General features: G+C 41.9%; 2 protein-coding genes across 2 annotated transcripts; one reads left to right on the top strand and one right to left on the bottom strand.

Moving 5' to 3' along the window:
* Positions 1–24,843: 24,843 nt before the first annotated feature.
* On the bottom strand, positions 24,844–37,071 carry rwdd (RWD domain containing 4). Its single transcript, XM_080189425.1, has 6 exons — positions 36,864–37,071; positions 32,604–32,684; positions 31,243–31,352; positions 29,557–29,707; positions 28,789–28,900; positions 24,844–27,365 (listed from the first exon to the last, which is right to left on the bottom strand). Exons 1-6 carry the CDS (start codon positions 36,885–36,887, stop codon positions 27,247–27,249), a joined length of 597 nt encoding a protein of 198 aa, XP_080045551.1. The 5' UTR covers positions 36,888–37,071; the 3' UTR covers positions 24,844–27,246.
* Positions 37,072–47,664: 10,593 nt separating this feature from the next.
* trappc11 (trafficking protein particle complex subunit 11) lies at positions 47,665–102,133 on the top strand. Its single transcript, XM_080189423.1, has 30 exons — positions 47,665–47,745; positions 54,191–54,417; positions 55,751–55,920; positions 61,983–62,053; positions 65,158–65,272; positions 66,978–67,077; positions 68,637–68,710; positions 69,564–69,660; positions 70,511–70,644; positions 70,828–70,975; positions 72,637–72,730; positions 78,209–78,288; positions 78,411–78,489; positions 78,623–78,677; positions 79,287–79,432; positions 81,734–81,795; positions 81,885–82,017; positions 82,744–82,874; positions 84,640–84,795; positions 85,420–85,607; positions 86,988–87,136; positions 92,003–92,124; positions 93,656–93,775; positions 94,148–94,213; positions 95,572–95,728; positions 98,992–99,103; positions 99,270–99,361; positions 100,818–100,951; positions 101,368–101,535; positions 101,669–102,133. Exons 1-30 carry the CDS (start codon positions 47,673–47,675, stop codon positions 101,711–101,713), a joined length of 3,498 nt encoding a protein of 1,165 aa, XP_080045549.1. The 5' UTR covers positions 47,665–47,672; the 3' UTR covers positions 101,714–102,133.
* The last annotated feature ends 5,750 nt before the right edge of the window (positions 102,134–107,883 follow it).

Below are 107,883 nucleotides of genomic sequence, written 5' to 3'. Positions count from 1 at the left end.
TAGTAGAATTCCGTTGCTATTGAAAACATTTCTAAATTGTCTGCAAATCTCATTTTTTATTTGATAGTTTACAGTGTGTTCCTAATATAGTAACTGTTCCCTTATTAATTGTAAATTCTGTATTCAGATAGTGTTCTGAATGGTGTTCAATCAGAAAAACTTTCCTTTCCAAGTCTCTAATCATTTTAAGAACATAATAATAAGAACATAAGAAATAGGAGCAGGAGTAGGCCATCTAGCCCTTCGAGCCTGCCCCGCCATTCAATAAGATCATGGCTGATCTGTCATGGCTCAGTTCCACATCCCCGCCCTCTCCCCATAACCCTTAATCCCCTTGCTTATCAAAAACCCATCAACCCGCGTCTTAAAAATATTTAGCGAGGCAGCCTCCACCACTTCAACGGGCAGAGAATTCCAGAGATTCACCACCCTTTGGGTGCAACATCATTTCTATGCAACACCATTCATTGTAAATAAAAGGTGATTGGTGACAGAAAACTGAACTCGGTAAGATTATTACACCACCCCTTTTTTCAAATCTCTCTCAAAATTTACAACCAAGAATATCTGGTTTCCATGAATGAATCTAGCTCTCTGTTAAGGCCATAGCATCCTATAATTAAAGAGAACTGACAGTTTGGTCACAGCTTTGGAAAACATGTTTTTAATATGGTATTACTATTCATAATATTTTAAAATATGGCACAGTGGTTAGCACTATTGCCTCATAGCGCCAGGGACCTGGGTTCAATTCCTAGTGCAGACTCTGCACCTTCTCCTTGCATCTGTGTGGATTTCCTCCGGGTGCTCCTGTTTCTTCCCATAGTCCAAACAAAAGTGCTGGTTAGATGCATTGGCCGTGCTAAATTCTCCCTCATTGTACCCAAACAGGCGCTGGAGTGTGGCAGCTAGGGAATTGTCACAGCAACTTCATTGCAGTGTTAGCGTAAGGCTACTTGTGATGAATATGACTCCCTAAGACTATCATGACAAATAAAGGGCTTTTTAACCTGGTGTCAATCGAGGTACCCCTCTGAATGGATGCTTGGGCTTCTCAACTTCTACAATGAGATGAGACCAAAGTTGACCATGGATACTGTAAAATGCTTTTTAAAATTTTCTATTGGTTCATCTGAATGATCTGTGCTGGTACTTCATGTACTTTTGCAATAGACTTGTTGCATGGTCATAAATTTTAGAGACTCATGAACCGTAACAACTAGTTTTCATTCCTGTTGAACAGATGCTAGTTTAGAATCTTGTCTGCAAAGTATCTACTTTGTCTTAGCCCTACCCACATTATTGACTCTAGTGTTATCTAACTTAATGCTTCCCGATTTATTTTCCAATACAATTCCATTTAAATACGAGATAATTAAGGCAACCCAGACACCAACAAACATAAAACAGCAATAAAGCAACACTCTCGATCAACCTATAATGCAGCATATTATACAAAAATGAGTTTTACTTTGTAAAAATGTTATTATTTTATGTATATCACTTCATCTGAGCCGCAGCTACTCAGGGACATTGTAGACAATTTAGAGAAGTGTTTTTTAACTGGATGTTCTTGACCATCCTGACTTAGCCAGGAAGCAGCAGATGTTCAGGTCAGGGGTCCTGAACAGTCTGACCTTGGATACCAGGGTGGGGGGTGGGGCGGGGGGGGGGGGGGTGAATTCTTCCTTCCCACCCACCATGGGAATTGTAGCGAGTGGGGGGCGTGAACCGTGCAAAGGCACATTGACCTCGGGTGGGATTCTCCGATCTTGGGGCGAGCGTGGTTGGAGAATCCTACTCCAGGTCACGCTGCAGAGCCAGGGTGAATGCCTCTAATTTCTCAGAAGACTAAGGAGATTTGGCACATCAGCTACGATTCTCACCAACTTTTACAGATGCACCATAAAAAGCATTCTCTCTGGTTATATCAGAGCTAGGTGTGGCTCCTGCTCTACCCAAGACCACAAGAAACTACAAAAGGTCGTGAATGTAGCCCAATCCATTATGCAAACAAGTCTCCCATCCATTGACTCTGTCTACACTACCTGCTGCCTCGGCAAAGCAGCCAGCATAATTAAGGATCCCACACATCCCGGACATTCTCTCTTCCACCTTCTTCCATTGGGAAAAATACAAAATTCTGAGGTCACATACCAACTGACTCAAGAACAGCTTCTTCCCTGCTGCCATCAGACTTTTGAATGGACCTATCTTGCATTAAATTGATCTTTCTCTACACCCTAGCTATAACTATAACACTACATTCTGCACTGTCTTGTTTCCTTCTCTATGAACGGTGTGCTTTGTCTATATAGTGTGCAAGGAACAATACTTTTCACTGTATTTTAAAACATGTAACAATAATAAATCAAATCAAATGGGCTCAAATGAGCCATAGTTCAGCAGCAGAAACGTTGCTGTGGGGTTTATCATCAGGGCCAGGCTTTGAGACTAGAGTCATAGAGGTTTACAGCATGGAAACAGGCCCTTCAGCCCAACTTGTCCAGGCCGCCCTTTTTTTTAAACCCCGTAGCTAATCCTAATTGCCCACATTTGGCCCATATTCCTCTATACCCATCTCACCCGTGTAACTGTCTAGCTGATTTTTAAAAGACAATATTGTACCCACCTCTACTACTACCTCTGGCAGCTTGCTCCAGGCACTCACCACCCTGTGTGAAAAAATTGCCCCCCTGGACACTTCTGTATCTGTCTCGTCTTGCCTTAACCCTATGCCCTCTAGTTTTAGACTCCCCTACCTTCGGGAAAAGATATTGACTATCTAGCTGATCTGTGCCCCTCATTATTTTGTAGACCTCCATAAGATCACCCTACGTTCCAGAGAAAAAAGTCCCAGTTTATTCAGCCTCTCCTTATAACTCAAAACATCAAGTCCCAGTTGTGTCCTATTAAATCTTATCTGCATTCTTTCCAGTTTAATAATATCCTTTCTATAATAGGGTGACCAGAACTGTACACAGTGTGCCCTTACTAATGCCATGTACAACTTCAACAAGACGTCCCAACTCCTGCATTCAGTGTTCTGACCAATGAAACCAAGCATGCTAATGCCTTCTTCACCACTCTGTCTACTTGTGACTCCACTTTCAAGGAGCTATGAGCATGTACCCCTAGATCTCTTTGTTCTGTAACTCTTCCCAACACCCTACCATTAACTGATTAAGTCCTGCCCTGGTTCAATCTACCAAAATGCATCCGTCGCATTTATCTAAATTAAACTCCATCTGTCATTCTTCAGCCGATTGGCCCAATTGATCAAGATCCCATTGCAATCAGAGATAACTTTCTTCATCAGTTTTGGTGTCATCTGCAAACTTACTAACCATGCCTCCTATATTCTCATCCAAATCATTAGTACAAATGACAATAACAGTGAGCCCAGCACTGATCCATGAGGCACACTGCTGGTCACATGCCTCCAGTTTGAAAAACAATCCTCCTCAACCATCTTCTGGCTTCTGTCAAATAGCCAATTTTATATCCATTTAGATACCTTACCCTGGATCCCATGAGATTTAACCTTATGCAACAACCTATCATGCGGTACCTTATCAAAGGCCTTGCCAAAGTCCATGTAGACACTATCGACTGCACTGCCCTCATCTACCTCTTGGTTACCCCTTCAAAAGACTAGTGAAACAACCATAGGCTAGAGAGAGAGAGAGAGAGAGAGAGACCAAGAGATGGGCAGAGTTGGATGCTGCCTCAGCACTGGTGCAGGGTGTAATCATGGAGTGGGGAGCTCAGGACACCATTCACTGTTTTTGTGAACCACAGTTTGGGAACCTGACCAATAAATTATCAAACCTGCCATTGCCCCATCATGTCGAGATCAAATTGCAGTCTTTTTCTCTCATTCAAGGTTCGAACATTCGTGAAATATTTGTGCCCTACGCAAGCTTGATATAATGATTGTGAATCCCCACCCCTTTGTACCTGGCCAGCTATTTATTAATTGCTATTCCAGCATACTAAAACAAAGAAGTGATTGTTGGCATCTGATGCCACGATACAGTTAAAAGTGAGTAAATGATGTGAAGTTATTAATAGTTATTAACAGTGCAACGAAGTTACTGTGAAATTCCCCTACTTTCCACACTCTGGCACCTGTTCAGGTACACTGAGGGAAAATTAGCATGGCCAATGCACTTAGCCAGCACGCCTTTCAGACAGTGGGAGGAAAGTGAAGCACCCGGAGGAAACCCACTCAGACACGGGGAGAGCGCGCAGACTCTATACAGGCAGTGACCCAAGCCGGGAATCGAACCTGGCGCTATTAGGCAACTGGGTCTTCTCAGCAGTGTGACAAATCCTCTACATCTCTGATTCCTGCACTTTTTTTCAGCTATTTGTCAAATCTTATTGAGGTCTACTTTTAGAAAATTTAACTTGTTCTCGGGGAGGAGCTATATAAAAAGTGCTCAACTGTAAGTACAAAAAGCTTGTGACTCCCATACTTTGCTATTTAATTATATTTCATTGCGCCATTTTTCTAGTTGGACATTCCTATGCCAGGGCTTACGGCCAAAAATGAAATAATACAAAACATTTTCAACACAGAAAAATCACCAAAATGTCAACCTTTAGATGAAGTTAAATCTGTTTTAAAAATATATCAAAACAAACAAATAATCATTTCCGACATACTTGTATTTTTCGAACAACAGGAGGAAAGGAGTTGCCTAGGAGATCTCTGTCAATCGGAGGAAAAGTGATGGAATTCTTCACTTGTTGATTTTCCTGTTTTACAATATTGCAATATTAATAAATGTCCATATTTTTGTAGCCATTACAACTGCATTATCCAGCTTTAGCGCTCCAAACACCATTAGTGAAATTACTGAACATTTCAGAAATTATTTTGAATATGATCTTCGCACATGAACTCCTTAACTACTAGTCACATTTTGTCATGTTCATTATTTTGTTTCCAAAGCCTTTATAACGGGATGCCCTTGACAGTCATGATTCCTGTCACTTTGTTCCAATACCTTGCATCACAGTTTGTGTGGAGATGTTAACATATGAAGTATAATGATAGGCAAAGCAGTGACCGCAGACCTGTTTGGGACAGCTAACAAGAAATGGGTAGCTTTTGAATCCAACTAGCAGTAGAGGCAAGCTGACCTGGAAGGTGGTTACAAGTCAGCACGGTGGCTCAGTGGTTAGCAATGCTCCCTCACAGCTCTAGGGACCTGGGTTCAATTCCGGCTTTGGGTGACTGTTTAGAGTTTGCATGTTCACCTTGTGTCTGTGTGGATTTGTTCTGGGTTCTCTCGTTTCCTCCCACAGTCCAAAGATGTGCAGGTTAGGTTGATTGGTTATGGTAAATTGTCCATTAGTGTTAGGGGGATTAGCAGGGCAAATACATGGGGTTATGGGGATAGGGCCTGGGTGTAATTGTTGTCGGTGCAGAGTTGGTGGGCTGAATGGCCTCCTTCTGCACTGTGGGGATTCTATGAAGTCAAATTAAACAAACAGTCTTTTCAAGTCTTGAACAAGGACCCAAATTAAGTCAGTAGTGATTGTTAGAGACACCTACGTTTTCCCCTTTGCTTGAAGGTTTTGAGTTACTGTCCGGACTAATTTCTGGAATTTTTCTAATTGGACAGACACCTTCCAGTCAACTGGAACATAGCACTTAGCCTTTGTTTTTAACATTACACAAAGTATCATTCTCAAGCTACAGTCACTAGATTTGACTGCAATGTGGTCATTGAGAGATTTTTCCAGATAGCTCACCATCTCCCAGCCATTTAGTGCCAACCTGTTGTCAATGAGAGCTTGAGGCAGTATTTGCTCACCATAAAAATCCTCCAGAAACAATAACTAATTCTGGTTCATTTCATTTATATTGAAAACCTCACAGACCTGATAGTAAAATCCAATAATGCATTTAACTGGAATGTTTCTAATGCCCGGCACAAAATTAATGCAAGAGGAGGTCAAAGCAAATGCATGGGGAGGTGATGGTATAGTGATATTGTCACTGGACTAGTAATCCAAAGACCCAGGGCAAGACCTGGGGACCTGGGTTTGAATCCCACCATGGCAGATAATGAAATGTGAATTCCGTGAAAGTCTGGAATTAAAAAGTAAAATGTCAATTGTTATAAAAAGCCATCTGGTTCTCTAGTGTCCATTAGAGAAGAAAATTTGCTGTTCTTACCTGATCTGGGCTATGCCTGACTCCAGATCCATAGCAATGTTTGAGTCTCAAATGCCCTCTGAAGTGGAGGGCAGCGATGGATGGGCAACGAATGCTGGCCCAACCAGCGATGCCCACATCCCATGGATGAGAAAAACAGAATATGTCACCAATTCTGTTCATTAAGTCAAGCCACCATCACACTCAGCTCCAGAACTCATTTTCATCTTGGTCCAAATTTGGGTATAGCAGCTAAATTCCAAAAGTAAGATGATAGTGGCTTGTTCAACTGATGGCACAAACAAAGTGCAGAAGTAGGCTTTTCAGCCCCTTGAGCCTGCTCCGCCATTGAATAAGATCATGACTGATCCGATTGTAACCTCAAATCAGCATACTGCCTACCTCCAATAATTTAAGATCCCCTTGCTTACCAAGAATCTGTCCACCTCTGCCTTAAAAGTATTCAGGTAGTATGCAATGAATCCTAACTAAGGCATGGGTATTATGGTGAAACTCACTGGTTGCTGGAATACATTGTACAAAAGGTGATGGTTGTAGTGCGTGCCTTGCCTGCACCACAACCAGGCGGATATCCAGGAGATTCTCACAGCAGTGTTCTAGAACCAACTATCTCCTGCAGCTTCATCGATAACTTTTTTACATCTGAGATCACATATCAACTGGTTCAAGAACAGCTTCTTCCCTGCTGCCATCAGGCTTCTGAATGGACCCACCTCACACTAAATTGATCTTTCTCTACATCCCTAGCTATGACTGTAACACTGCTTTCTGCACTCTCTCCTTTCTTTCTCTTTGTACGGTATGCTTTGTCTGTATGGCGTGCAAGAAGCAATACTTTCAAAGTATACCAATACATGCGACAATAATAAATCAAATCAAATTGAAAGGGAGCCAGCTAATTCCTCCTCACCAGGGAGCAAAACAAAATTGGGGCCCCATTCAGAAAGTTGGCAAGTTAGGAGAACTCACCCAGGGACTATATATAACACTATTTCCAGCAAGGGAAATCCTAACCGCATCTCTTTGTTATTCAATTGTATTACTGATGTCAAAATCTCCCACACTGAGATCCTGGAGGTCCCTGTTAACAATGAACTTCCCAGGGTGAGCCACAGAAATGCTGAGGTTAAGTGTGCAGGTCAGAGGCTGGATGTAAATGGTGAGTTGTTCACCTCCTAGACCCTTCAAAGTCTCTCCAGCCTTCAAAACATGGGTCCAGAATGTGATGGCTACTCTCTTATCTTTCCGGATGCTTTGAGTTATAAGGAGAGGCTGGATATACTGGGACTTTTTTCTCTGGAGCATATCACGCTGAGGGGTGATCTTGTAGAGATCTATAAAATAATGAGGAGCATGGATCAACTAGATAGTCATTATATTTTCCCAATGGTAGGGGAGTCTAAAACTACAGGACATAGGTTTAAAGGTGAGAGGGGAGAGATACAAAAGTGTCCAGAGGGGCAATTTTTTCAGACAGAGGGTGGTGAGTGTCTGGAACAAGCTGCCAGAGGTAGTAGTAGAGGTGGGTACAATTTTGTCTTTTAAAAAGCATTTAGACAGTTACATGGGTAAGATGGGTATAGAGGGATATGGGCCAAATGTGGACAATTGGGATTAGCCTAGGGGTTTAAAAAAAGAGGACGGCATGGACAAGTTGGGCCGAAGGGCCTGTTCCCATGCTGTAAACCTCTATGACTCTATTCAGGAAGTCTAAATTCATCCAGGACAGAGGAGATCTGTTTGATTGGTATCACATCCACCAGCTTAAACATGCATTCCTTTCCTTGTTACCAGGTCTGAAACGCTTACTATGTACAGGAGGATGCACACCAGCACTTCCAAAATCATAACCTTCACCACCCAGGGAGACAAGGGAATGCCACCAGCTGAAGCCTCCTGCCTCAGGTTTAGATCTCTGGCATACTGACAATAACTGGTGGAAATCATAAACCTCCTTCCTAAAGGCACTGCAGAAATAGAGTTGCATGGATAGGGCACATTACCTGATCTGGGGATCACGCAAAGCATTGGCAGGCAACAGGCACCTTTGAAATGTAAGACAGGAAACGGGGCAGCCAATTTGCTCAGAGGAAGCTCCCACAAACACACACACACACCAATGGGATAATGTTAGAAAACTCCAAATTCCAGATAGTCGCCTCCTTCGTGGAAAAGGAAACTCTGAGGTGAAATAGACTGAAAAGATTCACTTACTTTGCGCACTTTCTTCTGCGGTAGAATCCCGTTCATATAAGAGGTCCACATTGTATGATGTTGAGAGCTCCGTTTCGAAAGAGCCTCTTGGTTGTTGTCAGATGTTGGCGCTGTGTTTTTGCACTGTGTAATTGTAATCTAAACCTCAAGTCGAAGTCTTGCAAACAAGAGAAAAAAAACAAAGTTGTTTAAAGAGGGCCTTCTCCTTCTGTACTAAAGAGTGACCAAACTTCAAAACAAAAAGCCACTGCGGGTGGATTTGCAAGTGTGTGAATTGAATAGTGGTTCGCACCTGGGAACAGTGAAGTTATCCTTTCAAATGCAGCTTCTGGTCAGGGACGTGTGTGTATTCACACTGACTCAGCTGTAGGCAACTGCGACCAGAGTGAATGTGATTCGTAGGGAATGTGGGCTGGGTTTTAAGATCTGTTAACAAAATGCTGTATTTAAGAGGTAGATCTCTCTTGTAAAAAGTAAGCTGACTACACACACACACTTAGGGAGCCATCAGCCAACCAATTGAATAAAGCTCAAATCGTTAACGACAACACCAAACAGTCATTCTAGTCATAGCAACCAACACCTACCTCTCACTTCTATTTGGCCCAGACCAATTATTCGAGGCTATTTTTAAATTCAAACCTGCTGTGCGCAGTCCAGGACAGTTCGAGGCTACAATCTCAAGGCTACAATGAATATAAGCTAACAACAAGATCAAAGTTAGCGTCGGCTGCATTGCTTTGATTTCCCGTTTTTTAAAAAAGTAAAGTTTGGGGAATATTTTGGTTCTTCTTTAGATCACATATATCTGATGTTGCTCAGTCTTTCCATACGCTAATGAGACCACCTTTTCTAGTCTGGATGTTTTATCATCAGATAGCTGGATACCACACCCGGCACTGGCAGCATTTCAGCCAGCCTCTTTTATCAGTCCAACTCAATCATCTGTCCGTTCCTGTGTGGCAAGCTGTAGATGAGGATCACTGACTGTTGAGGCGTAAGCAGTACTGAACATTCTGCAATGGATTTTTCCTGGGGAAATCTGACACTTTCACGTAAAGAGTAAAGAACATTCTCAATGACCCTTTCCCCTTAGAAATACGCGTGGGATTTGACGCAAAAAAAACCTCCTATCACACTATCTTCTTTCATTGTTGACGAACCACGAATGTTTATTGATAAAGGAATAGATTTTAAAAGTAGTGTTACTACTATTGTACAAAGTATTAATCACATCGCACTTAGAATATTGTGTATAGTTTTGTTTTTGATTTATTATTGTCACATGTATTAGCACACAGTGAAAAGTACTGTTTTTCCTCATCGCATCGCTATATAGACAAGGCATACCGTTCATACAGAAGGAGAGAGTGCAGAATGTTGTCATAGCTAAGGTATAGAGAAAGATCAACTTAATCCAAGGTCGGTCCATTTAAAAGTCTGATGGCAGCAGGGAAGAAGGTGTTCTTGAGTGGTTGGTATGTGTCTTCAGACTTGTATATTTTCCCAATGGAAGAACATGGAAGAGAGAATGCCCAGCAAGGATTCCCTCAAGGAGCGATGTCGAGGAGATTCAGTGGATTGATTTCAGAGATAAGGGATTTGTTTTACAAAGAGAGATTGGGCAAATTAGGCCTACCCTCCCTGGCGTTTAGAAGAGTGAGGAGATCTAATTAGGGTGTATAGGACAAGGTGGAGTGAGGCAGGGGTGGGGTGGGGGAGGAGGATTGACAAAGAAGGATGCTTCCTCATGTCAGGCAATCTAGAACAAGAGTCCATTTTTCTGCCTTATCTCCGTAACCCTTAATTCCCCAGCTGATTAAAAACCTATCAATCTCCTCCTTGAAAGTGCTCAAGGACTTGTCCTCCAAACCTTCCTGGGGTAAAGAATTCCAAAGATTCACCACTCTTTGAGAGAAGAAATTTCTCAAATCCATCTTAAATGGATTTGAGAATTAAACCCCCTTATTGTGTGATGATGCCCTCTGGTCCTACACTCTCCTCTGAGCAAAAATATCCCTGCCTAACTGCCTAAGAACTTGATATATTTTAATCATATCACCTTCTGAACTCCAAGGAGTTCAGCTCAACCTACTTACTCTTCCCTCATGTGGCAATTCCTCCATACTCAGAATCATCCTGGTAAACCTCCTCTGTACTGTCTCCAGTGGTAATATATCTTTCTTCAAATAAGGGGACAAAACCTGTACACAGTATCCTAAATGTGGCCTCACTAATACCTTGCACATTTGCAGCAATGCCTCTTTACTCTTATACTCCAGCCCTCTTGAAATAAGGGCGTGGAATGTCCTGCCTGCAGCAGTTGTGGACTCGACAACTTTAAGGGCGTTCAAATGGTCATTGGATAGACATATGGATAATATTGGAATAGTTTAGGTTAGAGGGTCATTAGATTCGTTCCACTGATCGGCACAACATCGAGGGCTGAAGGGCCTGTACTGCGCTGTAATGTTCTATGTTCTATAAAAACCAGCATTTCCTATTACCTTATGCACCTATATATTAATTTTCTGGATTTGATAGAACATCGAATGCTACAGCACAAACAGGCCCTTCGGCCCATAAGTTGCACCGATCATATCCCTACCCACCAGGCCATAGAACTATCTATAACTCCCAATCCCATTAAATCCCATATACTCATCCAGAAGTCTTTTAAAAGACCCCAGCAAGTTCACCTCTACCACCACCAATGGCAGCCGATTCCACTCACTCACCATCCTCTGAGTGAAAAACTTACCCCTAACATCTCCTCTGTACCTGCTCCCCAGCACCTTAAACCCGTGTCCTCTCGTAGCAACCATTTCAGCCCTGGGAAATAGCCTCCGAGAATCCACCTTATCTATACCTCTCAACATTTTATAAACCTCTATCAGGTAGCCTCTCAACCTTTGTCTCTCCAGGGAGAAGAGACCTAGCTCCCTCAATCTATCTTCATAAGGCACGCCTTCCAATCGAGGCAACATCCTTGTAAATCTCCTCTGCACCCTTTCAATAGCTTCCACATCCTTCCTGTAGTGAGGCGCACAGTACTTCAAGTGGGGTCTGACAAGGGTCTTATAAAGTTGCAGCATTACCTCCCGACTCCTAAACTCAATCCCTCGATTAATGAAGGCCAGTACACCATACGCCTTCTTGACCACATCCTCCACCTGCGAGGCCGATTTGAGAGTCCTGTGGACCCGGACCCCAAGGTCCTTCTGCTCCTCAACACTGCTAAGACTCCGACCCTTGATATTGTACTCCTTCATCCCATTGGTCCTGCCAAAATGGACCACTACACATTTATCCGCATCTGCCACTTCTCCGCCCAGTCTTGCATCCTATCTATGTCACGCTGCAACTTCTGACATTCCTCCAGACTATCCACAACACCACCAACCTTCGTGTCGTCGGCAAACTTACCAACCCATCCTCCACTTCCTCATCCAGGTCATTTATGAAAATGACAAACAGCAAGGTCCTAGAACAGATCCCTGGGGCACTCCACTGGTGACCAACCTCCATGCAGAAAAAGACCCACCCACAACCACTCTCTGCCTTCTACAGGCAAGCCAGTTCTGGATCCACAATGCAACAGCCCCTTGGACCCCATACCCTCTTACCTTCTCAAGGAGTCTTGCATGGGGGACCTTATCAAACGCCTTGCTGAAGTCCATGTAAACCACATCCACCGCTCTTCCTTCATCAATGTGTTCAGTCACATTTTCAAAGATCTCAACTAGGCTCATAAGGCACAATCTACCCTTGACAAAGCCATGCTGACTATTTCCGATCATACTAAAATGAACAAGGATCCTCAACTCCCTTTGTGCTACAGCTTTCTGCAGTCTCTGTTCATTTAAATATAATCTGCCTTCTCATTTTTTCTTCCAAAATGAACAACTTCACATTTTCCCATGTTGAATTCCATTCACCAATTTTCCGTCCACTCTCTCAACCTATCAATATCTCTCTGTAAACTATTGATATCTTTCTTACAACCTACCTTCCTTCCCGCCTTTGTATCATCCACATACTTGATCACAGTCCACTCTATTCCTTCCTCCACACCATTAATATATATTGTGATGAGCTGCGGTTCCAGCACTGATCCCTCTGACACTCCACTGGTTACTGCCCTCCAACTTGGGATTGACATGGTATGGAACATATTCTCACAAGTGTAAGATCAGGTATAATACCTGCTCTTGTCAGTTTCGATCTGGTAGTCCCTGAAGTTTATTTATTAGCCATAAGTCAGCTTACGTTAACACTGCAACTGTGAAAATCTCCTAGTCGCTACACTCCAGTGCCTGTTTGGGTAACTGAGGGAGAATTTAGCATGGCCAATCCACCCTGACCAACACATTTTTTAGATTGTGGAAAGAAACCAGAGCACCTGGAGGAAACTAATGCAGACGTGGGGAGAATGTGCAAAATCCACACAGACAGTCACCCAATCCGGGAATCGAATCCTGGCGCTGTGAGGCAGCAGTGCTAACCACTGTGCCACCATGCCGCCCGCCGGTTGGCCCACATCCCATTCTTTGTCTGAAATGATGAATTGAATGGGTTTTTGGAGTAAGGAGATGGATTAAGAGTTTGCTCCATCCACTCAGTGCATTCGCTTTGTAACACTGGGAAAGGAATTTAAAAAAAAACATGATATTGACTATAAATCCAGTGTGGTGTCAAATCACATACAAAAATAATTCAGGGGCTCGCTGGGTGTTTTAAAACTTACTTTACCTCAAAGAGTCACCAAAATTGTTCCAGGGATGAGGGCCTTCTGTTATGGAGAAAGATTGGAGAGGTTGGGACTACTATCTTTGGAGAAAAGAAGGCAGAGAGGAGAGTTGACTGAGGTGTTCAAAGTGATGAGGGGCCAGGACAAGAGTAGATAGGGAGGAATTCCTCCCACATGTGGAAGGATTGAGTACCAGAGAGCAGTAATTGGCAAAAGAAGAAAAAGCGACATGAGGAAAAATGTTTTCACCCGACGAGTGGTTTGGATTTGGAATGCACGGCCTCAGGCAGATTCAATGGAGGCTTCCAAAAGGAAATTAGACTGTTATTTGAAAAGGGGGATGTGCAGGGTTACAGCGAGAAGGCGGGAGAATGGTACTAGGCGAATGGCTTATTGGGAGAAGCAGTCCAGACACTGGGCCCAATGGCCTCTTTCTGTGCTAAGACATTTCTGTGACTTTGAGTCCGTAAAGATTTTAAAGATCCCAGAATCTCACCATGGCATTCTAATTAGTTTTAAAATTGCCAGCTATTAACAAAAGTACTGTGGCTGTACTGTACAGAACTCTCCTTTAATCAAAAAACTTTAAGCTGCTATCAGTTTCAGTGTAAATAGCAATACTTACAAACAAACCATAGATAGAAATATGAAGAACTTGGTGATCATGCTGTTCTGAGGAGAGAATTAAGAACACTTGCAAACTAAACTTATAACAAGTTCTAAAACAAAAACAGAAACCGCTGGAAAATCTCAGCAGGTAAAGTTTATTTATTAGTCACAAGTAAGGCTTACATTAACACTGCAATGAAGTTACTATGAAATTCCCTGAGTTGCCACAGTCCGGTGCCTGTTCAGGTAAGTGCACCTAACCAGCACATCTTTCAGAACGTGGGACGAAACCAGAGCATCCGGAGGAAACCCACACAGACACGGGGAGAATGTGCAAACTCCACACAGATGGTGAGGCAAGCTAGGAATCAAACCCAGGTCTTTGGCACTGTGAGGCAGCAGTGCTAGCCATTGTGCCACTGGGCTGCCCAGTCTGACAGTATCTGTGGAGAGAGAATAGAACCAATATTTTTGGCACTATTTCTTCATTGACAATGGGTCAAATCCTGGAATTGCCTATAATAAGTTTCACCAGTTTCATAGCGGCATGATGGCACAGTGTTTAGCACCACTGCCTCACAGCACCAGGGACCCACATTTGATTTCTGGTTTGGGTCACTGTGTGGAGTTTGCACATTCTCCCTGTGTCTGCATGGGTTTCCTCTGAGTGCTCCGGTTTCCTCCCCCAATCCAGAAATGTGCAGGTTGGGTGGATTAGCCATGCTAAATTGCCCCTTACTGTCAGGGAGACTAGTTTGGGTAAATGCATGGGGTTATGGGGATAGGATCTGGGTGGGATTGTGTTCAGTGCAGACTCGATGGGCCAAATGGTCTCCTCCCGAACTGTAGGATTTTATGATTCACCAGATGAATTGCAATGGTTCAAGAAGGCAGCTCACCACCACCTCCTCAAGGGCAATTAAAGATGGGACCAGGTACTGTCTTGCCACATTCCATGAGGGGATGAAAGAAAAGTAGATATCTGAGGTGGGGGTAAGGGTGAGAAGAGCAATGCCTCGTTTTTATGTATGATTGAACTCACCGGAGAAGCATTGCTGCATTTATTGCCTACAGTTACAAGAATATGAAGGCAGCACATTTTGAACTAAATTCCTGCAAACATAATTGGCACATATATGGAGGGGGTGGAGTAAATGCAGAATAAAGCTGATCTATGTTTTGTAACAGTGCATTTTAATCTTGGGAATACTGAACAGAGCTCACTTTCAGGTTCTGGTCAATTCCCAGTGTAGCTGCTGTCTCTTTCTTTAAACAGCCGGAGCGGATCAGAGAGGCAAACAATTTCTGCCAAAGCAAAGTGTTAACAATGCCTGGGCAACATGAATTGAACCGAATCTGACAGTATGAACATGAATCAGGCAGCGTCTTGTCGTAACTTCCCAAACTGCGTGGAGCCCCAGCCGGTCCCCTCTTATCATCAGCTTCAGGTCCGAAGCCCGCTCCCACTCACAGTCATCGACACTGGAAACAATCCAATGGAAAAAGAGAACTCTGTTCAAGGGCAAGCCGGTTCCCTTCTGCTAAACTGTGATTCATTCAGATCGATTACCATGGAGACCAAATTCACACACCAAGGAGATGACTGGGGATGAAAGACCCCCTACAACTGGCAATCAAAAGGAGCAGTCATTGGCATTAATGAGCCTGGGTTATATACGCACACTGTTGTCGTGGAGAATTTCTTGTTTTCCGAGCTGTGATAGTAAAACTTAAACAAAGTTTGCTTTGCAAAAACAACTAGCTTTTATTATCACAAAACTGCATGCAGTATATGGCAGAGTCTTGGAGACAGAGAGCAGTCCCTACAAACTGCTGATTCTATACCAAGACTGCGCCAGCTATAGGAATCAGTTCCATAGTTATACCTTTTTCTTATCAGTGTACATGTTCAATTAGTAATACAAGTATTAATACATCATCAATTGTATTAGGATCCAGTGACCTCTAAGACCTCTTTGTCTCATCAGTAATATCATTATCTTGTCCTTTAGGTAGAACAGAAGAAGACTTTGTCATTTCTGACCTTATCTCGCCTCACTCATCCAGCCCTAAGTTATGTGGAGTCAGCCTTGACTTGACCTTCTCTGATGTTCATCATGTCTTAGGTTATTCAGAGTCAGTTTTACAGGGGTCTGGCAATTTGGAATAGCTTGGTCAGCTCTCCTTTACACCAATTACTTAACCGTTTTCCCCATCATGCCACTGCTTCGTTCGTACACTATCACAACACGGTGACCATTCTATCCTTGGCTTTTTGTTCCAATGAAGCTCAGCAACGTAAGCTCAAGGAACAGCATCACATCTTCCCATTGGGCATTTTGCACTCTTGTGGCCTGAGCGTTAAAACCTTTAGGCCTGAACTGCTGCTCTCAATTTCCCGGCAGGTTCTGAAGGAAGGCTGCATCTGAACTACTGGGAGTGGGAGAGGGGAGATTCTAGTGAAGGCCTCAGTGGGATCGTCTGCATGCCTGTGGTCCACCTGCCTTTGTCTTGCCTCATTCCCAGAGCCAAGGGAGCTTTCCCATTGTCACATTTTCCATGCCTCCCAGTACTCTGTTATTCTGTTGTCAATGTTTACACTTCCTCTGGATCCATCTTTGTTCCTTTATTTGTCCCATGGCCACACTCTTTGCATTCCAATCACCCCCAGCCTCAATTCTCTGTCACAGGTCCCTTTCTGTGTTCTTTCCTCCCCCACCCCCCCCCCGCCCCCCAGTCTGAACTTGCTTGATATTTGTTAATCTGCAACATTCTCCAGCTCTGATGAAAGAGCTAGCCATTGACCTTAAACCTGAACGCGATTTCTCTTTGCACAGATGCTGCCAGACTTGCAGAGTATTTTCCAGCATTTCTCATTTTAATTCTAATCCTTTAATTTTGGCCTCTCTAGCATTCCTCATTTTAATTGCTCTGCCTCTGGTGACTGTGCCTTCAGCTACCAAGGCCTTAAGTTCTGGAATTCCCTTCCTAAATCTCTGTTCTGTTCTCATTCTTGAAACTTGGCTCTTAGACCCAGTCATGTGCCCACCTCCTTCTGTGCCTCAGTGTTCACTTTCTAAAGCTCCTCTTAGATGTATTGCTCTGTTAAAGGTGCTTTTTAGGGATGTGTTACTCTGTTAAAGATGCTCTTTAGGACTGTGTTACTCTGCTAAAGGTGCTTTTTAAGGATGTGTCACTTTAAGGTGCTTTTTAGGGCTGTGTTCCTCTGTTAAAGGTGTTTTTTTTGGGGATGTGTTACTCTGTTAAAGGTTTTTTTTGAAGTTGTGTCACTCTGTTAAAGGTGCTTTTTGGAGGTGTGTTACTTTGTTAAGGCTCAAAGGACTGAATGGCCTATGCCTGCTCCCATTTTCTAAGTTTCTATGAAACACAGTTTAAAATAACACACACAATATCTGGATAGTGGGTAGTTATCTTAATTGATGTTTTCCCATTTAAATATGATATGGAGATGCCGGCGTTGAACTGGGGTAAACACAATGAGAAGTCGCACAACACCAGGTTAAAGTCCAACAGGTTTATTTGGTAGCACAAGCAACTGGCTTTGATGCCACTCACCTGATGAAGGCGCAGTGTTCTGAAAGCTAGTGGCACATGCTATCAAACAAACATATTGGACTTTAATCTGGTGTTGTGAGACTTCTTACTGTGTTTTCCCATTTAAATCCAGAGTGAGCCATGCCAACACTTGAGACTTTGGCAACTAGATTATCATCAATCTGAATTGTTAACTCTGTTTCTCTCTCCATAGATGCGGCCGGTCTTATGAGTTTCCATTGTTTGCTGTTTTTATTTTGGCTTTCCCACATCTGTTGTACTTTGCTTTCTTTCTCGCCATTAAAAAGTTAACTTGCATTTGGTCTTAAATAAGACTTGTTTTCTCTGAGTGGATACACTTTGTTAATGCAAATTCAAAGTGTGAGATGTGTATTGAACTTCGGTACAAGAGTAATTAAGTATGACTTGTAAAAGTAAGGTAAAGTTTATTAATCACAAGTAGAGTTACATTAACACTGCAATGAAGTTACTGTTCCTCGAGTCACCACACTCCAGCACCTGTTTGGGTACACTGAGAGAGAATTTAGCATGGCCAATGCACCATATCCGTTCATTTTTCAGACTGTGGGAGGAAACTGGAGCACCCGAAGGAAACCCACATAGACACAGGGAGAATGTGCAAACTCCGCACAGACAGTAACCCAAGCCGGGAATTAAACACAGGTTCCTGGTGCTGTGAGGCAGCAGTGCTAACCACTGTGTCGCCATGCCGCTCTGTGAGGTGTATCTGTTCTTGATTTTAAGTAAAGACAATCACTTCTGAATTTGTCCAACTGCTCATCACTTAACATTTTACAATGTTTTGAAATTTATTGCTACTTTCCATGGTGTACAGTTATCACCATGTGTTTTGTTGACCATCTTGTCTTCCTCCTGGATGATGAACGCTTTGCACAGAGTGGTTATTTGTGTATAATTAATCTATTGTACAGCTGCCAGTCCTGACTCAATGTAGCACCGACCTCTGAGCAGAAGGTCAATGGTGTTATTGACTTCTGAGCAAAAGGTCATACGTTCTGATCCCACTTGAAACACGAGTATACGAGTTGGAGGTGACAAATCCCTGAACCCTATTCCAAAGGTGAGCAGGAGTTATCCAATAATATTTGCACATCAACCAGTGCTATTAAAAATCAAAAGCACTTTAGAAAGTGCCACATCAAATGTTATGACATAAAATAAGAGCTCTTGGTGTCAAGGGTAACATGAATGGAGGATTGTGTAGCTAATGGGAAACAGAGATTAGGGATAAGTGGGTCATTTTTTGAGTTGGCAGAATGTCACTAGTGCCACAGTGATCAGTGCCTCGACTATTTACAATATATATTAATGGCGTGGATGAAGGGACTGAATGTATGGTAACTAAATTTGCCAATGATACCAAGATAGGGAGGAAAGTAAATTACGAAGTCGACATTAAAGAATCTTAAAAGGGGTTTAGATAGATTAAACAAGGGGGCAAAAATCTGGCAGATCGGGTATAATATGGAAAAATGTGAACACGTCCACTTTAGCAGGAAGAAAATATTGTCTGATTTCAAAACGAAATTAGATATTAGGGATCAGGGGATATGGGAAGAAGCGGGATCAGGATATTGAATTCAATGATTAGCCATGATCAAAATGAACGGCGGAGCAGGCTCAGAGGGCTGAATGACTTACTTCTGCTTCTAGTTTCTACGAACTGAAGTATGTTACTTAAAAGGAGATTGTGGCACAGTGACACTGTGGTTAGCACTGCTGCCTCAAAACGCCAGGGATCCAGGTTCAATTCCAACCTTGGGTCACTGTCTGCATGGAGTTTGCACGTTCGCCCCGTATCTGCGTGGGTTCTCTCTGCGTGCCCCACTTTCATCCCACAGTCCAAAGATGTGCAGGGTTAGGTTGATTGGCCATGTTAATTTGTCCCTTTGGGTCCCAAGATGTATGGGTTGGGAGATTAGCAGGGTAAATACGTGGGGTTACAAATAAGCCTGGGTATGAGTTGGTGCAGATACAGTGAGCCGAACTGCCTCCTTTGGCACTTAGGGATTCTATGATTCTAAAACTCTGTGGTACAGAGGGATCTGGATGTCTTGGCACATGAATCACAAAAGATCGTGTGTAGCCACAGCAAGTGATTAAAAACTCAAATAAAATGTGATTTATTGCAAGGAAAATGGAAACAATGCGGAAAGGTTCCACTTGACTGACTTCTGAAATGAAGGGGTTCATAGAATCCCTACAATACAGAAGGAGGCCATTTGGCCCATCATGTTTGTACTGACCACAATCCCATCCAGGCCGTATTCCTGTATCCCCACACATTTACCCTGCTAATCCCCCTGACACTAAGGTCAATTTAGCATGGCCAACCAACCTAACTCGCACATCTTTGGACTGTGGGAGGATTCTGGAGCACCCAGAGGAAACACACACTGACAGAGGGAGAACCTGCAAACTCTACACAGTGACCCAAGCCTGGAATTGAACCCAGGTCCCTGGAGCTGTGAGGCAGCAGTGTATTTTGTTGAAGTATTTTGTTGGCTATAAAGAGCTTGTGAAAAGTGCATGTTTTTCCTTTTGTTAACACAATGCCTCCCGGCTCTAAAATGTATCAGTATTCCAGTTTATGGATCCAGGCAATAGGTGAATATCACCGCTGCAAATGTTTTTGGGAGGACCATTTCAATTACATAAAGAAAATGCCTCAAGAAATGTCCTCACTCGTCAGACATTCTGAATTTGATTGATCAATGGCGCCATCTAGTGATAAATCAACATTTAAAAATATTCAACTATCGTTTAAGTTTTAAGTTTATTTATTAGTCACAAATACATTACATTAACACTGCAATGAAGTCACTGTGAAGATCCTCCAATCACCACCCTGCTGTCCACCCTGTGAGGAAAGGTTGGGCCTATATCCATTGGAGTTTAGAAGAATTAAAGTTGATCTTGTTGAAACAGGAAGATCCTGAAGGGATTTGACAGGGTGGATATTGGGAGGGTGTTTCCCTTTACGAGAGAGCCTAGAATTTGGGGTTTAAAAAGCACGCGTCTCTGATTTAAGACACCTGGGGAGATGTGGAGAATTTTTTCTCTCAGAGGGTTGTTAGTCTGGGGGATTCTCTTCCCCAGGTTGCAGTTGGGGCTGGGTCATTGAATACTTTTAAGGCTGAGTTAGATTGATTCTTATTAACAAGAGAGTCAAGGGGTATGGGGGGAGGGGGAGTAGGAAGGGAAGTGGAATTTTGGTTCACAATGACTTCATTGCAGTGATAATGTAAGCCTACTTGTTAAACTTTAAATCTAGTTCAGTTGGCTTTACGTTGCTTATTATGCCATAGCTTGGTATCAAAACTCTCCCTACCAAGACTTTATTCCATAAGACTGAGGTATAGGAGCTGAATTAGGCCATTTGGCCCACCGAGTCTGCTCTGCCATTCAATCATGGCTGATACAATTGGAGCAAGGCATCTTTACCCCAATACTCAAATCCCCTTGTGCTGAAGGCCAACATATCATTTGCCTTCCTAATTGCTTGCTGCACCTGCATGCCAACTTTTAGTGACTCATGGGCATCATTTTGTAGAATCCTCATAGAAAATTAGACAAATTCAGCGGATGACAGGGAAATGGTGGACACTATATTAGAAGGAAAAATGTTGAATTAAAATTACACAACTACAAACTAATACAGCATTTCTGCATTACAGGCAGGGAACATATGTGGATTTTGTCATCTAATATTTAATTGAGGATCTGAATCATGACTACATGGGTATCTTTCCATTCAAAATCTCCACAGGATTGAATCTCCGAGTTGCCTTGATTACTTTGGGTGAGGTGGTGGAAACCAGTTTCAAAACTGGGAAGATTGCAGAAGAGATTTTTTCCCAAACTTAGTACAACTTTCTCATTTGTGGTGTTTCAAATGTTGTGAAAATAGAGAGTGTTGTCTAAAGACTGGTACTTGGGGCCCCAAGACCAATGGCAGTGCAGGTTTCTGTACTCTTTTGCCCTAAACTGTCAGTGTGTAGGTGAGGCCAGGGTACCTCAGAGGCGTGGCATGTTCGACCATGGGACAGAAGTAGTCAGTGTGGATCAACAGCAGGGTGTGGACAGGAAGCCTGAAAAGGGTGCAGTATCTGAGAATAAACATCCATTGCTTTTTTTTAAGCAGGCTGTCTTGGCTATCCCACTTATAAGACAGCTTCAATGTGTACACCAGGATTTTCAAGGCTTTCCTCTGTGTCAGGGTGGAGTCACCTAACTTTATGTCAAAAAGTTTGTGCTCAGGTTGACTGAGGTTCGCTCACATAGCATTCCATTTAGTTGCATACTGCTTTCCTCATCGTTAATTGAGAGCATTAAGTTTCCTGAACCTCACTGGCCGCACCCTGTGGCCCAGAGTAGAAACACGCCTTCCACATATTTCCAGTACTTAAAGCTTTTAACAAGAATTACTAACAAAAATTAGGAAACAATCTGACCGTAGCTGAGTGCCCTGAGGCAAACCTGTTAATTGACTACTTACAGAATATCATTGAATCCTCATAGTGCGAAAAGAGGCCATTCAGCCCATCGACTCTGCACCATCTCTCAGAAACAGCATCCCATCCAGGCCTTCCCTTCATAACCCCACCCACCTGATCTACACATCTTTGGATGCTGAGGATACCACCAGATACAAAGCCAAGGTATCTGACACACAGTACGGTCAGTGAAAAGTCAGTAATCCATCTGATAAGAATCTCAGCTATGCTTTATCTTTATCAGCTTGGCTGCAAAATTAACCCTGTCAGAGGTCTTTAAAAAACCTGTTGTGATAATGCTTGAGGTTGTTCCCTGCTGACTGGCATTTTTACAAAGGAAGCTCCCAACATCAACCTGATGGTGCATTGTCCTTTCAGCACAGTTACCAAATTGATGACTTGTCAGGTAGAGGAATGGTGTTGGATAGTGACCACGTAGGTCTGAACTGGCCTGCAATCTTAGAGGGGTAGTCCAATGTTACTGATTGTTGTTTCAGCCCTGGAGCAATGCCTGCTTCCACCGATGTTGGACTATTCTGTCAGCAAACCAATGACTCAACACATTGCATAATGGAACACAAGCCAAGACTTGGATAAACTTGGTTGGAATTCCATCTGGACCAGTTAACTCTCCAGGTTTAACTGCCAAGGGCTCGCAGAAGAATTCCTATAGTTGGATATAGACGGCACAGTGGCACTTTGGATAGCGCTGCTGCCTCACAATGCCAGGGCCCGGGTTCCATTCCTGCGTTGGGTCATTGTCTGTGTGGAGTTTGTACATTGTCCATGTCTGCATGGGTTTCCTCCAAGTGCTCCAGTTTCCTCCCACAGTCCAAAGATATGGGGTTCGATTGACTGGCTATGCTAAATTCACCTTCCATGAACCCGAATAGGTGTTGGAGTATGGCGACAAGAGGGTTTTCACAATAACTTCATTGCAGTGTTAATATAAGCCTACTTATGACTAATAAATAAACTTTACCTTATAATAGTGTTTTCTCATTGGGGAAATTGTCAGAAATCGAGAAAAGTCCAGAGTTGTCATATCACCGGTATTTATGGATGATATTGGCAATGGAGAGTGGCTGGGACTTATCTTCCCGAGGAACTGCAATAATCTGAAAGGACTGAGATGATGACGTCAACAGTCTGATATCACAATGTTGGTTTAACCTTCAACTGCATAACCTGGTCAAGATAAATGCAACTTCCTAATTTCAAATGGCACATTGGGCCTTCTTATGCCTCTCATTTCTCTCCGAGGACTCCCTGGTGTGAAAAGGTCTTTGGTGTTTGTGGATAAAAGACTTCATCTTAGGTACAACCCAAGCTTTGCCATCTTAATGAATTTGATCATTAAGGCAAGTATAAGATCAAAGTTGACAGCACAGAGATGTAAAATGTGTCATACTTCATAAAAGCAGTAAAAGAGTGGCGACACACCTTATTGATGCTTCCATTTCTATCAAATCCTCTCTCATTGTTCTTGGAGAGGAGACCCAAGGTAGTCACATCCTTCCTCATATGATAGTCCCTTAATTTTTGGGATCAGTTGTATAGCTTCTGAACAATTATCCCTCACTAAATAGACTCAAAAGAAACTGCACACGATACTCTTGATGTGGGGTGGAATTTAATGGAAATGAAGAGGGTCCAGTCCATTATCTGGACAGCCAGTGAGAAACTGATTGGGCTTTGAAAACAGAGACCCCAACCAAATTACCATGCCAGTGCTGGGCTTTCACCAGGCCAAGGACCCAGGGAGGACAGAAATACCAGCTCACCCAGAAATGCCAATGCAAAAGGATTGGAGACTAAGTAAGATTTCAGTGGCTATCCACTCTCACTATGCAATCAGGCACTAAGTACCTTTGTCAATGTGTGCATGCCAACCTTCTGGAGAGGCAATAAAGCCTTGATACTTGCAAGTAATCCCTAAGCCACCACTAGAATCCACTGAACTCAAGAAATAATTGGCATCAACTGCCTCAATAATCAACAACCCATCACGAAGGAGCCAGTTTCACCCATGGGCCCGTTCCCACCTCCAAATTTATTACAGGCAGCTATACCACTGGTGGATATGGACCTGTCCCAATTAGACCATTGCAATAGGCTTCATTAAATCTAGGGCAAATAAAGGGTTTAAAAATAACTTTTCTGGATTTATACTTCAACCTATGCTATGCATCCCAATAGTCCTGGTTTGTTTTTTGAAACAGCCTGGGAATATCACACCAATGATATTGGCAACACGGTGATTAGAACTGCTGCCTCACAATGCCAGGACCTGGGTTTGATCCTCAGCTTGGGTCACTGCCTGTCCAGAGGCTGCATGTTCTCCCCGTGTCTATGTGGGTTTCCTCTGGGTGCTCTGGTTTCCTCGCATAGTGTGAAAGACATGCTGGTTAGGTGCATTGGCTATGCTAAATTCTCCCTCAGTGTACCCGAACAGGTAGCAGAAAATGGCAATTAGAAGACTTTCACAGTAACTTCATTGCAGTGTTAATGTAAACCCACTTGTGACATGAATAAAATAAACCTAATAGCTTTAAATGCCCAAGTTCTATCTTCATAGCTTTCCTCATACTCTACATAAACTTCCCCTCGGCTAAATTTCATCCTTGAACTCAATTCATGAAACGGTATCTGTATTTCTCTGTCCATTGATCAAGCTTGTAAGGATCTTTTTGAACGTGTATATCTGTATTTGCGTTTGTTAATAGGATCACTCCAGCCACAATTCCTTTCAGAAATGAATTTAGAAGATCCCATGCTAAACCTGCGACACTCACTAGTAACTAGCCTGCCAACAAATGTTAAGAATTTTCCAATCCAAGTGATGGACTGAGACAATCATGTCAATGTCAAATATGATCCTGAAATCTCGGCAGGTAACAGCCACAGTTTCCCTCTTACTGCAGATTACATATGCCTGTGTGGGAAATATTCCCTGCTTTTACATATAATAAGAGTCCATGCGATAAGAAATATTAAAAGCTTTATTAAAATCCTAAATATTTCCGGTTGATCTCCTCATGATAAGACAGGATATCAAAAAGGGGCAGGTGAGGGAAACAGGTACAGTCCTTAATACCCTAGTTAAAATAGCAAAAACTGTTAGCATGATTGCAGATAGGTCACCATCTTACCCAGGCTGCTCAGGAAAATATCGAGCCAGGCCTCATAATTAAAAACACAACTTCAGAGGTAATACACCACAAGAAATAGATGTAATAAAGCAATCTGCTACCATGTGTCCGACTCAGGAGCAGCTCAAGTTATTCTGCATTTTTATTTTGCATTTGTAAGTGATTGAGTGTCAGATTTAGTGCATCAGTTGCCACCGAAATGTGCAGTTGGCCTGTAGAGTAATAACAAAACCCACAATGATTTCATACCAAAACAGAGGCTGTAATTTTTCCAAAGAGCTTTTCCACACAAAACACGGGAAAATGAATGTGCTCCAGCAAAATAAATCTGAAATTCTAACTTCACACCAGTCCATAAACGGATTAGTCATCGTCTTTGCTGCCGGTTTTGCTCAACTGGGGGGGGAGGGAGAGAAAGAATAAATAAATTTGATTAGAATATACTTTGTTCAATTTTAATGAAACTGGAATATTATAGAACCTTGCGAATACGTTTCCAAAACTGCTTTTTAAAGTGTAACTCAATTTCCCAACGATAAAATCTGAAATCGCTTACATCTTACTGACAAATGTACCACTACTATTCAAGAAAGGAATTGACAAAGAGCAGGAAACTATAGGCGAGTCAGTCTAAAATTGGTCATTGGAAAAGTGCTGGGATCCATTACTCAGGAGGTAGCAACAGGACATTTAGAAAATCATAACATGGTGTTTGATAAATTTATCAGAATTCTTAACAAGCAGGGTGGCTAAAGGGGAACCTGTAGATGTGGTATACTTGGACTGCCAAAAGGCATTTGATATGGTATCACAATCAAAGGCTGCTGCACATGGTGTTGGTGAGATATATTAGCAAGTTTAAGAAGATTGGCTAACAAACAGAAACCAGTCAGGATTTTTAAAAATTATTTCACACGCTTTTGGTTTCTCAGTCTAGATCAGCATTTATATTGTTCGTCTCTAATTGCCCTGTGGTGATGGCGGTGAGCTGCCTTTTTCGTCACTGCAGTCCATATGGTGCAGGTACACTTAGTGTTGTTAGGGATTGGGTTCTAGGATTTTGACTCAGCGACAGTGGAAGAAAGATACAGCTCCAAGTCAGGATGGTGAGTGACTTGGAAGGGAGCCTGCAAGTGATGGTGATCTCATGCATCCCATGGTCCTTGTTCTTTCAGGTGGTAGAGGTCACTTTTCGGCAGGTGCTATTGAAGGGATAAATGAATTATTTTGAGATGGCAAAACTGTAGCTTATGGAGTACCCCAAGGATCAGCATTGGGGCTTCTATTTACGACCCATATTAATGGCTTGGATGCAGATACAAACTGTACTTTCGATAAATTTGTGGACAGTACAGAGATAGGTAGGAAAGTAAGGTGCCTCCCAAAAATCTGCAGAGATAAATAGATTAAGTGAATGGGCAAAAAGTAACACAGAAAAATATGAACTTGCCCACTTTTCACAGAGAAGGCTGAAAGACTGCAGAAAGTTTCAGTACAAAGGATAGCAGTACTCTTTGTACATAGTCACAAACAAATTAGTTTGCAAATACAAGTAATTAGGAAGGCAACTGGAATGTTAGCCTTTACTGTAAAGAAGATGGAATATAAAAGTAGGGAAGTCTTGCTACAGCTGTACAAGGCTTTAGTGAGACCTCAATGGTGTACAGTTTTGGACTCCTTACTTCAGGGTTGATGAACTTGCACTGGAAGCAATGAAGGTAAGATTCACTTGGCTGATTCCTGGTGTGAAGGTGTTGTTTTATGAGGAAACATTGAGTAGGTTGGGCCTATACACTTTGGAATTTAGAAGAATGAGAGGTGACTTTATTAGGGGGTGTGACAGAGTGAATGTTGGAATGTTTTCTTCCATGGGGGGGATTTTAGGGCTAAGAAACAAGGTTTGGGAATAAGGGCGCAGTCAAATTTTATTAGATAGAATGTCACTTATTCAGTTAACTGAGTACGTCCAACAGTTAGCTCAATTAATGAAATCTGCTTGCACAGAATATTCTATGGGTGGGGGAAAAGATTTAATATTAAAAAATACTTACATGCTGCAGGAACAAAGTCATCCATCAAGCATCAGCAGATTTTGTTTGAGAGAAAGCAAAAAAGCTTGTTAGCAATTGAAATGCTTCAAATCATTTTACAAATCCGAATCTTGCGTTTTAGGGCAAGATTTCCTTTATATCTTTCAAAAAAATAAGTACAACTGCTAGCACAGTTTCCGTACAGTCACAGGCTCCTGCCAAGTACTATGCGGCTCAAATTTTTGAGCTTTACAAAAACAAAATCAAAGTTTACCTTAATAACATCCACCCAATTCCATCCTCGTGGCAGTTCTCCTCTGTTGTCTAGTGGAAAAATCAAACGACAGAACAAACAAGTCCTCAGAGTGAGATTCAAACGGAAGTATTGTTCCTTTCACACCAATTTCTTCCCACCGCCTTTTCCTGGACTAGCGACCATGGATTCCAGACAACCTTTAGCTAGGATTTATGGGTGATCCTGAGGAAGTATCAGTCAGCTACTTGACTTCGGGAGCATTAACCCCAAGACCAATCCTGGCTTCATCCTGTCAAAGGATCCCTACAGTGCAGGAGGCCATTAGCCCATCCAATCTGCACCGATCCTGCGAAAGAGCATTCTACCTAGGCCCACTCCCCCACCCTATTCCCGAGCACTGACTGAGGTCAATACACCTAACCTGCACATTTTTGGACTGTGGGTAGAAACTGGAGGAAGCCCCAATCAGACATGGGGAGAGCATGCAAACTCCACACAGATAGTCACCCAACAGGGATTAACAATGATGAGTGAAGACCAGGGCCCAACTCTTCTTCCCAAACACAGCCAGATGAACTTAATTGCAAAGCTTAGTACAATGAATAGGAAGTATTCCCAGAGATCCAAATTTTTAAGTTATGTCAGGTTACTGAGAGGGGTGTTTCACATCATTGTGTTAGAAACCTTTTGTTTCTGAGGAGGCTGAGAGAGAGGCTATTTACAAAAAAAATACAGACCAAGAGGGAAATTAAGGAGCAACAGCAGCTTTGTTATTGAAGCACTGATCCAAAGACAACAATTAAATCCAACCATGGCAGCTGAGGAATTTAAATTCCATGATTTAAATAAATCAAGAATTTAAAAAAGTGCCCTTAAAGCTACAGAATTGCGATAAAAATCCATCTGCTTCATAATGTCCTTCTGACAGATCGTTAAGTGTGGAGAAAATGCATTAGATAACTGAAATACTATGCTATATATCAAAACATCTTCACCCCACCTGGTTGCATTTCCAAGAAAGTGAAAAAGAATACACTGACTTGGCTTGGAACTATAAAAGGCCGTGAATGTAGCCCAATCCATCACGCGAACCAGCCTCCCATCCATTGACTCTGTCTACATTTCCCGCTGCCTCGGCAATGCAGCCGTTTAAGGACCCCATGCACCCTGGACATTCTCCCTTCCACCTTCTTCCGTCAGGAAAAAGATACAAAAGTCTGAGGTCACATACCAAACAACTCAAGAACAGCTCCTTCCCTGCTGCTGTCAGACTTTTGACTGGACCTACTTTGCATTAAGTTAATCTTTCTCTACATCCTAGCAATGTAGAGTAACACTACATTCTGCACTCTCTCCTTTCCTTCTCTATGAATGGTATGTTTTGTCTGTATAGCCCACAAGAAACAATACTTTTCACTGTATACTAATACATGTGACAATAATAAATCAAATCAAATCATTCATTTGTATGTTCAGAGCAAAATTCCAAACCTGTCTTATCAGCCAATTTCTTTTTTTGGGATTTTGACAGCTGTTCTTTTTTCTCCTTTTTCTTCGCCACAGAAGTATTTGATATTACGGTATTTTCAGTCAGCGATATGGTCTGTAGGAAACCCCAAAAATATACAAATTCAATATTATTAGACTAATTACTTCTAACTTCTTCTGTTAGAAGGACATAAAGAGAAACTGTACTTGTTGTCTTATGAGAATCAAGGAAATATTTTTCTCTGGGAGAAGTTGACTGAATACCAATCGTTCAACTAAACAATTCATAACAGATCCTGTGACACTTTTTAAAAGGGAGCCAAGGCATTCTATTCCTACTAACATTTAATGCTCAAATGATACTCCTTAAAACTTTTTATCATTTACATCAATACCATTTATGGGATTTTGCAGCATTCAAATTGGGTGCTAAATTACAACAGTGACCACACTTCAAAAGAAAGGCACTAGCTGTGAAGTGCTTTGGGACATCCCCAGGTCACAAAAGGCGGTCTCTAAATGCAGGTTTGTTTTTCACATTAAATGGAAGCGAACTTGGCTTGAACCTGTGTCTAGAAGAAGAAATGTTCAAAAATCTTGGGAGTCTCGTCAAAACAAATTAAACTTCAATATCAACCACAGACATGGATACAGAATAGTTTCCTTATATTGCAGCTGCACTGTCACAATTTGAATCATTAAATCCAAAATAGAATACCGTCAGCAATTAAACATCTCTTACAGTTAAAGCATTCTTTGATACAGACTTACCACTGAACTAACTACTGGGTGGTGGTTTTCCATCAGCTGCTCTTGGTTGTCTTTAGCCCATTCGAACAGTGTGTACACCATGGCAGTCCCCAGGTTTGCTTCAACCTGCTCATGTAGCTTGGCTATTATATTCTGTTTTACTGACGAAGAACTGAAGAGCACACAAGACGTACATCAAAAAAAATGTCACCAGACGGATTACCAAACTTAGGAACCGAGTGTGGTTAATCCTTTAGTTGTCAGCTTTACTGAAAATACATTATACCCGTTCTTTACACAGCTAATTGCAACTTTCCAATCTGAAGTAGGTGAAACATTGGTCATTAATCATGGAATCACTAACAAAGCAAAGTCTTTCATCTTGGACTGGGGAGGGGAAATAAAAAGATTTCTAATTAAAACTTCACGGTCAACTGTTTGTACATGGGATGAAAGTTAGGAAATTATATTTTTAAATTTTCTTTTCTTAGCTGTCTAGTTAAGTTCATGTTCACTTTTCTGTTTATGTTTTCTTTTATAGGTTGGCTCTGAGACACTTTTCTGGGTTAGTCATATGGCACATCAAAACACCTCCACAAAGTCTGGCATTATAGAATAATTACAGTAAATAAAGTGGTCCTTCAGCCCATCATGTCAGTGCTAGCTGGATGTAGTTGTGCCTTACCTATTGCTAATCCCATTTTTTGTCCTCATATCCACGCACATTCTTCCTTTTTAGATAATAAATCAATTCCCTCTCAACCTGTCCTGACATTTCCCATGATTTAAATGCCTTTATTTCTGGGTCACTCCGCTCGGGCACTCCCTTAGAATTGTACTCTTTACTTTATAAAGTCTCTCTGCATTATTCCTCAAAAAAATGAATCACTTCATAGTTCTCCACATTAAATTTAATCTGCCACCTGTCTATCCATTTCATCAACACGTCTTTGTCCTCTTGCAGTTATACACTATCCTCCTCACAGATTACAATGCTTCTAAGTTCTGCAGAGGCAAATTTTGAAATTGTGCCCTTTACACCAAGGTCGCTGTCATAAACATACATCAGGACAAGCAAGAGTCACAACACCCACTTCTGGAGAACTCCACTATAAACATGTACATTCCCCTGGACTGAAAAATAATCATTAACCAAGACTCTGTGCCCTGCCACTCAGCAAATTTTGTATCCAGGTTACTCCTGTCCCTTTGAATGAATTCAAGAGGAGGCTAGATATAGCACTTGGGGGTGAATGGGATCAAAGGTTATGGGAAGAAAGCAGAATTAGATTTTGAGTTGGATGATCAGCCATGATTGTGAAGAATGACAGAGAAGGCTTGAACGGCCACATGGCCTCCTCCTGCTCCTATGTTTTATTTCACAAACTACAAATTTACCCATAGGTCTGTTGTGCAAATACCTGCTGGAAGTCCATGTACCATACCCGCAGCATTACCCTCATCAGCCAAAACTCCAGCAAATTAGCTGAACATCATTTGCCTTAGTAATATGAATTTAGGCAGAATCAAACTAAAGAAATTCTCTTACCAAAACGTGTGCTTACTGTGATTTTAAATACGAGCACTCATACCCAGAAATTACAGTTAGAATTTAATTCACAAATCAACTAATTCAAGAGCTCTTTAAAATTGCAAGAAGGATAAAAAAATCTTGCATTTTCTGCTAAATAGGGTTGGAACTCTTACATGCTATTGTTGAAGAAGGCATTCAATGATATGTTTGGGGGAAGTTCTGGATACATTTCAGGCCATGAAATTTCTAGCAGGAAGGCTTTAGGGTCGCCAAGGTTACCTACCTAAAATAAAGTCGAAAAGCAACAAAATGGAAAGAAGGTCAAAAGCAGTACTGGCAGAGAAGGGAAGACATTCTAAATATAAACGTTGACTAATTTGAAAACAACATCTTGGCAGTTCTGAATACATTGTTGAAAGTTTGAAGGAGATATAGCCAATCGACTCTGGTCATTTATTTCACAATGGTCATTACTCTAAGTCAAAAGTGGCTTTCTTCTTTAACAATGGAGGAGGGAGGAAGGGTGGAATTTCAACTTTGTCCTCTAAACACTAATCTGGTGAGGTTAGAAACTCTGCTGGAGCGACATGGTGGCACATGGTTAGCACTGCTGCCTCAAAGTGCCAGCTTGGGTCACTGCCTGTGTGGAGTTTGCAAATTCCCCCCCGTATATGCGTGGGTTCCCTCCGGGTGCTCCAGTTTCCTCCCACAGTCCAAAGATGTGCAGGTTAGGTTAATTGGCCATGCTAAATTCTTTCTCAGTGTACCCAATAGGTGCTAGAGTGTGGCGACTAGAGGATTGTCACAATAACCTCATTGCAGTGTTAATGTAAGCCTACTTGTGACTAATAAATAAACTTTAACTTTTTAACTTGTGGAGCAGATCACTCCCAGTAAATAAGAAAATTGTTTCACCACTTGAACATCAAGTTTTGGAACAAAAAAGTTGCATATTTTGAGAAAGAAAGAATCAAAACAGCAATAAAACTGCCCCACAAGTATCCAAGAGGAGGATGATGCAGCTGCACCCAACAGTCAAAGTCTGGCTTCAAAACCAAACTGATGACAAATACAATCACCTCACAGTGCCCGAAACTTGGGTTCAATCCCCAGCTTGGGTCACTGTCTGTGTAGAGTCTGCACATTCTCCCTGTGCCTGCATGGGTTTCTTCCAGGTGTTCCGATTTCCTCCCATGGTCTGAAAGCTGTGCAGGTCAAGTGCATTGGCTATGCTAAATTCTCCCTTAGTGTGCCCGAACAGGCGCCAGAGTGTGGTGTCTAGAGGACTTTCACAGTAACTTCATTGCAGTGTTAATGTAAGCATAATTGCGACACTAATAAACTAAACTACAAAATATTGTGCCTTTTGGTTTTCCAATAATCGGATCACCATTGCACATGTGGATGCTACAGGGAAACTCTGCTGCTGTAAATGAGTTCAACGCTAATGAACGTGCACAGAATCCAAAGGCATAATATCCTGAAGTGCAAAACATTAACATCCTAATCAATGCAATGGCTTAATATAACTCACCCTATATTGAAAAGATGTTGGACTAAGTTCCTTAAAACAGTCATCTCCTTCATAAATGGAGCGAAGAGCTTCAAGCTCCATCTGAAAAGAAAATACAAAAAAAAAATCAATGTTATTGGAGAGAAAAGAACCTACTTAATGTAAAGGCAACACGATGGAATCAAAAACAAAACAGAAAATGCTGAAGAAACTCAGCAAGTCTGACAGCATGTGCGAAGATAGAGCCAACATTTCAAGTCTGGATTATAAAACTTAAATTGCTTGGCACCCTTGTGAAGGGCAGCACGGTGGCACATTGGTTAGCACTGCTGCCTCACAGCTCCAGGAACCCAGGTTCGATTCCCAGCTTGGGTCACTGCCTGTGTGGAGTTTGCACGTTCTCTCCGTGTCTGTGTGTTTTTCCTCCGGGTGCTCTGGTTTCCACCCACAGTCCAAGGGTGTGTGGATTAGGTGCGTTGGCCATGCTAAATTGCCCCTTAGTGTCCCGGGATACATTGGTTAGAGGGAAAAGCAGGGTAAATATGTTATGGTGGTAGGGCCTAGGTGGGATTGTCAGTGCAAACGCGTTGGGCTGAATGGCCTCCTTCTGCACTATAGGAATACTATGATTATATCCAGAGTAGGTGATTCAGACAAAGTTAGATTTGCATTTAAAGAATGCCAGAACAAGCAAGATTACCAGTTCTGATGAAAAGTCAATGACCGGCAACATTAATTGTTCCTCTCTAAGCAGTTACTGCCGGACCCCATAAGCATTTCCAGTATTTTCTGTGCTTATTTCTGACTGTCAACAACTATTGTTCTTTGCTTGTATCACAAGTTTCCTGGGTATGCAGCAGTGTGTGCAGGAGCAGTAATATCAAGAAACAGCTGAAGGTACTGGATACCACAAGAGGTCTGGCCCCCGTCAACATTCTGACAATAGTATTGAAGATATGTTCCAGAATGAGCTGCATCCCTACCTAATCAGTTTCACCACAGATAAAATACTGGCATCTACTGAATGTGCAAAATTGCTTAAGAATGTCCTATACACAAAAACAAGACAAACTCAATCCAGCTAATGACCTATTGCCCCCTTAGTCTACATCAACAGTGCAGTGCTATCAAGTGGCACTTGCTTAGCAATAACCTGCTCATTGACACACACTTTGGCTTCCTCCAGGGTCACTCACCTCCTGACCTCATTACAGACTTGGTCCAAACATGGACAAAAGAGCTGAACAACAAAGGTGAGGTGAGCGGCTGCCATTGACATCAAGACAGCATTTGGATGAGTTTAGCATCAAGGAGTGCTAGAAAAACTAGAGACAATGGGAATCAGGGCAAAATTCTCTGCTGGTTGGGGGCGTGTTTAACACAAAGGAATATGGCTATGGTTATTGGAGGGCAATCATGTCAGTCCTGGACCTCACTGCTGAAGTTTCTCACGGTAGTGTTCTAGGCACAATCATCTTCAGCTGCTTCATCACAGACCATCCCTCCATCATTAGGTCAGATGTGCAATGTTCCTAAATAATTGCACAAATCTTCAGCACCATTTGTAGCTCCTCAGATAAGCAAGACCTGGATAACATTTTGGCTTGGGCGAGAATTGGCAAGTTACATTCATGTCACACAAGTGCCAAACAATGGCCATCGTCATCAAGAGACAATCCAAACTCATACCCTTGACATTCAATGGCATTACCATTGCTGAAGCCCCCACCATCAACATCCTGGGGATTATCATTGACCAGAAACCAAACTGGACGAGCCATTTAATACTGGCTACTAGAGCAGGTCAGAGGCTAGGAACGCTGTGGCAAGTAACTCACCTTCCAACTCCCCAAAGCCTGTCCGCCATTGACAAGGCACAAGTCACGAATGTGACAGAATACTTTCCACTTGCCTGGATGAGTGCAGCTCCAACAATCGAGTCAATACCACCCAGGACGAGGCAGCCTATTTGATTGGTACCCCAACACCAACTTAAACATTCTCTTCTTCCACCATTAAGACACAGTGTGCACCATTTGCAAGATGCAATGCAGCAAATCTCTTTTGGTAGCACCTCCCAAACTCACAACCTCTACCAGACTGATTCCTGGGATGGCAGGACTGACATGAGGAGAGGCTAAGTCGGTTAGGATTGTATTCATTGGAGTTCAGAAGAATGGGGGGGGGGGGGGAAGGAAGGTGGTTGATCTCATTGAAATCTATAAAATTGTAACAGGACTAGATGCAAAAAAAGGATGTTCCCGGTGGTGTCCAAAATCAGGAATCACTGCTTGAAGATACAGCATAGAATGGAGTACAGTTTACGATGGAAACGAGAAGAAATTTCTTCACCTGGAGAATGGCTGTACTCTGAGAATGCAATAAATCTGCCTTATTGAAATCAAAAGAGAAAATGCTGAAAAAACCTCAGTCACGTGATCCCTCACCACCCAGAGTTTTGCACTTACGCACATGCGCTGATGACATCACTTGGGTTGCCCTTCGCCAGGGAAGGGGCACCAAATGGGCAACACACGTGCACATCCTGCATCTGTAAGGAGAGACAAGAGCTGGTGTTTTGAGTCCAGATGACTCTTTGCCAAATTTATTGCAATGTTATATTTGCCAGTCACCCAGCCTCAGAAGCAATGTACTGAGACCACAGTGAAAGTTAAAAGGACAAAACATAGGCTGAAAATCTACAATGGAGTAGCACATTGGTTAGTACTGCAGCCTCACACCCCCAGGAACCCAGGTTCAATTCTGGCCTTGGGTGACCGTGTGGAGTTTACACATTTCTGCGTGGGTTTCCTCCAGATGCTCTGGTCTCATTCCACAGTCTAAAGGTGTCCAGGTTAGGTGGATTGGTCATAATCTTAGTGTCCCTTAGTGTCAGAAGGATTAGCACAGTAAATACGAGGTTGCCAGGGTGGGGACTGGACAGGATTGCTGTCATTGCAGGCTCCATAGACCAAATTGGCCTCCTTCTTCACATAGGGATTCAATGGTTCAACAGTCTCACCCCAATTCTCCTCCTGTCTCATTCTGTCAGTCATCAATACTGCTCCCGCTCTTCATGCTAAGGAATAAGAAAGCCCCAACATACACATTCCTGGAAGATGCCCAGCAGCTTCATCATCCCCAGGGACAGAACCTTCAGCACCATTGCACATGGGCTGGGAGATGTTGTGATGTGGATGTGCCAGCGTTGGACTGGGGTAAACACAGTAAAAAGTCTGACAACACCAGGTTTTAGTCCAACCGATTTATTTGATAGTAAATGCACAAGCTTTCGAGGTTTCCCTCTTCGTCAGGTGAATGGAGAGTTCTGGCCTCGGACACAGCATATAAAGCACAGACAGTTTAGAGATTACTGATTAGAATGCGAATCTTCACACCTAACCTGCTGTTCAAGTCCTAAAATGGCTGACAATGTGTGTGGAAGGAGCACTGATCACAGGTTAAAGAGATGTGTATTGTGTCCAGACAGCACAGTGAGTGAGGTTTTGCAAACCCAGGCAAGTCACGGGGGTTACAGATAGTGCGACATGAACCCAAGATCCCTGTTGAGACCGTCCTCACGTGTGTGGAACTTGGCTACAAGTCTCGGCTCAGCGACTCTGCGCTGTCGTGTGTCGTGAAGGCTGCCTTGGAGAACACTTACCCGAAGTCACGGGCATTCAGCCTCTGACCTTCGGGTAAGCGTTCTCCAAGGCGGCCTTCACGACACACGACAGCGCAGAGTCGCTGAGCAGAGACTGATAGCCAAGTTCCACACACATGAGGACGGTCTCAACAGGGATCTTGGGTTCATGTCGCACTATCTGTAACCCCCGTGACTTGCCTGGGTTTGCAAAACCTCACTTACTGTGCTGTCTGGAGACAATACACATCTCTTTAACCTGTGATCAGTGCTCCTACCACACACATTGTCAGCCGCTTTAGGACTTGAACAGCAGGTTAGGTGTAAGGATTCACATTTTAATCAGTAATCTCTAAACTGTCTGTGCTTTATATGCTGTGTCCGAGGCCAGAACTCTCCATTCACCTGACGAAGAGGGAAACCTCGAAAGTTTGTGCGTTTACTATCAAATAAATCGGTTGGACTAAAACCTGGGGTTGTCAGACTTTTTACTGGGAGATGTTGCCCAGCTGTCAAATTCCTGCCAGAGGGAGGACAGGGCCGCTCGCTCTGAGTCCCCACTCCCAGGGAGAACAGCCCCTCCACTGAGTCCCTGCCTCCCGCCCAGCCCGATAGACACAGAGCCCAGCTCGGCTCACCGTCTGCTCCTCGTTGGCCGTCATCGCTGTGACTCCCGGTTGGTTGGGGCACGGGGGGGAATTCAAGCCGCCAGCCTCAACACCGAGCGGCCTCCATCCATCCAGCCCCCCGAACACACAGAACAAACCCTCCACCACTACTGTTAGCCTCCCCCTGCCCACGCCGGCCCCGCGCTCAACTTCGACCTTTCCTCTTCGACCTCTCACACCATTGGCCGGGGCGCTCGACCAATCAGGTGTCCACGGTCACGTGATCCCTCGCCTCCTGGAGTTTTGCGCGTGCGCACATGCGCTGATGACATCACGGGTTGCCCTTAGCCAGGGAAGGGGCGCCAAATGGCCAACGCGCGTGCGCGTCCTGACGCTCTCCCACACTGCGCGTTGACATCACAACGTACAGACGTATGCGTGACGAAGTTAACTCCTCCGCATGCACACTGGGTCCTTCCCCCAGCAGCGCGGGAAATTTGAAAGTTGCAACTTCAGAGTTTCTTTTCCCGTCCCAGTTACAGGCTTCTTACATCCCAAGTGTTTCAGAGAGCATTATTTGTGCTATTACTTCTGATTCTCTCCAAATATGCTGCCTGTCCTGCTGAGTATTCCACATCATCTGCTGAGCATTTCCAGTGTTTTTTGTGTTGTATAAACCCCTTGTTATGGGGCAGCACGTGGCACAGTGGTTAACTCCTCCGCTGGGACCCGAGTTCAATTCCCAGCTTCAGTCACTTCTATGTGGAGTCTGCACATTCTCCCCATGTCTGTGTGGGTTTCCTCTGGATGCTCCGGTTTCTCCCACAGTCCAAAGAGGTCCAGAGCATTTAGAAAGCAGTGGCAGAATCAGAGGGAGTCAGTGTGGATTTATGAAGGGGAAAGCATGCTTGACAAAGCTGTTGGAATTCTTTGAAGATGTAACTAATAGAGTTGACAAGTCGATGTGGTATATTTGGACTTTCAGAAAGCGTTTGACAAAGTCCCGGACAAGAGATTGTCATGCAAGATTAAAGTGCATGAGACTGGGGGAAGTGTATTGAGATGGATAGAAAACTGGTTGGCAGAGAGGAAACAAAGAATAGGAATTAATGGGTGCTTTTCAAATTGGCAGGCAGTAACTAGTGGGGTGCCACATGAACTGGTGCTGGGACCCCAGCTATTCCTAAGTGTAACAAAATGTAACATCTCAAAGTTTGCAGTTGATACACTTGGGTGAAAGGGTGAACTGTGATGAGGATGCAGAGATCCTTCAGAATGATCTGGGCAGGTTGGGTGAGTGGGCTAATCAATGGAAAATGCAGTATAATTTGGATAAATGTGAGGTTATTCACTTTGGAAGCAAAAACAAGAAGGCAGATTATTATCTGAATAGCTATAAATTGGGAGAGGGAGTGTGCGTGGGTGTCCTTGCGCACCAGTCACTGAAGGTAAGCATTCAGGTGCAACAGGTGATAAAGAAGACAAATGGCATATTGGCCTTCATTGTGAGAGTTTTCGAGTACAGGAGCAGGGATGTACTCTAGGTGAGGCTACACCTAGAGTACTGTGTGCAGTTTTGGTCTCCTTTTCTGAAGAAGGATGTTCCTACTCTTGAGGGAATGCAGCGAAGGTTTACCAGGCTGATTCCGGAGATGGTGGGACTGATGTATGAGGACAGATTGACTAGGTGAGGACTGTTTTCGTTGGAGTTCAGATGAATAAGAGGGGATCTCATACAGACTTACAAAATTCTAATAGGTCAAGACAGGGTAGATACAGGGAGGATATTCCTGATGGTGGGGGAGTCCAGAACCAGGGGTCACAGTCTGAGGATTCAGGGTAGACCATTTAGGATGGAGGTGAGGAGACATTTCTTCACCCAAAGAGTGAGGAGCCAGTGAATTCATTGCCACAGGAAGTAGCTGATGCTAAAACATTGAATATATTCAAAAGCCAACTGGATATAGCACTTGGGGCAAATGGGACCAAATGTTATGGGGAAAAAGCAGGATTAGGCTATTGAGTTGCATGATCAGCCATGATCGTAATGAATAGCGGAGCAGGCTCAAAGGACTGAATGGCCTCCTTCTGCTCCTGTCTTAAATGTCTATGAGTGGGTTAAGTCGATTGGCCATGCTATATTGACCGTAATGTTGGAGGGATTAGCAGGATAAGTATGTGGGGTTATGGGAATAGAACCTGGGTGAGATTGTGGTTGATGCAGACTCGATGGGATGAATGGCCTCCTTCTGCAGTGTAGGGATTCTATGACTCAAGATAATCTCTGTGGAGTTAGAAATTATTCTTGAAGAAAGTGCTGTGATGAAAAGAGATCAGTATTTGATTGTCCATTGTCACACACAACTCCTGAGATTTAGTTGTGTTTCACTGACAATGGTGAGACTGAATAGTGACGCTATGGTAACACGCAGTCTTTCCAATTCATTGTCACCCAATGAATATTTCTACCCAGATATCCAAGGCATATCTTATTCTCCCACTGTCAAAGCAGAAAGAAATAATCCCTGTGCATATGTACACTTCTGGTCGCCCTGCTATAGGAAGGATGTTATTAAACTGGAAAGGGTACAAAAAAGATTTACAAGAATGTTATGGAGACTGGAAGGTTTGAATTTTAGGGAGAGGCTGATTATTTTCTCTGGAGTGAAGGAGGATGAGGGGTGACCTTATAGAGGTCTATAAAATAATGAGGGCCATAGATAGGTGAATTATAAAGGTCTTTTCCCCAGGGTAGGGGAGTCCAAAACTAGAGGGCATAGGTTCAAGGTGAGAAGGGAAAAATTGAAAAGGGACCTGGGGGACAACTTTTTCACAGAGAGGGTGATGTGTATATGGAATCAACTGCCAGAGGATGTGGAAAGGCATGTATAATTACAGCATTTAGAATACATTTGGACAGGTACATGGATGGGAAAGGTTTAGAGAGATATGGGCCAAACGCAGGCAAATGGGATTGGTTCAGTTTAGGAAAACTGATTGGCATGGATGAGTTGGGACAAAGGGCCTGTTTCCGTGCTGTATATCTCTATGATTTACATTGTGATTGTACCATCAGAACTTTCAGTTGCATGCTGTGTCATCAATGAAAGTTTCCCCCCAAAAGTATACCTTATTCATAAAATTTGTATAAGTACATTACATAAGAACATAAGAAATAGGAGCAGGAGTAGGCCATCTAGCCCTTCGAGCCTGCCCCGCCATTCAATAAGATCATGGCTGATCTGTTGTGGCTCAGTTCCACTTTCCCGCCCTCTCCCCATAACCCTTAATCCCCTCTCTTATCAAGAACCCATCAACCCGCTTCTTAAAAATATTTAGCGAGGCAGCCTCCACCACTTCAACGGGCAGAGAATTCCAGAGATTCACCACCCTTTGAGTGAAGAAGTTCCTCCTCAACTCCGTTCTAAACCGCCTCCCCTTTATCTTGAGGCTGTGCCCCCTAGTCCTACTGTCTTTTTTGAGCGGGAAGAGTCTCTCCACCTCTATCCTATCCATCCCATTCATCATCTTATACGTCTCAATGAGATCTCCCCTCATTCTTCTAAACTCTAATGAGTACAAGCCTAGTTTATTCAGCCTCTCCTCATAGCTCAATCCCCTCAACTCCGGTATCAGCCTAGTAAACCTCCTCTGCACTCCCTCCAGGGCCAAAATATCCTTGCGCAGGTGCGGCGCCCAAAACTGCACACAGTACTCCAGCTGCGGCCTCACCAATGCCCTATACAGCTGCAGCAAGACCTCCCTACTTTTATATTCACAGAAACTGCAATAAAATTCAACGTGTTTCCACACACCATGGAAGGAATTTTCCCATCCCACCTGCCACAGAGACTGTAGTGGGTGGGGGAACGGGCCATGCAAAGGTCCATTGACCTCAGGCAGGATTTTCCAGTCTTGGGGTGAGTGCATTTGGATACTCCTGCCCTACATTTCAGTTTGGAATCAAACTCAGCAACTCTGGCAGCACCTATGTAGAGAGAAACAGTTAAGGTTTCAAGTCCATATCACTCTTCTTCTGTACATTGAGGTTTCACTCAGGTCCTCAAAGTAATTTCAGTGCTCTTAATATACACAATGTACACGGCCTGTCAGCCCAAGAATTTCCATGGCCCTGGCTGGGTCTCCTTTGTTATGGCTCTGAATTTATCTTCACCCACTGATCTGCTTCCCCAGTCACCTCTTCTGCCATTGTACCTGTTCTTCTGTCTCTGGTAATGGGTACATTTTAGCTGTGTTCAGTATTCACTTTCACTAAACATGTCCAGATGAGATTTGCTCTGGCCGAATCCTGGACTATGTGCTATTGGATTCCAGGTTTTACCTACTGCAGTATGTTTCATTGGCCAGCAGTTTTCCTGTGTGCTTCTTTGCCTTTCTGTTTCCAGGTTGATGTTGGAGGGCAAGAAGTGATACTTGCATTTATATAGATTTTTATGACCACCAGAGGTCTTTTTGAAAAACAGATTGGCACTATTAAAAATATTGCAAGTAACATTTACGCCAGGCAGTCACCACCCCAACAAGAGTGAATCTAATCATCTCTCCTTGATGTTCAATGGCATTACCATCACTGAATCCCCCACTATCAACATCCTGGGGAGGTACCATTGACCAGAAACTGAACTGGACTATCCATATAAATAGTGTGACTACTAGAGAACGTCAGAGGATGGTGAAAACACAACAAAGGATGAAACTGCAAGTAGGGATGGCCAATAGGAAAGTAGAGAGGTAGATAAGCTGTATATGGAAATGTATATGGGCACTAGATAAGGACAGGACTAGTACTGATGTATGTCTTCAATAGATCAATGTCATGCTGACACAAATTGTCAAGGTTTGCACATGAATAATGCCCACTTGGACAAAGTACTGGAGGGTGAGTCACCTCCTTTAATTGTGCTGCATAAGGGGAATTTGCATTTAGAAACCTAAACTCATTTCGGTTTATCTACTAAAATTGATAATTTTTCAACTATCAGGTTCTATGTTTAAGTATCATTTTGAAGTAGATTTGATTTTAATGAAATCCTTTGTGGTGTCCCTGCCTCCTTTTCTGCATAGAATATAAATATCTAGAACAGTCTGAGTAGAGTATGCTTGTGCATGAAAGGCATGAATGCTGATAAATCTCTGTGTTTCCTCAGTTATTGTTCAGCATTTCTATAATCACCATTCCACATGAAGTTCAAACCAACATTAATAATAGGGTTGCCAATTTTTGGCAAATCCAAAACTAAATGGGTTGAAAGTGTTTCTTGAAGTTCGGCAAATATGGAAGGAATGTTTGTGAGCTGTATACAGCAAGTATTAACAGTTATGATTAATATGATGCAAGACTTCCCCATCACATGGTGGCCATGAAAGGAGGAAGTATTGCTCAATCATAATGTTTGTTCCTCTTTGCCCTTAATGTTCTGATTTTAATAGTTTTCTTAAGTTTACATTTACAAAGAGGAAGGATATCTGTTATGAGCAAAAGAACATTTTTCTTAAACTGTTTTCACCACCTGTCACTGCTGAGTACGCGTTGATTCAAAAACTTTCATCAAACTGTTGTTAGATCAGAAACCCCAAGGTACATTATAAAGCCAGACAAGACCCCAAACAATTTTCTATTTTGGCATTAATGTGTCAATAAGGCATTTTATTCTAGGCATGATTCTACTGACAAACCAGGGAGCTTTCAGCTAAACAAATTTTATTTAATAATGCTGTTTAACTATAACAAATGAATTAGCTTAACCTTTAACAATTGAACTATACTTTAACATGATAAGATACATGTCTTAACCGCGAACCTATCATTATAAGTTTCAATTCTCACCAACTCTTGCCAACTTTTACAGATGCACCATAGAAAGCATTCTTCCTGGTTGTCTCGTAGCTTGGCATGGCTCCTGCTCTGCCCAAGACTGCAAGATACTCCAAAAGGTTGTGAATATAGCCCAATCCATCATGCAAACCACCCTCCAGTCCATCAATTCTGTCTACACTTCCCGCTGCCTCGGCAAAGCAGCCAGCATAATTAAGGTCCCACTTCTCTCTTCTGCCTTCTTCCGTCGGGAAAAAGAAACAAAAGTCTGAGGTCACATACCAACCGACTCAATAACAGCTTCTTCCCTGCTGCCATCAGACTTTTGAATGGACTTACCTTGCATTAAGTTGATCTTTCTCTGCACCCTAGCTATGACTGTAATACTACATTCTGCACTCTCTCATTTCCTTCTCTATGAACGGTATACTTTGTACAGTGTGCAAGAAAAAATACTTTTCACTGTATACTAACGCATGTGACAATAAATCAGATCAATTCAAGCGCTATTCCTCTTTTGACTTAAACCTCCTCTTTAAATTAGTTACCAAAACACAGGCATACTTGCTGTGACTTAGCTTATCAGCCCTGCAGCTTTCAGAGAGGTCTTTTCAGAGAGAAAAAGCTGCTGCTTTCTTCAGACAGCCCAGGCAGCAACTCCTTTTGTTTTTAAAAATGAAATTGAAACAGTATTTCTTCTTTGCAAGCTTAGCTCCTCCCAGTAACCACATGACACTATACCCGAGTCTGAAATCCCAGGAGAATCTAAAATAAACAAAACGTTGATTAACTCTACAAAGTAACACATTCCGAGCAAAGATCAATTATTAGCCTGCATTCTTAGCATCCGCTGCACGTTTACCATTGACTCTAGTTACAAAACACTGCCTCTTAAAGCAACCCCACCTTAAATATAAAAAATATCAAAATGGCAGAATACCATCACACTATCTCAATCATTACCCACAAAACATCTTTCCTTATGACTTCAACAAGTCTGCCAATAACATCCCACAAGACTCAGCTATATGGCCTAAGCAAGACTGCCAATCCAATACAAATCAGTGTCGGTTTACTGATCACTTTGGTACTATGGACTTATGGTCAGTAGAAAACTGATCAAGAGTATCCAAGTTCTTTTACTTTAGGATTTGCAGGATTTTAATCACTTGATTAAAAACCACTTTCCTTTAGAGATCCATAGAATCCCTACAGTGCAGAAATGCTATTCAGCCTCACAGGTCTGCATGTGAAGAGCACCCCACCCAGGGCCTCCCCTCACCTTATCTCCATAATACTGTGGATTTCCCATGGCCAATCCACCTAACCTGTACATCTTTGGATTTTAGGATCCTTTTGAAGCACACAGGTATCAGGACACATTGTTGCCTAGAACCAGGGTTCTACATTAAGGTAGTCAAGATTGATAATCTACACCGCATTGACTGTGGCAGTTCATCAGACTCACCACCATCTCAATGGCTAGAGGTAATGTCACTGTGCTAGTAATCAAGAGGCCCAGACTAATCTCTGGAGAATTGGGTTCAAATAGCATCATGGCAGCTGTTGGAATTTAATTCAATGGATAAATGTGGAATATACAAAACCATTCTTAATCATCGTAGATTAATTTCTTTAGGGAAGGAAATCTGTCGTCCTTAACTGGTGTGGCCTACACGTGACTCCAGACCAACAGCAAGGTGGTTGAATCAATTGGCCTTTGAATGGCCTTGTAAACCACTCAATTCAAGGATAATTATCTAAAGAATTTTTAAAAATTAAATAATTACACACAAACTGAAAATGGTGATGGGAAGAGTATGTTTAAAACAGTACCTTATCTTTTCTCCACCTTTTAAAAAAATTATTAATATTGCAAGTAGGCTTATATTAACACTGCAATGAAATTATTGTGAAAATCCCCAAGTTGCCACACTCCAGCATCTGTTCGGGTTCACTGAGGGAGAATTTAGCATGGTCAATGCACCTTACCAGCACGTCTTTCAGACTGTGGGAGGAAACTGGAGCACCCAGGGGAAACCCATGCAGACACGAGGAGATTCTGTACAGACTCCTCACAGACAGTGACCCAAGCCGGGAATCGAACCTGTCCCTGATGCTTTGAGGCAGCAGTGCTAACCACTCCATCACGGTGCCACCCTTATGGGTATTTCCAGGGCTTTCTAGTTTTGTATGTTCAGTATTTTTCCCCTTTGTTTTTTTAAAGTGATGTACATGATGTGGAGATGCTTGTGTTGCACAATAAGAAGTCTCACAACATCAGGTTAAAGTCCAACAGGTTTATTTGGTAGCACTAGCTTTTGGAGCACTGCTCCTTCATCAGGTGAGTGGGAATTGGGTTCACAAACAGGACATATATAGACACAAACCCAATTACAAGATAATGGTTGGAATGCAAGTCTTAACAGGTAATCAAATCTTTACAGGTACAAACAATGCGATGAAGAGAGGGTTAAGTACAGGTTAAAGAGATGTGAATTGTCTTAAGCCAGGACAATTAGTGAGATTTTGCATGCCCAGGCATGTTGCAGGGGTTACAGATAGTGTGACATGAACCCAAGATCCCGGTTGAGGCCGTCCTCATGTGTGCAGAACTTGGCTATCGGTTTCTGTTTGGCGATTGTGCATTGTCGTGTGTCTTGAAGACCGCCGTGGAGAATGCTTACTGAAGATTAGAGGCTGAATGCCATGACTGCTGAAGTCTTCTCCGACAGGAAGGGAACACTCCTGCCTGGTGACTATCGACTGCTGTCCATTCATCCGTTGTTGTAGTGTCTGCATGGTCTCCCTAATGTACCATGCCTCGGGACATCCTTTCTTGCAGCGCTATCAAGTAGACAACATTGAACGAGTTGTAAGAGTATGTACTGTGTACAAGATGGATGGTGTTCTTACATGAAATTATTGCATCTGTGTCAATGATCCAGCATGTTTTGCAGAGGTTGCTGTGATAGGGTTGAGTGGTGTCGTGGTCACTGTTCTCCTAAAGGCTGGGTAATTGGTTGTGTACAATGGTCTGTTTGAGGTTGTGTGGTTGTTTGAAGGCAAGTAGTGGGAGTGTGGGGATGGCCTTGGTGAGATGTTTGTCTTCATTGATGACATGTTGAAGGCTCCAGAGAATTTGTCTTAGCTTCTCTGCTCCGGGGAAGTACAGGATGACAAAGGGTACTCTGTCTGCCGTGTCCTGTGTTTGTCTTCTGAGGAGATTGGTGCAGTTTTTCACTGTGGTGCATCGGAACTGTCAATCGATGAGTCAAGCGTCTTATCCTGTTCATACGAGAGCATCTTTCAGCATCTGGAGGTGTCTGTTGTGATCCTTCACATCTAAGCAGATCCTGTGTATACGGAGGACTTGTCTGTAGGGGATACCTTCTTTAATGTATTCAGGGTAGAAGCTGGAGAAGTGGGGCATCATGAGGGCATCCGTGGGCTTGCGGTACATTGAAGCACTGAGATGACCATCCTTGATGGAGATGCGTGTATCCAAGAATGTGTGAGCAACAGGTAAAGATGCTGTTAACACATATATCTGCACACCATAGAGAAATAGCCTAAAGTCAGGTAGACTGGATATAGTCAGGCACATTGCTAACCCACATTATGGGAACAACTGTGATTTTAGTCACAAACACAGGATATAAAATTCACTGATGCTAACAGAGCAATAGTCAGGAACAATGAAGAGACTGCCTGTTGTGAAGGAATAACACCAGATGTGCTGTGTGCAGTGAGGCACATCCACCTCATCCTGTAAGAATGTATAAGGTCCAGGTTGTAAAAACAAATGGTATGCAAGATGTGTTGTTTCTACAACTGAGCATACTCCCTAAAGGGGAAGAAGATCATTGAGATAGTCGGGACAGCAGTGATTAAGTTAGCAAAAGATTGATTACAGCCGGTCTGAATTGGACATGTAAACAGTTTTAGATAAGACGGATGGGTACCCATAAGGACTAATCAAGTAAGGACATTAAATCAACACTACAAATATGCACCCTTGTGATAACAGGAGACATGGTTACAAGGGGAGTAGAGGGGATGGGAACTTGGGGCACCTTGAGCCAATAGAGGAATGACAACACATAAATGGGATAGGGACCACCAATTAGGGGAGAACAACGTATTGTGTAATTGATCAATATGCTTGTAAAAATAGTGTAAAACCCCTGCTTAAACTCGATGTAAGGTGTGCCTATTTTTTGGACACCTGGTCTTGCAAGAACGTTAAATAAAATATCTTGCTCCTTTGGAACTTGACTCGACTAAATTGTTTGACTGTGAGCTGCGTTTCTCACAAATGCAACCGATTCTGGAGAGTAGTCCATGGTGAGTCTGGTGGTGGGATGGAACTTGTTGATGTCATCATATAGTTGCTTCAGTGATTGTTTGCTATGGGTCCAAAGGGAGAAAATGTCATCAGTGTATCTAGTGTATAGCATCAGTTGAAAGTCCTGTGCGGTGAAGAGGTCTTGGTTCAAACCTGTGCATGAAGATATTGGCATATTGAAGTGCAAATTTGGACCCCATGGACGACCCCATGCATCTGGAGGAAGAGCTGGTTGTTGATGAAGGAGCAGCGGTCTGAAATTTCGTGCTACCAAATAAGCCTGCTGGACTTTAACCTGGTGTTGTGATACTTTTTAAAGTGATATAAGGGAACATGTCAAGTGTGATCATCCATAAGGACCCTTCATTCATGCATGAAAAGTCTCTTCACTTCTGAATTAACTGACTTCAGAGTGTCAACACATACTGATCATGCCCACTGCATCCCTTGCAGCTACAACACAGCTTCGCCACCAATGGCCTCCCACCACCAGATGGCGAAGTTGAGACAAGGCGCCTCCCCACACACACACACACACACACACACACAGGGGTCCGCCCTCCGGCTGCTGATTGGGCAAACGGCGAAGGCGGTCTGCATAGCGATTGGGCGGTCCGACTGTCAATCAAAGGAGGGCCGCACTGCGTGCTGCGTCATGACGCAGTGTTTTGAGAGGGCCGCAGTTCCAGGGCGAGGGGAAGCGAGAGGCAGTGGGTCTGTCCGTCCAGGTAAAGTATCCGGGCTGCCGGCTGGGGAGGGTATCAGCGTCTGTCCTGGGAGAATTATAGGCCTACTTGGTTTAGTTACCACAACACAGGCCGTAGTATTAGTTATAAGTGACAGTCAGTGCCTTGTTAATGCACCTGAGCTTCCTCTAAAGCCTGTCCTAGCCCTGAATTTACCCAAGTCTTCTTATTCCACCAACCTGTCCAACTTCCCTCCTTGATCCCCATGTTGGTCAGTATGGCTATTGCCCCCTTTCAGATCTGTTGTTATCACTTCTTTCTTCTTCCCCCTTCCCCACCCCCCATTAAAAACCCCTGGCACCCCTCTCTTTAAAGTTTTGCTCCCATGTCCATCACTCTAATCTCTCAAATCTTTGAATGTGTCGCCTCCAATCAGGTTCCCCTCCCTGCTACAACTCTTAGCAGGGTGGTTAACACTACTGTCTCACAGTGCCAGCAACCTGGGTTTGATTCCAGGCCTCAGGTCACTGTCTGTGTGGAGCTTGCATGTTCTCCCTGTGTCTGTGTGGGTTTCCTCTGTGCGCTCCAGTTTCCTCCCACAGTCCAAAGACATGCTGGTTAGATGAGGTCATTGACCATGCTAAATTCTCCCTCAGTGTACCTGAAAAGGCACTAGAGTGTAGCGACTGGGGTATTTTCACAGTAACTTCACTGCAGTGTTGATGTAAACTTGTGAAATAATGAATAAGAAAAAAGGTGAAGTAAAGATAAGGTCCTGTTTTGGACATGCTCTTCTCATCAGTTTGTATGTGCTTATTTAATTATTCCTTCAGTGTACCTGAACAGGTGCTAGAGTGTGGCAACCAGGGGATTTTCAAAGTAACTTCATTGCAGTGTTGATGACTGCGCTAAGCTTACAATATGACAAGTGGTAAGCTGCTCCTCCTCCTTGCCCTTGAGTTGTCTGTGACCTTCAACACAGATGACCACATCATGCTCCAATAGTGCCCCTCTACTGGTGTCCAGATATATGGGGATTCCCTCACCTTGTACCACTCCTACTTATCAACTTGTTGCCAGGGGGTCACTTACAATGGCTTTCTTCCTATTTCCACCCTTGCCTCATACGTTCTCCAATGGCCCCCTCCTATTTCTCGATCTACTTGTTACCTTTGGGGACATCATCAGAAAATTCATCCGATCATAGAATTCCTGCAGTGCAGAAGGAGGCTGTTCGGCCCATCAAGTCTGCACCGACCACAATCCCACCTAGGCTCTATCCCCATAACACCATGCATGTACCTTAACTGGTCCCCAGACACTAAGGGCATTTTAGCATGGCCAATCCATCTAACTTGCAAAGCTTTGAAATGTAGGAGGGAACCAGAGCAGACATAGGGAGAATGTGCAAACTCCACGCAAACAGTGACACAAGCTGCGAATTGAACCCAGGTCCCTGGTGCTGTGAGGCAGCAATGCTAACCACTGTGCCACCCTCAGATTCTACATTCTACACCAGCCCTACTCCCTAGCCTCTCTGGGTCAAATATCAAGTCATAGATTAAGTTTTCTCCAATTAAAAATTGGAGAGACCAATGCCATTCTCTTTTCCTCCTGCCACACCGTCTATTTCCTTGCTACCAACTCCAGAGCGAGATTGCTGTAACCTTAGTGTCCTAAGAACGTTAGATAGAGACACTAGAATAGGGCGATTGAGCCTAGTCTACCATTCAGTGTGATAATGGCTGATCTTCTACCTATATTCATATTTCCCCTATCATATTATTGACCCTGAGATGAGCTTCCACCCCCTTGGTGGTGCAGTGGGATCTGGGGCTCTGCCCCATGAATCACAAGAAGTTAGTGATTAGGAAGGCAAATGGAATATTGACATTTATTGCAAAGGGAATGAAATATAAGAGTTGGGAAGCTTTACTGCAGCTGAACAGTGGGACCATATTGAGTCCCTCTCTATCACCAAAGCTACCTACTTTGATCTCAGTAACATTGCCATTCTTTTTCACTGCCTCAGCTTATTTTTGCTACCTCTTGGACTTAACTATTTCACTGCTCTCCTATCCAGCTTGCGATTTTCCATTTTGCATATATATATGAACTTACCTAAAACACTGCTGCCCATGCTCAAAAAAGACAGTAGGACTAGGGGGCACAGCCTCAAGATAAAGGGGAGGCGGTTTAGAACGGCGTTGAGGAGGAACTTCTTCACTCAAAGGGTGGTGAATCTCTGGAATTCTCTGCCTGTTGAAGTGGTGGAGGCTGCCTCGCTAAATATTTTTAAGAAGCGGGTTGATGGGTTCTTGATAAGAGAGGGGATTAAGGGTTATGGGGAGAGGGCCGGAAAGTGGAACTGAGCCACAACAGATCAGCCATGATCTTATTGAATGGCGGGGCAGGCTCGAAGGGCTAGATGGCCTACTCCTGCTCCTATTTCTTATGTTCTTATGTTCAAACACACACAAAGACCCGCCATCTCTGTGTTCACTGTTCTACGTTGGCTCCGAGTCCAGCGTAACCTTTACTTTTAACATTCTCAACATTCTTTTCAAATCCCTTTATGGCTTCACTCCTGCCGATATCTAATCTCTTCCAGCCATATAACCTTTTGATATTAAATGGGAAAATGCTAGAAAACCTCGGCAAGTCTGGCTGCATCTGTAAGGAGAGAAAAGAGCTGATGTTTTGAGTCCAGATGTCCCTTTGTCAAACCTTCTGATATTCTTACATTTCTCTCTCAAAGGCTCGTGAGCAGATTCTAAAACTTTGTTCAGTAAATCAAATCATGTTGCCTGGTTTGATGATTTAGACTAACAATCAGTTTGCACAGGGTAGCTCTGGCAATCACATGACTGACATTAATTCTTTACTCCTAGTCTTATTTTTCCCTTGCTTAAAGGAATACCATGAAGTGCAAACTATAAGGAATTGTCTCATGAAACTTTTTTGTTCCACCATTGATGGTTTTGCCTTCACCTCCCTAGCTTTAAGCTCTGGAATTCCTTTCCTAAGCTTCTCTACCCCAACTGCCTTAAGAAACTGCTTAAAACTTACCTCTTTCATTAACACTCATTCAATTATTCCAATATCTCCATTATAAAAACAAAATACTGCAGATGCAAGGTATCTGAAATAAAAACAAAGTGCTGGAAAAACTAAGATCTAGCAGCATTCATAGAGAGCAAAACAGAATTAACATTTCAGTCCATGTGTCTCAAGAGTCATAGAAACTAGAAACATTAACCCCTTTTCTCTCGCCAAAGATGCTGCCAGACCTGCTGAACTTATCCAGCATTTTCTGTCCATATGTGATTTGTTGTGCGTAGATGGGGTGTTTTCAGGGGCTTAACTTTAGCTAATGCAAAGGCAGGCTTATGACACAGCAATATCCCAGTGAAAGGTGTTCTTTATTGACTAATATCTGAAGAGGGGAGACGTCAGGTAGTCTGATGTCTCTTTAAATTTGCATTACATTCGCCAGCATTATTGTACATCTCAAATCACTTTTCCCGCTGCCTTGTTCATGCGAATTGGGTATGAATCAATTATCTTCAGTACAGGCCAGTCACTGTTAATAAATGTCATATACTTTAGCCAACTGCATCCTGCCGTCTGACATCATGGGAATCATTGATGCGTAAGATCCTATTCTGTTGTCGCATGTTTGCCTAGCAACTTCTGTAACTGTAATGATAGTGATCAAAGGTAACTCTTCCTTCCCCCTGCCCCAATTTGGCAGATGGGCAATAATGTTGGAACATGTGAACGTCGCCACTTTGGCAGGAAGAATAGAAAAGAAAGATACTATTTAAATGAAAATAGATTGCAAACATTGGTGGTGCAGTGGGATCTGGGGCTCTGCCCCATGAATCACAAAAAGTTAGTGATTAAGAAGGCAAATGGAATATTGACATTTATTGCAAAGGGGATGGAATATAAGAGTTGGAAAGTTTTACTTTACAATGGGACCATATTGAGTGTAGTGTGTACTTTTGGTCCTCTTATTTGAAGAAAGATATAATTGCATGAGAAACAGTTCAGAGTATATTCACCCAACCCATTCCTGGGCTTGCCTCATGAAGAAAGGTTGAATAGGTTGGACCTATAGCGATTGGAGTTTAGAAGAATGAGAGTTGAAACATATAAGGTCCTCCTGAGGGGATTTAATAGGGTAGATACCAAGAGCATGTTTCCTCTTTTAAGCTTATTTAATAGTGACACATGTAGGCTTACATTAACACTGCCATGAAGTTACTGTGAAAATTCCCTAGTTGCAACAATCTGGCATCTGTTCAATTACACTAAGGGAGTATTCAGCATGGCCACTGCACCTAACCAGCACACCTTTCGGACTGTAGGAGGAAACTGGAGCACCTAGAGGAAACCCATGCAGATACGAGGAGTACATGCACACTCTGCATTGACAGTGACCCAAGCCAGGAATCGAACCTGGGTTGATGCTGTGAGGCAGCAGTGCTAACCACTGTGCCACCTTGCAGGAGAGATTAGAACAAGTGGACATGGTTTCAGAATAAGGTGGGGATGAAGATAGCTTTTTTTTTCTTAGAGGGTATTAGTCGGTGGGATTCTCTTCCCAAAATGAAATGGAGGCTGGGACATTGAATTTATTCAAAGTTCTGTTGGATAGATTTTTGATAGAGAAGGGAATCAAGGGTCATGGTGGCAGGCAGGAAAGTTGAATTGAGACCACAACCAGATCAACCATGACCTTATTGAATGGCTCAAAGGACTGAATCGTCTCATGCTGTTCCTAAGTTCTTCATTCCTATGTTTCAATTCAACGATTTATTCAAGACTATACTTGCTGTTCCTCCCAGTCTCTGGTTCTTGGTGTCCATTATCTGCAGTTTTGTAGTGAGTGAGTGAAAAATGTGCACCAAATGTTGTTTTCATTTGAAGGCATTTGTTGTTGTATCCTTCACAGAATTGCTTCATGGAAGCATTGGAATTGACAACAAGTTGAATTGGGGTAATCTTCAGTCCCCCACAAACTCCCTTTCTCACTTAAAAGAAAAAGTGGCATTGATACATTTTTGGACAATGCCATCTAGGCTGAAGACTATAACTACCCAACAATCTCTTTGTGGTGATTGGGCTCTACTGAAGGAAATTGGACCAATACCTAGAGCATTGGTATTACAGCCATAACTCCACCTTCAAGCTTCTGAGGACCTGGGCAGCAAAAAGAATATAAGACAAAATGTAGAAGCAGAATCAAAAATGAAAACAAGACAGGGAAAAAAAATCAGAGAAATAGAGGAAGACAAGCAGATGGAAGGAGATAAATATACAAGAATCACGAGAATGCTGAGAGACTCTGACAGCCAGAGAAAAGTCTTTACATACACATGGAATTATAGAAAAGGAGAATCCCAATAATTTTCTCATCATGTAATACCACAGAAATTTAGCACGTAAAAATAGGGAGTTCCAGAACTGATTATTAGTTTGCTATCCAGCAAATAGCAACAGCATTGTTGAACCATACTACATCCTCACATGACGTCTGAATGCGTGATTTTTCCAACATGCATGATTAGACAGCAATTGGAAGTGGTAACCTTGAAATTTTTGCACCTAAGCTTATAAGAGCCCTATTCCCCCATCAGTTCGTTGACCTAAATAGGCTTAATTTAATAACTCTCATCCTTGTTTTCCTTTCCGTCTGTGGCCTCATCCTTCCTGCTTATCTGACTTAATATCTCCTTATGTGGCTTGTTTGTTTTGTAATGCTCCTGTGAAGTCACCCACCTTACATTAAATGCGCTATGCAAATATAAGTTTTGTTGTTGGTAAGATATGTGGCTGTATGGATTGCACAGTGCAATAAATGGACCATACAAAACAAAGGGGAATTAGAGAGGAAGTGGATAATATTTTAGCGATCCTGATTGAGTGCTAATTCAGTAACTGTCAGATCCAGCAACATGAGCAGTGAGCATGTTGCGCTCATTTAAATTGCTGTTAGTGGAAAATTCCTCCTTCCTTCCTGAGATTGTGCTGTGAACCTTGGGCTCCCAGTTAAAAGTGCCTGTTTCACTGGTATATCATTCAGACTTTGAGTCAGATATGTGTTGACAGCTCAATGCTTAAATAAGTATGCTTGGAGCATTCAAACTTGCTTATCAAAGCCTGACTGAATTTTAAATAAGGTACCTTAATCTTTTACCATCACGGCTGTCTAATTCAGGAATGAATTTTGAATAGAACCAGATATGTTATTTGTATGCCATTTGCACGCTTTCTTCACGAACTGAGCCATGGGGCATGAATATCAGAAATGTATATGAATAAAATCTAAGAACTGCTTATTTAGCTGCCCTAATGCAGAAATGACTGAATCTGGAAATGTAGATTTCTAAGACCCTCACAATACAGAAAAAGCATTATGACTGATCAGTGATCCTCCCTCACCACCACTCTAACAGTGTCGCTTTGTCTTTTATTTCAGCTTATGTGTCATTAATCTCTACAATGAGCTCGATGCAATGGGATTTTCCTTTGGAGCTTTGTTGCCGCCCTATGGCCTTTGTAGCTCTCACAGGCCTTGATGTGACTTATAATGCCATACATCGAGCTATTTGGGATGCATTTTGTGCCAACAGACGGGCTGACAGAGTCCCAATTTCATTCAAAGTACTTCCTGGGGATCATGAATACCCAAAATGCAGGCAAAAGGTAAGCACCTTTTATCTTTGGGTTTGTACGTTGCATGTTGGAAAGTTTGGCTTGATTGAAACTCTGTATGATCAAGTGAGTTGAACCTGTGTACCATGAATGCAGTCATGTGCTGAAAAGGTACACTTTGAAAGAAAAGAAATTAGGGTTGTGAAATGTTTATTTTTCAGACATTAAATAAGGAAATAGTGTACTGAGGTTTAACTTGATTTTCTATTTTTTCTGATATAGAACAAAATAATGCCTCTCTGTAGGAATTCTTTGTCAAAGGGCCTCTTTCTATGCTGTAAAGCTCTGAGCCATGATTGAATTAAATGACAGAATAGGCTCCTGGCCTGATTGGCCTACTCCTGTTTTAAGTTATTAATACAATGCATTTTACAGAAACTTAAGAAATCCTGAATTTCTCAAGTGCTTTAATGAGTTATTTTAGAATTAAATTACCATTGGGTGAGTAAGTGTGACTCTTCCCTTCATTATTACAAAGTTCTCCAGCAGCAGTGAAGATGTCCCAAACTCCCCCAATCAATTAATTAGTTCTAGAGGCAGGCATGGCAAACAATCTAGATGGTGTTCTAGAAGTAAAAATGTGTAGTTGGTGCGAGTATGTGATTAGAAGCTCATCTTGATGTCAAATAAGACATCAAGGTTATGCATGGACTCCAGAGGGATGGAGTCAGTAGCTAGGGAGAGAGTTTGGAATGGGGACTGAACGCAATGGTTTCTTCCTTCTCAATATTTAATTGGTGGAAATTGCTGCTGATGCAGTATTGGATGTTGAATAAGCTTGTGACAGTGGTGGAGTCGAAAGAGGTGGTGGTGTGATAGAAGTGGATATCATCAACTTGCAAGTGACACTAGTGCTATATTTCTGGATGATACTGAGAGGCAGCATGTCGATGATAAATAGATTGAGAACAGGGACAGATCCTTGGGGGACACCAAAGGTAACGGTGGGGGAGCAGGAAGAGAAACCATTGCAAGTGATACTCTGGCAATATGAGACCACTCCCACTCAGCTGGATGAGAGCGGAGAGACGTCGGAGCAAGATGATATGGGCCTCTGTGTCGAAGGCTGCAGGCAGGACAAGTTGGACATGGAGAGATTGTTTATCGTTATCAAATATACTACACTGTCACTGTGCACTTTATCTTCTTTAAAAGCCATATTGCTTTTATAAATTAGTTATTTTCTAAATCGCACCTCGAGATATACAAATTCATGGGATATAAATTTTATGTCATTTCTGAGTATGTTTCAATATAGACCACAAAAATGGAAAAAGTTTTCTTGCTCTTTACTGAATTTATTACTGAATTTTTCCCTTTGTAGAGAACTTCTTATGAGTGGTACATTCCGAAAGGAATCCTTAAAACTGGCTGGATGAACAAACATCTAAACCTTGTTCCTGCACTAGTGGTGGTCTTTTATGAACTGGACTGGGATGAGGCTCAGTGGAAGGAGAAGCAGTCTGAGTGTGCTACCCGAGTAGAAATTGTCAGGTTTGTAATTTAGTTTCCTTGTAAGTACGTGCTTTCCAAAGAAAAACAAAAGTGACTGTTCCTGCATCAATAATTCCTTGGAACATTACATTTCTCATGATGATTTAAAAGAGAATCCATAACCAATGAACTATTATCTATTGGTCAAGAAATGCTACAAATCTACTTCTCAGTATCAAAGAGCTACCAACTCAACATAATCTAAATGTGCCACAATAGTCATAGGAATTTAGTTCAACTAGCTTTTATCAACCAACACAGTTGAATAGTATTTTTGAACTGAATATTCATTCAAAGATAATTCTTTTTCCATTATATTCTGCAGTGTTATAGTATAATGTTAGTTTTCATATGCATGCTCTTAAAAATTGTAAAATGCAACTGTTTCTTGAAAATGTTGCCGTCTTAAAAACAGAAATTGGAATGAGATTTTAAGATGAAACCTTTTCTGAAATAAATTAGTTGTATAGCTTTCTCACAAAGATAATGCTTTTAATGTCTTCCTTTTGTGAAGGCAGTTGACATGGCTTTGAATTCCGCCCCCTGACAAATTAAAGCACCAAGTTGCATTATTGCAAATCAAAGTTTAATCTTATTTGGGAAAGAAATGTCCCACTTGTCCAGTGGGAGAATGCGTCCCCCTTTCTTATCCATGTACAGAATTAATTGAGAAAAACCAAGACTTTAACAGTAATGCTGCGGCACTTTTCTGCACAGCCAAAGCCGCATACAGACGTTACCCTAAGTTTGTAGCTGCTTGTTGAGACAGTTAGCTTGCAGGATTATCTGGAGCCAAGTGGTAAGAGTCTCATTCTAGTGACAGCCTCGTCTGCTACTTGTTCAGATTTATTTCTCTCAGCTAATTAGTTGCTCAATAATTGATAGTTCCCTGGAATACAACAGCTCTGTCAGGCCCAGCTATCAGAATATTGAGCCTGTAAATCAGGGACCCCTCAGGCTTTACTCAACAGGTCCCTCTTTTAGGAAGTTCATAAACAAAAGAGATCATGTTTACCACCCTTCAGAATGGGAGATCATTGTTATTTGGCTATTTTGAGTCAATTTCACACTCTACTTGACTTTGATTTTCATACCAGCAAGGTGATTATGTGGGATGGAGGCATGTATAAATTTTGCAGCAATGGTAATAAATAACTGAGATTCCTACTACTCTGCACCGATCCTTTTGAATTATTTGGTGCAAGTCTGTTTTTCATCTGCATTTTGCTAACCAGTTAGTCACTATGTAGAGACTAAAAGCAGGAGTAGGTCAGTTGGCCCTCGAAGGGCCAAATGGCTGACTGCTCTGCCATTCATTTTGATCATGAAATTCAATATTCTGATCTCCCTTCTTCTTCCCATATCTCTTTACCCCTTTAGCCCTTAGACCTATATCTAATTTATTTTTGAAGTCAGACAACATTTTGGCTTCAGCTACATTTTGCAGTTGTGAATTCCACACATTCACCACCCTCTGAGTGAAGAAATTTCCTACCCTCTGTTCTAAAAGGTTTACCCTTTATCTTCAAACTATGACCCCTAGTTCTGGACTTCCCCCATCATTGGGAACATTCTTTCTGAACCTATCCTGTCTAACCCTGTTAGAATTTAATAAGTTTCTAGGAGATTTCCCCCCACTCACTTTCTTCTAAATTCCAATGAATACAATCCAAACTGGCTTAGTCTCATCTCATATGACAGACCTACCATCCCAGGAACCTTTTGCCTCTGTAGCAAGGACATCCTTCATCAGGTAAGGTCATCAAAACTGTACACAATCCTTGGTGTGGCCTTATCAAAGCCCTATACAATTACAGCAAAACATCCCAATTATATTGAACCTCTCTCGCCATGAAGGCCAGCATGCCATTTGTCTCCATTACTGCATGCTGTACCTTCGCACTTACTTTCAACGGCTGATGTATGAGGTCACCAAGGCCTTACTGAGTTTCCAACTTTCTCAATTTACACCCATTCAAGTAATAACCTGTCTTCCTAACATTGCTACCAAAGTGGTTAACCTCACATTTATCCACATTATACTGCATTTGCCATGCATATACCCACACACTCAGCCTGTGCAAATCACGCTGAAGCATCTCTGCATCCTCCCCACACCCAACTTTGTATTATTTGCAAATTTGGAGATAATACATTCAGTTCCCTTTTCCAAGACATTAATATATAATGCTAACAGTTGGGATTCTAGCACAGATCCCAGTGGAATTCTACCAACCACTGACTACCAGTCCGAAAAAGACCTATTTATGGCAACTCTTTGCTTCCTATCTGCTAATCAGCTTTCTATCCATCTCACGATATTACCTATAATCCCAAGTGCTTTAACGTTACATAGTAGTCAGTTATGTGAGACCTTGTCTCACATAATTAGCCAGGAAGGAGCTAAAGAGAGATGTAAGAAGACCTAGAAGAGGACACGAGAAGACTTTGGCGGATAGATCAAGGAAAATCCTAAAGCTTTCTACAGGTATGTCAAGAATAAAAGATTGGTTAGGGCAAGATTAGGCCCAGTCAGAGACAGCAGTGGGAAGTTATGCGTGGAGCCTGAAGAGATAGGAGAGGCACTGAATGAGTATTTTTCGTCAGTATTCACGCAGGAAAAAGTTAGTGTAGTCGAAGAGAATACTGCGATACCAGGTAGTAGACTAGACAGGATTGAGGTACATAAGGAGGAGGTGTTGGCAATTCTTGAGAGTGTGAAAATAGATAAGTCCCCTGGGCCAGATGGGATTTACCCTAGGATTCTCTGGGAGGCTAGGGAGGAGATTGCAGAGCCTTTGGTTTTGATCTTTATGTCATCATTGGCTTCAAGTATAGTGCCGGAAGACTGGTCTATAATTCCCAGGATGGTCTCTACTCCCCTTCTTGAACAAGGGGACAACATTTGCTATCCTCCAGTGAGCCTTACTTCTGTTGTGGGCAAAGTTTTGGAAAGAATTATAAGGGATAGGATTTATAATCATCTAGAGGGAAATAAATTGATTAGGGATAGTCAATATGGTTTTGTGAAGGGTAGGTCGTGCCTCACAAACCTTATTGAGTTTTTTTGAAAAGGTGACCAAAGAGGTGGATAAGGGTAAGGCAGTTGACATGGTGTATATAGATTTTAGCAAAGCGTTTGATAAGGTTCCCCATGGTAGGCTATTGCAGAAAATGCAGATGCATGGGATTGAGGGTGATTTAGCAGTTTGGATCAGGAATTGGCTAGCTGATAGAAGACAGAGGGTGGTGGTTGATGGGAAATATTCAACCTGGAGTTCAGTTACAAGTGGTGTACCTCAAGGATCTGTTTTGGGGCCACTGCTGTTTGTCATTTTTATAATGACCTAGATGAGGGTGTAGAAGGATGGATTAGTAAATTTGCTGACGACACAAGTCGGAGGAGTTGTAGACAGTGAGGATGGATGTTACAGTTTGCAGAGGGACACAGATAAGCTGCAGAGCTGGGCCGAGAGGTGGCAGAAGGAGTTTAATACAGAAAAGTGTGAGGTGATTCACTTTGGTAAGAATAACAGGAGTACAGAATATAGGGCTAATGGGAGGACTCTTAGTAGTGTTGACGAGCAGAGAGATCTCAGGGCACATGTGCATAGCTCCCTGAAAGTTGGCACCCAGGTTGATAAGGCTGTTAAGAAGGCGTACGGTGTGTTAGCTTTTATTGGTAGAGGGATTGAATTTCGGAGCTGTGAGGTCATGTTACAACTGTACAAAACTCTGGTGCGGCCGCACTTGGAGTATTGCATACAGTTCTGGTCACCGCATTATAAGAAAGATGTGGAGGCATTGGAAAGGATGCAGAGGGGGTTTACCAGGATGTTGCCTGGTATGGTGGGAAGGTCTTATGAGGAAAGGCTGAGGGACTTGAGGTTATTTTCATTGGAGAGAAGAAGGTTACGTGGTGACCTGATTGAGGCATACAAGATGATCAAAGGATTAGATAGCGTGGACTGTGAGCCTTTTACCTCAGATGGTGATGGCTAACACAAGGGGACATAGCTTTAAATTAAGGGATGGTAATTATAGGACGGATGTCAGAGGTAGGTTTTTTACTCAGACGGTAGTAAGGTTGTGGAATGCCCTGCTTGCAGCAGTTGTGGAGTCGCCAACTTTAAGGGCGTTCAAATGGTCAGTGGATAGGCATATGGGTAACATTGGAATAGATTAGGTTAGAGGGTCATTAGATTGGTTCCACTGGTCGGCGGAACATCGAGGGCCGAAGGGCCTGTACTGCGCTGTTATGTTCTATGTTTGTCTTAAGTAAACCACATCCACTTATTTTCCTCAAAGAATTCCAAAAGATTCGTTAAACAAGATTTTTTTTTTTGTAAATCAATGCTGACTTTGTCTGATTATACCACTGTGTTATGAAATCCTTGTTAATGGACCCTAACAATTTCCCCAGTACTGGCGTTAGGCTCACAGGTCGATAGTTTCCTGTTTTCTCTCTACCACAATTTTTGAATAGCGGGTTTACATTAGCTACCATCCAATCTGTAGGGATCAGTCCAAAGTCCAAAGAATTTTGGAAATTAACCACCAATGGATCTACTATTTCCAGGGCCACTAATTTAAGTACTTTGGACCTTGAGATTTATCCACCTTCAATCCTATCAATTTCCTCAACCATTTTTCTGCTAATGCTTCTCACTAAAACTTGTTTCTCTCAGAACTTCTGGTACATTAGTCATGTCTTCCTTTGTGAAGACTGAAGCAAAGTACAAGTTTAATTCCTCAGCCATTTCTTTATTCCCTTTTATGAGTTCTCCCATTTCTGACTGTAAGAGGCATACATTTGTTTTAGTCAATCTTTTTCCCTTTAAGCACTTACAGAAACTTACAGTAAGTTTTTACATTCCCAGCTAGCTTACTTTCACACTCTATTTCTCCCTTCTTAATCAATCACTTAGTCCTCCCTTTGCTGAATTTTAAACTATTTCCAATCCTCAGGCCTGTTGCTCTTTTTTGCTAATTTGTATGCTTCTTCCTTGAATCTGATACTATCTCTAATTTGTCTTGTAAGCCACAATTCCCTTACCACTGCTGTACCAACCAGGAATGAAGGTTCAAGCGTACAGGATAAGTGGAAAGATGGTTTGATTTAATTATTCTTTGATGGCCTCCTTGTGCATCTCAGTTCTTCCTCGCCTCACCATTGGTGGTCATGACTTTCAATGACTATGTTCTGAAAATCCCTAAAACTATTGCTACTTCTCCTTTTAGAGACTTATAAAATTCTAACCAGACTAGACAGGGTAGATGCAGGAAGGAAGTTCCTGATGGTGGAGGTGTTCAGAACCAGGGGTCACAGTCTGAGGGCATAAGGTAGACTGTTTAGTACGGAGATGAGACATTTCTTCACCTAAAGAGTGGGGACCTGTGCAATTCATTACCACAGGAAGTAGTTGATGCCAAAACATTGAGCGTATTTAAGAGGTGGCTACATATAGCACTGGGGCAAATAGGATCAAGGATTACAGGGAATAAGCAGGATTAGGCTATTGAGTTGGATGATCAGAAATGATTGTGATGAATAGAGGAGCAGGCTCAAGGGGCCGGACGGTCTTCTCCTGCTCCTCTCCCGCTCCCATCTTCTATATGTTTCTTCATTTAATTCCCTCCTTAAAATCCAACTGTTTGACCAAGTGTATGACTCCCCCACCACCCTTCAATATTCAGTGAAGCTGAGTGCTGAATAGTTGCAAAATAAGTTGTATAATTGACTGCCCAGGAGACAGTGGATTTAGAGCAAAAAATGTTGAAAGGAGTAATTGGAAAGAGTGGGTGATTTTTGGACTGCAGTCATTTCTGCTCTTACATGTTGCTGCATTATAATTCAAATTTTGCAAACTTCTGTGTTATGGAGTACTCAAAAAGCATTATGATACTAAAACTAAGAAAATATGTCCTTCTTCTTTTGTCCAGAATAGTGGGCCCAAGTCAGACTCTCTTTACCTTGTGTGCACAGTTCCACAAGGTTGCTTGATTTCTTCTGTTTTTAATTTTTTTTCCATGCTGCTGTATGAATTGTTTTGTGGTTGCAGGCAAAGTTTGCAAGGAAGAAATACAAAAGTTGCTGTGGTGCTGATACAGAAGAAAACTCCCTTACCTCCAGGTACTTCCATTGCAAGGTCCCTATGAAAGGGGGAAAAAACACAAGCAGAAAATACTGGAAACATTCAAAAAGCCAGTCAGTGTTCGTGGTTAAGTGTTAAGGTTGCAGACTATTCTTCGGATATGTTCTAAATAAGTGTCTACCTTCCCTGTGTTAACTTGTCTGTTTTCACTACAGATGCTGACTGACATGCCGAACATTTCCAGTATTTATGTTTTTCATTACTTTTAACTTTTTTTGTTTCCATAAGTAGGTTGTAATTATTTAAAATTCCTTTAAATATTTAACCAAGGGACTTATTCTACGATTTCAATATTTTAAATTAAACTTAAATTGTACAAAGTTTAGTTAAACAAGTTCATGACAATGAGTAAATTACTTTGAAGTAATTGCATTTTTTGTTCAGTGTGGTTTTCCGTTGATGTCTAACAAAACTAGGTCTGCTGTTTTAGTGCAGGAAGTACAAATTTTGTCACTGTTTGTACAATGTTAAAATGGCCACTTTAAATTATTTTGTTAGCTTTTTAAGTTGGTTCATTTTCTGATGGAAGGAGTGAATGCTTAAGATGGAGGATAGGGTGCTGACTGCTTTATCCAGCCAGACTTCTAGAATGTTGTTGGAGATGCATCGTTTAGGCAAGTGGAGAGTGTTCGATCACACTCCTGATTTGTGCCTTTGGAAATGGTGGATGGACTTTGGAAAGTCAGGAGGTGAGTTACTTGCTGCAAAATTCTCAGCCCCTGACCTGTTCTCCACCGTATCTGTATGGCTGGTCCAGTTCTTTTTCTAGTCAGTCTTAATCCCTCAGGATGTTGATAGTGGGGGTTCAGCAATGGTGATGCCATTGAAGGTCAAAGGGAGATGATTGTTGGAGTTGGCCATTGTCTGGCTCTTATGTGGCACGGATGTTACCTGCTACTTAGCCCAATCTTGAATGTTGTCCAAGTCTTGCTGCATATGGACATTGACCGTTTCAAACATTATGGAACCATCACATAAGAACATAAGAACATAAGAAATAGGAGCAGGAGTAGGCCATCTAAACATCTCATCTGACCTTATAATGGAGGGAGGTCATTGGTAAGGCAGCCGAAGTTGGTTGGACCTAGGATGCTCCCATGAGGAATTCCTGCAGCAGTGTTCTGGAGCTGAGATAATTGGGCTTCATCCACCTTCCTTTGTGATATGTATTACTCCAAAGAGTCAGAGCTTTCCCCCTGGTTTCCATTAACTTCAACTTTACTGGGATGTTATGCCAGCTTGGTCAAGTACTGCCTTGATGTCAATGCCAGTCACCCACCCTTTACCTCCCTCCCCTCCCCAGAGTTCAGCTCTTTGTCTGTGTTTGAATTAAAGTTGTAATGAATCAAGAGACGAGTAATCTTGGTAACCCAAACTGAGCATTAGTGAGCACATGTTGCATTATAACTGCAGTTTGATAACACCATCGATAATACCACCCATCACTTCACTGGTGGTCAAGAGTAGACTGACTGCGGTAATCGGCTGGCTTGGATTTGCCCTGTGCAATTTTCCACAATTGCAGATATTTTCACTACAGGAACAGTTTGACTAGGGGCACAGCTGGTTCTGGAGCACAAGTGTTTCAGTACTTCCGCTAGAATATTGCCAAGGTCCATAGTGTACTAATCAGTATTATATTGTGTAGGATAATGGTTTGCACTGCACGTAAGGAATTTAAAATCAATAGTTTAAACTGTTCTTTTCATTACAGAACTTGCACAATAAGGTGGTTAACCAGAAATAGTAGGGGCGGTTCTTCCAAAAGTGCTGAATTAGTGGGAAAACTTCTAGTCACCGCTACTTTTTTTTGTCAGTGCAGCTTCACACTCGTATCTCCACACTCTGTGCCATGCAAAGGTCATAATTGAGAATCTCATTAAAAACCTGGGGGGGCACGGGGCCTGTTTGTGCCGGAGTCTGACAGCTCCAGAACTCTGCATGTGCAATGGTCACAATCTGTCAGTTTCCCCATTTGCTGGCCAGCTCAGGACCATTGCAGCGCTGCCCCTACAGCACCTCCCTGGGTCCTGGAGTGCCCCGGTGTCCAGCCTGCCCTGATTGCTGGCCTTTTTGGACCGAATCCCATGCAGACTGGCTAGGCTCCTCCAACAATAGGCCTTGCCCCCTTGGCACTGCCTGATGCCCATTGGGCATGGGCACTTTGCCCTTTGGGCAGTGCCAGGGGCACATGCTGGCACTGCCAAGGTGCCAATGCCAGGGGGCACCTTCCCCCCCCTTCACTCCAGCGGGGTCTCCTGCTAGTTCCCCAAAGTGTAGTGCTACTCTTAGCCCTGCCAGAATGAAGTACTCCTGGCAGGGTGGGCGATTCTATTGGGACTGGCAAGTTCCTGATAATTGCATGCAAAACGTATTTAAACTACATTTTAAAGAAATCAATGACCTTACCATTCTTTCTGCTGGTTTGCAGTGTGGTCTGAACTGTCTCTGTTCTCTGGCTCTGAGAGACGCGCATGCATCCCTGGTACATACGCAAATCCCAGAAAAAGATCAATGCCGCGATTCTCCTGACTATCTCCTAACGCCGCCGCTGCCGCGCGCCCGCCCGCGCCACCCCCCCGCCCCCCCAAAAGTTGCAGGTTGTGATGGGAGAATTGGGCCCAATGTTTCAATGAGCAGCTTCAGAGCAGTGAAATGTCCTCTTGTGTGGCTATTTTGACCAATTTTCTTTCCAGACTTATCTTTTAAAAATATTTTATCATATTTTTCCCCTTCACACTGACTGTATTAATTTAGAAAAAACTAACTTCAGCTTGCCTAAGGTGTTTAATTTTGATTTTTAGAAATCCATTTGCAGATTCACTTTGCCTTGAAACGTTGATGAAGAGACTTTCTATTAGCTTCTGATGCTCAAGTATAAATAACAAGAATACAAAAAGAAGTGGACCTTTTCATATTCTTAGAATGAAATCCAAATCCAATTCACCTATCTATTGCTATGCAGTTCCAACTGCCTTTCTGAAACTTTCTTACCACACAGTTTATTGCAGTTATAAAAAGTTTCTCACTTCATCGCCACCTCATTTTGATTACATTTTTTTTTCCATTTAATGCTCCTTAGGTGAGGACTTAATTGCTTCAGAGAGAGCAGCAGCACTGTGCAATGCCTGTGACTTATCAGGAAAGTCACTGTTTGTGCTACCACACACTGATCATCTCGTAGGATACATTATCAGGTGGGTTCTTCACGTTTTAGACTAATTCCACTCTTGTCATATCTAAATTTTGATATGGTTTTAGAATGGTTTTGTTATGACCTTGTTTTTGTACACTATAGTTTAAAATAATTGTCCTCCTAAACTTTTATAAAAATTGCTGCGAAGATTAGGTCTGATTCCAATGCTCCACTTGGGTTAAACATTTCCCCTGTTTTAACAATACTGTATCCAACATGTGCAAAGCAGCTTGGGTGTGTGGATAGTATGCTTCTGTCCACGGAGGCTGCGAGGCAGCTGTTTACTAAATGTTGATAGACAAACATTAAAAGCCAAAGTCATGTATGACATGAAGGAAAATTGTGCTTTTTTTTGGGCAATTCTGTACTTAGAGTTATAGAGGTTTACAGCATAGAAACCGGCCCTTCGGCCCAACTTGTCCATGTCACCCTTTTTTAACCACTAAAGTAGTTCTAATTGCCCACGTTTGGCCCATATCCCTCTATACCCATCTTACCTATGTAACTGTCTAAATGCTTTTTAAAAGACAAAATTGTACCCGCCTCTACCACTACCTCTGGCAGCTCGTTCCAGACACTTGCCACAATCTAACATGATCAGAGCCTCTCCTGCAATGATGGACTGCTGCTGTGGGCTGCCTTAAAGTGTTTGGTGTTCCTCCTTGTAGATAACACTGTTTAATAAAAAAGCTAAGGGGTTCTTTGTCTCTTATGTTTTCTTTAGAGGTGTAGAATATGGAAGTGAGGAGGTAATAAACAATATGAAGTCTAATGTGCAGTATTGGGACAAGTATAACCAAGTTATGGTGGTCTTTTTAAGCGAGTACCATAAAGATTAATTAGGGTGCTTCCTTCTGTGCTGAAATGCCATGATAAGTAAAATTTGGGGCTTTTTTCATCAGAAGAACACAATTCCAGCTAATTTGTAGTTGTTTGTAATTCAGAAAGGGTAGACCAGAACTTAGTTGAGGGACAAATGGCCATGTTGTACAAGATTTAGAATAGGGAGGAGATGCTTCTTTAACAAGCTTCTCGAGGTTGAAATAGTCAAATGTTTAGTGCTTGAGGCATAACAATATTAAAAATCAACCTTCGATTGGGTGAAGGAAAAGAAAGATGAAGGGCTATAGTAATAAGGTGGGTAAATGTGTTGAGGATTATTTGGTGACATGAATGATAAATGCTGACGTGGACCAGTTGAACTGAACATCCTGTTTCCATGTTGCAACTTTTTATATATTTTTTGTAAGTACCACAGGTTTAAGCAGAATACCAATGCAGTTTAAACGGCTGAGTGTGTCCTATGAGGCTTTGTCAGTAACATCCATGACCTGAGATCAAATCAGAAATAAATTCAGTTTGTATTCTCACAAGGTCTTTCATTCAGAATTCCACAATGTTGGGGCAGCTTTTAATGTAAGGTTTAACAGGCTGTCTTTTTCTTTATTTAAACAGTTTGTTTGGGATTCCTAAACCAGTGTTAATTCTCTGTTATGGTCTTAAACTTTACCCTAGCTAAATCAAGTCCAGAAATAATTATAGTTGAATGAATATAAATTTCTAGCTTATTTGTTTAACATACTGCTTCGTGGCTAATTCATGGCCTTTGCTTGCTGGGATGTTACTGTTTAATTGAATCAAGCATTTCTTATTTCAATTGGAATTTCCATATTAAAAATATACAAGATTGTTTTGTCATTTTGTAGGCTAGAGAATGCTTTTTATGAGCATGCACAGACATATTATTACACAGAGATCCGGAGGGTTAAATCGCACAAAGAATTCTTGAACAAGACAACTCATCAGGTAAGTATAGCTCAGGGTATCGGGGAGGAGTGGAAAGGGTGCAGGCACGTTGGGCTGAATGGGCCTTCTGCACTGTGTGTGGTATATCCATAAGACGTAGAAGCAGAATTAGGCCACTAGGCCCATCGGGTCTGCTCTGTCATTCAATCATGGCTGATATTTTTCTCATCCCCATTCTCCTGCCTTTTCTCCATAACCTCTGATCCCCTTATTAATCAAGAACCTATCTATCTCTGTCTTAAAGACACTCAATGACCTGGCCTCCACAGCTTTCTGCAGCAAAGAGTTCCACAGATTCACCACTCTGGCTGAAGAAATTCCTCCTCATCCCTATTTTAAAGGATTGTCCCTTTAGCCTGAGGTTGTGCCCTCTGGTTCCATTTTTTCCTGCTAGTGGAAACATCCTCTCCACGTCCACTCTATCCAGGCCTCTCAGTATCCTGTAAGTTTCAATAGGATCCCCCTTCATCCTTCTAAACTCCAATGAGTACAGATCCAGAGTCCTCAACCATTTTCATATGACAAGCTCTTCATTCCAGGAATCATTCTTGTGACCCTTGCCAAGGCCAGTGCATCCTTCCTTAGATATGGGCGCAAAACTGCAGCAATGTTCCACGTGGGATCTGAGTAGCCAGTGTGGCTTTCAGTCACCATTAAGTGTGGGCTGGCTCTTTGCAGTGAGCAGTTGTGAGCTGACATTACCATTTCTAACGGCAACATGTAATGGTTGATATTACAAAGTAGCCACAACCTATTCACGTACACTTCTTCTAGGCAATCTGGTAGGGATGGCAACCATAATTATGATGCCAAATTATAGTCCAACAGGTTTATTTGAAATCTTGAGTTCTGTTCCTTCATCAGGTTAAGTGTCCACCTCAGTCCAACACTGGCATCTCCACGTCATAATTATGATTGGAAAAGTAGTCAAAGGGTTGTTTTTCTTTGTTAATTGCATTACATAATTAGATGTTCTGTAAATCTTCAACCTTTGACTATTTTATATAAAAGGCTGAAGAATCTCCCAAACCCATGGCGTTGCTGAATGGGCAACCTGGGGTCTGGAGCACAGAGACGTACTGTGTCTTTTTAAGACTAGTGTTGTAAGTGTTTGCTACTTGAATTCAGATAAATGTAATTTAAGTAAATTGGACGTAAGTAAATTGGATGTAAGTTAACTGTTGGCAAAATCCAGACTAGTGGCTTTATATTGTAAAACTATTATTTTACATCTGTAATGAAATGGGATATGTGTAGGAAGCAATGATAAATTATTTATTTGGGTTTATTACTTGGGCTGACGTAATACACGTTCATTTGTAAGCTACATGTCAGTCATTTTGGAGTTATTGCACTTCATATAACCAATTAAAACTCCTTGGAAATGATTAATATGTTAACAGCATGCATCCAGACGTGAAAAGTCACCCCATTGTGGAACCTATTTACAGTCCAGTCAGCAGTGTGTTACACTGCACAATCTGTCTATGTCAAAAGCATCTGATTTAAAGAATGCCAAAATTCTTACTTTGTACTTTAAATGTGTTTTTTTTTGCTAGCTCTTATTTGTGAGACATCAGTTCAAAACAGCTTTCTTCAGTGAACTGAAGCAGGATACACAAAATGCATTGAAGTAAGGCTTTTGTTAATTATTAGCGTTCTTGACCTTTGTTAATTCATCATTATACTTGGTTTCTATTTATTTTGTCTAAGCGTCTGGATTTCAATTGACCTGAACAAAAACCTGACTTGGGGGGTGGGGGGGGGGTGGTGTGCAAAATGAGTTCTGATTTTTTTTAAATCACCTCCAATCACCTCTTCACCACAAGCTAAAACATTTTCATATCTCGTAATGTGTGGGGATTGCGGCAGAGAAATAAACAGGAACAACAATCAGTTCCCATTACTACTCAGTGAATAGCATGTCTTCATCCACAGTGTTTGAAATGGAAGTAGCATTCAGCTTTCCGTTTTTACGATTGCCAATCTGACCAATCAATTGCTCATCTCCCCCTCTTCCTCCCCAGCCCCCACCATTCCACCCCTCCAACTCTACCTAGCATAATGCAGCATTGAGTTAATGTGATTGAATTTGCATTTTGTCAACATTGTGCCTATTGTAAAACTTGGTACTTGCTATAACACTTGAATGTTCATCCTAAACCCACTCTACCTCGGGGGTCTATTTATTTAAAGGTATCGGTGGCAGTGGTTAGCACTGCTGCCTCACAGTGCCAGGGACCCGGGTTTGATTCCCAGCTTGAGCCACTGTGTGGAGTCTGCACGTTTTCCCCTTGTCTGCGTGGGTTTCCTCCGGTTGCTCCGGTTTCCTCTCTGTCTGAAAGACGTGCTGGTTAGGTGCATTGACACGAACAGGTGCTGGAGTGTAGTGACTAGGGGAATTTCACAGTAAATTCCTTCAAATGTTAATGTAAACCTTACTTGTGACTAATAAATTAACTTTAACTTTAAATCTTAATTTTCAGAAACTACAGAACAGCTTATAACCTTGTGCATGAACTGAGAGCTCATGAGACCAACATGCTCGAAATCAAGACCATGGCTGGATTCATCAACTATAAGGTGATTACGCAACTTATTAGTTGTGGTATTATTTTGCCAGCTGATTGTAGAATTAACTGCATCGCATAGGAGAGTGTAATAGCTGGAAGCAACTCTCGTTTATTTATTACAGCAGTTTTGCAACTTTGCTTTTCAAAAGTAAGCAACACTATTAATCTTGAAAATATTGAAAAGCAACAAAAAATTAACAGAGTCTGCAATCGAATGACCTCATAGATTTTTAAGTCTTGAACAGCCTGTTCTGAAAATCGAACATCTATGGCATAATTTCCATCCATTTGCCTATTCATTTTAGTTCTATTTTATCTTGTGTAGAGCAGTTTGAAGTTCTATAGTCTTGTCTGTTTGATGCAAGCATGAATATTATCATGTACGAGATGCTCCTTCAGAATGTGCTGAATTGGAAATTATTATAGTTATTTTTATTGAAATAAATATATAGTGAGACTTTCAAAATGGTTGAATAGAAGTAAAGTTGGGAGGAGTCATATTTTTCACTTAACAGATTATCTTTAACGAATTACTTTTAGAAGTAAAATACAGTTGATTCATTAATGTATTGTATCCCCACTGTAAACTCAACAACGTTCCATCCTGTCAGACTTTGGTCACGAACCTGATTTTGCAAGTTTTGTTCTTTTAAGCAGTAAAAAAGGTGCACCGATGTATTATTCAAAGCAGAAGTTTGGATTGATGTATTTACAATTCATCTTTAATGCTGTGCCGGACCTAAAACAGACATGGAAGTTTGGATCACAATTCATGAATGATATGGTTGCCATAAATACATTGGGATAGGATTGACAAGGGCATGCATTTTTAATTTTGCTTTCTGCTTCTCTTCTCCCAGATTTGTCGTTTATGTTTCCAGCACAATGCACCATTGGACGCCATTGCACAGTTCCGTAAGCATGTGGATTTGTGCAAAAAGAAGATAGGGAGTGCAGAACTGGCATTTGAACACACCGCCTGGATGTCTAAACAGTATGATCCTACTGAATTTTCAAAACTTGTAATTGCTCCTTTGCCCCAAGCATGCTATATGCATACATTATGGTGTGATAAAACTTTATTTCTTTATCTATATTTTCTTCACCTACCTATTGATGAAGCTGGTTGTCCTCTGGGAACTTAATTGTAATGCTTCCCTTTTTCTCTCTTTGTTAGATTTCAAGCATTTGGAGATTTGTTTGACGAAGCGATTAAGCTTGGCCTCACAGCAATTCAGACCCAGAACCCGGGTTTCTATTACCAACAGGCAGCATACTATGCGCAGGAACGCAAACAACTGGCAAATCAGCTCTGCAACCATGATGTATGTAAAGTTTCCAACAAATATAGAGTTTAGCTCTTTCTGATAGTTTGAGATTATTAATACCATAATAGAATATAAACATATCAAATTTGTAGCTGGCTAGAATACAACATTGAAAAGTTTTTCTTTTACTTCGGCTGCTGCTACTTGTTGATTTCTGTATGTGGGGAGGAAGGAGGTCATTAGCCGCAAAGAAATAAATTTGTGGCTTAAATTTTCTAAGCCCTTAATTTGTATCTCGAGAGAATTCTGTTTTAAATCATCATGTACAGGAGGGAAATTTATCTTTATTGAACACTTGACCCATGCATATGCATATCTTTACAATGATAATTAATGCCATCACAGCATAATGCATAATTCTTTTGAATGACTTAATGCCTGTAAATTCAGTTATGAGAAATTTCTATAGCATTTTTTTGGTCCTGAGTATTTTGCAAATTACAATAATTATAGTGCCACATTAGTTTTCTTATGCTCCTGTTCTCCATGTTCTCAATCATGCACAAAATTGTTGTGAATAATGGTAGACCCATGCAAGCTGGGGCTGTCAGAATGTTCCTTCCGTCACTTGCTTCAACTTATCTCTTGCTCAACATATTCCAATGGTGCAATCAGTCAGTTTAACCATAGCTACCAGACATGATAAAAAGCTATTCCATAAAGTTTAAAAAGTTTATTTATTAATGTCACAAGTAGGCTTGCATTAACGCTGCAATGAAGTTACTGTGAAAATCCCCTAGTCACTACGCTCCGGCTCAGTTCTGGCACACTGAGGGAGGATTTGGCATGGCCAATGTGTCTTTCGGACTGTGGGAGGAAGCCAGAACACCTGGAGGAAACCCACACAACTGCGGGTAGAACGTGCAGACACAGCACAGACAGTGACCCAAGCCGGGAATCAATCTGGATCCTTGGTGCTGTGAGACAGCAGGGCTAACACTGTGTACAGTGGGTAATAAATGCTAGCCAGTCATCGATGCCAATGTCCCATGAATGAATTTTTTAAAAATTTCAACTGAGGAGACTGCACAATAGATCACTGGGGGTGAGGAATAACAGAAGGATGTAGTTGGCAATTAAAAGAGCATTTTTGTCCAGCTGGGTGGTCAGGGCTTGGAGCTGCTAGAATTAATTGTTCATTCAGCAGTTCCAGCTCCAGTTGATCTTGCCAGGGAGAACAAGGCAGTTGAGTGGTGTGCTGACCAGAGAGATCAATGGAGAGTGCAAGACGGACTGGGATATTCAAACCTTGGCAGCAGTTTGTTCATGCGGTTTGGGTGCTTTCAGTTATCCATGGGCAACTTACCTCCTGGTGGGTAATCATGGCTTCACTTTGTATACACATGGCTACGTCATTGTTGTTTTGTTCATTTAACTTATGTAAAGCATATCCCAGTTCCTAAGCAAGGTCCCATTTGTTCCTGTGATTGAAGCATGCATATTGATAACAACAGTGCTTCAGTTCAATATCCATCTATGTTGCATGTTTTGTTGGGAGTCCATGATCTGCTGTCATCAGCATAGCTGAATAACACATTAAAGATTGAAGGGATGAAATGAATTTCTCTTGTTTGACAGTTTTAAATTTCTTCACCTGAAATGTTTGAATGATTAGTTTCTTTATGTATTAACTCTATTATTATGTTTATTCTTCATAGTCCTCTACCACCTATCCCAGTCCTGATCCTTTGGAGACACCTGCTGGAGTGTTGGACTTCTTTGGGCAAAGACCTTGGAGGCAAAGTCATCAAAGTAAGGCAGGAATTACCATCAGAATAATTTAATGAAGTGAAAAGTTTTGATGAGTGAAAACTGATCTTGGAAAGGCTCTTTTAAAATCTTGTAGTGGAATTCCTCTCATTATACGTTTTTAAATGTTTGATTTGATTTATTATTGCCACGTATTATTTATAGTGAAAAGTATTGTTTCTTGCGTGCTGTACAGACAAAGCATACTGCTCATAGAGGAGGAAAGGAGAGAGTGCAGAATGTAGTGTTACGGTCATAGCTAGGGTGCAGAGAAAGATCAACTTAATGAGAAGCAAGTCCACTCAAAAATCTGATGGCAGCAGGGAAGAAGCTGTGATTGATTGGTACATGTCCTCAGACCTTTGTATTTTCTTCCTGGTGGAAGAAGGTGGAAGAGAGTATGTCGTGGGTGTGTGGAGTCCTTGGTTATGCTTTTCCGAGGCACAGGAAGTGTGGATGGAGTCAATGGATGAAAGGCTGGTTTGAATGATGGGCTGGGCTTCATTCATGACCCTTTGTAGCTTCTTGCGGTCTTGGGCAGAGCAGAAGCCATACCAAGCTGTGTTACAACCAGAAAGGGTGTTTTTATGATGCATCTATAAATGTTGGTAAGAGTTGTAGCTGACTTGCAAAGTTTCCTTAGTTTTCTGATAAATTAGAGGTGTTCGTGGGCTTTCTTAACTATAGTGTTGGCATGAGGGGGACCGGCACAAGTTGTTGGTGAGCTAGACACCTAAAAACTTGAAACTTCTGACCATTTCTACCTCGTCCCCATTGATGTAGACAGGGACATGTTCTCCTTTTACGTTTCCTGAAATTGAAGACTTTCCTTCGTTTTGTTGATATTGAGGGAGAGATTATTGTTGCTGCACCAAATTCCCCCTCTCTTTCCTGTGTTCTGTCTCGTCGTTGTTTGAGACCTGACCCACTACAGTCATGTCAGCAAAGTTGAAAATTGAGTTGGAGGGGAATTTGGCCACAGAGCAATATATGTTCTGATCAGCAACGAGGCAAGTTTAGCAGGTCTGTTTCCTTATGAAGCTGTCCCAGTGTGCTCAAGGTATTGGTTATTGTGATATTTAATTATGTGTCACCGCTGGTCAAAACCTGTGCTGGTGTTGTTCGTTGTTTAGATTTCAAAGGTTATTCATGAGTCAAATCGCTGAGTTATATTGTCGTTCAAAAAAAGACTTCAATTCAATCATACCGTTTCACTGTTGTGATCTTGGTGGAGATCGATAACTTTGTTTTGAATCCAAAACCCCAGGTTTCTAAACTAAAAAAGGAAGCTGCAATGTTTACGGTTCAAATAAAAAAATTAACACAAAAATTAAAAAAGATTAAAACAGTCAAATATGTTAAAGTTACAACAAAAACTCAGTTGTAATCTAAACTGAATTCTTAAATCGCATTTCCTTCTGCCCCCAGTGAATTCTGATCAGATCTTTCTCACATTATAAGGTTAACCACATGGTTTGTGTACTGCTACGCAGGATTGTGTAAGGATGGAGATTTCTTGAGCCTTTTGTTTCCTTTTGGCAAGATTGTCCCTTCAAGTCTTTTCCAATCTTCCTTTGGTTGCAGACTCCCCATTCAACTTAGGCGTTCTGACCTGTTCTCCTTGGGTCAGAATGGTCTTGGTTCTAATACTCTAAAATTCTGGATTTGCTTCTAAAACACGCTGACCTCAGCTTGACTATGCCAAAAGTCCAACTCATTGTTAGGAGTCTTTCAGTTAACAAGTGATTTAAATTATTTTGGCCAACATGCGAAATTTCCCCTAAACCCTTTTGAGAGAGAGATTTTCTGCAGCCTGCTAAAATCTAAACCAAAACTGCTTGAACACAGAATCACCCCCAGGACTATTCATCCTATTATTAATTTGTTGATCCCTTTTTTTGCACAATATAAACTATTTGGATGAGGGAACAAAATGTAACATCTCAAAGTTTGCAGATGATACCAAGTTGTGGGGAGAGTGAACCATGACGATGCAGAGATACATCAGAATGATCTGGACAGGTTGGCTGAATGGGCAAATCAATGCCTAATGCAGTATAATATGTATAAATGTGAGGTTATTCACTTTGGAAGCAGAAACAAGAAGGCAGATTACTACCTGAATGGCTGTAAATTGGGAGAGGGAAATGTGCAGCGGGACCTGAGTTTCCTGGTGTACCAGTAACTGAAGGTAAGCAGCAGACAGTAAAGAAGGCAAATGTCATGTTGGCCTTCATTGCAAGGGATTTTGAGTATAGGAGCAGGGATGTGTTGTTGCAATTATACTGAGTCTTGATGAGGCCACACTTAGAGTATTGTGTGCAGTTTTGGCTGGAGTTCAGATGAATGAAGGGGGATCTCCTGGAGACTTTTAAAATTCTAACAGGACTAGACAGGATAGATGCAGGGAGGAGAGGTTGCCATCTGTCCTGAATTCAGCATGTAATCCTGTGTCAAGATCTTTGAGTACTTCCTGGAGCATATCCGATGGATATATGGTAAGCAGAACTGGAGCCAATACACAGCTTTGCTTGGTGGGCACTGATGGCAAGAAAGGCATCTGATAACATACCACATTGTATATCATTGTGAGATGAATAAATGACACCGATCAAAAGGCACTGTGCCACCGAAGTAATCCCATCCATTGAAGTAACGGCTACACAGTAATTTTAATTGATGCAATGCCAATTTGTTGTATTATTTCTCACTTGTGTCAGTTCTTGCCCTGGTATTAGTGGGAAATAGTTTACTTCGAAGCCAGAAAATTGATTGCATTTCAAAAGTACTTTATTGATCAAAAAGCGCTTTGAGATGTCTGCTCCATGTGAATGTCCATATGCTTTTGGGGATAAAAACTATTTTATGTATTATTATACGATTATATGGTGTCCATTGACCTGACCAAGACTTTTGACACAATGAACCAGGAAGTCCTGTGAAAGGTTCTGGACAAGTATGGCTGCCCTGAAAAGATCATAGAATCCTTACAGTGCAGAAGGAGGCACTGTGGTTAGCTGCCTCACAGTGCCAGGGACCCAGGCTTAATCCTGGCCTCAGGTGACTGTCTGTGTGGAGTTAGCACATTCTTCCCATGTCTGCATGGGTTTCCTCCATGTGCTTCGATTTCCTCCCACAAAGATGTGTACGTTCGGTGAATTGGCCATGCTAAATTGTCCGTTAGTGTTAAAGGGTTTAGCCAGGGTAAATATCTGGGATTCTGGGGATAGGGCCTGGGTGTCAGTGCAGGCTCGATGGGCCAAATGGCCTCATTCAGTATATGCCTGGATGTCATATGTATGTGACATGGAGATTAGAACCAATCAACTCCTTGCCTTAGCCTCGAGCTTCCAAGTACAGACAAATTCCACTGAGATGAGGATTCCTAGTTGAATACTGATGATTTTTTTTTCCTTCTTGGGTCATACTCAACAAAGTCTTAAACAATTAAGTCCAAAACATAAACTTTATCTTCGTCAGGTTATTTCCAGTAAATCACTCCAGGGTTTTTGCCTTTAAAACAGATTTTTCAAAAATCATTTGCCTACCCCCTTTGCTTATCCTGCTGGACAGGAACCAATCATTATTAGTATAGGTTATTTACCTTGACTCTACACTCTGGCATGGAAATATGTAAATGAAATTCTTTTCCTCTGTGTCTCAGCAACTCTTTATGAGGAAGTTGTATTGATCTGTTCATTCGAATGGGATTGTTCGAATTATGAGACCCTTGCTGTTAAAAGGGTCCTTTTGCTTTACTCAGTAGCTGTATTTTTTCAAAGAATGTGGTTCCTTGTCCTCAGTTGTATCCACCATGCCTTGGGGCAGTGTGTAGTTGGCGAAGGTATTTTTTTTTTAATGCAGAATGTAATGTGTTTTCAAAAATACATGTTTAAGTTCTCTAACAGTGATTTGTATGTGTTTCTATACAAACAGTACTTTTGTAACTGCAGGTACTTTGTGATTTTCTACATTGCATTCATTCTAAATGAATCTTTCTGTTCTGTTAGTTTTTTAGTCCCAGGTTATGCTAAACCCTTCTAACAGTGAGTGATCCTGAGATTACTATCCTAGAGATCCTATTTTTTAGCTCCTGACCTAACTCCCTGAATTGTCTTTGCTGACCAGCCAACACAATGTCCTTCCAAATTTTAAAAGAAAATACAGCTCTTGAAGATATAGTTTCCCAACAGTCAGAATTGATGCATATTCCAAGAGCATTGAGCAAAGATCAACAGCACAGAAACATCAACCTTCAAACATATATGCTTGTTTTTAAATGAATCACAGAATTGTTACAGTGCTAAAGGAAGCCATTTGGCCCATCTTGTCTGCACTAATTCTCCAAACAAACAGCTCACTTAGTTCCATTTTCCTGCCTTGCCCCAAAAACCCTGCATGTTATTTTTCAAATATTGGTCTAATTTGCTTTTGAATGTTTTAGTTGAACCTGCCTCCACCATACTCAGTACATTCCAGAACCAACCACTCGCGGAGTGAAAAAGCTTTCTTTACATCACCATTGCTTGTTTTTGCTAATTACTTTAAATCTGTACCTTCACAATCACAATCCTTCCCAGAGTGGGAACAGGTTCTCCCTGTCTGCCCTGTTCGGACCCTTCGTGATTTTGAAAACCTCCAGCAGATCTCTCCTCAACCGCGTTTTTTGTTTCTAAAGAAAACAATCCCAACTTCTCCAATTTGTCTTCATAACTGAAGTTTCTCATCCCAGGAACCTGAATCTTTTCTACACTCCCTCCAGTGCCTTCATATCCTTCCTAGAGTGCAGCATCCAGAACTGGACACAGTATTCCAGCTGAAGCCAAACTAGCATCAATTCAAAATGCTCAAAGGATTGTGCATTATTGAAAGTACATGCTGGCAATAAAGTTAGATATACACTTTTATATTTGCATACCATTTTAGTTTAACGTTTATTAATTAGTGCCACAAGCAGGCTTACTACAATTAATACTACAATGAAGTTACTGTGAAAATCCCCTAGTTGCCACATTCTGGCCCCAGTTCGGGTACACTGAGGGAATGCACCTAAGCAGCACGCCTTTCTGATCGTGGGAGGAAACCAGAGCACCCATGCAGATATGGGCAGAACATACAGACAGCGACCAAAGCCAGGAATGGAACCCAGGTCCCTGGCGTTGTGAGGCAGCAGTGCTTAACGCTGTGCTGTCCATTTTAAAAGATAGTGATGTTATGGTGAATGCATCTTTTTAGAAGTTTTGATGTGATGACAATGGAAGTGTGAAATCACCCAGAATTCCTTAAAAATGCATTCCATCCCCATGGCAACAGTTTTGGTCACTGATTTTTGATTGGTGACATGTAACTGAAGCCCAGCTGTTACTAACAGTGAAATTATCCCACTGTGATAATATGACTATCGAGTAGGTTTCCCCAGTCTGCTTCTTTCCAATGTCATTGATTATTTATATTTAATGGATTACAAACTGTCCTATCCAGGTATCGAACCCCCAGACCCTGAGAAAGAGAAAGTTGGTATTCTGGCCCTTCAGCTCAAAGAACGAGATGTTGACCATTCTGTAAGTATACTTTCCCAAAGATGTAGCCTGTGATGAATACAACATGATTTAGACACAAGATTTAAACTGTTTTGATGAACGGGAACAATATCTGATTGTGTGTTTAATCTATCCATTGTCAGGAATTGATAATCACCCTCCTGAGTAACGCAGTGGCTCAGTTCAAGAAATACAAGTGTCCCCGAATGAAGAGCCATTTGAGTGAGTAATCCTTACCAAATATTCTTGCAAGCAGACCTGCCTCCTGCTTGCCATTCTTCAATATATTTTTTGAGTGGGTTACTTGCCTCTCTGAAAGCTAATTTTGTGTCACTGTGCTGTTCTGTGTTGACAGTGGTTCAAATGGGTGAAGAGTATTATTATGCTAAGGACTACAGCAAAGCATTGAAGTGAGTATCTTCCGTTATCTATTATGTAAAATTAATTAAAAGATAAGCATGGTCACATTTTAATGTATTTCCAGTTTAAAGTTTATTAGTGTCACAAGTAGGCTTACATTAACACTGCAATGAAGTTGCTGTGAAATCCCTTAGTCGCCATACTCTAGCACCCGTTTGGGTACACTGAGGGGGAATTTAGCGTGGCCAGTGCACCTAATCAGCATGTCTTTTGGAGTGTGGGAGGAAACCAGAGCACCCGGAGGAAACGCAAACACAGGGAGAACATGCAGACTCCGCACAGACTGATCCGAGGCTGGGAATCTAACCCAGGTCCTTGGCGCTGTGAAGCAGCAGTACTCGACTACGTTTGCTGCTGTATTTTTGTGTACGCCTTTGTACTTTGAATCCTGGTGTGGTATAAAACATTTTTCATTGTACTACTGGATACCTTAATTATTTCCAAAATTCTGATGTAGAGCGTAATCCAATACAAGGCTATTTTAGTTCCAGTCCATCCAATGTTGGAAAACATTTCTCACTGTATGAACATTACTTGTTTATTTTCCTCTTTTTCTTTTCCCCTCCAGCTTATTGTTGAGTATTTTCTTTCTCTCACAGGTTGTTGGATTACGTGATGTGTGATTACCGCAGTGAACGCTGGTGGAAGTTGCTTACCTTTATTCTGACCACTGCACTCAAATGTGCTTACCTGATGGCTCAAATCAAAGATTACATCACCTACTCGCTGGAGCTACTTGGGAGATGTATCCTTGCTTCAGTATAGCTACTGTTGCTTTGTTTCCAACATTTTTATGTTACTGGATATTTATATATTGGACACCTCTTAATAACGAATTGCTGGGTTGTAAGTGCCATGTATTTAGATTTTGGGTGTCTCATGGAATCTAGGGTTATGAGGAGCAAGAAGGAAAGTGGAATTGAAACCCAAGATCAGTCATGATCATATTGAATGGCAGAGCAGACTCTGTCGGTCACATGTTCTATTCCTCCTATTTCTTGTGTTCTTGTGGGTATAGTGAGAGCAGAGATGAAATTTTTTTCCTGTTCTTAGTCTCTATAATATGTCCTGAATTATGCCGCGGGAGGTGCATGTGACAGTGTAATCCTGTGGTTATTGTTGTGGTGGCCACAACTTGTGTCCATGTAGCTATGTCTGTCCCTCTAAGAAGAATAGCCTGATGTGAACACTCCTTCAGTCCTGTCAGGTTGACATTCTTTTGCTTTGTGTACTACTTGGCAATAGGATACAGTGGGAGAGTGTCCATTCATTAGAGTCATAAGGGGTGCAGAAGAAGGCCTTTTGGCCCATCGAGTCTGTACTGACAATAATCCTACCCAGGCTCGATCCCACAACCTCACATTTTACCCTGCTAAGCGTCCCCCCCACCCCGCCCCGTACTTAAAAAAAAACATGCCTTGCATATCTCCTCTAAACTTTTCCCCATTCACCTTAAACCTATATCCCCGGTACTTGATTTTTCTCTCCTAGAAAAGAGCATCTGACTATTCACTCTGTCCGTGCCACTCAATATCTTGTGAACCTCTATCAGGTCACCCCTCAACCTCCGTCATTCGAGTGAGAACAAACCGAGTTTATCCAACTTCTCCTCCTAGCTAATACCCTCCAGACCACTCTCGACCTATTTTGCTGTCTGCGGAAGAGAATTCCAAAGGTTAAAGAGCTTTGGAGAAGAAATTCCTCCCTTTCTCCCCATCTTGAGACTTCTCCTGAAAACAATGCCCCTAGTTCTAGATTGTTACTGAGCTGCTGACTCTTGATGAGGTCCAGTTCTGATACTGCAAACCCTTTGGTATCGCACCCAAATGAACCAAGACAGGATATTAGATTCTAAAGGGAATTGCGCCAATTGCAGTGCTGTTGTGATTGAACCTGAATTACCCACTTAACTACATCAAACTGCTAGCAAAGTAGGTGTACCCAGCACCACCACCGAGCATTCCCGGGACCAATATAAATGGTTTCAGAATAACACTCACTGTGTATATACTTTGTCCCAAAAACAAACCGGAACAAAAAATCCAAAGAATGCCTGTACCTTCCAAGTTCCTGTAGGTATCAAGGAACATGGGGAATAGTATGGGAAAATGGCTTTGAAGTAGAAGATCAGCCATGATCTGGTTGATTGGTAGAATGGGCTTGTGGGCCAAATGGTCTACTCCTACTGCTATGTTCCTACCTACAGCACATGGACTATAGCAGTTCATGAAGGCAGCTCACCACCACCTTCTCTAGGGCAATCAGGAATGGACAGCAAATATTGACTTTGTTCGCATCCCATGAATAGTTGAAAAATAGTGCTGAAAACTTGTAGATATCCAGGCTTTCCAGCAGAGGTCACTGGATAGCAGTCAGAAACAAAATCTTGGGCAGCATTGAACAAATGACAGGGTATACCGCTGCTCCACTTGTACATGTCAGCAGGGAATGCTCCAAGGAGTATTAATTGGCTGAAGGTGAGACGTGGGAGGAAGTGCTGTCAGCTGGGCAAACACATCGAACAGGATTCTCCAGTCTCGACCGTGGCGTTCTAGCCAAAAACTCCATTCACTTTCAGTGGCACTGGAAAACCTCAGCTGTGAACAAGATCAGAAAATTTTAGCCATTATGAGAGTGGTGGCCATTGGCTAGTTCTGCGAGCAGTTTCATCTTTCAGTCCAAGATCCAAGACACATGTACTTGCTGGAGGGATGTCATGATGGGCTTAGCAGGGAAGGTTGGGTGGGAAGCAACCCTTAGTGACCATTAATTGGCCTCAGTTTGGGACAGGTGAGAAGCTAAGGCCACCTTGATTTTTATGCCCTGCTCTGTCTCTTCTCTCTTTTTTTCTCTCTCTCTCTCTTTCCCCCCCACCACCACCACCAAGGTTTTGAGGCCAGTTGTAAGGCCCTGGAGGTTGCCCTAGCTCAGCTCTGCTAACTTTGGCCCATATCATAAAATTATCATTCTTTCCTTGCTTGAGAAATGTGTCAATTTAGCTCACATTTGGTACTGCTTTGAGATTTTTCCTTTACTGAAATGACAGCTTCCACACTGAGTAGCGAACAGAAATCTCGCATAGAAAAGAATTTGATAAAAGTGTTGATGGTTAGTATTTGCAGTAACAGTTTTTTAAAATCTTTCAAAATGATGAAAAGACAAGTTACATTGTCTCTACTTCCTTCATACATACATAGAATGAAAGCCCGGCACCAGAGCCTGATTGCGACTCCAAGGCCATCAAAACTGCTCAGAAAGTATGGGCAGACCGTATTTCTTTAGCTGGAAGTAACATATTCACTATCGAGATGCAAGATTACGTGCCATTTGGTAAGTTAATTTTTTTTGAAAATGTTTAATTGATGATAAAATCTATGGTAACTTATCTTGAAATGCAAGCTTCATATTGCAAACCGTTGATGGTTTGACTCATTGCTCTCTGCCTGATTATCATTCCTTTTGCAGCAAGATTAATGATTAAAGTTTATTAAAGTATTAAATTTTAAAGTTTATTTATTATTGTCAAAATTACAATGCAATAGAAACATAGAAGGTAGGAGGAGGGCATTTGACCCTTTGGGCCTGCTCCATCATTCATCACAATTATGGCTGATTGTCCAACTCAGTAGCCTAATCCTGCTTTCTAATGAAGTTATTATAAAAATCCCCTCGTTGCCACACTGCGGCACCTGTTCAGGTACACTGGAGAATTTTAGCGTGGCTAATGCACCTAACCAGCACTACTTTGGGACTGTGGGAGGAAACCCATGCAGACACGGGCAGAACGTACAAATTTCACACAGACAATGTCCCAAGCTGGGAATTGAACCTGGGTCCCTGGTGTTGTGAGGCAGCAGTGCTAACCACTGTGCCACCTTGATATGCAGCCTGGAATATTATTTCTGCTGCTTCTCTGACCTAGAAATAACTTGTTAGCTCTGTTTGCCGTTCTGCATGATTGTTAAGCATGAAACGTATTTTTCAGATTTGTGTTTGCTCAGTGTAAAGTCACTGTTTGTTTCTTCTGTTCTTGTGTCTATTTTTGCTTCTATGTAGTTGAATGTAAAGCCCGCTTCCTGGCTCCAAGCTTCCATGTTGATGTCCCAGTGCAACTCCATGTGTACCTCCGAGCTGACTGCCCTCATCCGTTTAGATTTTCAAAGCTCTGTGTCTGTTTTAACAACCAGGTGAGAAAACGTAGATCCATTCTGAGATAAGACCTTATCTGCCTATAAAGGCAAGATTTTCACCCGAGTGTTTTCTTGGAAGGCAGTAGCACGCTTGAATTGTCAGGTCACACCCTAAACTATACTTCAGTGGTTAAAGACAGTGTGTCATTGGGATATGAAGCTGACCTTCATCAGGATAGTGCTAATGGTTCTGTAGTTTATTTTCCTATCCTTGTGATAGGAAGAAGGCAACTCTTGATCACTGCTCACCATTTCAGCAATCTGAGGTTTAAATGAAGAATGCCTTGTTGTGCAAATAGCTGGAGCTACTGAGACCTCAGAAACCCTATGCAAAAGGGTGAAGTCCAAAATATAGTTGATGAATTCGTGACTCAGGAGCCCAGTTGCTGACAGTTACTAGCTGGAGAGATATTATATTAGTATCCCTCCAGCTAGTATTATATTGTATTAATATTATGCTTCAGGATTTCTCCCGCTCTGCTCTCGATAACCCTCAAGCCAGTGCCTCAATGAGTCAAAGCTGTGGGCCAAATGCTGGCAAGTGGGATTAGGTACACAGGTCAGGGCATTTCATGTGTTGGTGCAGACTCGATGGGCTGAAGGACCTCTTCTGCAATGTGGCAGTCTGTGATACTGAGTAGGGTAGTCTTAACTAGTCAACAGCGGAGCATCATAGGATCATAGAAACTCTACAGTGCAGAATGAGGCCATTCAGCCCATTGAGTCTGTGCCGACAACAATCCCACCCAGGCCATATCCCCGTTACCCCACGTATTTACCCTGCTAATCCTTCTAACCTTCGCATCCTGGGACACTAAGGGGCAATTTAGTTTGGCCAATCAACCTATCCTGCACATCGTTGGACTGTGGGAGGAACCCGGGGCACTCGGACACGGGGGCATGTGCAAAATCCGCACAGACAGTGATCCAAGCTGGGAATCAAACCCAGGTCTCGATCTGTGGCAGTGGTAACCACTGTGCCACCGTGCTGCCCCAAGTACTCAAGGTAAGCTGCATTGTTTTACCTTGGGTGAGCATCTAAATATCCCTGTGTGCATTTTTCAGAGGATGCAGGGTGTGGGTTGGTGCTCTGATTTTGTGTCCCAAGTCTCTGAAATAGGAACAGAAATTGCAGGAACTATACTGAAAGGCTACACACCCAAAATGTTAGTCTGTCTTGTTTCTTCATTATAAATATTGACTGGCCAGCATATTCCTGGGGTTATTTTGAATTTCCATCGTGTAGCTGCTTCCTAAACCCAGCTTCTTGCAGTGTATTACTGTATGTGCACTCTAAATTGGGCAAACACAAATTCTACATAGGTAGAAGTTACAACCCTGAAGCAGGGTTCACACCAGTGTTTATGCTCCACATGAACCTCCTGTTCATACCCTCTCAATATAATTCTTCTATTCCCTTCTCCCTTGTGTTTATCTCGATTTCCTTTACCAACATTTATGCCAGTCACCTCAGTTGTTCCTTGGGGCAGCAAGTTCCATGTTCTAATCACTCTCTCCAATATATTTCTGGGTGTTCTTGGTAGGGAAACTCCGAATTGTCAGTGAACCCAATTGCAATCCCTGTATACTTTGTTATGATCTTAATTTTTTCTTATGAATACATGAATAGGATGGGAACAGAATGATACCCTGGAAGGGTAGGGGGTTTTAGTTCAGTTGGGCAGCATGGTTTGTGCAGGCTTGGAGGGCCGAAGGGCCCGTTCCTGTAGTGTAATTTTTTTTTTGTTCTTTGTTCTTTAAGGAGTACAACCAGTACTGTGTCGTGGAAGAAACCTATCAAACATCTGACATCTTAGAAGCTTCATCACAGGGGACCATGTGCTTGGTTCCTGGCAAAACCAGGCAGTATGTATTCAAGTTTGTTGCCAGGACCGAAGATGTTGGAAAGAAAGTGGAGGTAAATTTTTATACAATCATTATTTGCTGGTTTAAAATATCTGGAAAAAAATGTGTAACTAAAAAATAAAGACTGATAACTTGTACAATTACATTGCAAAATATTTTCTTGCATCAATGGGGTAACGTTTCATTTTTTGTGTTTTTCATGTATTTAAAACATTCGCAGGCTGTAAAAATCTTGTATATTTTTATAGCATTTGGTTGTGTAAAATTGAATGGATTGACTTTTGATGAAAAGTGTTCCAAAAATCTTCATCGAGGCAATGTTTGCAGGGTGGCACAGTGGTTAGCATTACTGCCTCAGCGCCAAGGACTTGGGTTCGATTCTGGCCTTGGGTCGCTGTCTGTGTGGAGTTCGCACATTCTCCCCGTGTCTGCGTGGGTTTCCTTCCACAGTCCAGAGATGTGCGCGTTAGGTTGATTGGCCATGATAAATTGACCCTAGTGTCAGGGGGATTAGCAGGGTAAAAATGTGGGGTTATGGGAATAGGGCCTGTGTGGGATTGTGGTTAGTGGAGACTTGATGGGTCGAATGGCCTCCTTCTGCACTGCAGGGATTCTATTCTATGAATAAGCTAATCCTGTCAGTATTTGGTGCTATTTCTTTTGTCTGTACCATCAGATTACTTCTGTAGACTTGGTCCTCGGTAGTGATACTGGCAGGTGTGTGATCCTGAATTGGAGGAGTGGAGGAGGAGACGCTGCATCTTGCCAGGAGGCCTTGCAGGCCACTCGGTCTTTTAAACGACGACCAAAGTTGCCTGACAATGAAGTATGTTGGGACAGTATTACAATACAGGCAAGCACCATGTGAGTACAAGAAATGGTTAATTTGTTTAATGCAGTTATTTCTGCATGAAAGTCCTTTATTCACAGTTTTTGATGCCAGTAATTTGTTGCTGTGTGTCAGAGGCAGAGTGCAGTGCCGGTAATCTGCAGTTGCATCTCTAGAGTTGATCTGAAAAACTTGCTCAAAAGAGTGGCACGGAAAGAATAACTAAGAATAGAATCTTTGCGAAGGGTGTGATTTAATTGTATTGCTGGTCACTTGAGTGAGCTAGCAGTCCTTATCCTGAATACATATGGAATAAAGTGTACAATATTAGTCTGCATGTTTGAAACTCAGGTTTTTGAAACTGTTGTAATATTTATTTTGGGGAGTATAGAATCCATTGAGTCTGTACCGACCACATCCTACCCAGCTTTATTCTCGCAATCCCACACATTTTACCCTGCTATCGCTGACTCTAAAAGTCAATTTAGCGTGGCCAATCCACCTAACCTGCACATCTTTGGACTGTGGGAGGAAACTGGAGCACCTGGAGGAAACCCACACAGACACAGGGAGAACGTGCAAACTGCACACAGCCGGTGACCCAAGCCGGGAATTGAACCCAGATCCTTGGCTCTGTGAGGCAGCAGTGCTAACCACTGCCGCCGCCGTGCTAACTGTTCTAACAGATATTGGTCTTTGAATTGAGTCTTTGACGTAACTTTAGTACTTTGCGCACTCTAAAGTTGGCTAGTTTCTCTGGGTCTTCCAGTAGTTGTGGTGAACATATTTTCTTGCATCTATGGTGAAACATTTCATTTTTTGTGTATTTCATGTATTTAAAACATTTACAGGCTGTAAAAATCCTGTATTTTTTTTGGCACTTGTCATGTAAGATTGAATGGATTGTCTTTTGATGAAAAACATTCCAAAAATCTTTTGCAAGCAGCGCAATGGTTAGCATTGCTGCCTCACAGCGCCAGGGGTCTGGGTTCAATTCCAGCCTTGGGTCACTGTCTGTGTGGAATTCGCACATTCTCCCCTTGTCTGCGTGGGTTTCCTTCCACAGTCCAAAGATAGGCTAGGCTGATTGGCCGTGCTAAATTATCTCTTGGTGTCGGGGGATTAGCAGGGTAAATGCCTGAATAGGGTTTGGGTGGGATTGTGGTTGGTGCAGATTCAATGGGCTGAATGGCCTCCTCCTGCACTGTAGGGACTGTATGTGTGATTGTATTGAATGGGTAGAAGATTTCCTGCAGAAACTGCCCCCTGTTGTGTTTTGTAAGTTATCTGAAGATTGGCATAGCCTGTGTTCTGTGTGGATCTGCTGTTTCGGAGTAAGGACTTGCAGCTTAAAATGTTTGTTTCTGTCCATGGTGAGCTTCTTTTGTCGCTTTTTTTTCTTTTTGCAATTGAAGGGTGATTTCACGAGTTCCAAGAATATCAGTGCAGCTGCGACATGAGCCCCCTGCATTGACCAATGAAATGTATTGCTTAGCAGTTACTGTTCAGTCACAAGAGGCTACCGTTGCAAGAGATGTCAAGCTCACAGCAGGTTTGAAACCAGGTATGTGTCTATGTACATGTGATATACCAGCACTTCTTTTGTCAGATTATACTGTTGACCCATCATAGAATTCCTACAGTGCAGAAGCAGGCCATTCAGCTCATCAAGCCTTCCAGGCCCTATCCCCATAACTCCATGTATTTACCCTGCTGATCCCCGGCACTAATTTAGACTGGCCAATCCACCTAACCTGCACGTTTTTGGGCTGTGGGAGGAAACCAGAACACCTGGAGGAAACCCATGCAGACACAGGGAGAATGTGCAAACTTCAGGTAAGTCACCCAAGGCTGGAATTGAACCCCGGATCCTGGCACTGTGAGGCAGCAGTGCTAGGCACTGTGAGGCAGCAGTGCTAACCGCTGTGTCATTCTGATGCCCTGGAACCGAAAATGTGTCTTTTGCATTTCCTCCTTGTAAAGAAGAGCATCTTTGGCTTATCTGTTGCACTGATGTGCTGGGCATCCGCATCATTGAGGATGGAGATATTTGTGGAGCCTCCTCCTCCAGTGGTAGATTTGCTTTGAAGCTCTGCATGATTAGAAGTGTTGAGTCATTCAATCTTTTGGCCACCACCCTTCCTAGTTTGGTATCAGCTGCAAATTTACACTGAACTTTTGAATCCAAATCATTGATGTATCTTCAGAGTCATAGTTCCAATAATATGTTTTCCGGTCAACCCACTGAGTTCTTTAACACACCACCTGCCGTCCTCTAAGTAACAAATTAGGCCGCTCGTTCTCAACGAGCGTGGTGGCACAGTGGTTAGCACTGCTGCCTCACAATGCCAGGGATCCGGGTTCAGTTCCTGGCTTGGGTCATTGTCTGTGTGGAGCTTGCACATTCTCCCTGTATCTGGATGGGCTTCTTCCCACACTCCAAAGTTAGGTTGATTGGCTATGCTAAATTGCCCCTTAATATCCCAGGATGCGTAGGTTAGAGGGATTAGCAGGGTAAATATGTGGGGTTGAGGGAATAGGGCCTGGGTGGGATTGTTGTAGGTGACCTCCTTCTGTGCTGTAGGGATTCAATAGATTCTTATCCATTCTGACTTACCTTAGGTTTGAACTTCACTTTTAGTGTGGAATTTTCTCAGATGGTGTTGGAAAGCTAGGTACAATGTATTGTAGAGTTTTTCACAGTCTACCTGGATTGCGACCACTTCAAGCAAAAGATGTTGGTCAAGAAGGATCCCTCCCCTTCTAAAGTTCTCTGCTGTTTGCAGTGCTGCATAGATATTCCTCCGGTTTACTACTGGGTGTTCCACTATTTTCCGCAGAGTAATGGGTCCATCGTTGCTGTTACCTCTCTGACATTTTTATTAATTTGTGCCACCACAGCAGCATGTTTTCTGTCCACCAGATCCTCCTTTCGTACCTCACATCCCTGGAAACTTAGTTGATTTTTGAGCCCTTTTAGCCTTCTTAGAACGTTGATGTTATTCATATCAAAATCATTAATTTTGGTTGGGGTTCTTAGTCAATGTCGTTTGTGAATAAAGAGAAGGTAATCAAGAAGTATATTTGCTTAATTTAAATTTGTTGGCTACCTATTTCAGTTAAAATCATGCACATACAAACATCTCTGTTTCGATTCCTTTTTTTTTATATTGCTGCTTAATTTGAGCCGCTGAAATAGAGGACTAGTAGGCCGTTCAGCCCTACCAGTTTGATCTTCACCTCAACTTCATTTACCTTCGTTTGATCCATCGTCCTTGATAGATCATCACTGTCTAATATATATATATGACTTTGGAGTGTCAATTGATTGAACAATCATGGGCACAGTAGCTGTAGTGACTAAGTGATTGGAATAGTAATCCAGAGAACAAGTTTTCAAATATCCCTTCATTCTCATCTTGAGAATTCGGAGTTAGTGTTTTTTTTTGAAACACCTGGAAATCTGCAGTCTCAAGGTGACCATGAAGTTCTCTGACTGTCATTAAGAGTCTGACTGGTTTGCTGGTATCCTCAAGGAAAGAAAGTGCCACCAGGTCTGACCAATATGTGACTCCAGTTTTGCACAAACAGGTTGATACAAATCTTGAAAGGATTCATGAAGAAGATCCATTTCTCAGGGCAACTAGAGATGGACAATGAATGCCAGCTTTACCAGTGATGCTCACATCCCACAAATCACATTTTTTTCTACAAAGTCACGAGATAGAGTAAAATTACGAGAAGTAGAGAGGGTCGAGCGCTGCAAATTTTTCAGATCACCAACAACCTGTCCTGGGCCTCCCATGCCGACAGTATAGTTAAGAAAGCCCATCAACGTCTCTACTTCCTCAGAAGACAAAGGAAATTTGGCATGTCAGCTATGACTCTCTCCAATCTGTATTTTACAGATACAATCAGAAAGAATGCTTTCTATGGTATATCACAGCTTGCTATGGCTCCTGCTCTGCCCTAGACTGCAAGAGACTACAAAAGGTCATGAATGTAGCCTAGTCCATCACACAAGCCAGCCTCCCAACCACTGACACTGTCTACACTTGCCACTGTCTCGCAAAAGCAGCCAGCATAATTAAGAACCCCATGCACCCCGGACATTCTCTCTTCCACCTTCTTGTTAGGAAAAAGGTACAGAATTCTGAGGTCATGTACCAACCAACTCAAGGACAGCTTCTTCCCTGCTGCCATCAGACTTTTGAATGGTCCTACCTCACATTAAGTTGATCTTTCTCTACACCCTAGCTATGACTGTAACACTAAATTCTGCACTGTCTCCTCTAGAATGGTATGCTTTGTCTGTGTAGCATGCAAGAAACAATACTTCTCACTGTATACTAATACGTGTGACAATAATAAGTCAAATCAAAACTTCAATTTTTTGACTTTGAGAAATGTTCTTCCTAACTACACTCTTGAATGATCTAGATCTAATGCTTCCTTGTTCCATTGCCCCAGTATTTCCATCCAACCTGGCAGCACCTTGATTTTAAAATTCTTATCCTTTGTTTTCTAATTTTCCTTTCTATCTCCCTCTAACTTTCTTCAGTGCTGTAACCCACTAAAATTGCTGTGCTCCTCTAATCCTGGGCTCATGAACTTTGATTTCAGTGGCTATCCCTTTAGCTGCCTGGGCCAGTAAAGTCTAGGATCCCCTTCTTAAGCCTTTACGTCTCCAGTTCTCTCTGCGCTTTTAAGACACTGCTTAAAATTTACCTCCTTCAAGTTTTTGGTTTTCTGTCCAAATAACAGCAAATAAAGCTCTGTGTCAATTTTGTAAAGTGCCCCTGGTCATGTTATTATGTTAAAGACACATGGCCGATGGTGCAGTCATGAAAATTGTTTGAGCAAGAGGCCAGAATTGTGGAATTGGATCAACAAGTGGCTAAAATTGGAGAGCAGAGATCTTGCAGGGTCTGTACAGCGAGAAGTTGTTGGGGATAGGGAGGAATGAGGCTGTGGTGGGAGTTGTGGATATTTTAAAATGAAGCTGCTGCCAGATAAGGAACTCTGTGTAGGTGGATGAGTAGTGACAGCAGCAACTTACATTTATGTACTGCCTTCTAATATAGGAAAATATTCCAAAGAAACACAATGTATTTTTTCACAGAATTGATGTGCGTAATGTCCTAACAATGTTAGGGGTTGTGGATCTTGAACAAAAAGACCCAAAAAGTCCAAAGATGTGCGGGTTACGTTGATGGGCCATGCTAAAAATTGCCCCTTCGTGTCCTGAGATGTTAGGTTAGAGGGATTAGCGGGTAAAATATGTAGGGATGGGGGGGTAGGGCCTGGGTGAGATTGTGGTTGGTGCAGACTTGATGGGCCAAATGGCCTGTCTCTGCATTGTAAGGTTCTAATGATTCTATAAGAAAAGATGTGGATAAAAGCAAATTACTGTGAATGCTGGAATCTGAAACCAAAAGAGAATGTGTTGGAAAATCTCAGCAGGTGTGGCAGCATCTGTAAGGGGAGGAAAAGAGCTGACATTTCGAGTCTAGATGACCCTTTGTCAAAGCTGAAAAAAGAAAAAGATGTAGTTTGCTGGCATAGATTCAAAATAACAACACAGTTTATTCTAGGAGGTGCCTCAGCTAACTAGAAATGAAACCTGTGAAACACCCCAGTGACATCAGCATCAAATTGTGATCAGTTCTTAAAGCTATCATGCAACCACTTAAACATATAGCAATGGGTGAATAGGATTTGATGCTAATTAGGGTTTGAATTTCAGAGTTTTAGATGTTCATGGGAGTGTGTAAGGTGGCAGGAAAGCAAGGAAGAGCATTAGAATGGCCTGTTCTAGAAATGATAAAAGCAGTGATGAGGCTTTAAACAGCAGATGAGCTGAGGCAGGTCAAAGACAGATGATATTACAGAGGTAAAATCAAATGATCCATATGGAGTGAAACTTTTCATTTCTTTGAAATAAACATTTGCATTCTAGAGAACTTTGTAAATTCAACACTTAATTCTACACCCAGTTACTAATTTATTCCATGATTCACCTAGTTGCTATTTCAAATGAAAAGGTAAAAGAAATACCTGCATATTTCAAGCATTTGCATTTTTCAAATGCCTCTAAGCATGCGGTGAATGAATTTTGGAGTACAGTAGCTATATTTAGGCAAATTTCTTCTGAATTGAAGCAAGATGGATGAGACACACCCTTTGTCCTCTTTCTCTTTTGTCTTTTCAAATGTACGGTAAGTGACACAAACATATAATCCCATTAGAATTAGCTATGGGCCTCAGTTGCATAAAAACTTCCTGAAGCTTGTGCTCTATAACAGTGTTTGTCCTACAAAATTGAGTCGTGTATCTAAAAAGATTGTTAAACTCATTTTGCTTTCTGTAATGTACTCCTACCACATTTCAGTGAACCGACATTGAAAATTGTTTTCTGTACCATTTACAGGCCAGGATGCCAATCTCACGCAGACAACACACGTCACCCTTGATGGTACCGAGATGTGTGATGATTCTCATCCTGCTTTGCTTCCCGATATTCCCATTGGGGACTTGCAGTCAGGGGAAATGGTAAACTTACTTAATGGGCCTATGTGTGAAGTTTAGATCGCACTGCACTTGGAGAGAGGAGGATAACTTTTCCGATGCATGCTCCAGATGAGAAACCTCTCCTCTGTGTTAGGGAAATCTCATCTTCACCTGTTTCCTGAATTGTAATGAATGACAAACTATGGGTACTATGCCTGTTATTTCTGCATGCCCTGGCGGGTGAGGTTTCCTGCTTGGTTCACATGACCATCGACTGTAACTTTCTTCAATAACAAAAGTGTTCTTATTAAAAATAATACATCTTAAATAATAATTGCAAGCATTTTTTACTCGTGGACACAGGATTCATACTGTTTTCTCTTTGTCAATAACTAGGCTTTGCATTGATATTTAATACCTCAGCAAATGTCCAGCATTTTGCAAAAGAGCAACATGAAAGAGCAACTGGTCTGTTTCAGTCCTATAGTCACAGCAGCATGGACACCAACCGGTTTTGCTGTGATGAGCCATTATCTTTCATGTTTCATGCTCTCTCTTCAACTTTTCTCATGGTTGCTATTGACCATAAATCTTCCATCTCCCCTCAAAGTGCTCTTAAAAGTGGCCTCTAATCGTTTTAACATCTGATTTTTGTAGTGCTTAGATATGTATGCTTTGCATGTGTGTACTAAAGACTGTGTTGTATTTGCAGCAAATTACAGGATCAATTTGGTTGTCGCATTCTGAGGATCTTAATTTGCCACCTGTAAATTACATGGATATCAGTAACTATTGTTTCAAAGTCATTTTCACTCTGACTTTGACACTTTTGTCTCATCCTCCAGTTTCTGCAAATCCAGATTATTGCCTTCATGCATTCTACACTTGATGTTTAGTTTATTAGTGCAGCACCCCTCCACATTATTCCCCCAAATGATCAACCATGACCTCATGTTTTCAGCTTCTGTGCTATTCCTTGTTTTTTCAGTTTTTTAAAAAAAAACATTCAAATTCTAATTGAATCCAATTCATAGTCCCCACAAGAGAGACAAGCAAGATCCAAGCTGAGGCATTGCACCCCATCTTGGGCCTTATCTGATGCTTTTGGTTAAGATGACTTTGAAAAATTGCATCAGACAATGCCTTGGTTAAACCTCATCAGCTACCCTGACCATTGACTCTCCCTTGTCAGCCAAGTATCCTTTATCTTATTATGCACTCCACAGCTGCCTTTAACTTTGATATAAATAAAAAATGGAAAGTGAGAGGCATATGACAGCGGGATTTGCTTTGCTTACATACTGGATTGTATTGATGATTTACACTAAGTTTGGGTTGATAGACATCCGCCAAGAGAGATTGTATAAGCTGCTTCCAAAGATTTCTCAAGTTGTGGCAGGCAGAAGTTCATTTTCAAATAGTTAATTACTTCATAAATTATTTGATATTCTATGGGGTTCAGTTGAAATCTTTATTGAATATTTTTATTTCAGCCATGATCAAATTGAATGGTGGAACAAGCTCGATGAGTCGAGATATTTAATCATGAACTAATTGTTTGAACCTTGTCTAGGTGGAGAAACCTCTGCACATCCGATGTGGACAGGTTGGATCGAGAATTTTTTTGGTCCACGTTTCTTATGCTGTTACTACCATTGTTGAAGGCAAAGAAATAATTTGCAAATGCCATAAGGTTGGTGATGGTTTCCTGAATCTTGTTGATGATGTAGATTGTTTGGGGGGTTTTTTGGCCCTATATTGACCTCCCAGTATCTTTTAATCTAGTTAACTTAAAGTTGAAGAGCAGGAAATACCTTTATTAATATACTGATCATTGGTGCTCCGAAAGGTAGCACTTTAACTTCTGAGTCAGAAGATCAAGCTTCATTCCAAGGACATGAGCCCAAAATCCAGTCTTGGAGATGGCACTAAATTGGATAGATCTGCCAAAGAGATGGCATAGTTTTGCCTGCTTCTGTATTTCAAGATTCTACAATTGTAGATCTGTTTTGTAAATATTTGATTCCAGCAATACAAAGTTGTTGAAGTTCTCTTTACCTTTTAGGATGAAACCATCACTATTGAAACAGTTGTGCCATTTGATGTTACGGCAAAGTTTGTTTCTACAAAAGTAAGTGCAAGAGTAAATTTAATTATTTTTTTCTTTAATTTAACCTTAACATAAAGGTTTAAACCAGATTGTTTGAGGCAAATGTATCAAAACAGTGTCTAAAGGACATCATGCAGGTCTGATTATTCACTGCTCCCTCCATCTACTGGAGGAATGTACCATCCACCAAAACGTTTGGAGCTCTGTTAAATGTCATGGAAGTCCCTAGCAGCATTCAAAGTGTTTCTGATCAGTGGCAATTTAGTAATGATTATACCCAATTGAATTCTGTCCAGGTCACCACTACTCCTAAAGTAAAGAATAATTGATGAAATATCCAGCATCTGCAGTATTTTCCTTTTGTAATGTACCACAGGATTCAATTTTTGGGCAAATTGCCTTATTGTTTCCTTTAACTCCTCTGAATTTGAGCTGAGCCATGTAGATTAAAGTGCTCCCTTCCAAAAGTGCACCTTTTTGTGGAGTTGGTGGTAAATTGTTGCCAGCTTTCTGCTGCAAACTTTGTGTTCACTTGGCTTGAAGGTAAATTGCCATAATTCTGGACACCACAGTTTTGAGTTAGGCTGAATATAGTTCCGACTCTGATCACCAAGTAAGAATTTTTCATCATGGTCTGGAAGTGAGTCCGAGTGCCAGTCTTGAAGTAACTACACTAATTTGTAATCTCTCTTAATTGGCAAACATTGATTAATGGAGGTAACTGAAGTATGGCATTTCAAATTCCTATCCTCAAACATGTACTATTGTGTACTTTCTGGGTAAAAAAAGTTTAATCGTACAGATTGTTATAGATTAAGAAATGTTTGTAAAAGTTGATGCAATGCACTAAATATTCCTCAATCATAGAATCCCAATAGTGCAGAAGGAGGTCATTTGGCCCATCAAGTCTGCATCGACCACAGTCCCACCCAGGCCCTATTCCCGTAACCCCATATGTTTACCCTGCTTGTATCCTGGCGCAAGGGTCAATTTAGCATGACCAAATCAATCTAAACTGCACATCTGTGGACTGTGGGAGGAAACAGCAGCACCCAGAGGAAACCCACAAAACATTAGACAGACCCAAGGCTGGAATTGAACCCAGGTCCCTGGCACTGTGAGGCAGCAGTGTTAACTACTGTGCTAATGTGCTGCTCCTGATCTGGAGTAAAATTCTGCATTAGAAAAACTAAAATTAATTATTTCATCTTTGTTATAGGGAAGTTCCAACTCTTCCAATCTGAAGCACTGTGCATCATCTTTAAAGTCTTTATTGCACTTGCTCGATGATTGTGATTCTGCAAGAGTTTTCAACTACATTCGCAATATACTTTAATACTCACTTGTTGCTAGCTTTGTAAATAAACTGTATTTTTCAGTTTGAGCACATGGATCGGGTGTTTGCCGATGTTCCATTTCTTTTGATGATGGACATCTTGAGTGCATCTCCATGGTCACTCACCATAGTAACCAGCAAGCTGGAACTTGCATCTTCTATGACTTCAGTTGATGAGATGGAGTCACAGCTAACAAAAGGTACAATTATGTTTATAGATGAGGTTCTTTTCTTTTCAACTATTCATTTTTATTTCTGGATGTAATGTATTCTTCACTTTAACACCGGGGTTGATGTCCTGTATCACTGAAGCAGTGTACGCGGTTTTTAAAAAGAGAGAGCTAGTTCAATGTTGGCTAACGGGCAGAATGTCCAATTTCACTTTCTCTCCATGCTTGTAAATCTCCTAGTGTTAGCAAGAAAATTTTTGCACAATCCTCTGTCTGGTACAAAATGGATGACAAATCCTGCACTACAACACTCCATCTACTGAAAGAATGTCTCATTCACCAAAAGGTTTGGAGATCTATTTGATGTCATGGAGATGCATACCAACATTCAATGTGTTTCTGACCAGTGGCCAGTTAGTAATGATTATTCTCAATCAAATTGTTCCCAGGTTATCACCACCCCTAAAGCAAAGAATTGTTGATATAATGTTGCTTCCCTGTGAAAGAAAGACAGACAGATTTCCATGCATATAACGCATTTCATAGCCTAAGGGTATCACAAAGTGCTATATCAGCCATCAAGTATCCAGAAGTGTACACTATAATGTAAGGAAATACTACAGCACATTTATGCACAAGAAACTTTCACAAACAGCAACAAAATGCTGACTGTTTTGATGTTAGAATAGAATCCTACAGTGTAGGAGGAGGCCATTCAGCCCATTGTGTCTGCACCAATTCTCTAACAGAATATGTAACCCAGGCCCTATCCCAATAACCCACATATTTACCCCAGCAAAACCCTCTAACCTAGGCATCTTGGGACACTAAAGGTCAATTTAGCATGGCCAATCTGCCTAACCTGCAGATCTTTTAATAGGGAGGAAACTAGAGCACACAGAGGAAACCCATGCCAACGCAGGGAGAAGATGCAAACTCCATATAGTCAGTCATCCAAGGCTGGAATCGAACTTGGATCCCTGGCGCTGTGAAGGCAGCAATGCTAACTGCTGTGCCACCCTGTTGCCCTCAGAACACCAGGGAGAACTTCTCTGCTTTGCTTCAATGTAATGTCATGGGATCTTTTTGTTTAAGAGAGCAGATGGGGTCTCAGTTTAGTGCCTTATCCAAAATGGGGCATCTATAACGGCACAGAATGCCTTCAGCACACCACTGGAGTTGATCTAGATTTTGTTTTCAAGCCTTTGGTGTGAAACTTGAACTCTCAACTTTCTATCTCAGAAGCGCAAATGCTACCTCTGGTTTTGCCTTGATCCTTGGTGAGATCATAGGCTTTGATCTCACTGCAGCACATGTTTCACTATTGAAAAGCCTTGTCTGTGCTTGATCTCTAAGTTTATTGATCTGTTCTTGTCTCTTCAGGCTTCTGCTTTAATTTCAGCCTGAGGACATTGTGGCATTAGACAAGAACTGATGTGCTTAAGTCTAGCTTTCAGATAACTGATAATAGTTTCTCCATCAATCATTTTCCTCACCTGTGTAAGGATTGGTCTTTGCAGAAGGAGACACAAGCAGGTGCTCATCATCATCCTTTAGTCTCCCGATTGCAGTCATGTTTGTCTTGTCGCATGAAAGATTCTCATTGACTATTGCTATTGAACTTGCAAAACTGGTCTCGTGTCCTTCATTCGTTTATCTGGGACGAATAGAGCATTCTGTTTGTTCTGGACCTATATTGGCACTCTTGGGCATAGAGTGCTCTAGTAAGGTTTGTACTTTATGCTTTTCATCCCCACTCAATACGCAAATTAATGCAGGTTGTCCCCCAGTTTACATACGCTCCAACCAAATGCAGTGGAGTAAATTTTAACCCCCAAAAGCTGTTGAGGTTGAGTCAGATGCCAGAAATTTCAGACCCGCCTCCAACATGCCCATATCTGAGTTTCATGGGGTGGACAGCCAACCTCGTCGAAAGGATGGGATGATTATTTAAATATTCTAATGAGGTTGCTAACCTCTTAAAAGAAAAAGTGCTGGACGTACTCAACAGATGTTAATGTGTTAGAATCCTGACCATTCAGTCCATTCTGAAATGCTAACTGTTTTCCTCTCTACAGCTGCTGTCTGACCTGCAGAGTATTTCTAGCATTTTACTGTTTCTTTTTCCTCCAGATTTCCAACACCTGCAGTATTTTGTATTAGCCTCTGATTTCAGCTGCTTCGTAGATTGTAGAAGGGCGACAAGTGGCAATTCTGGCTTCGGGTCACTGTGTGGCATGTTCGCCCCATGTCTCCATGGGTTTCCTTCGGGTGCTCCGGTTTTCACCCACAGTCCAAAGATGTGTGGGTTAGGTGGATTGGCCATGATCAACGTACAAGGGTAGGGCCTGGAGAGAGTGCTCTTTCACTCAGTTAGTACAGACTTGATGGGCTGAATGGCCACCTCCTGCACTGTCTGATGTCTATGCTTTCAAGGTGGATTTTCCAGTCCTTGGGGGAAACCCAGCTGCTGAAGAAAGACAAGAACTGTTGTAAGGAAAAGATAAGTACCTTTAAAGCACTGTTTGTGGGGCCAGGAGGTACAGGAATGCTGGACCACACTCTAACCCCATTCCATTCATCAGTGATATGAACCTGCTTCCAAATCACGTTCCTAGTAGCAGCTGCAGGTGCACACAGCCTGCTCCAAAACTTCAACCCTCACATTTACCCTATCTGCTGCTGTCAATATCATCTGGGCCATCATCTTGCACTTACATATATTAAGAAACATCTGCTAGAGATGAAATCCATTTTTCTTATCCAGATTTCTTAAACCTGCATATCCTTGGCAAGGCTGTGGACCCAATGCCCTCATCCAGATCATTGATGGTGAGAGCAGTAATCCCTCCAGGACCCTTGTAATAAGTGGTCCACAAAGAACCATTATGACAAACACCCGCCACCCATCTATTTGCAAATGCAAATGGTTCCATATCCAATCCAAACTCCACCGCCAATCAGTAGGCCTTGACCTTATTTACTAGCCTTTTGTGTGACATCTTGTTGCAGCAAGTCCTAAGGAAGTGCAGATGTGTGGGTGTTGGCAGAGGAGGAGTATCAATCTGCAGTGATGACTCCATGAACATATAGCCACATACTAGAAAGCTTGTGTGGGGTGAGGTGCAGAAGTTTGCACAACTTAAAAATCTGTTCTAGCTAAGGCTTATCTTTTGTTGGCTACAAAATGCTCGAAAAATTGCTGAAACTGAGTATCAGCCTGTCAGTGATCAATGCAAATTGGTAAAAATTGTGATTTGATACTTAGCATTTTAAAAATCTTTTTTGTTCAGTGGTTCTACAGACAGGAGAAAGTGCCAGTGAGTGCTTTTGCCTGCAGTGTCCACCAGCACCTACTAACCAGAGTGGAGTTCCCTCCGGTCGTTACATAATCTCCTGGAAAAGGTAAAGTATATTTTATCACTTAAAATAACAAGCTTGTGAAAATGCCAATTTGTTTTTTGGAGCAGCAATCAATCTGTCTTTTTTTATTTCCACTAAGTTGCAAATAAAACTGGAGAATCCATGTTGCTAAGCCTTTACTTATGATTCCATGTTGCTTTTTTAATAGGACCTCTGCTGCTAAAAGTATACCAGTTGTCGATACGGTGATTACCTTGCCCCATGTGATTGTGGAAGCAATTCCGCTCTATGTTCATGCAGGTGAGCTGCTCCTTATATGTACAAAATATCCAACTTAGAAGTTTTAAGTGTAGAATGCAACGTCAACACTAAAGCCAGTGAGAGTTCATCATTAATAAATTTTTAGACCAAATACAAAGAGGAAGTAAGGAAGGGCTTATTAAGAAGGAGCTATTATCTAAAGCAGTAAATACCTAAATTAATATTTTAATTTAGATTTTTAATTATCTAAAGCAGTACATAGGGGCGGCACTGAGAGCACTGCCTCACAGCTCCAGGACCTGAGTTCAATTCCCAGTTTGGATCACTGTCTGAGTGAAGTTTGTATATTCTCCTCCATGTCTGTGTGAGTTTCCTCCGGGTGCTTCGGTTTCCTCCCACAGTCCAAAAGATGTGCGGGTTAGGTTGATTAGCCATGCTAAATTGCCCCTTAGTGTCGTAGGTTAGAGGAATTAGTGGGCTAAATATGTGGGGATACTTGGATAGGATCTGGGTGGGATTGTTGTCAGTGCAGACTCAATGGGCCAAATGGCTGCCTCCTGTACTGAAGGGATTCTATGATAATACTGTATACTCTTGAATAATAGTCAGTCGTGTGTAAAAGTCAACCTCTGACAGTTGGTCAAAAAACCCTTAATTTTTCATACATTCCTTGTAAGAGTTGACCCTTGACTTTCCAAGGCTACTTCATTTCAATTCACAACCCCCAGTCTTGCGTTCAGAGTTACATAGCGGAGAGCAGAATTTGAAGCAGGGGTTTTCTGCTCTTTCAGTATCTGTGCTAGATCGCAAGACTGAGGTACTTGAGATGTTGAGGTATTTGAGTAAAAGTTTAATTTATCGATGAAGGTGAGATTGGAACAAAGTGCACAGTCAGTATGCACCAGCCCAAATGGTATCTGTGTGGAGTAATCAGTTGACTGTGAGACCCCCAAGCATCAACAGTTGAAAGTAAGCCCAGCCAAAACAAATTGGAACAGAGACTGAAAGCTTAGCACAGTTCTCTGTTGGCTGCCTGTGTGAGCTGTCAGTAACTGAAAGTATGTCCCTCAAAAACATTATCTGGATAAAAGTCAGCACCTTAATTTTTGCCAAAAAATTGGATCTCTCAACTTCAGCTTTCACAAGAGGATATGTGAAACCAATGTCCAGTGCCAAGTCATCAAACACTATTGAAATGTGAATCTGATTCATTCAAAAAATGCTTGGCTTGCAAAATTACAACAATTATGTACAACATTTTAAGTACAGACATCCTCTAATTATACTGAAGGAGTGTGAGAGATTCAAAACTTTTCATTCACTGATAGTTCAGTTTCTAATTTTAATACTTGATTTTCATCAAATCAGTGCTATGTGCATGTTTCCATAATAGTCTGCAGTGAACTTAGTATACTTAAGTATGCAGCTGTTGTGCTGTAATGAATTGCTTGCAACAATTTAAACTAAATGTGCAATTCTCCTCTTTCTTTGAAAGATCTTCCATCGTTTGGTAGAGTTCGTGAGTCTTTGCCAGTCAAATATTGGTTGCAGAATAGGACCAAACTAGTGCAGGATGTGGAGATTTTTGTGGAGCCCAATGATGCATTCATGTTTTCTGGCCTTAAACAGGTACAGTTTGTAGCTGCGAGTAGGTAAGTAGGTCTGAAAATTGTTGTTCCATCCCTCCCACCTCCAAACAATGTAGATATTTTGCTGTTGATAGTTACTTTCCATAATTATCTGAAGAGTAACTGCTTTTAGTCTCAGCCCTCAACATTATGTAATGATTTTAATCAGGTAATTGAGATGAACCTGTTAGAATATGAAACCCCCCCCCACATGATTTAAGGACCAAATTGAGGCAGCCTCCTGCTTTGTATTTAACCAGGAGTGTTTTGACTCCACGTGTAGACTGCAAACTGAAAGCACTCTGTATGTCAGATTTGTAAATGAAAGAATTTTGGTGAAGGGATTCGGCCTCCAAGAGCTTATTACAGATTGTTTCCATTTTGTTTTCTGACTTTTACTTTTGCTCTCTTTCTAAGGTCCGGTTGCGAATTCTACCTGACACTGAACAAGAGTTATTGTACAACTTCTATCCACTCATGGCTGGCTACCAACAACTGCCAGGCCTCAACATAAGCTTGACCCGGTTCCCTGCAGTCTCCAGCCAGCTGCTGAGCAGATTCCTCCCCACCCACGTTTTTGTGAAGGTGTGCTGAATCTAGACCCTTTTCTGTATGAACAACATACAGGGAAGAATTATTCTATTTATTTCCAAAGAATTGTCCTGGTGTTTAATCGTCCTTAATGTGACTTTTTTTAATGTTTTCGGTTTCATTTTAGCCTCAAGGTCGGCAAGCAGATGACGTAATTGTGGTGGCTGCTTGACGGAGGACCTGTCTTGTGGAAGAACATTCAAACCCTTGTGACCAGAAAGGAACTGGATATGATCATCATCCTGATCCATGGATGTATTCGATTAACTGGCTATCTGAACTGGAAATGCAGCATTTGCAACCTTTAAATGTTTCTTACTTGCCACATGTTTGCATGCTGTTGGCCCGGGAGGCATAAAAGCTTACAATTTCTAGATGTTCCGTAAGCAAAAGCAGGTCAATAATGAGCTAAGAATTATTAAGATTGTTATATGATTTCATTATGAGCTTTTTATTGTTAAAGTTCAAAGTGATATGATCTTAATGTTTGGAAGAAATGCTATTGTAAATTTTCCATTTATAATTATCATGCAGCCTTGATGTTTGGGAGGAGCTGCTACAAAAGATTTCAGTAAATCATGTCTGAGCATGATTTGTGTCTGCAAATTATTTTATCAAACTGCCAGTGTTAACTAAACTCAGATTTTGATTTGATAACACAATTTGCATATCACTGAGGAAGAAGTGTACAAACAGCCAGTGTGTCAGATCCGTAATCTACAATGATGTGCCTCTAAATAATTGGGTTGCTAAATTGGAAGCACAAAACTTAATTCCTTAATTTAGACAACACAGCCTGTAAATGTGTGGTATGGATCAACATTGGGAGGCTGCAGAATTAGAACGGAATGTTAGGAGATGTTAAGTGGCCAGGGAAGGATTTAAACATCAAGATGCAATTTTGTTCTTTTAAAGACTACGGGGGCTGGGGGTGCAATCTTAAAAAAAAACCTAAGTCCAGGCAAGCGTGAAAATGAGTGTTTTGGATCCGTTTTTCCAACTAAGTCCAAATGTTGAATCCCAATTGTAATGATGACTCACCACCTGGCTGGATTGATCACCACCCTCTCTGCTCCCCACTGAACGATACGTAGAGTGGCAGCTGTCCACAGCTCCCCCCGTGCAATGCTATGCAGAGTACGCAGAAGTCTCACTCTTCCCCCTAGCGAATGCTATACAGAGTGCACAATAAGCCTGCCCCAGTCTGGCCCCACCCTTTTGGCAGTGCTTAGTGAGCAGTGCCAGGGTGCCTGGTGGACAGTGCCAGGTTCTACAGGCAATACCATCATGTCTGGTCCCAACTGATAGAGGACCATACGTGATCCTCACTGGAGAGGCCACACAGGCAAATGAGCCTGGATGATTCTGTCCCAGGCTTGCTAATCAATCATATTCAAATTGATATTAAAATAAATTTAAATAATTTATTCAGCTTTGTGCTGGAAATGGGTGATGTTTTGCTATTTTACTAGCTAGCCCTGCACTTGAGTGGCAGACTGCAATGGTAAGATCACCCCCTAGGTTCGGGCACCAGGTGTCAATGTAATGTAAATTGTGCATTGTTGGTTTCATGCTTGCCTCTGAGTTGCAAAGTTTTGAGTCACAAAGTTTGAAGTCCCATTTCAGGGAATAAAAGCACAAAAATCAAAGCTGACATTGCAGGGCAGTACTGAGGGAGTACTGCATTGTTGGAAAGTGCTATCTGTCAGCTGAGAAGTTGAATCAAGGCTGTCTCTCAGGTCAATGTAAAACATCCCATGGTGCTGTTGAAGAGCAATGGCATTATCTTTGGTGTCCTGGCCAATATTTCAATCTCAATCAACATCACAAAAGAACATTATTTTTCCTTTTCAATGGATGTGAGCATCACTGGCAAGGCCAGCATTTGTTCAGCAATTTCAGAGGACGGATTAGAATTAACCACATTGTGTTGCTCTGGAGATCATGTAGGCCAGATTAGATAAAGATTCCCTTCCCTGAAAGACATAGTGACTGAGATAGATTTTTATGGCAATCAGTGATCATTTTGTGGGCACCACTGCTAAGACTAGCTTTTAATTCTAGATTTTATTTCTTGAATTTAAATTTCACCAGCTGCCACGGTGGGATTTGAACCCATGTCCTCAGAGATATCACCTGAGCCTCTGGATTACTCGTCCAGTGATATTACAACATGTTGCCATCTCCCCCTTGGTCATGTCATTGCTGTTTGTAGGAGTTTGCTGTGTGTAAATTGGCTGCCCCATTTCCTAAATTCTAACAGTGACTGCACTTCAAAAAATACTTGATTATCTGAAAAGCATTTTGAGATGTTCGGTTGTCATGAAAAGCGGTATGTAAAAATCAGTCTTAGGTCAGCAAGAAGAGGCCTGATGGCTGAATGAGACCTGGTGTAACTTAGGATATAGACAAAGGGGTCAAGAGTCAATCGATGGTCCAGCAGAACTTTAATAAACACCTTATCAAGGAATAACAATATTTATCAGACTCTACTGTTGCACTTTAATTAAACTTTTATCAAACTCTATTAACCTCTTCAGTAAACAATCTTAAATCTAATAGAACATAGAACAGTACAGCATAGTACAGGCCCTTTGGCCGTCAATGTTGTGCTGAGCTATGTCCGAATCCAAGATCAAGCTATCCCACTCCCTACCATTCTGGTGTGCTCCATGTCCCTATCCAATAACCACTTGAAAGTTCCTAAAGTGTCCGACTCCACTATCACAGCAGGCAGTGCATTCTACACCCCAACCATTCTGAGCAAAGAATCTACCTCGGACATCCCTCCTTTATCTCCCACCAAAGTTATGGCCCCTAGTAACAGCTACATCCACCCGAGGAACTATTCTCTGCACGTCCACTCTATCTATCCCCCTCATCATCTTATAAACCTCTATTAAGTTGCCTCAAGAGAAAAGCCCCAGCTCTCTCAACCTTTCCTCGTAAGACCTACCCTCCAAACGAGGCAGCATCCTGGTAAATCTCCTCTGAACTTTCTCCAATGCTTCCACGTCCTTATAGTGAGATGATCAGAACTGCACACATTATTCCAAATGTCGTCTCACTGAAGTCCTAGATAGTTGCAGTATGACCCCACGGCTCTTAAACTCAAACCTCCTGTTAATAAACGCTAACACGCTATAAGCTGCTTTCATGGCTCTATCCACTTGAATGGAAACCTTCAGAGATCTGTGGATATGAACTCCAAGATCTCTTTGTTCCTCCACATTCTTCAGAACCCTGCTGTTGACCCTGTAATCTGCATTTTAGAGTGTCCTACCAAAATGAATCACCTCGCACTTAGCAGGGTTAAACTCCATTTGTCACTTTTCTGCCCAGCTTTGCATCCTATCAATGTCTCTTTGCAGCCTAAAGAGTCCTCCTCCTCATCCACTACTCCTCCAATCTTGGTGTCATCAGCAAATTTACTAACCCTCCCTTCAGCCCCTTCTTCCAAGTTATTGATAAAAATCACAAATAGCAGAGGATCCAGCACTGTTTTCAATTGTACAGTGCTGGTAACTTACCTTCCACCACCACCCTCTTCTATGAGACACAGTGAAAAGTCTGACAACACCAGGTTTTAGTCCAACCTATTTATTTGATAATATACTCACAAGCTTTCGGGTTAGTCCCTTCGTCAGGTGAATGGAGAGTTCTGGCCTCAGACAGAGCATATAAAGCATATATGCTCTGTCTGAGGCCAGAACTCTCCATTCACCTGACGAAGGGACTAACCCGAAAGCTTGTGAGTATAGTATCAAATAAATAGGTTGGACTAAAACCTGGTGTTGTCAGACTTTTCACCGTGTTTACGCCAGTCCAACGCCGGCATACCCACTTCTATGAGACAGCCAGTTACTTATCCAATTGGCCAAATTTTATTCTATCCCCACACCTCCTTACTTTCTTCATGAGCCTACCATGGGGAACCTTATCAAATGCCTTACTAAAATCCATGTATACAACATCAACTGCTCTACCTTCGTCTATACACTTCGTTACGTCCTCAAGGAATTCAATCAAATTTGTAAGGCAGGACTTACCCCTCACGAAACCATGCTGACTATCGCGGATTAAGCTGCATCTTTCCAAATGGTCATAAATCCTATCTCTCAGGACCCTATCTATTAACTTACTGACTAACTGGCCTATAATTACCAGGGTCATTTCTATTTCCTTTCTTGAAGGAAGGAACAACATTCACCATTCTCTAGTCCTCTGGCACAATCCCTGTGGACAGTGAGGACCCAAAGATCAAAGCTAAAGGTCCTGCAATCTCATCTGTTGCCTCCCAAAGTATCCTAGGGTGTATCCCATCTGGCCCAGGGGACTTAGCAGCCCTCAGGTTTTTCAAAATTGCTAATACATCTTCCCTTAAAACACCTACCTCCTCCATTCTATTAGCCTGTATCACACAGTCATCCTCAAAAACATGGCCCCTCTCCTTAGTGAACACTGAAGAGAAGTATTCATTCAATGCCTCCCCTATCCTGACTCCATGCACAATTTCCCATTACTGTCCTTGAAACAATGTGGCCATTAGCACCTGGCCAGGCAGTTTCAGGCCTGTCTGGTTCTGACAGGAATTTGATTGTCCAAAGCCTGGTTGCATGAAAACTTTCTGTTCCAGCTCTGCAGTCTGCAAATTGCAGAATCCATAGGTTTAAACTTGGCTTCCACAATCCATGATGATGAAAAATATCAATATTTCTGTAACAATCCTGGAGGTCATAGGATACCCGATCGCAACTAATCGAAGAAGTTAAGAGTGAGGAGACAATGGAAAGGCTGGGCTATGTTTAGGGCAGATAAGTCACTTGTCCCGATGGTTTGTACCCCAGGTTTCAAAAGGGAGCGGGTTGGAGATATTGAAGGGCTCACCATAATCTTACTCTTTTACGTCTGATCACATTAAATGCCCAAGTCTTGAGGAACGTAAGGACTTTTGTTTTGAAGTACTGGTACAAAGTTGAGTGGAAAAATAATTATTCTATTTTTCTCACCATTATTATTTGAAGTGCATTTGGTGCAGATTTTACTAGAATCAGGGATGATGTGGGAGGGCTAAGGGAGAGGGGGTGAGGCAATAAGAGGCCTGATATCAGGAGAAGCAGCAGGGCCTGTGATTTTCCTCCTTGGCCTTGCCTAGGATGGAGGATTTTAGTTACAACATTCAGTTCGAAAAGCTGGGGTTCTCCTTAAGCAAATAAAGATAAGGGGCGATTTGACAGGGGTCATCATCATAGACTCAAATGCTGGAATTTTACTGTTTTGACTGCCCGAAACTCATAAGATCCAGCCCGAGGCCAACGGAGAATGCCATTCTGTGAGCCTTGCCCACCCCGCTTCCAGCAATTGTACAGTACGGTGTTTCAAGTGTTCATCTAAAAGTTTCTTAAATGTTGAAGTTTCACACCTCCACCACCCTTTCAGGCAGTGAGTTCCAGATTCTCACCTCTGGGTGCAAAAGTTTTTCTTCAAATTTCGCCTAAATATCCTGCCACTGCCCTTAAATCTATGCCCCCTGATTATTGATCCCTCTACTAAGGGAGTAAGTTCCTTCCCATCTACCTCTGCCCTCATAATTTTGTTCACCTCAAGATTATGATAGGCTTGGATCAGCCTGTTTCTGGAGGTGATAAATCAAAGTTCTCAACTTTCACTTTGAGTAGTTATGCAGTTGAACTTTGGGTAGTCGCATGAGTAGTATTTATATAAGATGCCAGAAAGCTATTCGCACAATGTGATAATGAACCTTGCTGTCTTGAAGCTTTTAAAGAATGTTTCAAGGATTATATGAATCTTTCAGCTAATCCATTGGTTGATGGATGATAAGGTGCAGAATTTATACGCTGAACACCATTTACTTTGAGATAATGCTCAAACTCAGTGAACTATGAACCATTATTGTTAATATTCTGTCCCAGTTTACCAAATCTTGCAAAAATTTCAAAGTTTTTCAAATAGGTTTACATGAAGTTACTGTGAAAACCCCCTCGTTGCCACATGCCGGTGCCTGTTTGGGTACACTGAGGAAGAATTTAGCCTGGTAAGTGCAACTGTCAATTATGACTAAGAACATGCAACCCTCAAACAGATCAACAAAATCTATATGCAATCATTGCCACGGCATTTTAGGTCATTCCCAAAGGTATGAAGGGAACAACGGTGGTGTATTTTTTATTCATGCACAGGATTGACACTTTCACAGCTTTTCTTCAACCCGAGCATTCAGACCTTGTCATCAAAAATATAGTCCTTTATTCGAACTATACCAGGATGTCCTTTATGTAGTTGTTCAAGAAATCTTCCACACAGACTTGGAGGAACGATCAC

Source organism: Carcharhinus amblyrhynchos, chromosome 5 (assembly GCF_965287045.1).
Source record: "Carcharhinus amblyrhynchos chromosome 5, sCarAmb.v2.hapA, whole genome shotgun sequence".
NCBI classification, from domain to species: domain Eukaryota; kingdom Metazoa; phylum Chordata; class Chondrichthyes; order Carcharhiniformes; family Carcharhinidae; genus Carcharhinus; species Carcharhinus amblyrhynchos.
The sequence above is the reverse complement of the archived record's forward strand: the minus strand, read 5'-3'. Positions and strand labels throughout refer to the sequence as shown.

Bases quoted from the DNA above. Each gene is read 5' to 3' on its own strand.
- rwdd (XM_080189425.1), bottom strand. From the start codon at position 36,887: ATGACGGCCAACGAGGAGCAGACG. The intron at 32,685-36,863 runs GTGAGCCGAGCT...TTTTCTTTTCAG, and splicing joins CGGCCAACGAGGAGCAGACG to ATGGAGCTTGAAGCTCTTCG. The intron at 28,901-29,556 runs GTAAGTCTGTAT...GGTTTCCTACAG, and splicing joins ACCCAGTAGTTAGTTCAGTG to ACCATATCGCTGACTGAAAA.
- trappc11 (XM_080189423.1), top strand. From the start codon at position 47,673: ATGACGCAGTGTTTTGAGAGGGCCGCAGTTCCAGGGCGAGGGGAAGCG. The intron at 68,711-69,563 runs GTAAGGCTTTTG...CTTAATTTTCAG, and splicing joins GATACACAAAATGCATTGAA to AAACTACAGAACAGCTTATA. The intron at 100,952-101,367 runs GTACAGTTTGTA...TCTCTTTCTAAG, and splicing joins TGTTTTCTGGCCTTAAACAG to GTCCGGTTGCGAATTCTACC.